The 144,179-nt window shown below is 42.3% G+C and overlaps 3 protein-coding genes and 1 non-coding gene across 7 annotated transcripts in view; 3 read left to right on the forward strand and 1 right to left on the reverse strand.

Moving 5' to 3' along the window:
- Positions 1-21,347, forward strand: part of Esyt2 (extended synaptotagmin 2) — a 103,950-nt gene extending 82,603 nt beyond the window's left edge. Inside the window, exons 14-23 of one of the 2 annotated variants that reach the window (XM_050120868.1) lie at positions 3,434-3,496; positions 6,912-6,986; positions 7,687-7,773; positions 11,471-11,620; positions 13,122-13,495; positions 14,413-14,511; positions 15,184-15,315; positions 16,318-16,423; positions 18,160-18,209; positions 18,314-21,347. In XM_050120868.1, the coding sequence (XP_049976825.1) occupies positions 3,434-3,496; positions 6,912-6,986; positions 7,687-7,773; positions 11,471-11,620; positions 13,122-13,495; positions 14,413-14,511; positions 15,184-15,315; positions 16,318-16,423; positions 18,160-18,209; positions 18,314-18,359 (1,182 nt within the window). In that variant the 3' untranslated portion in view covers positions 18,360-21,347. The remainder of the gene's footprint in view (positions 1-3,433; positions 3,497-6,911; positions 6,987-7,686; positions 7,774-11,470; positions 11,621-13,121; positions 13,496-14,412; positions 14,512-15,183; positions 15,316-16,317; positions 16,424-18,159; positions 18,210-18,313) is intronic. The other variant, XM_050120869.1, reaches the window with a different exon arrangement.
- A 24,953-nt stretch (positions 21,348-46,300) lies between these two features.
- On the forward strand, positions 46,301-100,489 carry Ncapg2 (non-SMC condensin II complex subunit G2). 3 transcript variants are annotated; one of them, XM_050120863.1, is made up of 29 exons: positions 46,301-46,436; positions 47,340-47,466; positions 47,881-47,998; positions 52,488-52,676; positions 53,135-53,249; positions 55,062-55,216; positions 55,652-55,786; positions 58,762-58,856; positions 60,123-60,192; positions 61,796-61,882; positions 63,447-63,539; positions 64,575-64,700; positions 65,315-65,494; positions 67,485-67,637; positions 68,863-69,085; positions 69,291-69,394; positions 72,486-72,659; positions 75,775-75,845; positions 77,201-77,354; positions 77,469-77,642; positions 78,292-78,408; positions 78,615-78,752; positions 79,120-79,219; positions 83,357-83,541; positions 85,023-85,163; positions 87,819-87,922; positions 90,431-90,531; positions 92,412-92,511; positions 99,973-100,489. In XM_050120863.1, the coding sequence occupies exons 3-29, from the start codon at positions 47,921-47,923 to the stop codon at positions 100,022-100,024; spliced, it is 3,414 nt and encodes a 1,137-aa protein (XP_049976820.1). In that variant the 5' UTR covers positions 46,301-46,436; positions 47,340-47,466; positions 47,881-47,920; the 3' UTR covers positions 100,025-100,489. The 3 variants fall into 3 exon arrangements, with proteins under 3 accessions (XP_049976820.1, XP_049976819.1, XP_049976821.1); XM_050120862.1 differs by having other exon boundaries at positions 46,323-46,450; XM_050120864.1 differs by lacking the exon at positions 46,301-46,436 and adding an exon at positions 46,536-46,819.
- A 13,744-nt stretch (positions 100,490-114,233) lies between these two features.
- Positions 114,234-114,341, reverse strand: LOC126487840 (U6 spliceosomal RNA). The gene has a single exon (XR_007588515.1). It is a non-coding gene; the product is annotated as a U6 spliceosomal RNA (small nuclear RNA).
- A 7,689-nt stretch (positions 114,342-122,030) lies between these two features.
- Ptprn2 (protein tyrosine phosphatase receptor type N2) overlaps positions 122,031-144,179 on the forward strand; it is a 704,719-nt gene continuing 682,570 nt past the window's right edge. The window contains exon 1 of the mRNA XM_050120851.1: positions 122,031-122,244. Coding sequence (XP_049976808.1) covers positions 122,136-122,244 — 109 coding nt within the window. The 5' untranslated portion in view covers positions 122,031-122,135. The remainder of the gene's footprint in view (positions 122,245-144,179) is intronic.

A 144,179-nucleotide genomic window follows, 5' to 3' on the forward strand; every position in this document is an offset into this window, starting at 1 on the left:
CTGCTCATTGGAATGACGTGCATGCTCTTTTCATTTTCTTGCATGACTTCAATTACTGTGTCTTCATTTTATGTTGGTTTTGTCAAATGTGACTCTGCTGTGATGTTGGGAGTACATCTGACATGAGATGAACTAACCTGAACTAACTCTACTGCTGTTGCTCCATAAAGTGTTAGAATAAGTCCTCTGAGGGAAAAACAAAGCTAAAAGCTAAAGTTGATTTTGGGGTTCATGCGCTAACTTTCACAAAACACTCCTAAATCTGCTTTTTTCGTTCTCACCAAGGGGAGCAGCATTAGAACTTGGGCTGTCTTCCAGTCCATTCCACCCAGTTCTCTCTGTTACTGCTCATGGTCACATGAAGTCACAAGTCCACCCATCTCTGTGAGAGCCTGCTTCTGCCACATGGCCTAGCCAGAGCCTCTGGAGGAGAAGAAGAAAATGAGAGTGGGTTCATGGTTTATTTCTTTCTAGGAATTTGAAAAGAGTTTACTGAAGTATATAATTGAGGATTTTATTTTAATCTCATCACATTTGCTCCCATAGCCTGTCTGGTGCTTCTAACTCCTAGTGCTATTCAGGGTAATCTGGTGGCTGTTGGGTTCATCTCCTCTGGGGTCGTAGAGAACTACACTTAAGACCTTCTAGTCTACTAATTAGTGTAGAAAATCACCTTTCTGGTTTGTTCTAGAATTAGTTAGATTTCTGAAGACCACTTATCCTTTGATCTGATAGTGAGCGAGCGGTCTTTGCTCTTTTGAGTTTCTGGTTCTGTTTACAAAGGCTTTCCACATGTGTGCTCAGTTATTCTTACTTCTAAGAAGGGGCTCTAGGCTACCATACTTTTAAAATAGGTGTTTAGCCCTATTTGATACAATACACTAGTAAATAGGCAGCACCTTGATGTCCCCAACTGTGCACTCAGCCTGTGGTTTGGAGGGTGTCCCCTTTCACCCTTGCATTGTAGAGGTGAAGGCGGGAACATTTCTTATTTTAGTCTTTTGCCACCTCAAAAACAGAAGTCAAAAGGAAGGCAGTTAGAATGACAATGCCAGTGTATACTATCAGTTTAGAAAAATGCTTTATGCATTTGTTTCTTAGGTAAAATGTCCTCACCAGCTCATAAGTGACAAGGCCACCCTTCTGGGTGATTCTGTCAATCTATCTCCTGTAACTTTTCTAGGTCTTTTTTCTCAATCTACAACTGCTTCCTTTCATAGAAAATATTTTGGAGTCGGATTCTTGAGTTGCCTTGTATTTCTGACATCAGTGGTCAGACTCAGAATTCATTCTCTTCATTGTCCAAGTGACATTGAGCTTTATGATTAGGATATGCATACCACAAAAAAATGTTCTTTACAGAACATGTATGCACTTACTTTTTACTTACTGATTTCCAGTATAAAATGAAATCACTTTCTCAGTCTTTTCCTACAGGAAAAGCTTTTTCATAAGTAGCTGCAGCCTATAGCTTTTTCACTTCTAACCTGTTCAGAGCACCTTCAGTTTCCACTCCATTGTTGTGCTCTGTATTGCAGATGATTTCTTTTTAAAGTAGACCCAGAATTCACCCTCTCTGGCTTCCGCTTGGCTGTGTCCTCTGACTTTGGCACACAGCATTAGAATGTTAGCCTTACTTGGTAACTCATGTGTGTTGAGCACTTTGCAGCAGCCATATATGCATTTCACAGATTAGAAAAGTAACGCGAAGGACATAAGACTAGAGATCTGAGACCTCGTCGCTGTACAGTGTTCACTGCTCAGACTCTGTTAATTCTGTAACTGGAGATGATATGAGATGAGTGGTGTTTCCATGGTGCTTACCTTACGTGTGAGAACATAGCCATGTAATAGCTACCGCTGCGCAGATCTTTAGGGACAAAGGTACTTTCTATGGGTAATTTTAGGTTTTGTTTGTTTGAGACAGGGTCTCATATATTCCAGTCTATCCTAAAACACTTTATATTATAACCACTGAATTTATGATCATCCCACCTCCCCCTTGCAAGTGCTGGGATCATAGGTAGGGACCACAGTTCCAAGTTTATGAGGTGCTGGGGTCTGGACCCAGAGCTTCCTATGTGCTAGGCAAACACTCTCAAGTGACCTATATCCCCAGTGCATGGTTTGTGGTGAGGGAAAAAAAAGGACAGGTGCAGGACAGGTGCTACTGTCTCCAGTGATTGAGAGGCCCAGGAGTACATGGCATGTGGTGCTTGACTGCAGAACCTTACACCTGGACACCTGCCCCGTGTACTTCAGTGACTAGTCTTCTCACCTGCGTGCTATGCAGGCTTGTGACCTCACACCGCTGTTCTTGCATTCCTGATTCTCTTTGTTTCTCAATAATTGATGTTAGAATAACAAGTGCATCGGTTCAGCTGTTTGTATCCACTGTGCACTTCATCTAGAGAGTGTATCATTCGGGCTCCCTCTGACCCAAAATGCATTGTTGGAACTCCTTAGGGAATGCTTTGGGCTTCATCCAAAGATAAAGGAAGAAGGGTCTGAGTCTTTGGAGAGCCCTGTAGGCTGTTTGAATAGTCTAAATTTAGACCCATGTAGTTTGGCAAGAGCCTGGGTTGGAGCTTTTACCTTCTCATCTGCTTCCTACTGTAGGAGACCTGGAAGCTATTTCTCCATCTTCATTCATACATTTTCTGTTTAATAAGACGTTAAGAAAAATTTTTAATTGAGGATCAAATTCAGTATACCAATTTCAAAATAGTTAAAACTAAAAAGACAAAAACTTTTAACCTCAAAAGTTTATTCTGGGAGCTTCCAAAAACAAATTGTCTATTTGAGAATGAGCAAACAACTAACTGAAAAAATTCAGTCAGAAAGACACGTACCCTATAATAGTAGAGTATGTATTTAAGTCCAGGAGAAACTCTTAAGATGGCTCTATTGGCCTGTGCTTCCATACCTGGGAAAGATGGGGAGTCCAGGGAGTTTGTAAAGAAATAGGCTACATCTCTGGATGATGCTGTAAGCAAGAAAGCATGTCTCAGCAGGCATCGCAGTGGTGTGGGCCGCTGCTGATGGGACTAGCTCCAGCAGTGTGGAAAGAAAGCATGGTCACTGCTGTGCTTCAGATTAAACCTCTGATTTGGGGTGACACTAGGGTTTCAGGCAAAGGGTAGTAAGCAGAGCCTTTCCTAAGTCATACTCTTGATTTCTGCAAACACTGAAAGTCAGAGGTGAAGAAGTGAAGGGTTACCAAAGATGAGGAAATGTGTCATGATATTTTAGATTATCTGTTACTCTGAGGTAAAATCTTGAGCATAAAGGCAAATTTGGCAGTTTGTATGATTTTTGGTCTGATTTAAGTATTTGTTTATTCTCATGAACTTTTGTGTCATTAACCTTACATAAATTCCTCATTGCATGTTTTATTAACCCTTGGTGTATTCATTTTCTTCTGACCTGAAAGAATAACCCATTACACTTTAACCCCGGTGTTTTGAAGAAGTCTGCAGTTCAGAGAGCTTTAAAGGTAAACAAAGTGTCTCCTTGAGGCTGCAGTGTTAATCAAGACATATTGAAAGAGATGGTACTTTGGCTTTCCTAAGTGTGTGGGCAGGTCACTTCCCACCCTAGCTAATAATTAACTGTCCAGTAGAGGATATCTGACTTTTGTTATCCAAGAATTTGTTTTTAGAAGAAATTGCATCAACCAAACTTAAATTTTAAAGTTCCAATATGAAGTTTGAGATTTTCATTCTTTCTCTTAACAGTCATTGACATATTGTGTTTTGTTTGAACTTATGAATGACAATCTGAAAGTTTTATTTAAAATGTTGGCCAGAACTTCATATTGTGATTTAAAGATATGCCTTGCAAACTGATGAGTGCACACTTAAGGAATTGCCTCTTCCAATATGTTGAGTAGGGCCTCACTGAATCAACCTCATGGCTTTGGTGCTGTGGGTTTGGGTGACAGATCTTTCCAAAAGGTTCAGATTTCATCAATGAGGTCTATTGAAAACTAAGCTCCACTTCTTATCCACGACAATAGCTTGTGTTCTGTGGCTAAATTGTTATGCTTTGTTTCTTAACTAATTTTAATTACATTGAGAGGCAGGGGCTTTTTAAATACAATAGTCTTAAGAAAATTCAAAAAAAGGAATATTTTAATCAGTTTTATCTAGCAAAATAAGTTAATTCAAAAATGGAGGAGATTGACAGTGACTTGTCTGATATCATATTTGTAAACCTTACTCCGACCTGTACTAAAGAGCTGTGGTGTAGTGTCAGTAGGGCATCACACCCTGAGAATGCTGGTCCTCACACGCTGGAACAACTATGCCTTCTAGCATAGCTTGGCCATAAAAGCTTATGAAAAGACCTCTAGCTACACTCTTTGCTCACCATCTCCTGCTGTCCTGGTGGCCAGAGGTCAGGAAGGAAGGCTCTGAAGTCATATTGCTCATTATTGTGATTCAAAGATGATGTTTAACCCATCCTGCTTACAGGATGGAAGTAATATCTTCTCCATTGGAGTAGTAAATAAGTTAAAATATTACATATAAAAATACACACTAGATAGGTAAATAGATTGCTATAATTATCTCATTAATGCATTAGCCCATATAAGCCTAACAACAAATTTTAAAAATGGTATTTTTAAAATATTAAAATTTTAAAATTTTTAAAAATGGTATATTTAATATATGTCTCTTTTAGAGACATGGAACCTGAGGCTCAGATAGATGGAACATAGGTCTCAGTAGTCAAGAGTTAAGGAGAATGAAATTTAAATTCATCAGTGTAAGATTATGTTTTACGCATCATTTCTATAGTTCATTAAATTCAATAGTGTGACCTAAAAGACTATATTTTATCATATATTTTATCACACAATAGTGTGACTTAAAAGACTATATTTTGTCATAGTTTGTACCCTTGATGTGTGGTGCTATAATTTAAATGTCTGTCATGATAGAAAACTTAGTGAATGATTTTAAAACCTTATTTATGTAATCTAAAATATCATCTGTGTAAGGCACACCCTTATTTTATAAACCACTAAAAAATTATAAAAGTGCCAGCTAAGCTTTGATTTATATTTATTGAAATTTTAGACTTGAAATAAATAGATTTTAGGTGTTATTCAGATACATCCATACATGCATAAATTAATTAAGACAGTGACAACTGAAATTGTTCAGAAGCAGTTATAAACTTCACTCTATTTTTAAAAATATTAGAAAAGCCAGGCAGTGATGGTACACACCTTTAATCCCAGCACTCAGAAGGCAGAGGCAGGAGGATCTCTGTGAGTTCAAGGCCAACATGATCTACAAGAGCTAGTTCCAGGGCAGGCAATAAAGTGACACAGAGAAACCATGTCTCAAAAAACCAAAAAAAAAAAGAAAAAGAGAAAAAAAGAAAGAAAAAGAAAGAAAGAGAAAAAGATAAAGGAAAAGAAAAGAAAGAAGACACCTTAAAAATACAGATGCATTAAATCCTTAAAACTCAATGGCCTTATTTTCACAGATACACACTTAATATTAGTCAGAAATAAACTCAGCTCCTATATCAAAGCCTCAAAGTAAATGTGGTTAAATCAGTGTGATTTCATGACCTACAACTAGCACAGACCTCATAGGTAATGGGGAAGACGTGCATTCCTTGAACGTCAGTGTCTTAGCTAGCCAGAAGGGAGAGGTGGAGGTGACATCCTATTCCCAGAGGATTTATGCTCAGCTCAGATTTAGGACTCCCAATATCTAAGAAGGAAATGAGTTTAGGAAAAAATCTTTTGGCTTTGATATTTTTAACGGTATTTATTTCATTTTGCAGAATTCATTTACATCAAACTGATGAACCAGAAAATAGATTATCACAGTAGGTTTGGGTTAGTCATATTTTTTGAATAATCAAATGATTTGACACCTATTTCTGTCATTGCTGTAGTGTTGAGGATTGACTCTAAAATTATTAACGAAAATACTTTTTTGTGACCCTCTAATTAATTTACATTAACACATTTAATACATCTTTTTGTGGGGCTAAGTTATAAATAAACCTCATGTCACAGATCTGTTGTGTTTTACTGTGTTTTCTTCTATCAGCTGTCTGCTAAAGTTTGCTTCTTGTCATTTTTTTCTTACTTATGAATTATTTAAATCATATTTATATTTGCTTAATTCCATGCAATTCTAAACTGACATTTATTCTTCTGGTGATAATTACTTAGCAGCCGGTAAGCAATGTCCAATATCTGATAACTGTGTTTACTTTAACAGAGGATGGTGGTAGGTTCTAGGTGTGCAGCTATGCATCTGAAGCCAATGCTTTATACTATAGCTAAGGAAGTGTTCTGAGTGAACATTCCTTTACATTTGTCTTCTTTTTTGTTTACTTATATTCATTGCACCTGGATTTTATTATCCTAATAAGTCAGTTGTGAGAGCTGTAGTTAATAATAAAATTTTATATTTTAAATAAGATTGCATTTTCCAAAGTAACTTACTTTTAAAGTAAAAAATTAGACATTTCAAACTTGTGTGTAGCCAGAAACACACAAGTATAGGACTTATACTATAGTCACAGCTACTTTGAAGATTTCAGTGGGAAAATCACGCATGCCACAGAGTTGCATATTAGCCAAGCAGTATTGCCAGACCCTGTCTCTCAGGAAAAAGTATATGAATGGAAGTTTTCTCAGTTTGTTTCATGGTGGAAACAGTGAATAATGATGGCTCAAGGTTTGCTTAGCAGTTGTTTTCTACTTTAATTGTTCTTTGATGTTCCTGTGTCTAAAGTATCAGTGGTAAAATAGAAATGACTCCTGATATCAAGCATAAATTCATTCTTAAAGGGACCCATATTTTACTTAATTTATCTGTTGTTTTTTTTGTTTTGTTTTGTTTTGTTTTGCTTTTTTTTTTTTTTTTTTTGGATAGTCAGGGAAGAAAATAAACAGCAACCCAAATCCTCTTGTCCAGATGTCGGTCGGTCACAAGGCTCAAGAGAGTAAGGTAAGAGAGCCTCTACATAGCCATGCTGTACTGGTCACTCTCCCCGGGAGGTGGTGTCCAGGTGTGTGATGTGTACAACATGAGACCATTGTTTCTTATCAAACAGCCATTTCATACATACTAGCTGCTTAAGTTATTGACAGATACATTGTTTATTTTTAAATAACATAAAATAATACCTTACAGATATGCTTTTGTTTGATTTTTGGGGAGAAATTCGGAATTACTTCCCAAGCTTCTTTTAAGTACTTAGTAATTATTTAGTTAGCACGTTGTACTTCAGATTCCGCAAACAAACGCTCAAGAGTTCAAAGTAGGTAGTGTTGTGTGTTCTTCTTTTCTGATCAGGAATAAAAGTTCAGAAATTACAGTTTTAGGCCACTGTTAAATTTTAATTGTTAACCCTTTAAGAAGTAGGGCTCTGTGTTACTGTGTCAGGCACCAAGAATGCAGAAGTTGAGGACAGTAGAGCAAAAGAGGCTTTGGTCTCTGGACAGCAGGCATGGGTTCTGCGTCACCTCCTGTTCTGGGTGCACCGCCGACAGCTTGTTTTACTTTCTGAACATTTCCACGCTTCCTAAGTCCATTACTCATAATGATGTAATCAGCCTGTGCTGGTGTATGCACTCATAAGTAAGCAGTGAGTCAATAGTCCTCCATAGCAAACACTGAAGAGTTGATGTGAGACCATTTCTTACAGATTCGATACAAAACGAGTGAGCCAGTGTGGGAGGAAAACTTCACTTTCTTCATTCACAACCCCAAGCGCCAGGACCTTGAAGTTGAGGTATTTTATTGCATTCTCTGCCTATAGTTTGAAATATGATTGATACAAATTATGCTTATTTACAGTTTCCAATTGAGTACATAGTGTCCTGGGACCCACCACTACAGTCAAGATAAGAAATTTTTTGGTTCTCTCTGACTCACAAGTCTCCCAAACCCGTCTTTATGTTTACGTTTATGTCACGTTAATCTTCGTCTGTACTATCAGGGAAAGGTCATGAATCTTTTTTCTTAATATTTAGCTATATAACTGTTCAGCACATTGTTAAAAATTACTCTTTCCTATGTATTGAGGTTAGTGACTATCAAAATTTAGGGCCAGTATGCAGTCTGCTTATGGAGTGCTTTCCACCCCAGGTTCTGTCCTAACAAAATGCTAGCCTCGCTGTCTCTGTTACTGCTATTGAATGACTACATTTTAAAACCAACTTCTGTAAGCCCTCAAATTTATTTTTCACTATTGTTTTGACTAATTCTGAATCTACATTTCACATGAATTTTAGTGCCAACCATAGCTTTACACAGAGAACCATTAATTTTGAAAAGAACTCCACTACCATCTTCATAACAGGAAACGTTCCAATCCATAGAAACATTGCATTGCTTTTTCTTTCCCCTTGGGTAGTCTTTAATTTCTCTCAGCAGTGCTGTATAGTTTTCTGTGTTTGGTGTAGTTCTTTTATGTATGTCAGACTTTTCCCTAAACATTTAGTAATTCTTTATGGTGTTGTAAGTGATCTTACTTTATTTCCCTACTTGTAATTGAAAACGGAGCCTTGGTATTTTTGACTTTTTTACTAATGTATATGAAGGTGTCTTCATATACCTTGTATATATATGTATACAAGGTGTGTATATATATATATATATACAAGGTGTATATACCTTGTAGTGTATTCCTGTAATCCCAGTATTTAGGAAGCCAAGGCAGGAGATTCATAAATTCAAGACTAGTCTGGCTTACCTAGTAGCAAGATCCTGCCTCAAAACAGAACAAACAAGACAACCAGTAGGAGACAAATGAAATAAAACAATCATTAAAGTGCTTGTTACATGGGCAACCTTGGGATATGAAAGCCAGGCATGGTGACACTAGTTTATAATCCTGGCTCTAGGGGGAAGGAGACCAGTAGATCCTGGGAACTCACTGCCAGCTAGCCTGGTCTCCTCAGCAGGTTCAAGACCAGCTGAGAGACACATTCCAGAGGAAGACAGAGAATGAGAGTGCGTAGTTGATTGTTATATATGGATATGATCTCATACAACTCCACTAAAAATGGCTTGCTTTTTTTAATTGTATTTGCTTGTGGGAGGGGGTAGTGGATTTTATCACAAGGCCTTGAATTTATGATTCTACTGCTTGGCCAGTTTATTGCTAAGATTATAGGTGTATGCCACCGTGTCAGACCTGCTTACTTGTTCCACTAGATACCTTAGGATTTTATGTGTGGGATGGAAGTCATGTTATCTTCTAGTATTGACACTTTTCATAACAATCCTGATGCTTTTGTTTCTTGGCTGGCCTCCCTGTTCAGCCAGCTTTACTCTGCCAAAGTATCCTCTGAGTCTGGTCTCCCATACAGAGATTTTTCTCCTCCTAGTTTGCTTCGTCATCATGAGTCGGTGCTGGCTTTCACTGAAGGCTTTTCTACATATGTCGAGATAACATATGGTTTTTCAACTGTAAATACAGTGAGATACATTGTTGATTTTCAGGTGTTAAATATTGCAAACTTTTATTTGTTTTTCCACATGTAATACTTGGATATCCTGAACACAATATTTTATCTGGGGGTAAGTCCCTCTTAGTTGTGATCATTTTTACATATATTAATTCTTGCTTCTTGGGCCTGGAGATTTGGCTGGAATCTCTCGTAGCAGACCTGAATTCTATTCCTAGCACTCTCATGGCAGCTCACAACTGCCTATAATATGAGTTCCAGGGGATCTGATGCCCTCGTTTGGACTCTGAAGGCTCTTGCACACACATAATGCACACAAACTCACTCAAGTACACACACATAAAAATTTAGTAAATAAGTAAGAAAAAAAGAAAACCATTCTTACTTCTTACTCATGAAGGTTTATGATCTGTAATTTTGCTTTCTTTTAATATTTTTTTCCTATTTTGATGTCAAGATAATGATAGCCTCCTGAGTGAGTTAGGGAGCATGTGAGTATTCTGGAAGAGTCTGTACAGAATTGTTTTGTGTTTTCCCTTATATAGCTTGCATTTTTCATTTTGAGAAGGTATTTCCATGCAAACTTTTTTTTTTTTTTTTTTGGTTTTTCGAGACAGGGTTTCTCTGTGGCTTTGGAGCCTGTCCTGGAACTAGCTCTGTAGACCAGGCTGGTCTCGAACTCACAGAGATCCGCCTGCCTCTGCCTTCCGAGTGCTGGGATTAAAGGCGTGCGCCACCATCGCCCGGCTTTACATGCAAACTTAATTCTATCAGTAGCTATTGATCTATCTAGGTCAGCTATTTCTTCTTTATAAACTGTGGTATTTATGTCTTTCAAGGAGTTTGTTCATTTTGTCCAGAGTTTGTTCTTTCTTTGATCAAACTATTTTGAACAACTACATGATGGGAATAGTTCTTATAACAGAGGCAATGCTGAAGATTAATTATTCATGAGGAAGAAGTACCATGTATTTAAAGGAGATGCTGTAAGCTTTCAAAGCAGCCACGTAGACTTTGAACAGAGAACGCGTTAAAGACACTTAAAATGCATTTTCTCCATGAATAAGTGTCTCCTGTAGAAACTCACCTTTCTGTCAGTGTATACTGTATGATTTCAGTATTTAAAAGATATTTCCTTCTGACCTTTAGATTTGTATAGAGTATTACTTCTCTTCGTTCTTGCTTTGTTTTGGTTTTGGTTTTGGTTTTGGTTTTTTGAGACAGGGTTTCTCTGTAGCTTTGGAGCCTGTCCTGGAACTAGCTCTTTTAGACCAGGCTGGCCTCAAACTCACAGAGATCCAAGTACTGGGACTAAACTCATGTGCCCCCACTGCCTGGCTTGTATAGAGCATGTGAGTATTCTGGAATTACTTTTTGTATTTTTTAAGAGACTTATTATGTATATGAGTGTTTTGCTTGCATGAATGTCTATGTACTTTGTGCCTGGTGTCTGTGGAGGTTAGGACTGGTCATTGACTTCCCCAGAACTGAATTATTGATGGTTATATGCTGGGAATCAAATGTGGGCCCTTTGCAGAAGCAAATGCTCAACTGCTGGACTATTTCTCCAGCCCTAGACTAATTCTTATCTGAAGTTTGTTTTTTATCTCAGATTTGTTTTTGTTTTTGAGATAGAGTTTCTCTGTGTAGCACTGGCTGTTCTAGAGCTCTCTTTCTATAGACCAGGATAGCCTAGAACTTAGCAGAGATCCACCTGCTTCTGCTTCCTGAGTGCTGGAATTAAAGGTATGGGCCACCATCCAGCTCTCACAGTAGATTTATAAAATAAGATGTCCTTTGTTGTGCTCATGGTTTTATAATGAAAAAAGGGCAGGTACATCTGACAGAAATACCTGTATTTTCCTGAGACACACTGCTTTAAACATACAGATGAAATGTGTTATGTTTTGTTTTGTGCTGGTATGTTTTTAAAGTCAATCTGTGGACCTTGCTACATCTCCTGTGGTTCCTGTTGTTTTCCTTGGAGCTCTGTGTTTTCTGCTCTGCATCTTTCAGGTCAAAGATGAGCAGCATCAGTGTTCTCTGGGGAGCCTGAGGATCCCTCTCAGTCAGCTGCTTATGAGTGACAACATGACCATAAACCAGCGGTTCCAGCTCAGCAACTCGGGTCCAAACAGCACCTTAAAAATGAAGATTGCCCTCCGGGTACTGCATACTTTTTAGCAGGACTCCATAGTGGGAGGGAAGGAAGCAGCTTCAGCTCAGTCCCAGTGTGGCAGTGCTACCAAAGGCATAGGTCAGGTGGCATGATAGAGCATGCTGACAGTTTGAGGGGGACAGAAACTGTCATAGAGTTATGGAGTCCAATCTAGATCCATTCCAAACAAACCCTTTATTTCCGGATTCATTGACAGGCCACGGTATGTTTATTCCAATGGAGTTTGCTCCTTAACCTTGAATATTCAAAGGTTGTTCAGAAGGCAGCTTGATAAACTCTTATAGAAGGCAGAATTTACAGGAATAAAAGCTGGTTTGTCCACAATAAGAATACCTGAGTAGATATTGATAATAAATGCTTAAACATACAGGAAATGTAATTAAAGTATTCATGCTGAGAGCTGCTCAAGCCTGAGAGCCTGAATGCAGTCACTGAATCCACAGGATTGTCCTCTGCCCTTGGCGTACATGCCAGGGTACACATACCCATCTAAAAACAAACAAAATTATATAGACATTATAATAAAGAGCCAACTTTCTGTCTCAGTGCTGGGGTTTGAACCCACAGTTTTACATATGCTAGGCCAACGTTTACCACTCAACTATACGCCAGCCCTAAGAATGAGTTTTTGCTTTTTGTTTTTGTTTTTTAATTAAAATAGTCTGCTCAGGGTCCAGTGTCGCACATATCAAGATGCAGCACAACCATATAGTGGCAGAGTAGTTGCAGCATCACCTGTCTGCCACCTCATGAGCTCCTGGTTACTGTGTAAACTGTGGGGAGTCTGTGAAATGAAAGTGTTTGTGATAGCTTTGGTTAATACAACCAGAGACAGTCAGTAACTCCAGAGTGTCCTGTAGAGTATAGCCCTGGCTTACACAGTACCATCCCCAGTGTGCAGGAGGATGTGGCTGTCCTTTTACTACGGTATTACGCTTGGTTGCTTGAGAGATCCTTCTGGATAGCACAGTATCTTGGCATTTTTTTCTTTGTCTGGGAGTCTGGTGTAAACCACCTGAAAGAATAGGATATTTCATCTTTTTCCAAGGAGACATGGCTTTCTGGGTGATCTCGTGGAAGCCTTGTGCTATAATTAGAATATGTTCAAATGGAAGAGATTAGAAGATACAGAAAAGGTATTTTTTATTGCAAAAGTAGAGTAGTTTTAATTGCTTAAAATTTATCTTTTTAAAAATTGTTTGTTTTGTATTTTGGAGACAGGTTGGCACTGGTTGTCCTTGAATTCTCTATGTAGACCAGGATAGCTTCAAACTGTCAGAGCTCTGCCTGCCTCTGCCTTGCAGGTGCTGGGATTAAAGGCGTGCACCACCATGCCTTTACAAAATTTGCTTTTGTAATTCTCTGTAATACACTATTTTAATAACTGCATAGCTGAATAGATTAGCTGAATCTTAAACATTTGCAAATGAATACATCTAAAGCCACTCATGTATCCAGATGTCACCGCTGTCACTGGTTTCCCCCTAGGTCCTCCATCTTGAGAAGCAAGAAAGACCTCCAGACTACCAGCATTCGGCTCAAGTGAAACGGCCCTCTGTCTCCAAAGAAGGGAGAAAAATGCCTGTGAAATCTCAGAAGTCTGTGTCTCCAAGCACTGGTGATAGCAACACTGCTCCATCAACACCAGTCCTGGGAGTCGATGATAAGCCTGTCAGGGAGGAGAAGCCTCAGCCCCCTGAGGCCAGCCCTCTAGGGCAGCGTGACCTAGGCAGGAGCTCCTCCAGCCTCTTGGCCTCTCCAAGCCACATCTCAGCCAAGGAGCCCACCCCAAGCATTGCCTCAGACATATCATTGCCCATTGCCACCCAGGAACTGAGGCAAAGGCTACGTCAACTTGAAAAGTAACTAATGCTCACATCATTGTTTATCATAGTTTTCATCCCATACACCACAGGGAGGAGAGAATTTGATTGTGCTATTTTGCTCACTAGTCTTTGACTTTCACAATAAAACTTGCTGCTTAGGAGTTGGATATGTTAGGAGAGGAGAAGTGGAATAAGAGGTTTTGCAGGTAGGAGAGGCAAGAGACGTAAGCTGTGTGGCACCATATACTCAGTTCACTCCAGGGACAGACTCCTGCATGGAGAGTCACCAATGTGCCGAACGTTGTATCACCTGTCTTCTCTTCATTACCACCAAGTCCCCACTGGCTTCTTTAGATGTTTGCCATTTATAGGTAGCACTGATGAATAAGGAAGAAAAAGTTACTATAAGCATCAGACATTACTGTCTACTGTGGTAAACATAAAAATCAACCTTTGAAACTTGCTTTTCTTGTGTCCTAAGAGGTGTGTCCACTTAGAAGGAAATAATCAAAGCAGAGGCTATGGTGAGAAAAGTACAGAAGGACGCAGCATTTGCCATGTCTCTGAGGCTCCTCTGACCTGTGCTCATCTTTGGTTTTCATACTTCCTCACATGAGTCATTTTGGAAGAAAGGGAGTCAGCTTCAGGTTGGGGTGTAGTGCGGTAATAGGACACTTGCCTAGCAGCAGGCTGAGTTTCAGCCACGGGGTTGAAGTTTGTCCTGGGGAGAGCTCTGTCTCCTCTGTTCCTTGAGTGCTCACTGGAAAACTATCAGTTTTGAATAATTAAGGAATCCCGAACCGTCAAGTGAAATAATTTAAATTTGGTATATATTCAGAAGTTCCTGGGTAATTAATTCCCATTTGTCTAGATGAATGGACATTACATTCCTGTATAGATGATATACTCTTTTGTGTTGGGGCAGAGCTGCTGACATTCTGTTGTTTCCACAGCGGGACAACACTGGGACAGTCTCCCCTGGGGCAGATCCAGCTGACCATCCGGCACAGCTCCCAGAGGAATAAGCTCATTGTGGTTGTGCACTCCTGCAGGTGAGGCTGACCGCTACTGCCACTGGCTGGTTATGTTCTGTCTTATGTGATTGCCCCCTCCCCATATCAACAGGAGTTTAAAATATAAATATTTCTAGCTTATACAAAGTCTTTTTAAAACATAGGTGAATAGAATTGGTGACACTGACAAACAAGATTCTGAAAATGTAGATTTAGCTCAGAGAGGACTTGTGTTCTGGTTCCCGAGATAATGACTGCAGAGGGTCTGCGGCTGTGAGTAAATGAATGGCTCATGCTCACTGTCCTGTAGAAAGAGTAGGGGACAGTATCGTGGAGAAGGCCAACCACTGAAGGTCATATTGACAGAGGCCAAGTTTGCCCCACAGGGCCTTTGTTCATGTTTCCTGTGGGTAACACAGGAGAAGTCTGGGAGAAGGTGAGACGGTAGGTATGTGAAAAGCGTAGAGCAAGGGCGGTGAATGCCTGCCCACACTCTAGGCTTAGGTAGTCGAGCCAAAAGTCACTCTGGCAAAACTGCTAAAAGGGACATTTAAAAGTGATGGTATAGAACCACATATAGGGGAAGTCTGATGTGTGTTGCTCGTTGGAGTTGAGATCATATGAAATAAAAGCTTGATAAAGTAATTCAGATATTATAGAATTCTTTTTTAAAAATTCTAATATTTAGTCTTCTCTGATTTGTGTTTTAAGAAACCTCATTGCCTTCTCAGAAGATGGTTCTGATCCATATGTCCGTATGTATTTATTGCCAGACAAGAGGAGATCAGGAAGAAGAAAAACACATGTGTCAAAGAAGACACTAAACCCTGTGTTCGATCAGAGGTACAGTAGATACTTCTTTTAGCTAAGAAGCTACCTGGATGAAATGACAGGCGGTTAGGGCAGTCCTGAGTGACAAGGCCTGTGAACCTAATGCACTGTTGAGAAACAGGGTACTCTAGCACAGTCCAGCACATGGTGCTTGTTAAATAACCTTTGAGCAGAGGTGTTAAACATAATATATCCGAGTTATAAAGGTGCACAGGGACATGGATGGTTAAAAGTCAAATTTTTGTTTTATTTTGTTTTTATGCTTTTTGAGACAGGGTTTCTCTGTGTGGCCCTGACTGTCCTGGAACTCACTCTGTAGACCAAGCAGGCCTAGAACTCACAGAGATCCTCCTGCCTCTGCCTCCTGAGTGTTGGGGTTAAAGACGTGCACCACCACCTCTCAGCTAAAGGTCAAATTATTGACGACTCTGAAGCACTTTGATTTAGTGGGTAACATATATTGATACTAAATTTCAAATTAAACAATTTAAATTTATATTTAAAATTTTTATAGTATAATAACATAAAATACACATTTTTGAGAAAAGCTCTATTTTTCTAAAACAATATAATGTTGCAAATCATAAGTGGTCACCTTAATAGAAGCTGCCTTTGTGTGGCTAGTAGCCAGTCTAATGGACCAAGTTGCTGGTGGGTACTTGGATCCTTGGATTACCAGTCTGTAAAATCTGCCCCACCTCATAGTTCTCTGACAATTTAGCATCTGCTAGTTTTGAGAAAATAATAGAGCTGAATAGCATCAGTATTTGTTGACTCAGTTTTGTTTCTTCTTTAAACGTACCTCTCCCTCACTGTTTTCATGCTGTAACTTTATTTTGAACTAAAGTCAGCTAGGTGAACACCAAAAAGGAAACTCAATTTTACAAGAAAAAGCTGGTTGGAATGATATCAAAAAAAAAAGAAAAGAAAGAAAGAAAAAGAAAAGAAAGTCATCTTAGTTAAAATACAACAGGATCATAGAAAATTGACATAAGATATCTGTTTCCATTGCAGCTTCGATTTCAGTGTTTCACTGCCTGAGGTGCAAAGGAGAACACTGGACGTAGCAGTGAAGAACAGTGGTGGCTTCCTGTCCAAAGATAAAGGGCTTCTTGGCAAAGTAATTTCTTAGAAGTTCTTGTATCCTACACATTGTAAAATGAAACATTTTCCTATAGTGCAGTTTAGATTATAGCTTGCATAAGTGGGAAGGAGGGAAGCTCATCCTGTAATGAATGCTTGTTTCTCAAATTATGCTAAGACATTAGTACATAGCTGTTTTCATGCATTCATACTATTGGCTTATTACTGTTACTGATATCAGGAACTTAGAGTTGAAAAAAAGTTGATGTTTTTTTGAAGCTTTAAAAACTACTCAATACTACATTGTTGCCGGGGTTTCTGTCCTGCCCAGTTCCCACAGTTGTTAAGTCCTAAAGAAATCACACAGAAGTCTACATTAGTTATAGACTGATTGGCCCATTAGCTCAGGCTTCTTATTAACTCTTATAACTTACATTAGCCCATTATTCTTATCTGTGTTAGCCACATGGCTCAGTACCTTTTTCGGCAGTATAGTCACATCTTGCTTCTTCTGTGTCTGGACAGGACTGCAGAGGGAGCTTCCCTTTTCCCAGAATTCTCCTGTTCTCATTGTCCCACCTCTACTTCCTGTCTGGTTATCTTGCCTTTACTTCCTGCCTGGCTATTGGCCAACCAGTGTTTATTTAAAACATAACTGACAGAATATAGACAATTGTCCCGCACCACTACATTGGAAGAAAACATGAAGGAACATATTCTCAAAGGGCCTACCAAGCCAGGCAGTGGTGGCGCACACCTTTAATCCCAGCACTCGGGAGGCAGAGGCAGGCAGATCTCTGTGAGTTCGAGGCCAGCCAGGTCTACAAGAGCAAGTTCCAGGACAGGAACCAAAAGCTACGGAGAAACCCTGTCTCAAAAATTCAAAAAAAAAGAAGGGGGCCTACCAGTCCACCTCCTTAACTAATCACTGTTCTTCCTCTAGCATGTCGTTGACTTTCTTCCTCCAAATCTTCTTTTTACAGTATCCAGAGGTTTAGATGGGGAAAGGGGCTTTGAGTTGTAGAGGAGCCACATGATCAGCAGCAGCAGAAGTGACCAATCTATATCAGCTGGGCTATGATAGATGCCTAAGAGAGACAGTGTAAAAGAGGGAAGGTTGGTTTTTGCCTCCTGATCTCAGAAGTTTCAGTGCATGGGCACTTGGCTCTATTGTTTCTGGGCCAGTTGTAAGGCAGAAAACATCATGGTGAGGAGCACGAGGCAGAAGCAAACTGCCCACCTCACAGCGGCCAGAAAGCAGAGAGAGATGTGAGGATATCAAAGAGACGGTATAGATTTCCAAAACACATCCCTGGTGACCTACTTCCTTCAACTGGACCCCCACACCTACCCACCATTTCCAATTGCCATCATAGTATCAATCCTCCAGGGGATTAACCCATTGATTAGGTCAGAGACTTCAGGTTCCAGTCACTTCTAGAAGCCAGTTTGTTGGTAACCAAGCTTTTAAAACAGTGAACCTTTAGAGTCACTTCACATCCAAACTACACACTTCTGTTAACGACATATTTGACAGTATCTCCATAAATTGTCTCTGCCTTTGTTTTCTAATAATCCTAATACTATTAGATACAAGAAGAATCAATTATTAGACATACTCAGCCATGGAAAGGTTGAAAAGATTTTTGAAAATGAGAAGCTGAGTTTTGAGTAATGGGAGAGTTCCATATTGTTAAATTCAGTAGCTAGCGAGGTCGGGAGGAGTGGTAGCTACTCTCAACAATTTTCACCATACCTTCTTTTAACCCACAGGTGCTGGTTGCTATGGCATCTGAAGAACTCGCCAAGGGCTGGACCCAGTGGTGAGTGTGCCCCTATCCTAGGTAGCAGGTAGTTCTCAGACAAACTTAGTCGTGTGTCCATCCAGCAGCACCCTGAAGCCTGACCCAAACCTATTGTTTCTCAGGTATGACCTCACAGAAGATGGAACAAGGCCTCAGGTGATAACGTAGCCATGCTGGACATAGGCCTATTTCTCAACGTGACGCACCACCTCAACATGGAACTCAACTTCTTGCAGATGTACCAATGCTATTTTTATAAGTATTGAGTTATACATACCTTAATAATTTTATAAAACTGTTGGCGTTGTAAGAAACATTTGGCCAATATTATTGATAATCTTCCCATTGAGTTCCCTCCAGTGTTTCACCAGGCACTGCAGAGTGCAGTGGTGTACAGCAGTGTGTTCCTGTGCTGTGTGGGGCTCTGTCGGCCACAGCTGCTGGAAAGCAGCCACCTGTATTCCTGATTTCTGCCTTGTCTTGCATCCCAGAGGTGCACTACACCATGTAAATAGACTCTGTTTTTTTATACTATCTACATGCTGGTTTGGAAGAAGAAGAAAATGTATCAAGGAAATACATATTTTCTTCTAAAACTTATTAGATTCTGGGACAGATAATCATTTTCATCTTTACAGCAAAAAGTTCTCATAGCTCTGTTGTATGATACGACTTTTTTAAGGGAAAAATGGAAAGATTATTAAATATTGGATATTTATGTCTAGCATTAATAATAAAAGAAAGTGTTCAAATTATTAACATTATTGTAAATAGGGAGATATAGTGAGAAAACAGTAAATGACTTATTTAAAAAGTTTTATAACTGAGTAAGACAATACCAAGACTATTGTCAAAGCTCAGGAATCACAGTATATTCATCTGAAATTTATTACATAAGAAAGAAATGTGCACTGTTTATAATTGTTTGTTATAACTGATTCATAAAATAGTGCAGAGATACACACATGCCAGGTGTAGTACCTCATACCTGTAATAACAGGATATGGGAGGCCAAGGCAGGAATACCAAGAGTTAGAGGAGCAGCCTGGGCTACACAGCAAGACCCTATCTTGAAAATAAGAAATTCATACTTTATATTTTGCTCAAAGCATAGGAACTAACTGCCAATATTAGGAGATAAGGTGTTGTCCACATTGGATGCAAGCCTGGTTTGTTTATCCACATCTCTAACCCTATAAAAACAGGCCCATTGTTAGTTTAAAGTGGTGAAACAGATTGGGTGAGTTCAAGGGATGTTGTGCTAAAGACTGGCACTGCACCTGCTCTTGCTGGGAGAACCTGGCTCTATATCCATCATACAGGATGAACACCTCTGAATGGAGCTTTCTGTACTTCCCCTGATAAAGTACATGACAAAGGGAGAGATCCTGCCCAGTGCCAGCAACAGAAGCTGTCAGTCTTGCCATTTTCTGGATGTCCTCGGTTTGTGCCACGTCAGATCATAATATAGAGATAGTATTATACAATTTTTAATTTAGAATCTTTTTTTCCTTTTTAGATTATGAAAAGCATGTTTTACATATGTAAGAGTCTCCTAGCACCCCTTGTAAGGTGAGGCTATATCACAGTATTATAAGCTATGCATGTCTGTAAACAAAGTACACATAAATGTAGGAAGACTTTTCAGTATGCATTTTAAGCTGTGGGATGAACAGGGCTTCTCAGCTATGAGATCCTTTGAAACTATGTACACTTAGAACAGGAAAATACAGCTTTGTAATCAAAATTCGAATAATTCCTTTCACATTCTTCCTGGAACTAAACAACTTATGGGAAGCTTATGTGACCAAACATACCAAAGTGCCTATGATGAATGCCGAGTGTTCTTTTACACTCTCCTCCTATCTAGCAGATGAAAGTGTGCCTCCGTTTGTAATGTACCATGGGTGCATTTGTAACAGAGTCTGTGGCTTTTCACAGCACATCCCAGGTAGTCACAGGGCCAGAGTAACCTCACTCTCTTGTCTGTTGACACCTTCCTTTGAATCTTGTTAATAAATCTTTTTCTATTAGTGTGCAGGATTGGTTTTTGTGGGAGAAGGTTGATGTGTATGTCACATGAACATATGTGCACATAAAACATTAAGGGTGGCATTTAGTCACAGGAGAAAGACAGGTGGTAACTTATTAAACTTGTTGCTTGGCCATGCTATTAGATTTTTTAAAGACTTTTTAATTACGTTCACTGAAGGGCTACTGTCATTATCTATAGAGATTTTCTTGATGAAATTTTACCATGTCAGTGGTTTTTCACCAACAACCTAAACATCTTGGTTTTGTGCCCATATGCTTAATCTGTTCAGTGTGATTTTATTTAATATAATACTTAACAACTAGGCAAATTGAATATTATTAAGGATACAGTACTCTAATAAGTAAATGTAACACCTCAATATGATGCCCTCTGCTGCAGTCACAAAAGCTGGCACCAACGAGTTCAGGTACAGTCTCCCCTCCTGCATCATCTGAATCCTCTAGTAGCTGTCTCCACACTCTTTGGGAAGGAGAGAGAGATTCTGGTAATACCAGCCCACTTCCTGACTGCTGTCCTGTGTCCTGCCTGTGGGGAACTGAGTTCTCCTCAAGGCACGTTCCAGTGTCCTGAAGATGGAAGACACTTGGGGTTCTCAGAATATGAACTTTTAGTTTTTAATGACTTATCTAGGAAAAAAGAACTTTAAGTTTTCTACTCTGAGCCAAACCAACGAGAGGAAATTAGTGATTTGAAGCGCAGCTCCACTAACTTATTCACGTGGTGGCTTATCCTGTGCCTTAAGTACCGAGGGATTGTCAAGTTTAGATGAAAACAGAAGCAGCCCTGAAACTCTGTTTGCCACCATTTGTATCCCGTGCTCTAGATTTTCTCCACAGGTAGTCCCTATGCACAGGTCAGGCCTTAAGAGATTTTAGACTATTTCAAAATCCTCAGGCAGATGCAGAGAGCATGGGTGCTGGCTATGTATTCTCTGGTTGCTGCAATGACTGGTCCCACCTGGATTATCCACTGTAGAGGAGAAACATAGAGGGTTGGTTTTTGATTTTGGTTTTTTAATCATAGAATATGCTTTTGCTTAATTAATTTTACATAACAGCACAAGTATTTATTCAATAAAACTTTTGTTAGCTCACTTGTAATATGTTTTTTTGTTTGCTTCTTGAAATGAAAGTTTTAGTGTGGAAACATAATTTGGGAAGTCCACATGCGATGTCATGTATATTTGCTGTTTTGCATTCTCTCGTTGTTCAAGAGGTTTGAGATTACTCATTCCCGTCTCTGTTTGACTCTTCTCTGTGTAGCTCCCAGACTCTGGGTTTTGCGAGCAGCTCTTTGAAGGGCAATGGTTGAATAGTAAAAGCAGACTAAATAAGACTAAAACACTGGTAAGTCCTTAAACAACCTGTAGAGATAGGTGCTGTTTGAACAGTGTGGAAATAGTTGTGTATCTAGTGTCTCAGTAGGCCTGAGGAAACACTTTGTAATCTTTCTTAGGCATTTTCCCATCTAACACTATTAGTTTCTTTGTCCATATGCTGAAATGCCAGGTTTGCCTGGCCTTGTTTGTTTGTTGACAGCGTAGCCAAAACTGGCTTTCAACCAAGTCCTCTTGCCTTAGTCTCCTAAATGCTGAGATTTATAACTGTATGCTCCAAATCTAGTTTCTTTGTCCTTCATAATGCCTAGCTTTACATCCCTCCATTAAAAAAAAAAAATCAGAACACCACGCATGCTGGGCAAGCACTTTGTCACTGCTTCACACTTGACCTTTGGGTATCACTCGTCACTGCTGGTATTTGTAAAAGACCTCTTTTCTTGTTTCTCTTACCTACAATCTAAGTATTGAAGTACACGTTTTTCCTGATCTTTTTCATTTTTATTTGTATTCTTAATACCACTGACCATCTGTGTCACAAACAGACTTTCCTTCAGCACTGAAAGCCAGTGTGTCGTGTTCCCTCTAAAGCATCTGTCTTCTAGGAGGTCTAGCAGGGTTCCCTCTTGTTTTTGTCTCTGTCTAGTTATCTGAGCTAGGGATTTGAACAGCATCGTGCTCTGGCTGCCTCCCTTGCACACACATATACTGGTCTTCATTCAGTCCTGACTTGAGGACATACCTATTTTTGATACAGCCTTAAGCCAATCTTGGTCAACTCCCAGGTTTCAGCTGCCCCCATCTTTGTTTTTTATTAACATCCAAGGGATCTTTTAAAAACCTTAGTGCTACACTGGTCAGCCATCCAGACCAGGCAGTGGTGGCACACACTTTAATCCCAGTAGCCACACTAGTTTACCATAGAAACCAGGCGTAGTGGTGCACACCTTTAATCCCAGCACTAGAGAGGACTATAAAACACGATACAGGAACTTGTGCTCTTTCAGTCTGAGGGTTTCTTAGAAGAGCTCTCCAGTGACTTGGCTGCTTTGCTTTTTTATTAATCACGCTACAAAAAACAAACCCTAACTACTGTTTTCCTTTGCCCTTGCACTTAACACTAAGAGCCTGTAGCTCCCATGCCCTGAGACTTCGACAGCCACAGATTTCCTCCAGGGTCTGCTTGTACTCGTTTAATTACCATGGTTCTTCCCACCTCCGCATACCATGACATTCTTCCCAGGACACTGACCTGAAGAGTGTCCACTTCCCTTCACATCACTTTAAGATTGTCTATTACCAGCAGTCTAGCCATAAATAGCCTCCCCAGCACAGACCCTTGGCACTGTATTGCTCTTCTTCATCTTACTTACGAAGTTTTGCTTGACCACTACTTAAAATTTTTCTCTCTGGACTATAAACCACCAAGAGCAGAGACTGTGTGAGTGTTAATTTTCGATAGCTGTCCTTAGCATGCAAATGATAATCCAAATCTATTGAATAAATGATCTATAAACATTGACTGACCGTATAAGACTCCTGTTTTGATGAGTTTTCACTCAAAGAATTTTAGTTACCTCTGGACAGTTTTATTAAAGGCTGAACATAAATTTATGTTCAGTTAAAAACAGATCACAAAAATGAGAAATTTAGGAAGTCTTAATTTATTTGATACTACTCTGAAACTCCTGGACATATCACTGTAAAAAGAAGTTGTCTTTAATGTATATACTGAGAGGGAGAGATAGCTTCAGAAATGGTTGTCTACTTGGAAACTACAAAAGAATAGCCTTAATAAATAACTAAAAACCTTGGATTTAACAGAGGTTTAATGAGTTTAACCATGAGACTGTAAATCTCCATTTCTTACATTCAAATAGTAATAACAATTAGAAAATATGAAGGCTTTAAAAAATCATACAACAGACTTAGGACTACAATAGCAGTGAAAACCTACAATCCCCAAAGGGGAAAGAATGGATTTAGAAAATGTCTTATCCCAGAAAACTGCTACTGTGTGGCGTGTCTGGATCCTAGGAAATGTGTCTGTTGTGTTTGTCAAACAGAATATTGTTGCTGCCTGAGCCTTTATTACCTCTAGAGACAAGTTGACAAAACAATACAAGAAAAGCCAGGAATAATAAAGGAGGGCTGTAGAATGTTTGGGGGGATGTGGAAAAGTGTGTGTGAGGAGGGGGCACATGCGTTTCTGGAAATAATCTACAAAAGTCTTGTTTCTGGGTGCCATAAAGAGTGGGGATTAATTGATCCAAAGTACTAAAAAAATCTTGATTCACTTACTAAGTAATAGCATACACTAGCCAGGCAGATACTTCAAAGAATATGCCTTTTAGGTATTATAGTTAATCCGGGAAAGCAGCAACAAAGCCTGAAAAGAGGAAGAAGGAGCTTGTTCACATAATTGTCATACTATATTAAGTTTTTAACCCCAAAATCATGAGGTACACAAAGAAATGAAATGTAGTTCATATGCCAAAGGCAGGGACCAAACTAGTAGAAACTGCCTCTAAGCAAGTCCAGATGAACTTAAGTTAGCTACTGTCATATGTTGAAACAAACAAGAGAGACTACATGTCTAAAGACTAGGGAGACAGGAGAACAAGTAGAAACTCCTGAATATAAGGAACTCAAGGTTCACTAGAGTTCAGCAGATTGAGCAGACGGAAGAAAATCAGCATATGAAGATGGATTAATAAGGACTATCCAAACCAAGGAACAAAGGTAATGCAGAATAAAGAGAAATAAATGGATACATGAAGACCCGTAAGGATGGAGAGGAGCACCTAAAAAAAGTTTTAAGAACCACTGTAGGCTAATGAGATGACTTAGCAGATAAAGGCCCCTCCCGCTAAACCAAATAACTATGTTCCATACCCAGAATCCATATTGTAGGAGAGAACTGACTCCTCCAAGTTGTCCTCTGAACTCCACATGTATGTTGGCAAGTACATGCACACACAATAAATAAGTAAATTTTATTTTTAAATGTTTTTAAAAGAGCAATATGAGGTTGGTGTGATGGCATGCACCTGTAATTCTAGCACTTGCGGAATAGAGGCAGAAAGATGAGTTCAATGCTAAACTTGGGTATGTAATTCCAGGGCAACCTGGGCTACATAGAAACTTGTCTCAAAAGAAGGAAATTTGACAAAACGAAGTATAATGAAGAAAATATACATATTAAATGAACTGTAAGTGGGATAAACTTCAAGAGCCATGCCTAGATACATTTTAATCAAACAGATGCACAAGACACAACACATACTGTGCATGACGCATAGCTAGTACATACCAGAAACAATACAACACACAGCATATACATAGCACAGCATATATGAAACACTGTAACTACAACTCAGCATATGCATAGCATACCATAAATACAATACATAGCATATAGACAACACTGGGCACACACAACACAAATATAAAGGTATAGTATTCATAGCATACAATACAAAACACTGCCCCTCACATTAATGGGAATACAACACAATACGCTGCATATATAACAGTATATACAGTATACAACAGTACATGTAAGTACCACAAATGTGTAATATATGACAATGTAATTCACACGTGGACAACACAGCATGCAGAACACATTATGCCCATCACCTAACATGGATAACACAACACACTTCTTGATTTCTAAACCAATTATGCTAAGTGCAAGAGAGGATTCTTGTTTTTTGTGATTTTGCTGTCTTATCCAAGAACAGCAAAGGTGTTATTTGCTCTGTGCGAATTTGACATCGGCCTCTAACAGGCTGTCCAAAGGCTAGCAACTGATGGCGACTTTTGCGAAATGTGCTCCACACTTGGCTTTTTGTTCTCTGTGAGTGACTCCATCTCAGTGTTAGAGACACTACTTCTCTTTTGTTGGGTCCTGGGGTCGACTTCAGGTCATCAGGCTTTGTGTCAAGATCTTGCCTTTATAAAGGTATAATTCCTTTTCTCTATTGTTAGATCCAATTTCATGATATTTTGTTGGATTCAAACTGGTGATATCTTGGTGGAAATTTTGCTTCTGTATTCTTTTGAGATATTGTGTAATTGTATGATTATCTTGTTTTAGTATTCTGGCATGTGTCATAGGATAAGTTGGGAAATATATAGTCTATTTCTGCCCTCTGGAAGAAACTGAAGAATAGGTCTAGGGCTGGAGAGATGGCTCAGAGGTTAAGAGCACTGACTGCTCTTCCAGAGGTCCTGAATTCAATTCCCAGCAACCACATGATGGCTCACAACCATCTGTAATGAGATCTGGCATCTTCTTCTGGTGTATGGGCATACATGGAAGCAGAATGTTGTATACATAATAAATAAATAAATCTTTAAAAAAAGAATATCAAAAGAATAGGTCTAACTCCTTCTTTGAACGTATGGTAAAATATCATTGACACCTGGCCTATGATTTGTTAGTTCGGTGTACTTATAGATTGACTAAGATTTTATATCTCTTCCTATACTGTATCATTGTCATATGGTTATCATTGACAGACCTAAAGGTACTCACAGTATTTCTTGGGGGTTTTTATTTTCAGGTTCATAAGATCAGTAATGGATCAGTAATGATATTTCTTTCCTTTTTCCTTCTGATATTTGTGATGCTTAACCTTTTCCTCAGTCATTCTGGATAAAGTCTATAATTTTTTTCTAGACCAAGATAATTCTGTTGCTTGATTTTTTGCTTATTATTTTACCAATCTTTTACGATTTCATCATTTAGTTTCTGGTTAAAGTGTTAAAAAAAAGTGCAGTGTTAAAAAGTATGTGTTAATGCTTAGGTGTAAATGGCTGTATTAGTTTTGTGCCACTGTGACTATAGTGTCTGACTTTTAGTTAGTATTCAAATGGTATTTTTTTTTTACACATTTAACATCAGAACCCATGAGATAGAAAAAATGGCCCCAAGTTTCCCCAACAATGTTTATTAAAAGTAAGGTCCTGTTAAGTAATATAAAATATTCTTAGATCACTGTAAATGTTATGATAGATCTTTATTTTAAGCACCAGTTTTAATGTTTATTTTTCACTTAAATAAGATGTTGGAGGGTGAAGGTGATTTGAATTCCTGATAGCTGGTAGACCCTTTACTGGATTCCACTTCTCTGGAGCAGGAGACTGCCAGCCCAGTAGCGGGCTTGAACACTCATCAGATGCCATGAAGAAACTGTAGTGCAACCATAACTAATTTCTGCCGAAATACAACTCCAGCTCTAGAAGACACTATCCCAGCCATGTCTGTGGCTTCTGCTAGACCAATTTTATGGCCATCAAAAGCCTCAGTGAAACTCAGGCCAGAGATGGTGTGAGAAGTCCTTCTGTATATGTGTTGCTTTTATTGTCTAATGAGTAAAGCTGCTTTCGCCTATGGCAGGGCAGAATTTCAAAAAGATAGAGGAAAAAAGACAGTGGAGTCAGAGAGACACCATGTAGTCACCGAAGGAGAAAGATGCCCACCCAGGAACCTTACCATTAAACCACAAGACTCATGGTAAAATACAAAATAATAGGAATGGGTTAATTTAAGATGTAACAGTTAGTTCATAAGAACTAACAAAGTGTTGTAATTAATATAGTTTCTGTGTAATTATTTCGGGTTTGGGCAGCCAGCAAACAAACAAGCAGCCTCTGTCTACAGAGGATCACCTCCCCTGGTGGCCCATCAGAAATTCTGTAAGTGATACACAGTTCTTCTTTTCTTTCTTTTTTTTCTTTTCTTTTCCTTTTTTTTTTTTTTTAAAGACAGGGTTTCTCTGTCATGGAACTAGCTCTTGTAGACCAGGCTGGCCTCAGACTCACAGTGATCTGCCTGCCTCTGCCTCCCGAGTGCTAGGATTAAAGGCGTGCGCCACCATCGCCTGGCTCAGTTCTTTTCTATGAAGAACTTGTCACACTTTTTTTCCTGGTTTTATAATCAGGCTGCTCAGTTTGTTCTGAGTCAGCTGGGAGATACCCTCTAATGCCATCTCTCATTGTTAGAACATTAGGCCTATTAACAGACTTCTCTTGAACTGTCTTGTCTTTTTTTTTTTTTTTTTTTTTGGTTTTTCAATACAGGGTTTCTCTGTGGTTTTGGAGCCTGTCCTGGAACTAGCTCTTGTAGACCAGGCTGGTCTCGAACTCCCAGAGATCCACCTGCCTCTGCCTCCCGAGTGCTGGGATTAAAGGCGCGCGCCACCACCGCCCGGCCTTGAACTGTCTTTTCTTGCCTACATTTAAGCTTCTTCTTCAGTAGTGTGGGCTGAGCTAGTAACACAAAGAGACATCTGAAGTGAAGAAGTAGTGATGGAGTCAATAGATGTTAGCCAGTTCCAGAGAGGATGTAGGACAGATAAAGTGGAGCGGAAGCAACAGACACAATAAGGGATAAAATAGAGAAGGTGAGAGGGGATGGAGATTCAAAGCTGACAGAAGGTAGAAGGATGCGAGGAGCCACAAAAGAAAAGTTGCATGCCCTAGTCTCTGGCTGAGTACCAGAAAACCATCAAGGGCCTCATCCAAGCCCCTCAACTGTGACAGTAGTTCATGCCCAGAGATCACATCCCTAAGACCTATTCTGGGTTATAACACTACCAAACATCTGCTGCATACAGTTGCTGCAAAGTGCTAGGCCTGCTGGTAGTTAAAGCACAATAAGCCTCCAACCCAAGGATCTAAAGTTTCTAGTTCTAAAGCCTGGAGCAATGGACTCTCAATCATTTGGACTTAGATACATAAGCCTGTGGGGTTTTCAGTCCAGCCCACATGCCTTAGTTTATCAAGGACATGATACTGCCAATACCACAAGAATACACCTTTGCCTACTCAAAATTTCTATCCAGATGGAACAGGACTCCAACTTACTCTCCACATCCCTGTTTGACTGGTGTTCCATGGGGCCCAGCCATACATTTCTGGTTCTCTGTCTGTCTCATCGTTCTTGCTGTTTGGAAACAAAGAAATGAGTGGAAGCACATCTTCATCACTCATGGTGACCAGCATCCTCTCATACATGTTGACACATGATGCATATGAGGACCAAGTGCTTACCTGAACACACTCCTCTGAGGCAGGTAGCTGAAACCTTCCCTGAGAAGACCTGATGTCCCAGGAAGTGTAGCAATTACTGCCAGGTCACTTAGAGTTGGCAGCACCACGAGCCAGAGCAAAACTTAATTTCACTTTCCTATACGTAGAGTAATACAGTGTCATCATTCAGCCATAAAGAAGAATGGAAATAGGCCTTTTCCAGGAAAGTAGATCATCCTGGTAAGTATAAGCCAGACTTAGAAGTACATACAAAGTGTAGTATGTTTTCTTTCATATGCAGAAGCTATAGTTTTAAAAAGTAAGACATAAAAATAGAAGTGGATAGGGCTGGAGAGATGGCTCAGAGGTTAAGAACATTGATTGCTCTTCCAGAGGGCCTGAGTTCAATTCCCAGCATTCACACGGTGGTTCACAATCATCTAGAATTAGATCTGATGTCCTCTTCTGGTGTTTAGGAATATATGCAGGCAGAATACTGTATACATAATAAATCTTTTTTAAATAAAATAGAAGGGGAACTATTTAAGAAGACAGAGAACCAGAGAGGATGGAATGGGGGGACAAGACAGCAAAATTGGTAGGTAAATATTATCAAAGTATATAGTAGGCAAGTATGAAAATATCAGAAACAATGAAATTTATGTTCAATGATTCTATACCAAAGCAAAAAGAAAAAAGGAAAACCCGTTTAAAAAACAAAGGACATTCAGTGCTGGAAAGAGCCATCTAGTTATGTTTATAGGGTAAAAAGTCAAAGTCCACTTGCAGGTTTGAAAACCTACCAAAACCCACACCAATCTCTGAACTTGCCTTGAAAATCTCACCACTACCCACCCTGGAAATCTCTGCTGCAGCCAGCGCAGCCGGGGGTGCTGGGATTGACACGGAGGCTTCTTTTCAGGTGGAAGAACAGCAATCTTTATTTTGCCCAGCAACCTTTTATACGTCTATTCCTTCTGTGGAGACCCACCGGCCAGAAAGAACACAAACATCCTTGTCAATTACAGACCACAAGGAAGTTCTGCTGTCAATCAGGGGGAGTGAGGGCAGCTGGATCACAACTATCTCGACCCTGGAAAACTCCGCCAAGAAATCCTATATAAAGCCTGCCTCCTGCTCAGTTCCCTGCTGCTTCTTGCCCAAGCTGAGGCCGCCCTAATAACCCTTGTGTGAAATTTATTGTGTTCTATGACTTTGTGGTATTCTCTGGTTCCTGACTGGGTGGACTTTGGTGAATCAAGCCTCCACCATGTAGCATTTTGATGTCGTGATCATAGCTATTTCACTGACCTAGGAGAAGCTTCTAATGCCAGCTCAGAGAAACTGTGATGTCGGCCCAGCTCTAAGCATCTGTATTAATGTTCATACTTTGTAAGATGTCTGAGATAAAATTTCGACCATGAAATTTTCTCTCTTGAAGAATGCAAGTGATGTGCCCATTACTGCAAACTTCTAATAATGTTCATTACCCCAATGATGGAGGAGGGTCATCTTTATATCTGTTGTTTCATTGGTTAAGTAATAAAGAAACTGCTTGGCCTCTGATAGGACAGAAAATTAGGTAGGTGGAGTAGACAGAACAGAATGCTGGGAGAAAGAAGCTGAGTCAGGCAGTCGCCATGATTCTCCCACTCCAGACAGACGCAGGTTAAGATCTTCCCTGGTAAGCCAGCTCGTGGTGCTACACAGAATATTAGAAATGGGTTAGATCAATATGTAAGAGCTAGCCAATAAGAGGCTGGAACTAATGGGCCAAGCAGTGTTTAAAAGAATGCAGTTTCCATGTAATTATTTCAGGTAAAGCTAGCCGGGAAGCGGCCCACCACTCCTTACAACACCCCAAAACTCACCATCATTAGCAGTCTCCATTCACCACCTTCCACTGCAGCAAATCCTAACTTTCTGTCTCTGCATACTGTAGAATAGTTGGAACTTTCCTACAAGAGCATCGCTCCCTATAGCTATTAGCGCCTGGCTTCTTTCACTGAGCATCATGCTTCAAGGTTATTACTGGTAAAGCACTTGGCAGCATGTCTTTTGTTATGGCTGAACACCATTCCACTGAATAGACAGAATACTTCTGTTTGTGCATTTGACAATTGATAGACATTTGGGTTACTTCCCATTTTTGGACATGTGGTGGACTATGGCATGAACAATAAAAACCCAGAGACAGATACTAGGGTTCAACCTGAAGCTCAGTGAAGCAAAGCAGCCAACCACTGGCTCTTACTTCTACTTTAGACCAAATTGGGGTAAGATCCTGTCTCCACAAACCCTCAAACTCCCCAGCCCACACTCCACACCCTACTGAGTTCCTGTCTATTCCCCTTTATATTCCTTTCTCTGCCCAGCCATATCATTCCTGTCTCCACCTTTCTAGTGCTGGGATTAATGGTGTATGATCCCAAGTGCTGAGATTATTTTTTTCTGAGTGACCTCTGTTTCTCTTTTAGATAGATTCAATCTTGTGTAGCCCAGGGTGGCCTTGAACTAACAGAGATCCGCCTGCCTCTGTCTCCTGAGTCCTAGGATTAAAGGTGTGTGCCACCACTCGTTCTGTATGACTGGCTAGTATGGCTTTGCTCTTTGATCTTCAGGCAAGCTTTATGTATTAAAACACAAACAACATAGTACTATACTGGAGCTGAAAGGCTCATAATCAAGTGTGTATTGGACAGATGCTGGTATGACACCTTGCCAGACAGTTCCATTCCCTGTACAGGTTCAGGTGACATTGGTGCATCAGTAGAACAACTTTAAAGTTCCTCCCTTCCACATTTTCTAAGATCATTTTCTGTTACTTGTGATTAGAAGGTCCTACCCTCCCTGGAACCTGTGGGTAAGATAGGAGTCAAACATTGTCAAGTACTGTTGCATCACTGTTAATGTTAGCAGTAAACCTCATTATCCCTTTTGACATTTGTTTTCCTCCAAATAACCTAAGCTGTTGGTCTGACTCCCTAGTTAACAGCTGTTACATCCACCCGTGGTGCCCTGGCTGCCTAGCCAAGAAACTAGATACACTACTCTCTTGTAAATGCTAATTGCTTTTAACACTGTGTTTTATTTTTATTTATTTTGATTTCATTTTACATTCCTCCCATTCCGCCTCCTGCTTCCCCTTGCCTCCCCCCAAGTCCACCCCTCATCTACTCTTCCTGACGGATAATGGGGAGTCAACAAAGTCTGGCACATTGATTTAGGGCAGGACCAAGCCCCTCTCCCCTGCATTAAGGCTGAGCATTGTATCCCACCACAGGGAATGGGTTCCAACAAGCTAGCTCATGCACCAGAATTAGATTCTGGTCAAGTGCCTCACAAATAGTTCAAGCTTCACCACTGTCTCCCACATATGGAGGGCCTCGTTGAGTTCCATGGAGACTCCACAGTCTAGAGTTCATGAGTTTCCATGAGCTTGGTTCAGCTGTCTCTGTAGATTTCTCCATTATGATCTTGATCTCCCTTAGTCATATATTCCCTCCCTCACTTTGATTGGTTTCCTGGAGCTAGGCTTGGTGCTTGGTTGTGGATCTCTGCATCTGGTTCCATCTGGATGAAGGCTCTATGATAATTGAGATATTCACAGATTTGATTACAGGGGAAGGTCAGCCAGTTCAGGCATCCTCTCCAACAATCCTCTTTAGGAGTCTTGGCTGGGGTCATCCTGTGGATTCCTGGGGGTTTACCTAGCACCAGGTTTCTTTGACACCTAGAGGAAGCTACACTGCTACCACATCTGCTTGCTGCCAAAGTGCAACTCTGGCTCCTGAAAGCACAACCAGACATTTTGCCACCAGAAACCTTAATACATTGTAGATAACCTTATAGTATTTTCTGCCTAGGCCACTTTCCTTTATAGTCCATGCCCTAGTTTGGTTTTCTATTTCTGTAAAGGGACACCATGACCACAGCAACTCCTCTAAAGGAAAACATTTCCTGGAGCTGGCTTATAATTCAGAATTTTAGTCCATATCATCATGACAGGACATGGTAGCATGCAGGCAGACATGATCCTGGAGAAGGAGCTAAGAGTCCTACACCTTCATCTGCAGGGAATAAGAAGTGAACTCTCCCACACTTGGCACATCCTGAGCATATATAAGATCTTAAGCCAGCCCACCCCCAAAGTGACACACTTCCTCCAACAAGGCCACACCTCCTAAGAGTGCCATTCACTCCCTATGTACCCAGCATTCAAACACATGAGTCTATGGGGCCATACCTATTCAAACCACCACAGTCCAGAAATTGGACTGTTACTAATGTAAACACAGTTATTGATTTGCATAAAGGACTTCTGTGATCTTTCATTTGCATAAGGGACTCTTGTATTAATGGTACAAACATTATGCTTTATTTACATGAAGGTCTGCCATAATTGGTACAAAACATGTTCATACCCTTTCTGACTGTACAACCAGTTTGCTTGGTTCACTTTTGATTCAGCTATAGACTTGTACGGTAGCTGGGGTTGCAACATTAAGCCAGTGATAAGGCTTCTCGGGAGTCGTCTTTCTGTGCTTGCTTTCATCTTCTTCATTTGTGGTGGCATTTCATTTGTATTTTAATAAATAAAGCTTACCTGAAGATCAGAAAAGTAAAACAGCCGCACTGGCCAGCCTTACAGACCAAGCAGCAATGACACACACCTATAATCCCCGTAGCCACACTAGCTTGCCATAGAATCCCAGAACTAGAGAGGATGATAAAATGGGAGGAGACAACTCTCAGTCTCATTCTGAGATTACTGGAGGCAGGATCGCCATTTCAGACTGAGGTCAAGGTAAGAGCCAGTGACTGGCTGCTTTGCTTTTCTGGTCTTCAGGATGAACCTCAGTATCTGTCTCTGGGTTTTTATTACTCGTGCATCAACCATTAGCAGAGCAGGATGCCCTAGTTAACAGCTGCAAGCAGTGGTGCTAGTGTTGCAAGCTCCCAAACAGACCGTGCAGGTTTCAGTGTGTCCGCTGTAACTGTTGCTGCCTCTGTTTCCCCTTCACGAAGGTAAGAGGGGCAGCACTGGCAAGACAGCAGTGGTGACAGTGACAATCACCGCAACTGGCAATAGCAATGAGAGGCAGCCAAACTCTGAGAGGACAGCCAGGGCCAAAATGACAAGTAGAGGAAACACACAAGGAGGGGTGGTGGCAATAAACAGCAGACATTGGACATTGAGGAGCTGAGCGTGTGGCTGTAGGGATAAGGGTCATAGTGCTCAAGGCCTATGTGTAAGAGAGCTCTAACACTCTTGCCATCTCCTGCTGCTGCACAAGGCTTCCAAAAATCCAAGGAATAAAACATCTGCAAAGTGCCCAGGCTGCTCTGGTTAAAGACAAAGAAATAAACTTCTTTTGTGCCTGTTTCCTTCAAGCTGAGCACGATTAATGCTACCTTGAATCAAAGCAACTGTGTTTATCTGCATGCAATCCCATACGGAGGGAGGGGAAAGGCTCACAAAGCATCTCTTCTCCCCAAGGGTACATATGTAATAAAAATTTCTCGTAGGAGGAGACCCTTTAGTGGTGTTGCCAGCTCCAGTGATGTAGCTTTGGTGAGACATCACCCATGATGCCGCTGCCTACGTCACATATGCTCCTGTAAGTGACTTATCACCCAGGCTCCTATCAGTAATCTCACAGAATTCATTGGTTTGTCACAATAGACTTGAACAGGATCATTTATTTGCTCTATTATTCCTCTCTGTATCTAGGGTAAATAGAAGTTGGCTACCCAGGAAAAGTTATACAAGGCTTTGGCATAGCCAAAGATTAGTCTCAGAAGATTTGCGTATCTCCTGTAATAAGCTATGCATTTGAGGCCGAGGGGTCCAAGGGTTGAATGCTTACAGAAGAAATCCTAAGATGGTCATCATCCTCTATGTGGTATGGAGTGACGAACCTCCTTGCTGAGTGGGGTCTGCTGCTTGAGTACAGGATGCTCTCCAAATGGCCAGTGAATTACAGAATATTCAGGATGCTCTCCAATTGGCCAATGAACTAGAGAATTTCAGGATGCTCTCCAATTGGCCAATGAACTAGAGAATTTCAGGATGCTCTCCAAATGGCCAACGAACTAGAGAATATTTTGCAACCCTGAAAGCACCACATATGGGACAGAGTTGTAAGGAGGCCATGGTAAAGAACTCTAACAGGCCTGAGCATGGCAAAGATGCTGCTGATAGGTTTTGCCCTTTTCTCCCTTTTCCTCCCTTGCTAAAAACCGTTAGATTACATTCCTAAAACTGGCCCGCAAGGTCCATTCTCTGTTTGGCGACTGACTCATTCCTGAGGCTCAACACCAAGATCCAACCATCAAAGAGCACACGGCGGCGGCTGCTCCAGCTGTCCTGACTCAGGCCTCTCCTTCAAGCTGCTTCCAGAAGTCGCAAACTCGCCAAAGCCCCACGTCCTCCTCCCTCCGCAGTCTCCTGTAGCCCTCCAGCAGCCCTGCCTCCTTTTGTCTTTCAGTGCAAGCCCGTGGCTGTCCCGGCCACACTCACCCCTGTGCCACCCCTGCTTCAGCTGTTGTGTTGTTACATAGGCAGCTTGCAGCAGCCTCTGCTCCCCCTCCCGTCCTGAAGCCAAATACTCAACTTTTGATTCTGCCTAGTCCTCGCTAGGCCTACCCACTCTACAGGGCCCACCCCAACAGGAAGGGGTCGTTTTCTCAGGCCCAAACCAGGTGTCTTTGAACCAAGCTGACATTTTCCAGCTCCCCTTTCCTGACATTCTCATCTCTCTAGCTTTCTCTCACCTCTCTCCAGGAGCTGCAATATACTGAGTGACCCTGTCACCCCTCATCTTCCTCTGCCCTCTCACTCCTTGTCAGCCACGTTCTCAACCCTTTCGTGGCCTGAAAACTGAAGCCCTGCCTGCGGACTACAGCTTCAGTTTCTGCTCTCAACCACCTCCTAAAGTTCTCTCCCCCGGCAACTGCCTACTCAGTGTTCCAGCTTACACAAACGCGCTTTTCTATTTTCATCGATTTTGGGGCTTTTCCGTGGGAGTCACAATCATGCCGGAGGTCCGATTCAAGCCACGAGCCAGGGCCCACTGAGGAGAGACTGAGATGACAGACACATCTGCCACTCATTTCTCACGAAGCTGACCCCCGCCCTGTTTTGGACTCGAGCTCTGTCCCGGTGAATGCATTGTGACAGGCTTGAGTCCCAAGATTTGGCATGGGCTTCTAAATAAGTTCTTGCAATTCAAAGACGGATCCTCAAACGCACTTGAGCTGCCTTTAACAAAAACTCCTTTTAAATTGGGGCTACCTAACACCTAATGAAAAAACAAGCTCCCATAAGTCCATGGTTTCTAGATGTGTGCTAATCAGGTCCTTAATGGGACCAGCCCTGTGTGCTTCCCTGGCTTCTGCTACCTACCTACACTGCGATTGTTAAGTTGGTCAACTGACACAGGTTCCTGAAAGTGTTTTATTTGTCTATCTGTTAGAATAATGTGACCACAGTATGCCTGTGTGAATATATGGGGGTGTTTTCACAATATGCTTGCTTTATTTCTCTGTGAGTATGTGTGTTTGATTTTACAGTATGCTTGTTTTATTTTTCTGTGTGTATGTGTACGTGTTTTAAGAGCTGTAAAACTTATAGCTCCAGATTACAACAGCTCTGGAAAAATACAAACTCATGGGTAACCCCCATTTTGACCCCACCACCATTGTGGGTAAGAGTACCCATATGTGCTAGTATTCTTTGACTTATTAAAATATTCCTTTTAATCCTCTTACATTTACTAGCATTGGCAAGCTGTAATTAGTAGGATAAAATACATGTCTAAATTTAGCTTATATGTCGAGTTTAAATACAACTAACAGGTAATGGTACCCAATTCTCAAGTGCCTTTACAGATCTGAGAGTATGGCATTTAACAAAAGAGCTTCTAACACAGAGACAAGCCAGTTCCCACAGCATCCTCAAGAGATACATAGTTACAAAAGACCTTTCACCTTAAGGTTTGCCTTTGGGTTTTGCAAAGCCACCCACACAGCAAAACGTGGCCTTCCACCTCTTCAGCTTCCTGGATACCACCCCAGGAATTGATCTTCTCAACCTGCCCAAACGGTAGACTAAATTTTCCCCCTCACAGGAAAATCTTTGGGCCTCTTGTACTCAGCAGCTAACAGCAAGCACTGCTTCTAGGCTGGTGTTCTCCAAGGACAAAGGAGAGACTTGGGATTGCCTGCTTAACTAAAAATGCTATTTCATTTCTGCTCATTTATCCTTCTTAGATCTGTCTAATGGCATTTGATCACTTAAGGTACTGGTAGCTCATTACTTCATTTGTTAAGTTTCCTGTTAAGTTTTCTGTAAACGGGTATGCCTCTTTAACAGGCTTCATAGTCCAGGACTAGCAGGTTTCAGTGTATCTTCAGAGGCTTAGCGTTACCAATTCCCTTTAACAAATTATCTGCAGGTTCCTGAAAAAGTTCTGCTGTGTTATCAAAAATCAGGTCTGGTAAAAAAAAAAAAAAGAAAAAAAAGAAAAGAAAAAAAAAAAGAAAAAACTAGCAGTCTCCAGAGCATATTTTAACCCCACCCATTTTCAAGCATATTTTATGGTCACTCCTGCTGTCTGGGCCAAGACCAACTTACAAAGTGCTCTCCAGACAACGCCAACACCTGCACCATCTCCTGAAACTTCACCATTGGTACCAACTCTCCTGGATCAAGGACACCTACCAACTAAAATCTGGTTTTATCTGCTATTGTGTCCCACTTATAACCTGAGCCTCACCTGTACAACCAGGGCACTTCTCTCTCCCGTTCTTTCTGGCAGTTAATGACTCTTCCCATGACTAGCCCATTTCTAGGGCCAATAATTGCCATATATATTTTTTCTCCTAGCCTCCTGCCTTCTCATCTCCCTCAAGAAACAAACAGCTGCTTGAGGTCTCCAAGAGGAAAGTAAACTAAACAAAGACAAGGCACAACAACCATAGCTCCCCCTGGATTTTGGGAATGATATAACTTAGCTAAAATTGCCCACACTTGGCATGCTGCCACAGCTTTGCTCAAACTCTAAACACTTTTGGGTCAATTGATGTATTCTGCCCAGTCAAAATAAGATCAGTTTTCCCAAGTTCCTCTTAAAAAAATCTCTCTGACCTGAATCTGACAGCCAAAGGCCCACTGTTAGCAAAAGACCTGCCATCACTGCCCAGCCATCCAGTCCTCTGAAAGCTAGGGCTACTAAGTAATGAAAAAAAATCTCTGAATTTTAATTAATACATAACCATACCTCCTACAATAATTTATCCTTCTCAGATATCTGGTGATATTGACCTACCTACCTAAGCCTACAGCAAACACTGCTAGGAGTAGAGAACCTCACTTCTGGGTCACATTGCTTCATCACGTTCCTCTGTCACCCCGATCACCCATCTCCCTCACCCATAATAGGAGTGCACGGCCTCCAGATCCCTCCAGACTCCACCCTCAATTTGTTCATGTATGGGCTTTTGCTTTCCCCACTATCTGAAGCTATTGAATACCAACCTCAGCACTCCCTCAGGGTTCAGAACAAGACTTCTTTTCCTTTCTTCTTCCTTTATTTATTTTTGTTGTTGTTTTTGTTTTGTTTTTGGAGACAGGGTTTCTCTGTAGCTTTGGAGCCTGTCCTGGAACTAGTTCTTAAAGACCAGGCTGACCTCGAACTCACAGAGATCCGCCTGCCTCTGCCTCCTGAGTGCTGGGATTAAAGGCATGTGCCACCACCACCAGGCTCAGAACAGGACTTTTACAACAAATAAAAACTGTTTTGGGAATGGGATCTGAGGGGTGGAATGCTGACTCGGGCATTTTTCCTGCATGTTTCTTTATTCCTTGGAGGAAGATGAAAGAAGGGCATAGAACATAAGACAATGTGTAAAGGGTGATCTCCACAAAGCTTTCAGTTTATATAGGCATGCAGACAAGTTAACAATCCCATAGGTGGTAACAATAGAATCAGTGTGCATTTTCAGAGTCACAAAAACCACTGGCAACACAGGCTTGATTTGCATTAGCATCTAGCTGGTTGAGTTAAAATGGGGTCTCTTTGAAGGTTTTTATAGCTAGTTTTAATGACTCCGGCCTTTTTTCTTATATAAACAGTTAATTTCCTGGGCTATGATCCTATGTTAGTTGAAACTAAAGTGAAGGATACATACAGAATATTAGTAGCCTGTTAAGTCAGAACAGAAGGCCAGTGGATTACACCTTCCTGAGCCTGCTGTTAGAACTGACATATTGCCTCCTGTATGAGACTCCTTTCTTATCAGTGAGTACTATCAATAAAGAAAGTTTGTGGGGGTACTATTGTTATGTATATTTTGGCTGTGAGAACAAAGACTTGACTGAGTGAATTCTTTTCACACCATGGCTTCATGGTGTATATGGAGTCAGGGAGGTATATGGTTGCCCTACAGGAAAAGTTGTAGTGATGAGGCAAGCAGCCCTGCTTTTCGTCTTGCCCAGCTCCTGCCTGGTTAGCATTACACCCAAAATAACAACACACAAATTGTATTCTTTTAAACACTGCTTGGCCCATTAGCTCTAGCCTCTTACTGGCTAACTCTCACATCTTGATTAACCCATTTCTATTAATGTGTGTAGCACCACGAACTGGTGGCTTACCGGGAAAGATTCAGCATTTCTGACCTGGTGGCTGGCTCCATTGCATCTGCCTCACTGCCTTCTTTCCTCCCAGCATTCTGTTCTGTTTGCTCCGCCTACCTAATTTTATGTCCTATCAATGGTCCAAGGCAGTTTCTTTATTAACCAATGAAAGTAACACATAAATAGAAGACCCACCTACATTATTTCTCCTTTTTCTGTTTAAACAAAAAAGAAAGGCTTTAACTTTAACATAGTAAAATTACATATAATAAAACAGTTATCAAGCAAGAATTACAGTTACAATATTTGTATCTACTTTATCTTTTATCATAACTAAGAAAAACTATAACTATCTATTTATTCTTCAACTCCATCAAAGACTCCGGAAGGATATTATACTATGTAAGTAAACAAGAAATAATCAACTTCTAAACTCTAGAAATGACAGAGAGATCTCACTGCCTGGAAAGTCACCCAAAGTTCCTCTGTACTATTAGGGCATCCATTTTCAGCCTACAGGCCCATAGTATCCAGCAGACATTTCCATGAAGCAAAAAATTTCAAAGACAGTTCAGTCACTATCTGCTGTGTCCTGCAGAATGTCTCTCAGACTCCTTCATGAATCAGGAACCCCGAAAGACCATCTCACCTTTAGGTAAGCAGTCCTCTCTTTCTCTGTGTCCAGTTTATGCAACAGTCCAGGCAAGAGCAGTTTCTTGCCCAAATGGCTAACCAACTCCATAAGAAGCCTCTTCGATGCCCATCTTTCTCTTGAAGTAGATTGGTGCTGTCAGGAGCAGACGTGTCTCATTGTCATGAAAAGCCCTAAGTTATTAAAACATTAAATGCCATATTCTGTAGTCTTTGAAGGATATTAAGAACACATATCCATCTGAAATGCACATCTAGAAAATCTAGCTAACATGACTACAAACTTGACTATTATAGAGATTATCTATTAACCTATATTATATATATATATATATCATAATATCTTAATCAAGATCAGAAATACATATACATATAACAAAATTGACCTTGAATTTGTATCAATAAAGCAAGATCCATACAAATGCAAAATACTCATATCTATATCATATCCCCATTTAAATGTAAACAAACATTTATAAACAATATTTGGGAATATGGGCATAGTTATTTCTCTCCAAACTTCTTCCTACTGTATAAGGGCACTGTTAATCAGGTATTTCATGGTGTATCCTATGTGCTTGGCTCATCTCAGTCATCAGTTGGACAAAGTAACTTTTTGAGGGTGTTCATGGTGTCCATTCAGAAGGCCTCTTGGTCCATGAAACCATATTTGCCTAGAGGCAATCCACAGGTTCTCATCTTCTGTGAAAACAAAGCCCTATCCAAACTAATCAAAAGGCAGAGAGAGAACATCCAAAAAAAATCAGAAATGAAAAGGGGGACATAACAACAGACACTGAGGAAATTCAGAGAATCATTAGGTCTTACTACAAAACCCCGTGCTCCACAAAATTGGAAAATGTAAAAGAAATGGACAATTTTTTAGATAGATGACACCTACCAAAATTAAATTAAGGCCAGGAGAGTTTATAAGCCATGAGGAAATAGAAGCTGTCATCAAAAACCTCCCAACCAAAAAAAGACCTGGACTGGATGGTTTTAGTGCAGAATTGTGCCAGAACTTTCAAGAAGAGCTAATACCTATACTCCTCAATGTGTTCCACATAATAGAAACAGAAGGGTCATTGCCAAACTCTTTTTATGAAGCTATGGTTACCCTGATACCAGAACCGCACAAAGACTCAACCAAGAAAGATAATTACAGATCAATCTTATTCATGAACATTGATGCAAAAGTTATCAATAAAATACTGGCAAACCGAATTCAAGAACACATCAAAAAATCATCCATTATGATCAAACAGGCTTCATCCCAGAGATGCAGGGCTGGTTCCAACATATGAAAATCTATCAATGTAATCCATCATATAAATAAACTGAAAGAAAAAAACATATGATCATTTCATTAGATGCTGAAAAAGCATTTGATAAAATTCAACACACCTTCATGATAAAGGTATTGGAGAGATTAGGGATACAAGGATCATATCTAAATATAATAAAAGCAATATACAGTAAGCTAACAGCTAACATCAAATTAAATGGAGATTCAATTTTGTCTATCAAATTAATGTTATCCTTTTTAATAGTATTAATTTTTCAGGCACCTTTTGATTTTTGATGGCATTAATCCTGTCAACTGGCTGTTCATTCATTATTAGTCTGTAAAGATTGTATCATTCCTAAAAGTGCCATATTCTTTCTTAATGACAGAATATGAAGAAGAAAACTGCATCCCAATACCCAATAAATTGAAGTATTTCCTATAACCATATAAGCCTCACATAAACAATCCATACTATTAGCAAAAAAGTTACTAAAAGTTGCAATATTAATGTATTCTGCAATATTGATATATTAATTACCTGTTATGTGATCCAGTAAACTGTAATCTTTATTGTCCTGCAGATGTCATGGTTACAGAGTTGCGAGCAGAAGCAATGCAACTGGTGGCGACAGGAATGGTTCTGGGCCGCATTAGTTTCTGAGCCGCTTTAGTTTTCTGCATTGGTACTGGTTAAATACTGAGAAATATGCTTTGCTTGACAAATTAAAAGCAATTAAATCAATTCCATACATGGAGCAAGAAAACCAGAACTCATGGGCAGGGAGCAGAAATGGGAAGCTGTAGAAGTCGCCACACAGCAAGGAACCTCACAGCAAGGAACGGCTCCAGGGAATGCAGCAGTTGTACGTGTGCTTGGGAAATTTCCAAGTTGCCACACGTAGTAAACTCTGCTGTGGTGGGGATTCTAAAAAAAAAAAAAAAAAAAAAAAAAAAAAAAGCCAAGGCAAGCTGGGTGGGGAGACTGTCTGGTCCGTGGACCCCGTGGACCGGCTTGGCCATTAGGCCGTCCATGTGGGCGCCAAACGTGGAAGGACGCTTAAGAAATCCCACACTAGCTCATCACAGAGAAATAGATGGTTATTTATTTAGTGGTAAACTCACAAATCAGAATCCTCCGCTTGAACGGAGAACAGAAACCGAATCCGGCAACCGGAAAGAGAGCAGACACGCACTCTACAAGTGTTTATAGGAGAACTAAGGCCCTCCTCATCAAAGGCCAAGAAATTCTTTTTTCAAAGAGGACTTCCACCAAGACTTGGTGAGGATCCTTTTTATTTTCTGAGGAGACCTTGGCCAGATCTCCTTTTAGGGAGTGGTTTATTCTTTCCAAAATAACCTGGCCTTGGGGATTATAGGGAATCCCTGTTGTGGGTCTGATTTTCCAGCTCTGTAAGAAGTCCTTAAAGGTTTGAGAGGCATATCCTGGACCACTGTCAGTTTTTATCGCCCGGGGTTCCCTCATAACCTACATGGCTGTCTTTAGTACCTTAATAGCTTGTGTGGCCTGCTCCCCTGTTTGGGCCAAAGCACACACAAAAGATGAATGGGTGCCAATAATTACACATATATGTTTAAGCATGCCAAAGGGGGAATAATGGGTGACATCTGTCTGGCAAAGTGCACTGGCACCCATCCCCTCTGGGGTTTATGCCTGCCTTATTCAGAGTTCCCAATGGGGCCAATCGCCACATGTAGCGCAAGTTCTAGTTAAATGTCTGCAGCTGGGCAAGGGTAAACAGGTAAAAGCTTCCCCGCTTGGGAAGGGGCATCATTCATGATGGACCCCAGGAGGGGCATGTGAGGAGGGGCAGCAAAGAGGAAGCAGCCATAAGACACAGTTGTGCAGCAGGAACTACATCTTGGCCCACACGCTTGGCTCCAGGGTCAAGCTAGTGAAAGTAGTCGCAGTGTGAGGAAAACGCTCTAATCCTGAAAGGGAAAGGGGATTCAACCATGAATTAAGAGACCAACGACCACCCTAACGACTCTTAACTGGTGGTCACATAGCCAGATTAGTTGAGAAGAGAGACTAGGAGAGGCAGTCCACCATTCCACAACTAGGAAGAGTAGTTGGGAGTCCCCATAAAGCAAGAGAGCCTTCAGACAGTCCCCGAGAGTGGCCGCAGTTGCAAGATGTCAGTTGCTCTCAGGCCATGAGGGAGTCAGCACGTGAGCTTGAAGACAAGGACCAAGGAAGAAAGGGAAAGTAGTGTTTGTGGTGAGGGACTTCTATGGTTTGTTAGGCCATGGCTCTGTGCTCACACAGTGTCTCTGAGTAAAAAGGACTAGTCAGAGGGCCCTTTATTGGTTCTACCTCCTGGGTGGTCAGTCCTTATATGGAGGTTGTAATGGTTTAAGTAAAATGCTGCAGGTCCCGTGGGTCCTGAGACCACAGCAGGCCATGAGGGCAGCTGGCTCCCAGGAAGGAAGATGTGTGGTTATTTCGGGTATAAGCTATCCGGGCAGCCGGGACAAACAAGCGGGCCCTCTCCTCCAACACATACAGGCTCAGTCTGAGTGCTGTGGATGTAGAGAAATTCAGTAACATAAACATTTTTTCCTCCTAGAGATAAAAGTTCTCGTATTTGAAGTACTATGAGATAAATCAGCCTCCAATGAACTGATTCATTCTGGACACTCGGTTTTATTGTTTGTGGTCCTCATGATATCAGATACCAGAAGACAATAGAGGAAAGACAGGCATCATGGTGGAAGCTAGGCATTACAGAGATTGTGTTTGATATTCACTGGACTGGATAGGTCTGTCTCACAAAAGAGTTAAGAGAGAAGTTAACTGAGGAGGAACCCAAGACTGGTGGCTTGGCTAGATTCTGTGGTATAGTCTTTGTGAGCCAAGAGGCTCAGGATGATTGAGACTATCATGTAAATAAGGTTTTTAAGTTGCTAAAGCACTTAGGAAGGAGCAAAAAATTGAAAAACGAGCCAGTGATAGGTTTTTTTAAAGACAGTCTCAAGGATCCAAGCCGCAGAGAACTAACTTTGTAGCCAAGGTTGACTTTGAGCTTCTAGTTCCCCTGCTGTGATTAAAGGCGTGCCCCATCACTTCCAACTTATTTGATGCTATGGAGTGGTGCCAGGATTTCACTGATTCTAGGCAAATACTCTACCAACTGAGCTGCATCTCCAGCACTCTGTGTCAAGCCAGAGTTCCCACGGGAGACAATGATAAAGATCCAAATTCAGTGTTTGTGTGTCTCAGGAGGCTTTAAATATGGAGCAGCAGTTCTCTGATGGCATAAACGGGAGAGCAGTGCAGGTGAAAAAAGATGAAGTTGTCCTAGTGGTAGGAAAGCATTTTCCCCACACGAATATACCGTGTGCATTTCTTTCAAGGAAATATAGTGGTGGTGAAGATTATCATCTAGTACCTCTCAGAAGCCTGTGGCTGTAGCACTGTGAAGGCTGTCAGACTTGGAGTGTGGGGGGCAGGCTTCCGCTCCTCAACACTATGTTCCTTCCAGTACCTTTCTAGAAAGGTCAGGGATATAAGGGGATTACAACCTGGAAGAGGAACGAACAGGACTTATTCTTGAGGTCACATTTGAACCTCACCACTTAGATCTTTCGCCTCTCCCTGTTCTGCTCAACTGAGAAGTGGGTGGCCACATCCAGGAGACTCAGTCTTCCTCACTTCTGTTTCTTTCCCACAGTCCAGCACTTCCATCCTGAGGGGTTCACAGAGCATAGCTCAGCTCTCAGGTCAGCAAGGGAACCGCAGAGGGTGTTGAGTCCAGTTAAAGGGCCCGCCTGAAGCTTTCAGTTCTGCTTTTCCTTAATTCTTGTACTCTGAAGGTCTGTTATCTGTATGAAATTTACTCTCACAAATAGTATAGCACTAAACCACCAAAGGGAAAGAAATGTTTCTATGATCACTTCCTAATTAGCCACAAGTTTTCAGCCTTTCTCAGAATCAATGACTCATCACTGGCAGGGTCTTGTTCATTCCTGGGCTCTCTTAAAGGGCAAGAACTCTTCATAGCCACCCGGCACTGGAAGGTTTTGTCCAGCATGGCTTTAAAACCTCACTTTGAATAGGACTCTATTGGTTCCTCGCTAGTTTTAAGATAAGTTCTTTGTATGTGTCCAAGGCTGGCTTGGAGCTAGCTAGCATCCTGCCTCAGCTTCCTGAGTGATGGGATTACAGGCTTATGCTACTACACGTGCTTCCAAATTTTGTATGACAGAAAATATTTCTGAGAGTATTTTTTAAGGAACCGATATGATAGCATTGGTGTTCTTTGGAGAGGGCTGCTGTGAGTCCTGAGTCAGACTGCAGAGCCGTCGTGTGCTTCCCACTGTTTGAATCTGAGTCAGGTAATGGTCTAACCTATGCAACTCCAAAAGAAATAAATTCTTAGGCTGTGCACTTCATAGTTGGTCCAGTATTAAAGATATTGTCATGGTCAAAGGCATTATTTTAGTCAATTTTAACTATTCTAGTCTGTTTTATAGTTATTTGCGATGAGGTCCAATTTTAACTCTGCCCTTTTTCTTTAGCCACACTGTAAGGTTTTAAGAACAGAGGTGACTTCAGACAATCTTATAGAAGACTGGTCTACAACCTGGAGTGTGTTAGGGCTTGAGTTGTGTCTGTAGGGGAGAGAATGACCCAGCGTCTGTCTTCTAGAATCTAGTGGGGGAGGGGAGAGGGCAAATATCTCACAGGTTGTTCCAACCTTTTAGATAAAACACCCCTTCGTCCTCCTCGGTCATCTATTTCCTTCTCTCTCTGTCCTAGTACTCCTCTCTTTCCTTCCTCTGCCCCTGTTCTCTTCTTCCTCTCTCTCCCCTCGTCTGCTTCACTATCTTTTGCCAGGAAGCGGGCAAGAAACAGCAAGTAACGTCAGCACTCTAACGGACGTGTGTGTGTGTGTGTGTGTGTGTGTGCGCGCGCGTGTGTGTGTGTGTGTGTGTGCGTGCGTGCGCGTGCGTGCGTGCGTGCGCGGGACAAAGGCGGAGCATGGTCTTGCGCGTGCGCGTCCTAGGGCGCGAAGAGACTCCGGGTGCGGCTCAAGTCTTGCCAGGAGGCGGTGCTTGGCCAGCGGGGGCGGAGCCTGGTCGCCGCCGGGATAGCGTCCGTTCTCGTGAGAGCGGCAAGTGGTGACGGGGAGGGGGGCGGGCGCGTCAGGGCGGCGCGCGGGTGCGTTTGAATCTGGTCCGAGCGCGGGAAACGATGGGTCCCTGGTGAGGTGAGCACTGCGCGGTGAGTTGACTGGGTTGTCTGGCGGCGGGCGGCCGCGGCTGGGCGACGCGACGAGTCCGGGTCTCTAGTCCGCGGCCGCCATCGGTCTCGAACGCTTGTGGAGTGGGAGAGGTGCTGCGGGAGGGCCGAGCAGGACCCGGGCAGACTACGAAGGACCCTAGACCAGGACAGGGGCTCACCAGGGAGGAGCTCAGCCTTGAACCCGGGCTGACTAGGACCGGGGTGCGGACGAGGGAGGACCCCGGAAGGAGACCTGGGTATGACTAGAGAGATCTCTCAGAAAAAGACTCGAGGCTGACTAGAGAGAACTCCAGAGAGGACCTCAGACCAGGACCTGACGCTCACAGCGGACGACTGGACTTGTACTTGGTATGACATAGGGGGCACCTCAAAACTACACCTAGGGCTGATCTAGGAAGGGTCTTGGCTCTGAACTAATAAGAGACAAAAAATGGCGTAGCATTTTTTAAGTCTAGCAGCCGTAGACATTATTTGGCAGACTAAGTTGCCAAATACACTTGTGTAAACAAGAACAGTAACCAGAATTAGGAAACTGGTCCTCAGCCTTTCTCCATTTTATTCATCAGAAAAAAAGTTATGGTTCACAGTTCAGTCATTTGAATCGTGTAACGAAGTGGCAGTATTTAGATTTACTGTTGTGAGGAGTTGTCAAACTGAGGCTATTTTCTCCTTTTATTCACTTTAAAATAGGAATACATTGTCACTGTGATTCACTGTCTCCATAATTACTGCTAGTAATTTTCCATATTCCTGTATTTGTAAAGCATAGGAGATTTTTAAATTTAATAAGAATTTTAAGGTCCTATTGCAAATATGTTCTATCCCTTGCTGTAACTACTGTTAAGTTTATATGATATGTTTTGGGCAGGTGTTTTCCTGGGAGATCTCATGCAGGAAGGAGAATGAGCAAGGTCCCTTGAGCTCTCATTATCCTGTAGGGGTGAAGAGGAGGCTGCTGAAGCAAGGCTCGAATGTACCCTCTAACAAGTTCCCAGGTGACCTCAGTGCTGTTGTTGTGGTTCTCATTCTCACTTGAAAAACAAGACAGGATTTGTTGGTTGGGATCTTCTCAGAGGAACAGCACTTTAGGAGTCTGAAGAATTCAGCTGTGGGGCTCAGCTTGAACCTGTTGCACAAGTCAGGTCTTCCCAAGCCAGCATTTAAAAGAGAAGATTTCCGAGGCAGTTTAGATTTCTTGTTCTTTATCACAATGTAATGATATAGATATTTTGTTGATGACATCGTCAGTAAATATTTTTTCAGATTATTATAAGTTTGTGTCAGAATGTTGTTAGAGATCATCTTATATAGATGTATACACATTTCTCAATCTTGAATGTTCATATCAAATTAACTCTTATGGGAAAATTTGCACGTTTAAGTTCTGGTCTGATTGTATTTCCTACCAGGGTTGTAAAACGGGCTCCCTTAGAGACAGTTTCATCTGTCATGGAAAAACGGGAGACATTTGTCCAAGCGGTTTCAAAGGAACTGGTTGAGGAGTTTCTGCAGTTCGTTCAACTTGATGTAAGTTGTGTTTTATTTTTACTGTCATTTTGACTCTGGAAATTAACATTCTAAGATCATGTTCCTAAGTGAAATACAGTTCTCCCATTGAGTTCTTGTGTGGGGAGGTGAGTGTTTATTTTTAGAAAGATAAGTAAATTCTTTAGAATTAAATGGACCCACTTTTGGGCTGAGGTAAAAAGTAGAATATAAAGAGGAATTAGCTAAAGAGCTCATTGAATTGAGCCCCTGAGAACTGGAGAAGGCAGATTGTGTTTTAACCTGAAGAGGGTCAGCAGGGCCAGAGTGCAGCCATAGATGCAGAGGAAAAGGCAGCAGAGATGGGAAGCTGTATATTGCTTTTCTGTTGCTGTGGTAGAGCTCCATGACCCAAACCAACATATAAACGAGCTCACTTTTAGTTTATGGTTCCAGAGGGTAAGAGTCCATCATGGTGGGGGGGGAGTACCAGCAGGAGCAGGGAGCTGAGAGCTTACAGCCACAACTGCAAGCTTGTCCAAGCAAACTAGAAGTGGGTCAGGATATGTAATCTCAAAGTCTGACCTTAGTGATATATTACCTCCATCAAAGCTGTATCACTTAAACCTTCCCAAACAGTGCCACCGACTGGGGACCAAATGTTCAAATACCCATGCCTATGGGGGACACCTTTCGTCCAGATGACTGCAGAAACCCTCTTTGCAATTTTAGGAAGTTCAGAGTTTGTTCACTATGCGGAGAGTAGCCAGCATGTAGACAGGAGAGGAACCATAGAGTAGAGGGGAAACTAGGAAAGAAGACAATAAGAAGAGGGAAGAAAGATTCCCTTATGGAAATGCTCGTCTGCCTGCTTGTGCAGAGCAGGTTGAGGGACCAAGCCAGGTAGCTGGAGACAGTAGTGCTGCTTAACACTGGTGCTGGATTTGCGGTGGAAGCGGGAAGCCTTAACTGCAGACATAACAGCACAATTTGAATATAATGGTGTGTGGTACAGGTACAGTGAGGGGACCAGAGTGCTAGTTGGGCCTTTGTGCTAGGAGCCCTGAGCCAATTTGCTTGACCTATCTTAATTAAGATTATATAGTGACAATTAAAATGCACAGAATTAGAGAAGAACCTAATAGTGGATTTATTCCTGGCAACATTTATGAAATTGTTTTTCTTCATAAGACGAATGATCTTATAACATGTTCTTATACGACGGCATAAACTCACAGGACATACCATAGTGGTTTTAGGACCAAGATATAATTTATAATTGTGTATATGTCTGTTGTAGTAGAAGTGTGTCTGCTTTGTGTTAGAAGTGTAATTCATGCATAATTAATGCCCAGAAGGCTATGGTTGTAAGTTGTATGTCATAGTTGAACTAAAATTACAATGATCTGAGCTGATGGTGAAGTAAGTTAATGATACTAAAAGGCAAGTGGAGAGTGGGAGATGAGTCAGGTTATAAAGTGCTTGCCATATAAGCATGAGATCTGAGTTTGGATTCTAGGACCTGTGTAAAAGGCCAGGTCCCATGTGGCGTGCTATAGTCCCTGCATTGGGAGGTGGAGGCAGGAGGATTCCCTAGAGCTTGATAGGGAGCATTCTATGCAGTCAGTGAGCTCTTCTGGTCTTGACACAAGTGCACAGATGTACACACACAAGGGTATACTAGTGACCTACTGAGGATGTGTGCTTCTGAAGTCCCTTCATTCTAGCAGCCTGCTAATGCGAAGTCTCAGCGGTGTTGCTTGGCAGCTAGCAGATATCTTAGTGAAATATTTATTAGTGTTTTTTAGTTTATACTTAATAACTTAATGTGACCAATCACCACAAAACTTGTAAAACTAAATAAATTTATGTTATTTTATGTTAGAATTGTGCCTTGCCTGGTCTCATCAACTTGAGTGTTATGAAATGTCATTTTCTGTAATGGCAATTTCAGTAGTTTAACCTGATAGGACCTAAGGGAAAGATGTATCAGTTTGAGGCCTGTTGGTGGGGTCTCGCCCTCTGAGTGAGTTGCTGTTTTCTGATATGTGCATTACTCACAAGCACTGTTGGTGCATAGTAGCAGTTATAGCACTCAGAACACTGAGGCAGAAGGACCATTCATTGAAGCTTGTTAGGCTACATAGTGGGTTCAAGGACAGCCTGAGTTGTCTCAAATAGCCCACAGAGATTATTGGGGAAAACAGAACTGGAAGCACAATCCTAAAATATTTTGCCTATGATACACTAAAGACAGGAATCTAATAGAACATAGTTGCACACAGTAAGTCTCTGAGAAACACAAATGCTGTAGTAAGGATGATGCTTTCCTTGAGAAAGATTAGGAGTTGATAGAAGTAAGTGGCCAGCTTTCACAGTCGCTACCATTCATGTGTGGGAAGGGAAAACACCAAGAGAGCAGACAAGAGAAGAAGCAGACAAACCAGCCTCAGACATGTGGAGTATTAGTACGTAGAGTGCAGTGCAGTGGGTGTAGGGAGGGATGAAGCTAATGATTACACTTTTAAGAAAGTATCTTTGTTTTAGAAAATGCACCCCGATATGTGGGGTTGGAGTCACATGCCTACAACTGTGTTAAATGGTTCTGAAACAATGATTCTAGGATAAAGATACAGCAATTGGTAACCACTAACTACATCTAGAATTCTTGTGTATACTTGAGTGTATCCGTTTAACATGGGGTACACATGTGGAGGCCACACGGGGTCTCAGGTCTTGAGATGTCTTCCATCTCTTGTTTGAGACGATCTCATTAGCTAACCCAAGAGTTTCCAGAGATCCTCTCATCTCTTGTCGTAGAGTCAGGCTGCCACGTTCAGCCTTTTAGATGAGTTCATGGCATCCAAACTTGGGTCTCCCCAGCCCTGTACTTTTTTTGAAAGTTTTATTTAAACTTGCAATTCATTATGGTATTTTTCACATTAACTTTTAATTTTCCTCTCCACTTTTCCCTCTGCTCTCTTCCCATATGCTCCCACCCTCAGTGTCTGCCTTTCTGCTTGCAGTTCACATGTGTATTTTTGTGGTGCTCTCTCTTACCCCCAGTACCACTTTCTGCCCTTTCATGGTCTTTTATGGAGTTTAGCAGCCTATACCCACTTTCACACCCACTTATATACATAACACATATAAGCATTAAAATTAAAATCTGCATATGAGAAAGAGCAGACAATTTGTGATGAGTCTGGGTCACCTTCATTTACACAGTATTCTGTAGATCTATCAATTTTCCTTCAAACTTCATTTTTCTGTACAACTGAATAAAATTCCACTGTACATAACTGCATTAAGAACCTCAAGATGACACTTTAACAATTATTTTCAGTACCTATTTATGTTGTGTCAATTGTTGAAACATAAGTAGGTGAGCTATAGTCACTTTTCCTGCTCCAGGATCCAGCTCAGCATCAGGCTGTGCCTGTAGCTGTCACATCTCTTAAATGCTCTTTAACCCAGAATTCTAGACAATATCTCTGCCTTCCTGTACTTGTCACAGTACTGAAGGTTTGAAGGTGTTGGTGGCTCTTTTTTATTCTTTTTTCTATTAGCCAGTCCAGCCAGATCTAGTGTCTCCTCTTCAGTAGGAGCCACTTAGCAGTGTCAACCTCTCAGGACAGCCCTGTTATATGGGGGTCATTGGGTGAGTAAGTGGGTGTTCAGTAGTAGCTTCCTGCTTTCCCGTTGTAACCATGGGCAACCTGAGGAAACCCATAACTGTAGATGACCTGTTCCTTGGCACACTTCTGTTGGTTTTTGTATCTGTGAATACTTTTTTCCATAGTCTGTTACTATGGTGACCATAAATTTGTCATTTGTGAACTCTGTATTTCTTTAGTACTTATTCATTGGTGCTCTGTAGCATGCCTGTGTTATTAATGAATGATCTGTTATTAACTTGCCATATAGCCTCACTGATGCTGGTTTAATTCTCTAGGCTATATTATTACTGTACTTGAACTTGGGCTGTCTCAGAGCAGCTGCTGGAAAGGCCTTTTATTGGGTTTTGCACTTTGTTGACAGTGCTTGTTCTTACTGTGTCAGAGTGACCTGGCAGTCTGGCCAGGTGAGAATAGAAGTCAGAGGTGCTAGGGACTCAGTGGCTCAGGCAGAGACTGCTGTGTAGGGCTGAGGAGCAGATGATGTGGACAAAGACATGGAAGAAGGGAATCTGAGCCTTTGTTTGTTGCTGTTCCTGTTGCCATCGTTACCTCCATCATACTTCTATACTTGACAACTGAGGTGGGGTGTTGACATTTTAATTGATTTTAGGGGTTTTTAAGTGGGTGGTGAAATTTTAAACTTTAAAGCTCTAAGGAAGAAGAGGCAGAGGAGAGATTTGATGCTTTCTGTTTGGTAATCCTGTTCTTTTTCCCCATTTGAAAAGGATTTGAAAACTAACCAAATGCTTAAACATGTAACTAATTTAATACTTAAACTTTTCTATTAATACAAGTATGAAAAGAGTACAACTAATTTTCATATTTTGTATTTTTTTAAATTTATTTTACAGAAAGATTCTTCTGAACCTTTCAGTTTAAGTGAATTACTAGACGAATTATCAAGGAAACAGAAAGAGGAATTATGGCAAAGGCTGAAGGACTTACTGACAGAAACGTTGTTAGAAAGCCCGGTGGATGGGTGGCAGACAGTGGAAGACCAGGGTGAAGATGGAATGGAATCAGAGCCCAGTCCTAAGATGGTACTTGTCTTTTAGAAATAAAAACGTTCCTCCTTACTGTCTGTTAAGAAAAGATTGTTTATTTGAATTATTGATCTTTGTTTGTAGTCCTGGCCAGCCTGGAACTCGCACCTTACTCAGCTGGCCTTGAACTCAGAGATGACCTGCTTCAGCCTCCTCAGTGCTGGGATTAAAGGCTTGCAGTCATCGTGCCAGATTTGAATAATTGAACTTTCAAGTTAAGAAATAAATGTGTTATATGCCAGTTCTGTTCATTGTAATTTTACATGCTGACCAGCCCTGTTATTGCTGTGCTGCTACACAGTGTTATGATTCTTTTAGGACTCTTGACTTACATTTAATTTTAATCTGATTTTTACAATAAGCTAGAGGTGGTTTCATTTTAGAAATTTATTAGCTATTCAATTTTTTTTAAGTTGGGTGTTTCTTATTTTATCTCACTTGTGTTTTATTTATAGAAAAAGAGCGTAGAAATAATACATGCAATTACATCTGTAATTCTCGCTTCTGTATCTGTAATAAATGAACATGAGAACTATGGGGCCCTCCTGGAGTGTGCTGTTATATTAAATGGTAAGTGGCATGTTCAGTAGCGGGCACTCACATGACATCTTTTAAGAAGTCACCTGTTTTCACGAGCGTGTGGCAATCTGAAACAGAACTTTAAAGGCATGCCTTGGCACTCACGTTCTCTTTTCTTAGGACCCCCAGAGGAATTGAGTTAGCTCTGCTGATGAGGGCTCTGAGTTGCTGACTGCGGTCATTTGCGGGGTCTTCAGGACTCCTAGAACTAATAATAACTAGTGCTCTTGAAGGGCACATCTGACTGCTGATTTCTCAGTTTGTGCTCTTGCGTCAGAGCCTGGGAGTCTGTCTTTGAATGTTTCCTAGAGGATGACCATGGTCTCTGGAGTCATCGGTGATTCTCATAGCTCTTGTTAACTTTTAACTGCCTGTATACCTGTGATTATTAAATGGGTACACTAGTTTGATTTAATGAAAAACCTGGTTATAAAATATTTACATAAAATTATTTTATAAACATAACAGCAGTTTTAAGAATTTCAAAGAACTATTTTTTGAGTACTTTGCTCACTTGAGTATAGTTTCCTGGGACAGATTTTCCTATCAAATTCTCAGTCTCAGTGTCACGGTTATCTTTATATTTTTAGGATGCTGCTTTAGTCTGATTTCTTGAAATTAGTAGTTTCTTTTTCTTTTTATATTAAATTTTTTTGTTTGTTTTTTGTTTTTGTTTTTTCCCAGATAGGGTTTCTCTATGCAACAGCCCTGACTGTCCTGGAACTGGCTTTGTAGGCCAGGTTGGCCTTAAACTCACAGAGAGTCTGCGGGACTCTGCCTTCTGAGCGCTGGGATTAAAAGTCCTGGGCCACCACCTCAGGCTTTTAGTATGTTTGTTTGTTTGTTTATTTATTTTTGGATTTTCGAGACAGGGTTTCTCTGTAGCTTTTTGGTTCCTGTCCTGGAACTAGCTCTTCTGGACCAGGCTGGCCTCGTCCGCCTGCCTCTGCCTCCCTAGTGCTGGGATTAAAGGCGTGTGCCACCACTGCCCGGCTTGTATGTTTTTAATCTAAATAGAATTATATTGTTTTCCCCCTGCTTTTTCTCCCTAGAGCCCTCTGACCATCTTTCCAAGTTGATAGTATCCTTTTCTCTGATTATCTTGTTACCCCAGTCAGTATAAACATTAGTTTTCAAGTACTCTGTGAATTTTAGTACCAGCTTATTGATAGTCCCCAGACAGCTGGTAAAATGAATACTATCATTGTAGTTGCTTCCGGACTTCCAGCTACTTTAGGAGCTTTATATTTGTATGATGGTATTTAGCTTTTGTGGGTAATTATGGACATATTTCTAGCAATATAATTATTGAGCCTTTCTGTTTTTAAAATCAGTATTTTCTTTATTGATTGTATTTGCTTTGATTGTTTTCTGCCTTTGAGCTCAAACCTGAGGCCAGTACACTGAGATTGTGGTGAACTGGTGGTCAGAACCTATGTTCATGGTGGTGGTGTTGTAACGACATCAAGATGAACCTTTTTTGTGTTAACAGATTTGGCTGTCTCTCTATAGATCAGGCTGGCCTTGAACTCACAGAGATCCCCCTTGCTTCTGCCTTTCAAGTGCTGGGATTAAAGGTGTGTGCCACCACTGCCCAGTTTGTACCCTTTTTTTTTTTTTATAACACTTGTAAGTCTTTTTTAAAACTAAGTATTGGAATCCAATCCATAAATATTAATTATCTGGCAAATTAAACTAGTGTTTGTGTAGCAAGGCCTTGGGCCAGGTCATAATACTCTGCACTTTTGAGTCTGAATTGGTATAATTTGCTTAATAACAGAAAATCTTTGTGCTGTGTTTTAGGTATTTTATATGCACTACCCGAATCTGAACAAAAACTCCAGAACTCTATTCAGGATCTGTGTGTCAAATGGTGGGAAAAGGGCCTGCCTGCCAAGGAGGACATGGGGAAGACTGCGTTTGTCATGCTGCTGAGGAGAAGTCTGGAGACTAAGACGGTGTGTTTGCTTCCTTCAGGAGACACTCAGTGAGGGGTGGGTCTGTAGCTTCCCAGTTTAGGAGTGTTTCTTAAAAGGATGTATAGAAACTGGGCGGTGGTGGCGCACACCTTTAATCCCAGCACTCAGGAGGCAGAGGCAGGTGGATCTCTGTGAGTTCAAGGCCAGCCTGGTCTAGAAGAGCTAGTTCCCGGACAGGAACCAAAAAAGCTACGGAGAAACCTTGTCTCGAAAATTTAAAAAAAAAAAAAAAGATGTATAGAGGTCGTATCTGAAAATTTTTTCAGGTTGTCACTATGTCCTACTTTTTTATGATCTTATAATCTTCATTATTTATGATATAAAATATATATTTAGCTTGAAATAGAACTTTACTGTTCATAAAAGAAAGAAAGACCGAGACACTGCTGCATTGCTCCCTCCTGTCCTCCTCAGGGGGCAGACGTGTGTCGGCTGTGGCGCATCCATCAGGCCTTGTACTGCTTTGGTTATGATTTGGAGGAAAACAGAGACATTAAAGACATGCTGCTCGAGTGCTTCATAAACGTTAATTACATCAAGAAGGAAGAGGTAAGCTGGTTTTTTTTCTTTTTGGCTTGTTGGTGGGCTGTTAATGGATTGTTTTCTCAAGTTCACGTGGCTGCCGCTTATACTGTGCTGTTTTGTGGAAAAGCCAGCATAGCCATTAAGAGCTGCGTGCTAAACTGGACATGGTGGCGCACGTGGGGAGCAGAGACAGACAGGCAGATCTCTGAGACATCAAGACTAAGCCTGGTCTACAAAACAAGTTCCAGATCAGCCAGGACTGCTGTACAGAGAAATCCTGTCTTGAAAGCATCCCACCCCCAAAATAGAACTCCACACCAGTTTAACTGGATGGCCCTGATGGGGCACATGCTTCCCTGACCCTGGCTTATTTCTGTCATTAAATTGGATGAAAATAGGTGGGTTGTAGAGAACTGGAGGAACCACAGTTACATTTTAAATTAAGGTGAGTATTTTACACACACATATTGTATAATATATAGTATTATATACATATAATATATGAACATTTCATGGTGAAAAGATGGTTACTCCTTGGAGACTGTCATGGGGCCAGACTTTGTGCACAGGCGTATGTACACATATGTAAGTGTGAGAAAGCCCATCCCTGTGGTTGAGATCTACTACTCTCTTTTCTACTTCCACAGAGTTTCTGTTAACTGTGATAAAATACCATGTCCAAAAGCAACTCAAGGAGGAAAGGACTTATTTCATCTTAAAACTCTTCTAGGCAGGGCAGAAACTCAAAGCAGGAATCTAGAGGCAGGAACTAAAGCAGAGACCAGGCCGAATTCTGTTTACTGGATTTCTTCCCATGGTTTGCTCAGCCTGTGGTCATTTTTGTTGTTGTTTTTATTCTTTGAGACAGGGTTTCTAAACTCTTTTGTAGCCCTGACTATCCTGGCCTTAAGCATAGGTTATTGTTATTTTAATATTGTGCTTGAAATGTCTTCTTTCTTTTTTAATCTCACTGTGTGGCTCTGGATGGCCTGGAACCCTCTATGTAGACCAAGCTAGCCTCAGACTCATAGAGATCCTCCTGCTTCTGGCTCCTAAGTGCTGGGATTAAAGTTTATACCATCAAGCCCCCTCAACCTGCCTGCTTGCTTTCTTTTCTTTTCTTTTCTTTTCTTTTCTTTTCTTTTCTTTTCTTTTCTTTTCTTTTCTTTCCTTTCCTTTCCTTTCCTTTCCTTTCCTTTCCTTTCCTTTTCTCTTCTTTTCTTTTCTTTTTCTTTCTTTTCTTTTCTTTTTTTTTTTCTTTTTTTTCCCCGAGACAGGGTTTCTCTGTCTCATGAGTGCCTGGCTGTCCTGGCAATCACTTTGTAGATTAGGCTAGCCTTGAACTCAGAGTCCATCCAGCTGCCTCTGCCTCCACTGCCTGCTTTCTTAAACCATTCAGGGCCACATGTCTATGAGTAGCACCACCCACAATGGCCTGGTCCCTCTCACATCATTCATTATTCAAGAAAATACCCATGTCTTATGAATACATTTTCTTGATCGAGGTTCCCTCCTCTCAGATGACTCTAGCTTGTATCAAGTTGACCAAACAGTACCCAGTATGAAGGTGGAGAGAGTGTGTGTATGCTGTGAATTGAACCCAGAGCCTCATGCATGCTAGGTAAGTGCTCTACTGCTGAGCCTCCCCCAGCCCCATAATTACGTTTAATTGGCAAATACACAAAAATTGCCATCACACAGTAGTCTTCATTTCTTTTTCTACCATTCAAGAAATCTATTGAGGGGCTTCTGGCCTCTTGTACTGCCCATTGTGGGCCAATCCCGTAAGTGAACTGAGCAAGTTCAATTCAAATGGCCAATTCTAGTTGAGATGTGCTTTCAGTGTAAATTGTACATGTACTAGAGAACGTAGCATGAAAAAAAAAGAATGTGTCTTAACAATTTTTTTTTATATTTAGTATATATTTACTGTAAATGGTATTTTGTAAGTATGCCTTCATATGAAATATTCTTGGAGCTGGGGCTATAACTAAGTGGTAGAGATCTTGACTAGCATACATGAGGCCCTAGATTCAATTTCCATTCTTGCCAGTTTTTTTTTTTAAATGTAAATAAACATAATCTTACATTATTGTGGTTTCTGGGGAATAGTTCTATTATGTGAGGTCACTATGCAATGGTTATTGAGTTTGGACTATACCCTTGCTGGGGTGCAGGGTGTTTGGGTTGCGTGTGTCCTAAAGTAACAGTTTCTGCAGCCATTTCTCCTGGAGCAGTAGAGAAGGTTTCTTCAGGGTTTTAACCCTGAGTAGAAAGTCTGGTCCCATGGAAGTCTCCAGTCACTAGCCTATAGGGCTTATGTGATTAGCACTAATTTCTTTGGCTTCACCAGGAAAGTCTGTCTCTAACAGCAGGTGCCCTGTCAGACTTCGGGTGTGTCTTGAGTGAAGTGGCAGCAGCACAGGACTGTACAGGATGTGTGTGGTAACATCGCTGTTGGGAAGATGACAAGCATTAGGGTTGCACTTTCATCTCCAGGATTGTTTGGAAGTTGGTGAGAATAAAGAAGTTTAACGTGGGGTCAAACAAAGATTTCAGGCATTCTTTGGTTTTACAGTATAAACTACCCATCATAATGAGATGGAAAGTTTTATGAACTCATGTGAAGGTCGGTGTAGCTGTGTATCTGAGGTCCTTGAAGACAGGTGCTCAGTCATGCAGCTGCTGCTCTTCCGATGGGGGAATGTCTGTGACCCATGGGTCTCTGCCGTTAGCCGTGCCACCTGTAGCACTTCCCACTTCAACCCCTGTGCATGCCACGTGATAATGACATGGGCTTCTATCAGTAGCTGGCTTTGGATGGACTAAACAATATATGCTATTAAAAGAGTTTCATTTAGTTGCAGCTTTGTTATTTGAGATGATGTCTATGTTGCCAGGCTGACCTTGATCTTGTCATATTTTGTCTCAGCCTCCCATGTAGGCAGGATTACAAGTATGTGCCACCATACCCAGTTTATCCTCTTTTTCATCTACAGGGAAGAAGATTTCTTAGTTTTCTTTTCAGTTGGAATATAGACTTTATTAAAATGATCCATGAGACCATTAAAAATCAATTGTCTGGATTACAAAAGTAAGTACTACAGGTTTAGTTCTGACTTTGAGTCTCTTGACTTATTTTAAAAGGTGTGTGTGTGTGTGTGTGTGTGTGTGTGTGTATTATAAGGCTTTGCTGTGTAGCCCAGTCTGACCTCTCAATACACAGTATTCTTATTGCTCAGCTTCCTATTTGTAGCCGTTTATAAACCACCCTGTTTACATTAAAATATTAGAAGCTTTAGAAGTTATATCTCATGATATACTACTGTATTTTTAGATAGTTGTTTTCCTCTAGTAAATTATTTTTCAGTAGTGAGATTTTAACTTGTAGTTTTTTTAGTTCCCCTCTTTTCTTTCACCACAATGGTGTGCTTGCTGCCCATGTTGATCTCCAGTCCCTGGGCTACCTCCGTCTCTGGAGTAGCTGGAACAGAAAGCAGTGCTGGTTCTTTGGTCAGTTAGAGCTTTGTCTTATTCACAGCAAAGTTCATTTTGTTAGTATTCAGGGGGCATTTTGAATATAGAGTACACCACCTAATTGGGTGTGGGCTGACCGGTGTGGTTGCTGTGAGGAGCCCTGCGGTGTAAATAAGAAAAGCCTACCACTTCCTATACTCAGCAGTCAGAACTGCCAAGCAGCTGTGTGCATTACTTAGGTACTTTGTTGACTCTGTTCATTTTAAAAAGTCATTTCCTACATCTGAGGTAGGCTTCAGTTTCTAAATTCCTTAGTGTCAGGTAGCTATAAGCTCTGAGTTGGGATTTAATTCTAGTCTTAGTATGAAACTCTTGCTGTATTCTAGATTGCTTTCTCGTCTTTGTGAAATATTTATGCTTAGGTGATTCTAAAGCTGAATCTATTGCAGCTCTTTCTGTATGTAAAGAATTAGTATTTCTAATGGATTACTTATTTATCTTATCTTTTGGGTATGGGTGTGGGTGTGAGAGTTACTTCTCTCTTCCCACCAACTGGCATCTGGACTTGGCAGCAAGTACCTTTACCAGCTCTGCTACCTTTGAAGTTTTTGACTTTAGAATTTAATTCTGAGCCTGTGCTGTCATTGCATCCCAGGCAGTGGTAGCATTCTCACTGCAGCCTTGGCTCGGAAGGAGTCTGTACCCCAGCTTCCTTTCCCAGTCTTGCTGTCATCCCTCTTTCCACTTCAGGCAGGTGACACTGCAGAAGATTTGCTGAGCCATAGCCTGTATTTGTTTCCTCTTCCTAAGGCAGGAGAGTAACTGAAGTGTGCTATATGGTAACAGTATAACTATTTAAACATGTATTAACATTTTTTAATAGGTCCTTGATGGTACACATTGCAGAAATTTACTTCAGAGCTTGGAAAAAGGCTTCAGGGAAAATATTGAAGGTATTTTCATTTTATTTAATATCTGCTATAGTTTAGTTACTCAAGTATCTATGGGTGGTCTATTTAAAACTTGTGCCTAGTCCATCTGAAAATCAAGCTGATTAGTGATTTTGATAGAAATGTGATAGGCTGACACAGGCATAGCCCCAGCTGTCACCTTACTGGGATGTGCAGTTTCAGTGAAGTCCAGGGGCTTGTGTTCCTTATTCTGTTGTCTCTGGGTCTAGACTCTCCACTTACCTCTGGTTATTAGGCTATTGGAGTGTCGCAGTCAAAGGGACATGTGTTGCAAGTTGGGTGTACTGGGCTAAACAACATGTAATATTAAAATAATTTAATTTACGCCTTTAATCCCAGCACTCGGGAGGCAGAGGCAGGCAGATCTCTGTGAGTTCGAGACCAGCCTGGTCTACAAGAGCTAGTTCCAGGACAGGCTCCAAAACCACAGAGAAACCCTGTCTCGAAAAACAAAAACAAAAAAACCAAAAGAAAAAAAAATAATTTAACTTGTTTCTTTTTTTCTGTGTTTTTCTGGCTACTTGAAAGTGTGAAGCTGCCTTTATGTTTGGATTCCGTTTTCATGGATGGTGCTGTTGAGGACCCCCGGGTGCCTCTTTCACTTATGTTACTTTAAGGAGTTTGTGACATATACTTTCAACCCTACTGTATATGTTAGGAAAATGGAGCTTTCCATTTCTCAGTCCGTCGGTGTCTGTTACCCCATTGTCTGTTTTCTCATTCTGTGTTCTCAAAACTTACTCTTAATCCAAAAGTATTGTTGGTGAGCAGACATCCCTCCTGACCTATTCTCAGGATCTGAAAGTTGCCGTTGTGATTTTGCTTGTTGCTCTCCTCTTTATGTCTGTGCCATCGATGTGTTGGAGGTACCTGTAGAAGGGATGCCATATTCTGAGAGTTCCAGTTTGTCTTCATGGCATGTGTAACTTCTGGGACATGTGGCATAGCTTCTGTCTCATCATTTGTCAGATAGCCTGTTATCCCACATTCACAGACTCACCAAGATGATACTGATAGTAATGCCTGTGTCCTTCCCTAATGCCACAGAGTCCTTGTGCTCTGGAGTGTGGGGTAACACAGTCCTCTGGGTCTGCCTTTTCCTTTGTCTTACCCTGAGGCTCATTAGCATTGTGGGCTATCAAGGAGCTTCTCACACACTTCTTCTCCAGTACTTGTCAGAGAGTCTCAAATCTCATTTTGGTCTCTGGAGTTCCACTGCATTTCTAGAGAGGTTCTTGAAACAGGTTCAAGCTTGTGATGTTCATCCAGGTCAGTATGACTGTTCTGAGGTCTCTGTCTGGCCTATGTACACTCCTTTTTCCTAGTCTCTGTACTTTGTTGAGAGCTGTCTTCTAATGATTGTGGGAAGCTTGCCTTGCTACATTGCTCAGACACTGGTCCATTAGATCCAGTAGAAGCAACTAAGTGTACTCTACTGAAGGAATACAGAGAGGCATGGACATATATAGTAACAGCTCTGACACAATAGTGTAGGCTTTCTCTCCTGAAGGAGAGGATCCCACGGTTGCCTGCCAGTGTGCACTGCCTGTGGGATGTATGCTTGTCATTGCTCTTATTGTTTCAGACCATTGAAAATGCCTGCATCCAGGACTTCATGTTCCATGGCATCCACCTTCCAAGGAGATCTCCAGTGCACTCCAAAGTGCGAGAGGTGAGTGGGGTACCTCTGACCCACCAGCTGTGAGTGAATTGTTATTAAGATCCAATTTCAACCTTCCTATTTGTTTTGGTTAAATTTAAAAATTCATAATTTCACCCCACCAGTCGAAGGAGTTTCTCAGAAATCTGATATTTGGTATCTTGGTTTCTGCTGCCAACTCTGTGATGAGGAAAGAAAGGGTACGCTGTCATTAAGCCAGCTGGGCCTGTGTGCTTTAAGAGTAACTTTGTGGCAAGTGAATTGTATTTTCTCTTTTAAACTGCTCAAAGCCTTCTGTGAAGTGAGAGCATCATCCATTCCAAAACATGATGATATTGTACTCAAAAAAAGAAAACTATACTACCAATGAGACTTATAAAAATAAACAGATGTGGTACTGTCTGTAATTCCATTGACTAGGAGGATCATGACTTGGAAACTAGCCTGAGAAGTGTAATATGAGACATTTTCAAAAATTTAAAAAGAATGAAGCTCACCATTAGAAAACCATGATCATGCTGTTGTTCACTGAAGGTTTTCACGAATAGATTTTCTGAAGGAATGGATTCCAGTAGTAAAGCAAAATTGATTTTTGCTAGATTCAACAGCCTGTGCGGTCTGACTATCGAAGAAGAAGAAGGAGATGGTCTTTTTCTGATTATAATCATAAGTTTTGGGAGGAACGTAGTATCTCAGTTAAGCTTGTGCTAAAAAGAGTGTTGTGTAGAAGCCTGTTCAGTATGCAGTCTTAAGGTAGCTGGTGCCTATCCCTGGTGGGCATCAGAGCCAATAGCTGGTAAATGAGTATTTGAGTCGAGAAATCAGGCAAAGTCCTGTTCATGCGCCCCTTTTCCATTTTACACTTAAAATTAGAGCTCCATGGAGGTTATGTGGCTGTTGATAGCCTAGTAAGAATTTAATTTTTGGTGGAGTGGTGGTGGTACACACCTTTAACCTGAGCACTTGAGAGGCAGAGGCAAGCAGATCTCCGTGAGTTTGAAGCTAACCTGGTCTACAAAGTGAGTTCCAGGATGCCTAAGGCTACACAGAAATCCTGTCTTGAAAAACTTAAAAAAAAAAAAAAAAGGAATTTAATTTTTATATTTATTTGTTTTTTGAGATGAGGTCTTGTTGAGTTATCCTGAATGGCCTAGAGATGGTGGGCTCTGGTTTCTTCTGTCTGTCTCTCAATTAGTGGGACAACTACCATGTATCACTGTAGACATTAGAACCTAGATGGTATTACAATTCAGGGCCGTTGATTATTACTTTTGCCATGATTTTTTTTCTACTTGTAATTTGTCTTGTCTCTGTTGTAGGCCTTGCCAGAGAATATTGCAAGTGTTACAATGGTGGGATGGGCAGAATAACCTTTCCTTCTTATTCTGGAGATTTTTGTTTATTTTGAAGTAGACTCTTGTAGCCCAGGCTGATGACTTCAAACTCACCATTCTCTCTAAGCCACCTGAGGGTACAGCACCGCAGCTGACTGCTGAGGGTACAACACTGCAGCTGACTCAAATGCTTTATAAAGAACTCCATAGCTTCTGCTTTGTCTCTCGTTCTTTCCCTTTAGGTGCTGAGTTACTTTCACCAACAGAAAGTCCGTCAGGGAGTGGAAGAGATGCTGTATAGGTTATATAAGCCCATCCTGTGGAGAGGACTAAAGGTAATGTGTAGTGTTTCCCAGTGTGACATGTGCTTCAAATTGAGCCTGTGCTAATTCAGAAACCTACTAAGGCAGTGAAAATAAGACAGGAGAAGGTGCTTTATGCATTGCAGAATGAAATTTCTTATGTTTTTGCACTGTTTCCCATCTTAGCCACCTGGGCTCAAGTGATCCTCCTGCCTCAGCCCCATGTAGGTGTGTATCACCATTCCTGGCTCTCAGTTTTTAACCTTTATGAAGAGCATTTCTTTGACCCACTTAACTACAAAGGTGGATCAGGTCAGTACTGAGTAAATGGGTGCCTGGGGTGTGCACAGACATCAGTGAGTCTGGCTAGGTAGCAGCTGTGCCACCTGCCGTATGCTCTCATGCCTGAGATGAGGGCAGCAGCAAAGACATTCTGTGAGTGTTTTCTTGAGCACCCTGTTTTACACAAACAGAAGTCTGGTGCGACTAGAAGGCAGTAACCGTCTCTTAAGGATACAGGCACTCTTTTATTTTTTTTTCTTTTACTTAGGCTAAAAATTGCAAAGTTTAATTAATGCAACGAGAAGCTGATCTTTAATATCTGTTGGCATTGAACTGAGAGCTTGGCTTAATTTAAGGATGACTTTTCAAAGTTTGGCCATTTACTTTAGTGATGCCAAGAGTAGAGCCCAGGGCTCCATACATATTAAGTGTGTACTTTTCCACTAAGTTGTACCCACAGCCTAGTTTTCCAATTTAAAGGTTAAAATTATCTGGACACACACACACACATTTATATATTGGTCACAATGTATCTATTTATAGGTGGTAGGGCGCTTATGTGGAGGAGACTAGAGTACAGCCTGCAGGAGTCACTTCTCTATACTGTGTGTTCCTAGGATTGAACTTAGGCTGTCAAATTCAGGGGCACATGTCCTTGTCCTCTGAGCCATCATATCAGCCCGCCTAAACTTTCTTTAATTTGGAAATGAATCTCTACTGAAATTGTGCAAGTATTAATTTGAGAGCACTGAACTCTCAACTTCTAAAAATACTCCTATTTTATAGGCCAGAAATTCTGAAGTTCGATCAAATGCTGCCTTGTTGTTTGTTGAAGCGTTTCCTGTTAGAGATCCAAACTTCATTGCCACTGAAATGGACAGTGAAATTCAGAAGCAGTTTGAAGAACTATATGTACGTATTGCTGTGGTGTACAGTCATTGCTAACCTGTATGCCTTGTAGCTAACCTGTAACTTGCCAGTAGGGCCAGTCTATGGAGGAATTCCCATTTTGCCTATGTCCCAAGAAACACAGATCCACAGATCCCTTCATTCTTTTTAGTCACTCTTGAAACATTACATAATGTGTCCTTATGTGGTGTTCAGGATTATGGTCATGCGTGCCTTGTTCCCAGTAGTCTTTCAGTTGACTCTACCTCTCCAACGTGGTAGCTTTGTGACTTTGGGCAGGTCATTGACCTTTTCATTGTCTTCATCGGTGACACCATATGGAACATGTGCAGATTTAATTTCACGTCTTTAGTCAGTCGGTAAACAGTGTAGTAGAGATACTCATGTAACCCTTTTATGGGAAGCATGGATTGATGCTGTGTTGCTTTATGTACTAAATGGTTGCATATTAGGCATCCTGGAGCTAGTCTCCTTGAGGGGACCAAGGGACACAGATTGAATGACCAGTATTCTGCAACCTTAAGTGTCTGTTACTAAGTTTTAATTTCCCAGGGTGCTAATATGTAACAAGAACAATAATTTAAGAGTTGTAACCTTTTTCCCTCTTCTACTTCTAGAGCCTTTTAGAAGATCCTTATCCTAGGGTCCGTTCCACAGGCATCCTTGGTGTTTGTAAAATAACGTGTAAATACTGGGAAATGATGCCTCCTACCATTCTCGTTGACCTCTTGAAGAAAGTCACAGGGGAGCTGGCATTTGATACGAGCTCAGCTGATGTCCGTTGTTCTGTTTTTAAGGTAGGACTTTTAAAGGTATACATGTAACATTTTATTGTAGAATACTTTTGTAGAACTACAGGGATTTTTAGGAAAACAGAGAAGGGGGGAAATGATAGAAAATCACATATTGTGCTCCTCAGTAGGTAAAATGTTACTGATTGTAATTTATTGGTTGTAATTTCCTTCCTTCCTTCCTTCCTTCCTTCCTTCCTTCCTTCCTTCCTTCCTTCCTCTTTTTGTTTTTTCAAGACAATGTTTCTCTGTGTTGTAGTTCTGGCTATCCTTGTACTAACTAAAACTCACAGAGGTTTGTCTGTCTCTGCCTCCTGATTGCTGGGATTGAAAGATGTGCCACCATTGCCCAGCTGTGGTGGAAATTCTAGACCAAAACTTTAACTTTTTTTGGTAAAGTTTTATTTGTTTTTAAAATTAAAAAACTATTAATGTGTATGGGTGCTTTAGCTGTATGCTGTGTGTGTACCTGGTGCTCATAGTTCCAGAAGAGAGTGTTGGATTGGATTCCATAGAATAGAGTTACAGATGGTTGTCAGCTTTCATGTAGATGCTGGGATTCAAACTTAGGAGTTGTCTGTTAGAGTAACCAGATGCAATGGATTCTTTTGGAGCTGTTTTTTTTTTTTTTTCTTTTTCTTTTTTTTTTTTCCAATTTAACTTTTTATTGATTCTTTGTGGATTTCATATTATGCATCCCACTCTTCTCCCCATCCCTTCCCATCTGCTCTCTACCCTTGTAAATTCTCCCTCCACCTCCCAGATAAAACAAGATAAAATTTAAAAGAAAAGCGAAAAGAAAAATCTTATGGGAGCTGTAGTGTAGCACAGTGAGTCCCACAGTCCTTTAATCCATATTTTGTTACTGTAAGTGTTCATTGCATTGAGTCATTGATCTTGTTTGAGGTCTCTGGTTTTTGCTACATCAGCAGTATTGGCCCTCCCTGGGGCTCCTCTTGATTATTTTGTTGTTGTTCCGTGTCATGGAGATCCTGTAACTTTGGGTCTGCAGAGCCAGTCCTTTCATGTGTTCCAGCAGATTATAGATGGGGTGGTTGATGGGATGGGCCAATTATAGCTCTGGTCCTGGGTCTGAGTTTGTCAGTCTGCCAGCTCTCCTTTATCTCAACACCAGGGTGAGCTCTCTAGTACTGCCTCTCCTAATTCACCCTGTGTAGTAAGCAGCACGAGACAAGGCTGATTCTCCTGCTCTCTTGTTGGCTAGCTCACACCTACCCTGCCAGAGCCAGCTCTACTGTGTTGCCTAGTGCTGTAGCTGGTGAGAGGCAAGGCCAGTTCTCTTGCTTTAGTGACCTCAGGGGCAGCTCTTCCACTTAACACAGACCTCAAAGGGCACGGGGGCTTTTCTCCCTTGCCCACACCACCATGTGGTAGATAAGGGTAGGGCTTGGTCTCTTACACTCATGTTCTTGGGGACAGCTCACCCATGCCCTGGAGCTGGTCTTGAAAGTAGTTGTGAGCCATCTACCATGGTTGCTGGAAACTGAACTTGAGTCCTTTGCAGTTTCAGTTTAGGTCTTTAATTGCTGAGCCATCTCTTCAGTCTCCAAATTAAGCTTTTAAAATCCGTATTTAAAGTATTTGCTAGCCAAATGTTTAGCCAAGATCTATAATAGCAGAAATATTCAGGAGAGTGAGGCAGGAGGCTTCTGAGTTTGGAGTCTGCTTGAGTTGCCTAAAGACCTGTTTGAAAGAAGAGAAGTGTTTTCTATATAAAATGTCTACTTTCAATAGTACTAGTCTTTGGGTTGGCATAGTTTACAGGCATGATAGAAGTCCTCATTGCCTCTGTGGAATGTCTTGCTGAGCCATCTCAGCCAGCCCCAAAGCATGCCTTTGATGTGGAACTTTCATGAAGGTGGTATTTTCTGGCGAGAATAGGACTCACCATCATCTTAGATGTCTCCTACTTAAAGATGTTTTATTGGTGTGTTCTGATTTTGAAATGCTTTTCTCTCTATCTCTCTTTCTGTAGTGTTTGCCAATTATTTTGGATAACAAGCTGAGCCACCCATTATTAGAACAGCTTTTACCACCACTCAGGTATAGTCTCCATGATAATTCAGAGAAAGTGAGGGTGGCTTTTGTGGATTTGTTGCTGAAAATCAAAGCCGTGAGAGCTGCAAAGGTAAATAGGACATTCTTAGAGAAAACTGAAATACGAAAAGCACATTGTGATTGATCACTCAGCAGAAAGACTGATTGAAATCTGAGAACCTTTACAGTTATGTTTTAATCAGTCTGAAAACCAGTGTATTTGCTACATTGTTATGAAACTTGATTTTGTGTTTCTCATAGAAGGTTCTAGAAATACCATTGCATGTTTCTTCTTTGAAAGACACTAAGCAATCACCTTTACATATTTTTAAAATACTATTTCTTGTGTCAGGTGGGGCATGTGTGCACAGTGTACTTGTGAAGGTCAGAAGAGAACTTGTGGGAGTTGTTTCTTTCCACCATATGGGTCTCAGGGATTGATTTAAAGGCTTGGTGACACTTTAAAGGATTGAAATATTTGATGTATTAATACATATTTAGCACTTGGTAAGAAATTATATATTACTTATGAAGAACTTATGTATTGCCTGCATAACATAAGTTATGTAGGTAGGTAAGGACAGAATGGGCCCTATTGAGGAGATGCCCAGGTGTTAGAAGCCTGTGTTAGAGTTAGGGTTGTAACTTAGTTGGTTGAACACCTGTGTAGCATATGCAAAGGTGGTTTTTGCCTTTAATTAAGGTTAATGCCTAACACTCAGGGTGTGAAGACAAGATGATCAGCCTTTAAGGTAATCTCCAACTACAAAATCCTGGGGCAGGCCAGGATGCTTGAGACCCTGACTGAAAACAAAAAACAAACCACCAAAAACCAAAACAAACCAATATTAATTCTATCTCTTGTAGAGTTTATGATTTTGGGAACTCCAGAGTTGGGCAAGGGGATTGCTCACGGTAGAAAGAGCAGTCCAGCACTCCTAGCGTGTTTAGGAAGGATGCTTTGAGCCTCTTAAGAGAGATGAGTGGGGTGCCTATTTCAAAACTATTAACAGATTAAAAACAATTGGATCTACAAATGTAGAAACGATCAGCTTGGTTAACCAGAGCTATTATTCGTGCATCAGCTCTGAGTTGACCTTTCAGTGGCCTCATGTCGTACCTGACGTGTTACATTTCTTTCAAATGCAGACTTGCTACTTTTGTTGACAGAAAAGTCAGGTTCTGATACAGCTACTTGAAATGACTTTTCTTGATATAAAAATTAGTTCTTAGTTATTTTCTGGAAACTTCAGCAGTTTTCCAGGTTATAGGAACCACTGATTATTTCCTTTTGTATGTCTCTACTTTTACCATAGTTTTGGAAAATATGCCCCATGGAGGACATTTTGGTTCGCTTGGAAATGGATTCTCGGCCTGTGTCTCGGCGCCTGGTGAGCCTCATCTTCAACTCTTTTCTGCCCGTGAACCAGCCAGAGGAGGTGTGGTGCGAGCGCTGTGTCACACTGATCCAGATGAATCGCGCAGCTGCCAGGAAGTTCTATCAGTATGCCCACGAGCACACCGCCAGCACCAACATAGGTCTGAATCTCTGCTTCCCCGTGTCCTGTCCTGCCTCTTTTCCAGCATAGTGCATGTTACAGATACTCAGTGTTTGTCACTTGAGTAAGCTCTTGGTGATTTTCCTGAAAGTAATTTGCTTTACTGTTTGAGATTATACTTTTCTAATTAGAAAGTTCATTTTATAGAAGATACATGTATTTGTTGATTATCTTAACCCCTTTAGCAAAGCTCATCCATGTCATCCGTCACTGCTTGAATGCCTGTATCCAGAGGACGCTGCAAGAGTGCCCGGAGGCCCATAAGGAGTGCGAGAAGGAGAACGCCAGCGTGAGTGGCTCTCTTACTCTACAGTAAAGACAAGCAGACTTTGTCTTATTTCATTTCTGTACCAATGGATAGGATGTTGTTATTTCCTATTTGTTCCCATAAAGATACTTAAGTACAGTTTTTGAGGAGTCATAATTACATTTTTTAAAGAATTGTATTGTATCTTTTAGAGTCTGGAGAGATATTTTTAAAAAAGAATATTCTTACTGATAGCAACCTTGTTCCATATCTCTTTACTCTGAGCATCTCAGTGTTTGATTCCTTCGGTGTAATAGAGTTGAGCTAGATTCTGGACATGGAGCTGGTGTTTGTTAAAGTCACTGATAGGAGCCTCTAGAAACATTTGGGGATGAACTTCGGGATGTAAATTTTTTTTTTTTTTTGTAGAATTGTCTTTAATTAGCTCTTCTTTCTTTAAAACTTTCAGTTTTAAAGAAATAATAGCCAGTTCAGTCTTAAATATACTTACTGCTTACAAGCAGTATTTTAAGCTTATATATGGACACTTAGTATTTGAATATCTAAAGTCAAATTTGAAGGATTTTTCTTTTTTCTTTTTTTTTGTAGTGCCCAAATCTGCCCTGTAGAAGAAAATCACAAAGCCAGTTTTCCTTTGCTTACTACATGGCCAGGTCAACCCTGTGACCTGGGTAGGCAATTATGTTCAGACTGCCTCTTCTGTGGGATGGCTTCTCTGCCAGCGCCATGCTATCTCAGTGTTTTCCCCCATTGCACCTTGACAGGCAGCTAGCCCCACTCTAGAGTAGGTGTCCTTTTCTCTTTGTCCCTTGTTTGGCCAGTCTGGTGTGAACTTGGTCAGTAGAATTAACAGGAAAGTAGACGTGCGGTGCAGGGGGAATAGTACATAGAACACTGATTTCACATTCATACCCTGGCTAACCATTGCCTTTTCATACACTCCCTTCATTGTAGGTAGTGTGTGTGACTTAGAGAGACTTAGCTGGGCCACCGTGTAGATTTTATGCTCTAATCAGTAGGTGAGCAGCCTGGCACATGAGGTGTTTGTCATTGACAGAAGTGGGCAAACATCCTGCTGCAGGCCACTATACCCTTGTAACTGGGATTGAAAATGACTTTGCAAAACTGAACATGAGTTTGTTAATGTACTAGTTGAGAATTTCCTTAACTTTGTGGCTAGATACTACTGAGAAATCTTGCAGCATCTTTTAGGTCAAGTTTTGAATCATTAGAAATAACAATGATTGGGGGCTGGAGAGATGGCTCAGTGGTTAAGAGCATTGCCTGCTCTTCCAAAGGTCCTGAGTTCAATTCCCGGCAACCACATGGTGGCTCACAACCATCTGTAAAGAGGTCTGCTGCCCTCTTCCGGCCTGCAGCATACACACAGACAGAATATTGTATACATAATAAGTAAATAAAATAAATATTTAAAAAAATAAATAAATTATGATATTAAAAAAAAGAAATAACAATGATTTCTGTTGTACTTGGTGTACAAAATACCCAGTTTGTTATATGAGTTCTATTTCTAGGTTGATAGGGGTTCAGAATACACAGCCTTGTAACATTGTAACCCATGTTAGAAAAAATAAAATGGCTTAGAATACATATGTAGCTAAAATGTTTTGATTTTGAGATAGTCTCACTGTGTGGCCCTGGAAGTTCCAATGTGGCTTTGAACTGGTGACAATCCTTTGTATGCCTCCTGAGTTCTGGGATTATAAGCACACACTGTCATGCCTAAGTTTTTTCATGGTTCAAGGCACCATGCACTTGGGTGGCAGAAGATGGATCTCTGTGATTTCAAGACAAGCTTGGTCTGCATAGTGAGTTCCAGGGCAGCCAGGACTATGTAGAGAGACCCTGTCTCAAACACACACACACAGACACACACACACACACACAAACACACACACCTACCTTATGGTCATTTAGTAATAGTCTCTGCTAAAGTTTTGTAACTATTACTTAAGAGTTCAGTATTGTTAAAGTATTTTAGCTTAGCCTGCTAAAATAAAATAAGGAACCATTACTTAAGAGCCCATTACATTATTTAAGGGTTTCATAAATTTTAATGAGACTGTTGTGCTAAAATATTGAGCTTCTGTTCTTTTCTCTTTAAATAAATGTACTAGTATTTCTTAGGCTGGTAGTACGCAGTGATCATGTGCTGTAATGCTCAGTGTAAATGTGCTCCAAAAAGTTTCTCTTCTGTTCAGAGTTAGAGCACAGAAACGGTAAGGCTAAACCCACAATGACAGCTTTGTCAGTTTGTCACATTATTCTGGTAGCATCCAGACCACTAACAGGGTGCTTTATCAAACTGATTGACCTTACCATGTTTCAAAGCATTTAGTACGTGCTGACATAACTAACTGTGGAGAAACTGTGTTTGCTTCTTTGATTCTTATTAATCAAAATCAGTTTTGTTTCCACGTTTGAATGGTGAAAACTGACGGAGTCATCCTCCTCATCTCAGTGTTAGGAAGTTACTTCATTCATCATGTGTCTGTGTCTCCATGGTCAGTGGCTGGTGTGCAAGTCACCAGGTCTGGAGACCAGGATTTGGGTATGCATGTCTGGTTTGCACTGAGCATTCTGGTATGGGGTTGTTGTGTATTACTGGCACAATAGGAAAATATAAACAGGTTTGTTTTTCAGTAAGTCATAGAAACCTATGATTTTAAAGGTTGTTGGCATCTGTGGGTTGTATCCTACTGGCCTCAAAAAAGAAGTGTTAGCAGCAGTGTCTCAGCAGTGTTGGGGCAGGCCAGTGTTGTATAGCCATGCTCAGCAGTTACCTTATAGTGTAATAAAGACTGCTAGTTTTTGATTTTAGAAAAACATTTTAGTTCATACAGACTGTTTCACTAAAGAATATTGAGTTAATTTAGAATTGATTTCTTGGGTGGAATTTGGAAAAAAACCTACCTTCCTGATAAGAGATATGTTCAAAAGTGGTGAAGAAAGTTTTACTGTATGGAAGTTGACATTATCATTTTTATATTGTTTTGTGTCTGCAATTCTAAGATGTGCTTTTGAAGATCGTACATTTGTCTCTTAACACCTGTTATCGGATTCTTTCACAGTAACATTATTTGTGTCTTAGGTACTGGATAAAACATTGTCAGTGAGTGATACTGCGTCCATGGCAGGTTTACTAGAAGTCATTGTGATCCTCTGGAAGAGCATCCATAGAAGTCTGGAAAATAATAAAGAGGCCAAAGTTTATACCATTAACAAGTTTGCATCTGTGCTTCCAGAGTACCTGAAGGTGTTCAAGGTAAGTCTGGGCCATTCTTGTAAGTAAGGTGCTTTGTGTTGGCATCAGTTTGTCTTTAGTGGAAGTTCTGTCTTGTATGCACGCCAGGAAGGGTGTGGTGGCCCTTACCTTGTCATGAGGTTAGCATCTCTCCCTCTGCTCTGTATCCTTGGTACCCAGGGTACTGTCCACTGTGAGCCCTTAGCTTTTCTTTCTGCTGTTGGAGATCTAGTCTGATGTTAATCTACTTGCAGATTTAGGAAAGAGATTCTGTTTTATAAACAGAATATTCCATCTTGTAGGTACTTCCCAAGGTGTTTGAAGGTACACAGGAAGCAGACTCTATAGTATGAATTGTATCTGTTTTATCAAGGCAGACAAGTTAGATCAATTTAATGAAAAGATATTTTTAGGTGCTGGGGAGATAGCTCATTTGATGAGGTTCCTGCTGCATAGTCACGAGTACCTGAGTTTGATTCACAGCACCCATATAAAGTGGGGGTATGGCAGTGTGTATCTCTAATCCCACTGACGGGGAGACTGAGCTAGGATGATTGGGATTTACGGCCACTCTTAACTAAATTGGTGAATTTTAGGTTCTGTAAAAGATTCTGTCTCAATAAAAAGGTGAAGAGTGAAGAAGATGCAAGTACACATACAATAAAACTTGAATATATATAATAAATATATTAAATACATAACTATACTAAAAATATATTTTAGAATGTATTCTTTGATAATTTTATATACTTACTTTGTTTTGATGCTATTCACTGATTTCATTCTCCTCTCTTATTCCCCTGTCACTCTCTCTCTGAGCCCTTTCTTACCTCTTTAAACCTTTTTAAAATTTTTTATCTCCTGAGTTTAATTAGGTTGTTTGCTTGCATATGCAAGGATGTGGGCTTATTTAATAGATCATGGACAAGAAAGATGACTTTTCACCCAGCTGCTAATAGCTCCTCAGCTAGGAATGGGGTCTCATGAGCTCATTCCATGCTGGAATGTTGATGGGATCAATCTTGTCCAGCTAATTACAACCTCTTTAAGTCTGTGGATGCTACAGCTATGTCATGTCCATAAAATGTAGCAATTTCTGCAATTCTTTTACACTTGCATTTTTTTCTGCTCATTCTTTTGTGATGTTCCCTGAGGGTTGGTGGGGAAGGAGTTGATAGATATGTCTTCATTTAGAGTTGAATACTGAACAGTCAGTCTCAGTACTTTGCCCAGTTATGATCTATGCATTGATTGATGCCTACCTCAAAAATAGCCTTCTCTGACCAAGATAGAAACCAACATCAATCTATGATTACCTTGTCATGAGATTAGTATCTCTCCCTCTGCTCTGTATCCTTGGTACCTAGGGTATTGTCCACTGTGAGCCCTTAGCTTTTCTTTCTGAGCCTACAAATTTAGAAGGCACTTTGATTTCTAAATACCTGTGATTGGAATTTTCTTTGGGCTTCTAACCAGCTCCCAAATAAAGACATGGAGACTTATTATTAGTTGTGGATGCTCAGCCTTAGCTTAGGCTTACTCCACTAGCTCTTTTAACTTAATTTAACCTGTTTTTATTCATCAGTGTTTTGCCTCAGGGCTTTTTACCTTTCTATTCTGTATATCCTACTTTCCGGCTTTCTCCATTTCTGACTCTCTGGCATCTCTTTTTATTTCTTCCTTAAACCTGAATTCCTTCTCCTACTCAGTCTCTCCCACTGGAAGTCCTGGCTATGCCTCATCCCTGGATATTGACTAGATATCCAGATATCCCATGCCTGGAACTAGGATTTTCATTTAATAACCCATGTTTTCTAGGAGTAGTACTAGTTACTCATGCAGAGTACCACTATTCAATTACCATTAAAAAGAAACATTTTTAATTAGCTTACAAAATAGTAAGTTTCTATAAGGCTTTGGTTTAGTTAACCATCCCCTTATTTTCTCTTCTCCCTCCTCCTCCTATTCCCATTCACATTAAACCTTTCCACCCTTGATATTCTCCCTGTTTGCTTTGTAAATTGTACACAAAAATATATTTTTAGTTGGCAGATAAGATTTTTATACTTTTTAATGTGATGTTTTAGAGTATGTGTAACTTGTGGAATGGTTAAATTGAGCTCAATGTATTACCTACATATTTATCATGTGTTGTACTCTGTTGAGGATTTTCAAGAATATTTCATTACTAGTAGTCTTGCCAACATGTTTACTTAGATACTGAAGTTAGGGGTCAAAGTGGCCATAAAAACTCACTTTAATTTTGTTCCTTTTCTCTACTCATGTTTACTTTCAGAAACTCATCAATATGGCTAGTTCACAAGTCTGCTTGCCCTGGGGATCTTGTCTCTACTTTCTGAGCTCTGGAATTAAAATAAAGATAGGCTGCCACACCCATGAGAATTTATGTGGGTTCTGGGAATCATTGCTCCAGGCTTCAAACTGAATGGCAAGGACTTTAACTACCGAGCCATCTCCCCATCCTTGATGTGGTGTTCTTGATGGATTCTGAGTAATTAAAGTCTGCTCAGCTTACTTTATCGTTGCAATAATAGGACTAATTAAGCTGTAGTTTATTGCACTTAGTGCACTTCATGCTTCCCCTCGCCCATTGTCTTGTGATTTGGTTCATTCAGTCTTTAATAGCACTGTGCATTTTAGGAGGAGGAAACTGACCGAATTCAGGCACTTTGCTCCATATTTTACCAGCTTTTAGGTATAGATCTGATTAGCCGGTGATTTATTTTGTAGTTCCAAACATGTGCTTTCCCTCTAATAACAATGTTTGGGTCGTCATGTATAATATTATCTGAATAGCTTTGTCCTCTTAAGAGCTATATTCAGGACAAGTAATTAGTTTTTTCCTTTTATCTGAATTGATTTGGAAGTAAACATAGTTTCTGACTGAACTTGCTGCAGTTAGTGTTTGCTTCATAGTGAAGGTGGTGTAGAAATGTCAGGAGGCTTGATTCAAGTCATCTTATCCTCAAACCTGTGGCACACCTTTAGATTTGAATTTCTCTGGATATTAAAGTAATTATTGGAGTACTTTTTGAACAACTGTGGAAATAGATTATTAGGAAACATTTTCTATTGTGAAATCCTTTTGGCTATATGTTTCTTTTTGTGTTTCTAGGACGAGCGCTGCAAGACCCCCTTGTTCATGCTAATGTCATTCCTGCCAGCCTCTGCTGTCCCTGTGTTCAGGTATTTTACCACAGCGCAAGAATCTGTCCTCGGGGATTTGCTGTCACCTGCCCTGTGCTCTCCCTTCCTGTCTTCCCCTCTGTATGGAGAAATTGCCAGGAGAAGTTGTTAAAGAGATACTGTGACTCAACTATGTCTGCACCTGATATCTGGGCATTATTCTAATATCCAGAGTGGCAAGCTCTAGAGCCTGTGGTCATCGCTGACCACAGGTGGCTCCAAGTTCTTAGACTGTACTGTGAGTACACAGTATACATGTGAAAGGAAGAATGCCAGGATACTGAGTACATGTGAAAGTCGTGTTTTCAAGAGGTTTCTCTGATTCTCTTTACATTTTATGTAGTTGACACATAGCCTTTTTATGAGGCTGGTGAGCAAATGGATTTAGTTATCATGCCTTGGTCACTGAGCTTCTATATTGATGTACTATTTCAAAAAATGTGTCTGCATGTGTGTGTATGTGTGGTGTGTATCAGCGTATCCGAATGTATGTGCATCGTGTGTATGCAGGAGCCTATGGAGGTCAGAAAAAGATGTTGGATCCCTGGAATTGGAGTTACAGATGATTATGAGCCATCCTGGTGCTTGGAACTGAACTTGAGTCCTGTACAAGAGTAACAAATGGTTTAGCCACTGAGCCGTCTCTCCAGCCCTTGCATATTATTTTTTATTGGGCAGTGTAGTTCTAGAGTTTGCCACTTACTTGGTTTTATTTACTTGCAAAAGAATTGTTGTTTAAAATTTGTTTTTACATGTGTTTTGTTTGTATGTGTGTTTCAGGTCATTATGCTCGATGGCAAGCACTCTTACCTACTGGGCTAGTTTGAAGCCTCCAAAATGACTGTTTTGTGGCATGTTTTGGTTTTGTCTTTTGCTTGGATATTTAAATGGGTTTCTAATTTTTTGGTTTTATTTTTTTTAAATGTGTGTGTGTTTCCTTTCTTTGTTTTTTGTTTGCTTTTTAGAGAAAGTAAGCAGGTGCAGTTGAGTGGGTATGAAAGTGGGGAGGATCAGGGAGATATTGGGGAAGGGGGCAAAATGTGATGTATATGACTTTTGCAAAAAAAATTATATAATGTATTATATGAAAAGAAAAAGGGAGAAAATGCCCTAAATTATGACCACTTCTGGAACCTGACAGCTGGCACTACAAACAGAAGGCTGTTGAGATGTGGGGCTTGTCCTTCTGCAGCTGCAGTCTGTTAAGGGTTTCATGGGGTAGCAAGTACCAGTATAACTGAGACCTGTACACCTTTTGATGCAATCAAATTGTGTCTTGGTTTTCCTTATGTTGTGGAACAGTGGGGGCTTTCTGTAGAGATATTAACCTGGTTTTCTGTACTTGACTTTTTCAGTTGTGGTGTGATTTCTGTCCTGAGAAATCAGGAGGAGACTGTTACAGGCAGGAGCTACTGTACCTTGCTGGATTGTCTCTGTTCCTGGGGGCAAGTGGGACATGTCCTGGAGCTCATTGTTGACTGGCTGACAATAAGGCCACATCAGACCAAGGTGTGTATACAGCCATGCCTCTCTGGAATGTGGGGAACAAGGGTATCTAGAAATTGTACCATGTTCTGGAAACATAAACTCTAATTGCCTCTTTGTTCCACGGCTCTTCTTCAGAGTAATTTGTCCTCTAAATGTAAAGTGCAAATCAATGATACGTGCCCGGTAAAACATGAGCTAGCATTGTTGTACATGGAGTATTTGCTGACCCATCCAAAGAATCGAGAGTGTCTGCTCTCTGCACCCCAGAAGAAACTTAACCAGCTTTTAAAAGCACTTGAAGGATCCAAGGTAACTATTTATCCTAGAACTTAAAGTGACTTCAAATAGTAGTAGCAGTGATGCAGTAAGATGTATAGTTTTCATGCTTTGGAAAGGAATTGAGAAGAACTCTGAGGTGAACAGGTAAGCCCGGGAGTAATGCCATTTCCAGGACCTGTCTCCTCACAAGCAGTGTTTAGAGCCTACATTTCTCCACAGTTTCTAGCTTGTCAGGGCTCCAGTTTGTCTCCCCTTATCTGAGAATAGGCTGCCCAGGACCCGGCATCAGTGAGGAAGTACTAGCTCTCTTCAGAGTCTTCGGAAAATCTTGGAAAGTGTGTGCTATGATTTTATTGTGCCCCAAGGGCCCTTTGGAAACCTGTTTTTCCCCTGCTGCACTGGCCCTATAGGATTCTCTACCGAGTAGTCCCCATGGCTGCCACGTAGGATAGTGGTTCAGTTAAGCCTGCCCAGAGGAAACAAACTGTAGTCCCTGTGGGCAGTGGTCCCATGGCCTTGTGTACCTGTTAACTGTGTTATGTGCTTCCAAAGCCCACTCAGCAGATAGTGTTCAGGTGCCGTATCCTTCTAGTTTCCTATAGATCAGGCACTTTCTCCACCTTGCTTTGATGTGGTCACATGCCATTCAGAATGTGGGTCCTTGGTTGTAATTTTGCAGGCAGATCTGGAATTTTTTCTTCAGTCTCCAAGTGGGAATCCCCTCAACTTCAACAAAGAAGCTGCATCGCATGCCTTTGGTCTACATTGTCGACTGAGTGTCCATCTTCAGTACAAGGTATGGTGTCTCTCCTGGTGCTCTGAGTATCCTGTATCAAAGCTGCTTTTCTTTCTTTTTCTCTTTTGCGACTGGGTTTTTCTGTGGCTTTGGAGCCTGTCCTGGAACTAGCTCTGTAGATCAGGCTGGCCTTGAACTCCCAGAGATCCACCTGCCTCCTCCCGAGTGAAAGCTGCTTTTCTTTTTTTTTTTCTTTTGTTGGACAGTTCTCAGAAGAGAAAATTCATCTGTCCATCTTGAATGAAACCGGATCTTGGTTAGAAAACAAAGTTTTGCCTCTTCTTCAAGACCAAGAAGAGGAGTTTCTGAAGCTTCGGAGGAACGTCTATCAGCAGGTTATCCAGGTCAGCAGCTGGGACACAGTTCATGCTGTATTTTCAGGACTGTTTATTTTGTTGTAAAGTGGTTTAGACCCTAGTGCTGCTTCATAATACAGAGAATGGCATTTCTTTTTACAAAGCACATTATGCATAATTTTAATGTAGTTTAATATGTTATATGTGATGGGTATTTGTTTAGGTTGGTGAATTGCTTAAAATGTCTAGAATTCTTATAGAAACAATGAAAATGTATGTATTTATGGAAGTTCTTTATAAATACAGTTTAAACATTTGCTTATATTAGTACATTGCAGGAGAGGCTTTGTTGGGCTTGACTGCCTTCCTTTTTAAATGGCTTTTGTTGTTATTGAACCCATGTTGTGTCTTACAGACTTACCTGGCTGTGGGTAAAGATGTTGTCATGGTGGGCCTTGGAGACACTAAATTTCAGATACAGCTTTTACAGTGGAGTCTCGGAATAATGAAAACAGGTACTGTAGCATCGTTTACTCATTAAAGGGATGTTTGGAAACAATATGTACATACTGCTTTTCCATCCTTCCATCCCTCACTCCCTTCTTCTGAAGATCAGAATCTGTCTTCCAGGCATTCACATGTAACACATGGGCCTTTGCCAAAAAGTTGTTTTTTTGGCTGTAATACACCTAGCAATTTCAGAGATGCTTATGATGTCAGGCACACTGTTAGTTTCTAGGGTCCTTGGGGTTCTGCTACCTGGGTCTGCCTTGCTGGTGTGTAGAGTTTTCCACCTGGCATCTGTGTAGAGACTCTCCCAGAAGAAGGTTGTGAGTGATGTGGTCAGGAGGGGGCACACCCAGAACCAGAGCCAGTGATGCCTTCTGGTACAGTGTATGACAAAGAGAACACTACTGAGCTCTGATCTCATCTTCCAGATACCCTGCCTCTGTGGTGTGGAAGATTAGTAGTGGTTTTTACTGTACATCCCAATTACTGAGCTAAATGGAAATATCTGTCCACAATTTAAATTTTCATTTTTTAAAGCCCACTAGTTTACTGAGAGAGACTTTCCTTCATTAAATGCAGTTTAGCATGTTTAGTTGGTCCAGATTTGTAGGAGGAGGGCCGCTTGTTCTTCTCGGCCACCGGCTAGCTTACACCCAAAAATAATCACACAGAAACTATATTAATTAAATCACTGCTTGGCCCATTAGCTCTAGCTTCTTATTGGCTAACTCTTACATCTAAATGTAATCTATTTCTAGTAATCTGTATATCGCCACGTGGCAGTGGCAGTGGCTTACTAGGTAAAATTCACAGCATCTGTCTCTGGTGACTCTATGGTGTTCCTCTCCTCATCTTCTTCCCAACATTCTGTTTAGTTTCCCCCACCTAGCTCTTTTCCCCTATAGCTTTGCTATAGACCCAAAGCAGTTCCTTTATTAACCAATGAAAGCAACACATAGACAGAAGGACCTCCTACACCACAGATTAGCCGTTGTGGTCAGTGATGCAGCTTGGACGCATTCCAGGCAGGCCTGAGTGGAGTCCTACCCTTCCTGTGCTGCTGGACACTAGTTGATGATTTCAGATATAACAAGATACTGTATTGGTTCACAAATTCTAAAGTTGTAGAATTATTCAAAGTCTTGAACTTTTTTTTTTAAATCATTCTCTGTAGTTTAAAAACTACATTCTATACATAAGCTTAATTGTTGAAATAAAATGATTTTTTCACACTTGATTTATCACTTAGGAATTATTTTGCTTTAAGGCTGAATCTACTTTTAATTATTTATAAAGTTTAAAAATCATAGAGCTAATCAGAATTTTCTTTCCATTTAGTCCATTTCATTACATAGTGGTACCCAGTCCCTTTTGATCAGGTGTCCAGACTGGAATGAGCTTTGTGTTTGCATGTCCAGTGACTAGGGTCTGTAGGACTCATCCCCATACCGCAGTGCGACTCTTCTTCTGTGGTGCTTGCAAGGATGCATTAGAGGTTAGCAAACTGAGACTGGAGTCTACTTTCTAAAACTCTTTTGCTCTACTTGAAAGGGGATCAGTGAAGAAACCATTTTCAGAAGCTATTTATGTGTCTTATTTACTTTTCTATTGCTCTGATAAGATGCCATGACCAAGGCAACTTATAGAAAATAAGAGCATATTGGCAGGTAGCATGGCAGCAGGTGGACAAGTGTGGGGCAGAAGTTGTAGCTGAGAACTTATATCTTGACACACAGCCACCAAGCAGAAAAAGGGACAGCTCATTGGAAATGACATGGGTTCTGAAACATCAATGCTTGCCCCTGGAACACACCTCCTCCAATGAACTGACACTTTCTAATGTTTCCAAGTATTCAAATATAAAAAACCCATGGGGACCATTCTCATTCAGACCACCGCATTGTGTTGATATTATATCCAGGTAGGGTATTCTTTATAAACCCAAATGCATATTCTAAAGAAGCCATTTCTAGGACACAGTTGGGTGGCCAACTGCATCAACCAGATAAATTAGGGGTGTAAGCCCACAAACTTCTGGAATTCCCACTACAATATAGTACATAGATTGTGGAAAATCAGGCTCCAAACATAACAGAGCTTTGGGAGAGTTCTTACTGAAAAATACCAGCTCATTTAAAAAGAAATGTTGATTTTTTTAAAAGTAAAGACTATAGGGTTATATTTGAAAGAGAAATAAAAGCAACGTGAAGATTATAGGAAATCTAAAGCTTTGGAGAAAAAGGGCCATTGATAAAGAGTTGTGTGCGACAGCTGGGATTTTAGCATCTTAGAAACCAAGGCTGTCGTGTACAGTTTGGAGACAGTGCAGGAGGTCGCCCCACAGCTTATGTGTGAGGCTGCCTCTATCTTTTGCTGTCCTTGCTGCTGTTTGTTTGTTGGCAGGGACTTGACAACCTAAAGATGTGCATACTGGGGAGAGCCACAGAGCCAGCACTACTTTAGTTTCAGATTGATGGCTTGTTTTCTGACTTTGAGCTGTGCACTGGGGAGGACTCTTAGCAAGACTGTAGATCAGCACCGGTTTTGGCTGTAGCTGTGATCCTGGCCTGTTGTTAGCAGTTTGTTGCTTGCTAGCTAGTATGTTGCATATTTGGTTCATAAAACACACACACCTGAATACAGTGAAATAACGTATGGTTAAAGTTTTCAGCTTTTCCAGGTTTCTTTCCATGTTACTGAGACTACACATTCTGAGGAAGAATATAAGGAGACAGCTCCTTTGTCTGTGTATTAGTTAGGGTTCTCTAGAGGAACAGAACTTAGAGAATAAATCTAAACTTATAAAGGGGATTTATTACAATGGCTTTCAGACTGTGGTCCAGCTAATCCAACATTGGCTGTCTGCCAGTTGAAGGTCTAAGAATCCAGAAGTTGTTCAGTACACGAAGCTTGATATCTCAGCTGACTTCAGTATAAGCTGGAATCCTGAAGTAGGTTCTAATGCCAATGAGGAATGGACCTGCTAGCTAGGTGAGAGAGAACAAGCTGGCAAGTCCCTTGTATAGGTTGCCAGTAGATGTATAGGTTCCCACCTCAAAACATCCGCCAGGGTGTAGTCAGCAGTATCTGGGTTTGAAGAGCTCAACACCTGTCTCATCAGTGGACATTCCACATGACGAATGTGTATATAAGGAATGAGTTTTTCCATCTCTGAATGAAAGGGTAGTAGCTCCTTAAGTTTCTGTGTGGTGAGTCTTAGACCTCAGAAGGATTGATAGAGCCTCTGGGATGGGAAGTCTGTCATCCCTTAGCAGGAAGGTTTGGGGTGTAGTTGGCTGTGGTCTCTAGCAGAGCTTGCTGGATCTTTAGTTAATCTTGTAGCTGAATGGCTTTACCCTTCATATCCAGGCCCATTCTCTGGGCAAGTCCTGTGGTCACCTGGTTAATGGACTGTCTATGAGGAGCATCATTTCTGTGCTTTATTGCATACTTGTTTTATTTTAATGTGTTTTGTACCATGGGTTCTGCCAGGCGGCTTGCTGTGTAGTACCCAAAAGTTAAGGGCTAACCAGATAGAGTGGAGCAGGGTGACATGGGGTGCCCTTGAGGATTACTGGGGACAGGCCTGTCTCTGCTTTTGTAGCTTTTACTGGCAAGATTGATTGGAAATAAAAATGGAGGAATAGTTTTATTAGGCTTATATATAGAATGAATTTTTACGACATTATGTACTCTCAGTCAGGGAGGTAATTGGAAAAAAAAAAAAAAACCACCAAAGGAAATCAATAAGCTACAACCAGGTATCAGAAATCTATAACGTTATCAAATGATGTTGGGAGCTGTGAGGTTGGACTTGTCCTTGTTGGGTTTTTACTTTAGTAAAATATAAGAAAAAGTTTGTGTTTTCTAATTCAGGTTTTATAGGAGACATACATGCAGTGAACAAAGTTCTTTGTTTACCTGCAGAGTCAGCTGTACTACTGCTGCTGGGGAAGAAGTCAATTTTTTAGTTAGGTGGAGAAAAGAAATTTGTGTTTGATTCTAGTTTGGATCAATCTGGTAAACGTGTTTAGTGCTAATTCAGTAGTAATAGGTTCTTACATTACTATCATTTATATGTGTTAAGCAATTTCAGTTGAATTATGTGCATGTGTAATTGGTTGTTCTCCTTTTCTTTGTAGTGAAGGAATTTTTTTACATTTCATTACTTCTTGGCATTCTCAAGGAGATAGCTGGAAGCTCCATGATTCAGAAAACAGATTCAGAAAAAGTCACGGTGCTGTTTGATTTAGTGCAGGAAGTATTTCAGAAAATGTTGGAATGTGTTGCCTGGACCTTCAGGAAACAGCCAGAAGAAAGTCTGCAGGTATTGTTCTTCAGCTGGCCAGGTCTCACTGTGCTATCTGCTGTGGGCATTGAGTGGTGGCTGCACGGCAGCCCTAAAGGTAAGCATGCCTGCATTCTTTGTGGCATGCAGATCTGCAGTCTTGAGCTCAGGGATTGAAGTCCCATGGATGTAAGGACTCTAAACGGAACTGATCTCTGCGGGCTGTGATTCCAGAGCTTCCCAGAAAAGAATATATTTGTGAAGATGCTCATTTTCAAAGGGACAGTCACTGCGTGGGAGGATGCTCACTCCCATCATCTGTTAATGTCCCGATTTAGAAGCACCTTGAAGGGACCGTGGTTTTCTGTTGATGGTGAAAGCTCATAGGCTGAGATGATTGAGCAACTAGATCATAAAAATCAAAGGGACTAGATCTGTTCCTAAAACAGTGTAAAACCTGTTCCTGAATCAGTTACACTGTTAGCAGAGAGCCATTTTTTTTTTTCTGTCAGTGAGCTATTATTGTTTTAATTAAGAATGTTTAAATGGGAGATTGTTTATGAAATATCCAAGAGTATCAATTTTATTCTAGACTAAGCTGATGGAAATAACCTAAACATGATTGGCACAGTTTTTTCTAGCTCAGCTCATAGTTGTTTCAAGTGTCCATGATCTGTTTATGTAGTTTATCCCCAGTCTTAGACTCTTTGCCAGGTCTTCCACCATCCGTCAAGTAGTGTCATTTAGAAACACTGCCTGAGCTGATGGTTTTATTTTAATGTTAATAATTGCCTTTCTTTCCTTTTTCTATCCCTCCTTACTATTGATACTTCTATTTTTGTTGTTATTTCTGAGACAGCTTCTTTCTACTATGGAGCTCTGATTGTCCTTGAACTTGCTATATAGACCAGGCTGGCCTTGTACTCACAGAAATTCGCCTGCCTCTGCCTCCCAAGGTGTGTGCCTCCATGCCTAGCAGCCATTTTATTGTTTATTGCTTTTTTTTTTTTTGAGTCAAGATCTCTAGCTTAAACTGGCCTAGAACTCACCAAGGTAGCCCAGGCCGGCCTCAAACTTATGTCAGTCCTCCTTACTTAGCCTGGTACATCCTTAGATAGAGATGTGAGCCGCCACACCTGGTACATCCTTAGATAGAGATGTGAGCCGCCACACCTGGTACATCCTTAGATAGAGATGTGAGCCGCCACACCTGGTACATCCTTAGATACAGATGTGAGCAGCTGCACCTGGTGCATCCTCAGATACAGATGTGAGCCGCCACACCTGATGCTTTTTTTTTTTTTTTGGTTTTTCAAGACAGGGTTTCTCTGTGGCTTTGGAGCCTGTCCTGGAACTAGCTTTTGTAGACCAGGCTGGTCTCGAACTCACAGAGATCCTCCTGCCTCTGCCTCCCGAGTGCTGGGATTAAAGGCGTGCGCCACCACCGCCCGGCCTGATGCTTGTTCTTTAAAAACTGATTTTTTATCTGTACTGACAATGACTAATGTGATTTCTTGTAGCTCTTTCATTCTGTGCAGTCCCCTCTTCATGAATTTATCAGCACTATTCAGTCCTGGTACAGGGACACTGCAGTCCACCATGGTATACTTTCTACTCTGATTGCTGCACTTGTGGTTGAGATAAGTCATCAACTGCAAAAGGTGAGTTATACTGATTATGAAACTGCCATGCTCTTGACTATCCCATGTGCTGTGCCTGCTTACAGTACGTGATTAAGGTTTTCTAGTGCAAACTGTTGGTGACGACTGTTTGCCAATTCCAGTACTTTGCCATTTAGCTGGTTGGGCATCTAGAGCCACGTGGAAACTGGAGCATATGCTAAGGTTGTTGTCATTCCTGACTGCGATGGAACTCGGTGCTATGATGCGGATATGGTCTGCTGGTGCTAGGAGTTTTGAATGAATTGATAGTTTCTAAAGATTCTTCTTTGAAGAAATCAAGGATACTTGGGCAGACATTGCAGGACTGTTCCAGACTGAACTGGTGTACAATTGTTCATATCTCTGCATGCCTTTTTCTTTTTTCTTTTCATTTCTTAACTATAGGAAGCTTGAAGTTTTAAAAATGTACTTACTATATTATGAGTATTTTCCTTCATGAGTATGTATGTGTGCCACGTGCATGCTTGGTGTCCACAGAGGCCAGAAGAAGGTATTGGGTCCCCTACAACTGGATTTACAAAGCTGTTATCAGCTGCTTTGTGGGTTCTGGGGACTGAACCTGGGTCCTCTGTAAGAGAAGAAAGCTCTCTTAGCAGTCAAGCCTTCCCTCTAGCTCTAGAAAATTGAAATTTTGGTATCTTATTCTTCTATCATAGCTAAAGGTGAATGGAACACAGATTTATTTAGTCTATTTTTTTACAGATCTGATCATTGTTGCTCTTTGAGCTAACACAGAAAGTGATACTATACATAGAGAACATGCAGGATGCTTTTTCTTCTTCAGCTTGGAGATGTCCCTTGTGGACATAGGTAGTGATGTAAAGAAGAGAAGTAGCAGTGGGTTTACTCAGAATGAAAAGATGGGCTGTCACTGAATTGCATGATCTAGAGATGGTCATGTACTGCTTGATCATGGGCACTCTGAGAAGTGAAGATGCAGATTCTCACTGTGCTGCCCGGGTATGGCTATACAGATGCCAGCACACTCAGCATAACGTTTTGGGACATTGTTAGATACACCATCCCTTGCTCCCAAAATGTTAGCACGTGGCTATGCAGCTTATGGTCAAGTGTATATTACTTTGTTTTTGTGTGTATGAGTGTTTGCCTGCGTGTGTGTGTGTGTGTGTGTGTGTGTGTGTGTGTGTGTGTTCCAGTGTGCATGCCTGGTGCTTGTGGAGGTCAAAACAGGGCATTGGATTCCCTGGAACTGGAGTTAACAGATGATTGTGAACATCCCAGGTAGATGCTGGGAGCTGAACCTGGGTCCTCTGTACTAGAAACAAGTGCTCTTAACCACTGAGCTATTTCTCCAGTCTGAGAAATTATTATAATTATACAAATTTTGTAGTATAAAAGACAAAAGATGTTCACTAAATTCTAAAATATTAATTAGGATTTATGGCTATCCTTCAAAGTGTAAAGAGAGATTATTTGGTTTACGAAAGTAATTGCTAGGTGACATAGCATAAACCTAGGATTAGGACTTAACTTCAGAAAGCCATGTAGCTGAAGTTAGAAAGCATTGGCAGCCTTTGGACAAACCCGGACCCTTTTCTGTATGCTGCTCTGCCTCTTTGCAGAACATTGCTGACTGGCCTGTCTTCTTGTAGTCTGTATCCTTGACTACAGATTGTTCTGGTTTTTTTTTTCACCTTTTTTTTTGTCAGTTCTCTTGTTGGGTTGCATACATATTTAAGATTACTGTCTTCTTTTAATGTCTTATTTCCGACTGTCCTATTATAAGATATCTGCTTCACGAAGTCTACATTGTTAACTTTGTAGCCAGCCTGGCTCCCTTAAGCTGCATGTGTGCACAGGTCCTCTGTATTTAGCTTTTACTGCTGATCTGTCTTTACAAGTAAGGTGTTGTAAGTGTGCTACATGAGTAGTTCTGTAAAACAGTCTGACAGTGTCTTCCTTTCATGGGGAGTGCTTATAACTCACCTGATGTTAAAGCTGTGGATGTGCTTGGTCTTAAGGTGTTCACATTAGCATTTAAGACAGGGACCCATGAGATCACAAGCATGAGTTGCCATGCTCCGCTTTTACTGTTGAGTTTATCTTCCTGTGGACTGGATCTTACTTAATTTCTCACCTTCCTGCTGCAGTGACTCTTTAATGCCGTTTTTCGTGTATTGTAGCCATAAAATTATTTCATTGCTACTTCATAACTGCAGTTTTGTTGCTGTTATGAATTGTAATGTAAAATATGTGTTTTCTGATGGTCTTAGGTGACCCCTCTGAAAGGGTTGTTTGAACCCGCAAAAGGATCTCAGTTTACAGATAGAGAACTGCTTTAGTCTAAAACACCAGCAGTCTAAGACTGAGATTCTAATCTGAGCTGAGAGGAACTGGTTAAGTTGGCTTAGGAAAAAATATATTTTTTTATAGATGATATCAAGTTAAATAAAGGCCATTTGACTAAAGCCTTACTAAGTTTTATGTCCTTTATTTCTGTTACAATGAGTAAAATGTTCTTGTGGAATATAATAAAGAAATTTGTAATTAACTGTAGTGAATAAAGCTTGTTATTTCTGAATTGCTTTGGTCAGATATAAGAGAACCCAGATCAATGTGAACCTAGCTGTCAATCTGGGGTAATGATAATATACTGATTTGGAACTTTCCTAGGTTTCTGATATAGAAGAGCTGACCACACCGCAATGTCCTGCTGACCTTCCTCCATTTTCAAGGTGTTTAGTTGGTGTAATAATGAAGTCTTTGGATGTGGTCAGGTAATTGTCTTCTCTCTTTGATCTTGGTACAACCCTATCTGTATTTTTTCTTAGTGCCCTGTGATCTATTACTTTTTACTCTCAAATTATCAAAGGTATTTTTTACCCACTTGTGAAAAGCATTCCATGTTTTTTCTTCATTTTATGAGTGATGGAACTGCTTATGTTAAACTTTCATACAGAACCATTACTTTCTATAAACTGTTGTATACATTTAAATAGTTTTTAGTTATGTTTATCACAGCCAAATTTTGCTAATGGGAAAAAATGTGTGTACAAAAATACTTCTTACTGTGTGTTCTAGTTTTCTTGTCTTGTCATTAGCCGTCTTAGCCACAGTGGATTTGTAGTTCCAGGGTAGGGACGTGAGGATTAGAAATGTTAGGTAGGAAGAACAGAGATAAGAAAGAAACACAGAGACACAGGAGAGCACCAGGAGGGCAACTCAGAATACTGAAAGCTGAATTTTGCCCATATTTATTTTCCATAGACTTTTATACTCCAAAACAATGGGGGGTGGGAAAGAAGGCGAAAGACTGCTTTAACAATGGACAACCAGAACAGTTACTTGCTCCAGTACTTGAGACATCAAGCCCTTAATTCCCGAGCAAAACATTTGATGTTTGGGGTAGTGAACCCACTCTAGACCAAGTATCCTTCAGGCATCCACTCCTTAATTCAAACCTCCTATTTCAAAAGAAGCAGAAGTATGTTTGAATTCTCTGACCTTTGATCAGGGTGGAGTAGACCCACCTTTATTGGCCATCTTAATGTTGAAAACACGAAGTAACCACAGCCTAGGTCAGGATCTCTTGTTTTGTAGCTACACCTGCTGTCAGCAACTTTGAAAGAGCACAAATATACAAATATGCTCAAACTCTCTATCCTTCACACAAAGGAAAATAGGCTCACATTTTTGGGTCCCCACATTCTCTGTTGCTTTAACACTAACCAAAATTAGCTTGAGGAGGAAAAGATTTATTTGGTTTTCAGGTTATAGTCCATCATGGAGAAAAGCCATGGCAGGATTGAAAGCAGACCATTTTGAAACACTGCTCTCCATGACTTGCTTAACTTGCTTTCTTATACAACTCAGGACCATCTGTGCAAGGGTGGTACCACCCACCCACGTTGTCTTGGCCCTCCAAAGAAAATGTATTGTAGGCATCTCCACAAGTCAGTCAATTAAGGCCCTGTCTTCCCATAAGACTTCAAAAAAAGTCAAAATCTTAGTAACAAATTGACCCATTGTAAGCTTGACAGACACACACTCACTACTATTAAACCATGACTTTTTCTTTCTTGTTTATCCCCAAGATTTCACATTTATATCACAACATAAAACATGGTATGACTTTGAAAGTTCCAGTGTTAACATCAAAACTCCGTGGTACTTAAAATTTTCAACGCTTTGAAAGTCCAGTTTCTTTCTTCAAAAACATGTAACATTTCTTTAACTGTGGGCACCTGAAAAACAACAACAACAAAAACCAAGTTAAATGCTTTTGTTTTTACAAGAGGGAAGAGGCAGGACATAACAACAATAATGCTTAAACAAAACCAAAAACCTGTCAGTTTAGTTCCAGATCTTGTAGCTCAATATCTGATATAACTGGAATTCACTTAAGATGTACTGGGCTCCAAAGGACATGTCTAGTAGTTTCAGGCTAACTTTCTGCTATACCTGCTGTTGTCCTGGGTGGTTGCCCCAAGGTCCTGGCATCTCTAGTATCTTGAGTCTCTGTTGTAGCTGAGACTTCACCTTCACCAATGTCCTCCTGGCCTCTCTATACAGGGATTCCAACTTGGCCATAAGGTGCCAAGCTTTGGCTGCTTCCTGTGACCCCTTTATGCCTTCAGAAGTAGATCCTGTGGAAAACTCTTACACATTAACAAGTTTGGCTACTAGCTTGGGTTGCAGCATTGCTCCAGCTCGTCCCTCCCCCAGTTAGACTCATCTTCTATGTGCTGACCTTGTGGAAGTACTTTCCAGATTTTACCTCTTACTAATCACAGCCGAGAGGCTTCAGCCCCAGCTAACCAGCATCATTTGTTTCAGTAACACCAAAGTTTTTATTTCTACAGTTTCTGAATTCAAATTTTATCCCATAAACAACCCTTGGTTCTTCCGTGCATTTCACTTGACTAGGATTCTAGGGTTTGTAGTAGTCCACAAGGGACTGAAGATAGAGAGGGATTTGTTTTTCAGACTTTGAACACAGTGGCACTGAATGGTGTGAATACATTCCTTGAAAGCTTCATTGCATCATTCCGAGGGCTGTGGATTGCCTTTCAGCAGTCTGTTAAATATCTCTTATGTTCCTGTTCTCCTGTGCATACCATTTGGTTTTAGCATTCCATCTGTAAGAACTGACATGTATAATACATAAAGGGGAGGACCTTAGGTGGTATTTATGATTGTGGGTAAACCTCACTTGTGCTTATTATTTTTTTTTTTAATCAAGTATTGGGATGTGGAGTAATTTCAAATGTTTGCTGATTCCATAGGTCATTTTTGGATGAACTAAAGGCTTGTGTAACCTCTGGTGATATTGAAGGCATTGTGTGCCTCACAGCTGTTCTGCATATTATTTTGGTTATTAACAAAGGTTGGTTACATTTTTTTCTCCTTCATCTTGTATGTTACTGATTATGTCCTTGTTTGTTGCTACTGTTAGAGAAGTTTTGGATTTGACCTGTTTCACCCTTTCCTCTGCCAGCACAGAAGAGGCTTCCCACAACCTTTTCACCCTTGTTCCCTAGTGTTCTCTGAATACACTGTCCTTGCCATTGCATGAGCTTACCTGTTCTGTATTGTAGCTCCTGTCTGCCTTTTACTTTCACTCTTGGGTGCCTGTAAATATCACTGGGTCCCTTGATTCTTCCCTCCCCTCTTTTCCCCTCCCCTCCTCTTTTCCCCCTTTTCCTCCCCTTTCCTTTTGCCTTGTATAGCCTTGATAAGTGATCTATCACTGAACTATGTAACCAGCTCCCTCTTTAATTTTGAGGCAGGGTCTGACTGACATACCTAGGTTGGCCATGAACTCACTCTGCAATCCAGACTTGCCTTGAACTTGGAGTTTTCCTGTCTTAGCCTTGCTAGTTGCTGGGATTACAGGTCTGAACCACTACACCTCAGAATTGAATTTCTCTTGATTTGCCCAGTGTTACTTATGTTTAAAAATCTGGGCGAGCCCTGTAGCCCCAGCTACTCAGGAAGCTGAGGCGTGAATAATGTTCAAACTTAGGAGTTTGGTCAATATTAGTGAAATCCAGTATCAAAACTATTTCTAAAATTTATTTTTTTAAACAGTGGGCATGTTGGCATCATGCTTCTTGAATACTTAACTAATTTGAAAGTAGTACTGGGAAAATATTTGGCAATACCTACAAAATGTCAGCTCAGTGTAAAGTCCAGTGTCATCCTTGCAGGCTGACTGACTATATTCAAGTCTCCATATTTTTGGTTAAGTTCTACTGATGTTAAAATGTCTTTCAATTTTAGCAGTTTGCAGGTAAAGATCTCTTATGCCTACCAAATCTGTGAAGATTTACAAAGCTTGAGTACTTTTCACCTACATGTTTAGGACAAAGAATTTCTTCAGAATTTGGGAGTTTATAGATTTTATACTATTTATATAAAACATACTGCTTGAGAATTCCCAAATTGAAAATTTAAAATCTGAAACACATATAAGTAGGACAAAAAGTTTTGAATTTTAGAATATAGCAAATTACAGTTTTTGGTATTAGGTGCTCAGTCTATGGATGCTTTTAAAAAGTTTTCAGGCCCAGTATGGGCATCGTAAAAGGCTTGTCTGAGGGATGTCCCCTGATTTAGAGGCACAGAGCACTTGTGTTCTGCAGAGCAAAGAACATACCTCATTGAGGAGATGTAAGCATGTATGTGAGGTGCTGAATACCTGCAGTGGAATATAGCATGATTAATAAAAATCCAGAGACAGATAATTGGGGTTCAACCTGATGGTCAGAAGAGCTCAGTCTGAAATGGTGATCCTACCTCTAGGAATCTCAGAATGAGACTGTGTCTGAGAGCTGTCTCCTCCCGTTTTATATTCCCCTGTAGGTCTGGGATTAAAGGTGTGCACTACTACTGCCCAGTTCCTATGGCAAACTAGTGTGGCTAGTGGGATTAAAGGTGTGTGTCATTGCTGCCTGGTCTGTGAGGCTGATCAGTGGGGCTGTTTTACTCTCTGATCTTCAGGCAAGCTTCAGTTATTAAACTACAAATAAAACTACAATAGATGAATTTGATTTGTGCTGGTTGTCACTCTTTTCTGGTGATTCTCCACACATAGCAGATGTACTCTCACAGCATCTCTGTGGAAGGGATAATTGTCCTGCAGTCAGCCAGGGTTAACTAGGGAGAAACAAGACCACAGATAACTGACTACATGTGCACAGCAGAGAATGTTACATATAGTGAGATGGTGAGAACTCCTTTTTTTTCAATGTAATCTTCTTACAGGTAAACATAGAAGTGCAAAGCTGAAGGAGGTTGTAGAGACTGTGAACAGGAAGCTGAAGACATTTATGGAGATCACTTTGGAAGAGGATAGTCTAGAAAGGTAAATGTGAGACTTACTCAACCGAGAGCTGGGTATGTTTGGGATTGCTCTTTTATTCAGTTCATTAGAGCCAGGTGATTAGAAGCAGTTGTAAGGTTGGAGATTATGGTCATTTGAATGAGAATGGCCCCCATACTTAATGTGATTGAATGCTTGGTACCCAGTTGTTTGGAAAGGATTAGGAGGTGTGGCCTTATTGGAGGAAGTATATTATGGGGGGTGGGCTTTGAGATTCCAGGCCACTTCTAGTTAGCTCTGTCTTTGCTTGTGCATGTGAATCATATGTAAACTCTCAGCTTCTGCTCCAGCACCATGCTTGCTGCAGTGGTTCCTGCTATTGTGAACGCTAATCTTCTGGAACTGTGACCCTGTCAATTAAATGCTCGCTTTTATAAATTGCCTTGGTAATGATGCTTTGTTGTGTCAGTAGAACAGTGACTAAGACAGATGTTTCTGATGTACAAATGCTTTTCAAAAACAAAAGAAAATCATTTGTGAAATTTTGCTATAGAAAAGAAAGAACATTTACCCCAGTTCACAATTTTCAAATGAGACATTGTTTTTGGCTAATTTGCTTCATTTGAAAGCCACAGGTATTTTCCAAGTATTAATGCAGGTCCATCTTAAGAGTGTCAAGCAAGGTTCATTCCTAGCCCTTCGTGATATTATAGGGTGCCCAGACTCAGACTCAGTCTTTAGCCAATTGAAAGTCTTCATTCCAACTGCCTGGGAATATCCTCAGTTTTTTGGGACCCAAGTGTAGCACCAAGCGCATAGAGTAAGGGGTTTCCACATCCTGGTATCTTCCTCCACAGCTTCAGGAGGAGGTTTTGCACAAGCAAGTAGTTCAGCAGATGCTGAGATAAACAGGTAGCTGGAGAAGGAGGTCCTGCACAAACAAGCAGTTTAACAGACTCTAAGATAAGTTAGCTGGGGCATCTTGACCTTAGGTTCCTAGAATAGAGTTAATTTTCCTCCTGGCTTTCATATCGAGGAGATCAAATTCTAGTTAAACCTAAAATGGCCTCTGAAAAAAAATACAAGATGGAGGAACCTGTGCATTGTTTTGCCCTGTCTTTTCTTTCTTCCTAGGAAATTTTTGGTTTCTCATACTGCTGTTGACAAGCATGTTCCTGAGCCATTTTCCTCTCTAGGACAACTGTGCTGTTTATACCTGTAGTGGAGAGATCAATTGTTCCAGGCGTTTCACAAGGCAGTCTTAGTGGGAAGCAGACCATGCATACTGTCCATGCAAGCTGTCCTCTGCTTTGCAGAGAGCCTTTCATAATCCTAGATTGCTGTTTTATATATACATTTGTGGAGTGTTGCTTATGTGGACTTGTTGCATAGGCATACATACTAAATGCTTACTTAACTAGGATTTAGGTTTACAAATGATTTTGACAATTAAGATATAGTGAATGAAAGGATTAGTGAATACGTTTCTAGCCCATTATTCTAATTTTTAGTATTCTTAGCAAATTGGGTCTTTGTTAGCATAATTAGGAACTATCCATAAAAATGATAAAAAAATTATTTTTTTGAAATTTATTTCAATTATTTTTACTTTGGTGATGCTGGGAATTGAACTTACTGCTTCCTACATATATACCTATATACATATAGTTATATAATGTATACGCATATACATATATATATATATATATATAGATATACACACACAGACACTCTGCCACTTAATTAGCTCTCCAACTCATTTAAAAATTTTAAAACATTAGTTTTATTTTTCCCAGTCATCAGAGTCTTAGCCAATTAATTGGTAGTTTTCTGTGCTGTTGTAGTTTGAACATTTATAACAAGCCAATACTTTGAATGCACTTAGAATGTAGAAGTGACTACATGGTATATCAGTCACATGAAACAGTGATGTTGAGCTGTGTGCTCACAGCAATACACTCTTAGGTGTACAGCCTTGTTTTGGGGGGTCTGTCCTTTCCTGCAAGGAAATAGAAACAGTCACCAAAAGCCTCCCAACTCAAAAAAACCCAGGGCTGGATGGTTTCAGTGCAGAATTCTACCAGAACTTCAAAGAATAGCTAATACCTATACTTCTCAAAGTCTTCCACACAAAAGAAACAGAATAAACACTGTCAAACTCTTTTTATGGGGCTACAGCTACCCTGATACCCAAACAACACAAAGACTCAACTAAGAGAAAATTACAGACCAATCTCCCTCATGAAGATTTGCATGATGCAAAAATATTCAATTAAATACTGGCAAACCAAATCCAAGAACACATCAAAAACATCATCCACCATGATCAAGTTGGCTTCATCCCAAATATGCAGGGATGGTTCAACATACAAAAATCTATCAATGTAATCCACAATATAAACTGAAGACATATGATCATCTCATTAGATGCTGAAAAAGCCTTGACAAAATCCAACACCCTTTCATGAAAAAGGTCTTGGCGAGACCAGAGATACAAGGAACATACTTAAACATAATAAAAATAATATATATTAAGTTGACAGTCATCATCAAATTAAATGGAGAGAAACTCAAAGCAATTATGCTAATATCAGGAAAAAGACAAGACTGTCCACTCTCTTCATATCTATTCAACATAGTAGTCGAAGTTTTAGCTAGAGCAGTAAGACAACAAAAGGAGATCAAGGGGATACAAATTGGAAAGAAAGAAGCTAAATTTTCGCTATCTGCAGATTATATGATAGTATACATAAGTGGCCCCCATATTTGTACCAAGGAAATCCTATAACTGATAAACGCCTTCAGTGATGTGGTAGGGTACAGGATCAACTCAAAAAACTCAGTAGTCTTTCTATATACAAAGAGAAACATCACCCTTTACAATAGCCACAAATAACATGAAATATCTTGGAGTAACACAAGTGAAACACAAGTGAAAAAGACCTGTATGAAAAGAACTTTAAAGCTGGGCGGTGGTGGTGCACGCCTTTAATCCCAGCACTCAGGAGGCAGAGGCAGGCAGATCTCTGTGAGTTCAAGACCAGCCTGGTCTACAAGAGCTAGTTCCAGGACAGGCTCCAAAACCACAGAGAAACCCTGTCTCAAAAAAAAAAAAAAAAAAAAAAAAAAAACTTAAAGTGTTTGAAGAAAGAAAATGAAGATATCAGAAAATGGAGAGCTCTCCCATGCTCTTAGATAGGTAGGACCAACATAATAAAAATGGCAATTTTACCTAAAAAAAAGCAATCTACAGATCCAATGCAATCCCCTCCAAAATCCCAACACAATTCTTCATAGACCTCAAAAGAACAATACTCAACTTCATATAGAAAAACAAAACAAAAAAGATAGCCAAAATAATTCTGTACAAGAAAGGAACATCCGGAGGTATCACCAACCCTGACTTCAAGTTCTACTATAGAGCTATAGTAATGAAAACTGCTTGGTATTGGCATAAAAACAGACAAGTGGACCAGTGGAATTTAACTGAAGACCCTGATGTTAATCTACAAACCTATGAACACCTGATTTTTGACAAGTTTACAAGAACATAGCCGGCACAATATTAAGAGCAACTTTATTCAAACTCCTTGAACTTGGAAATGAGTGAGATATTTCTCAGTAGAGTGAAGGTTAATTTTGTTTTTCAGTTTAGTTAGGGGATGCCCAAACAGTTGGTACAGCACCATTTCTTTTTTTTTTAAATATTTATTTATGTATTATGTATACAATATTCTGTGCATATGCCTGCAGGCCAGAAGAGGGCATCAGACCTCATTACAGATGGTTGTGAGCCACCATGTGGTTGCTGGGAATTGAACTCAGGACCTCTGGAATAGCAGGCAATGCTCTTAACCACTAAGCCATCTCTCCAGCCCAGCACTATTTCTTCGTGTGTCTAAGAGGGTGTATGTAGAACAAATTGGTGCTTAAACAGTGGACTAAGAAGGTTAAGTCCTCACCCTATATATAGGAACTCTCTTCTGGAGCTAGGGCAATTCTTCATCTCTTCTATATCAAAACCCTAGGTTCTTTGGCTTCCTAACTCTAGGTCTTATACCACCCTCAGAAAATAAAAAACCAAATATGTAACCTCATATAAGCTAGGGGCTCTGAGTGATACTGATATGTCAATGCATGCTGGCCCAACACTAACCATGGTGCTAAGCTAGAGCCCTGAGCCTATCTGTGGCTCAGTAGAGGAATGGACAGAGTCTCCTGAAAAAGTTTCCTTCCTCTGACAATTCAACCCCAATAAGAGCACTCAAGTGTGTGAGTCAGTTTGAAGGTTGTGAAGGAAATACTTTTAAACGGTTGACTATTTACTAAGGTGTTTAGTGCAGTTGGACTTTGCTACTGTACACTTTAGGAAGAAAGTCACCTCAGTTCTGGGAACGTCTATGGCCTGTAACCTGCTGCAGAGATGACAAGATAACCATTGCATTTTGGAAAGTATTCCAGTTGTATTGACCGACAGATATTGGGACTACACGCTAGCATTGTTGTTTCCATGGAATGCAGCAACAGTCCCAGCATATGTCAGCGTGTTTTTGCTAGAATCTTGTTTGTTGAGTGGTGCAGACCATTCTGAAGATGAAAGGGAAGCCCTTCTTGTTAGTGTCCTTTACTTCTACTCCCGCTTACCTCATCAAAGGACCTGAACATAAACACATGCATTGTGTTCATCTCTATGGCTTCTACAATTTTCTGTCATCAGCTATCCTCTCTACTGAACCAACTGCCAGTGGAGAGCATTCTCTTTAAGGAGAAGATGCCCGTGCTTGGTGGGGCTCAGTTTTCTCTCCAGTAGTTCTGGTGTTTTGTTGGCTAGCATGTTGTATTCAGAATAAAGTTGCTCCTATTGTACTTTAATTGCTTCCCTTGCTTTAGCATATGCTGAGTTGGGCATAAAGCATGAAAACCTTAAGAAACACATTTACTAACACACTGTTGCAATGAAATACCAAGCATTTTGTATTTATCACTTTCATCATCAGTATGAAGAAGATAGAATGTGTTTGTAATTCAAGGTTATGGAAATATGTTGAGGTCTGTGTTCTATCACAGATGTTTACTAGTGAGTTGATGGGCTGTAATCCCATGGCATACAAGAACTTGCCAAAATTGAGTACACTGTATGTGGGCTACCAGTGCCCTTGCTGTGAGAGTCTAGGAGGGTTTACTGATCAGTATTGAAAAGTAGGCATTAATTCATTTGTTCCTCTCTGGAATTTTAGTAGTCCTTTTAAAGGGTGATTCTGCAGCAGGATGCTTTTATAGCCTGCTTAGGAGTGTTCCTGTTGTCAGCCCTGAGTGGACTTGTGTAGATAATTGAAAGCAATTCACTCACAAGTACTCCTACTTTTTAATAATTCTGACATTATATTCTTCTGTCCTCATGTCCCATGTTCCTGGCATGTGGTGTTGCAAGGACGGAAGGACTATATGTCCTCCCTGCTTATGCTCAAGAGCTGAGGTGTCACATTCTCTCTGGGTCACTTGTTTAATGACATGTACATTTAGACCCAAGACTCACAAGTCTCTTTGTCTGAGGTTTTGCCACTTTCCTTGCCATGTTGAGATCGTATGTCCTCTTTACTTTGTCCCTTTAATTGCCGTTATATGATGGCTAATGTATTCCTGCTTTGCTCAGGGAACACAGTGAACTAGTTGTAGGTTCAGTGGTCTCTGTAGCATTGGAGCAGTTATGCCAGGGCTGTCTGTGAGGCAGACTGCCCTGTGCAGCCTGGCATCCGAGCGTCTGAGCTGTTGAAGGCGATAGAGAAGGAAGGGGCCACACTGCTGTGAGGATAGCCTAACTCTTCTACCTCCCACTTAGCAGGCAGTGATACTTTTAATTGAGATGGGGGGTGGTAACATGCACTACTTTCCCTCTGTCTTAGCCCTAGCTCCTGAGCTGGCATTGTGTCTCCCCTGGAGGTCTGGAGTGGAGCAGGGGACTCTGAGTCAGCAGTGCTAGACTGTTGAGGTGAGCCGCAGAAAGGTCCCAACTCCTAAAGAGCTGATATGGGTTGACACTTTTTCCACCTTTGAAGTTAAAGAGAGCTTTGGGCTACTTCTGGTATTCACAAGGCAGAGCAGGTACCCACTGCTCCTGCGTGATATCCTTGCACCCTCTGTTCTGACCCCATGAGGTGTTTACCCGAGGTAGGCTGATGACATGTGGGTACCCTCTCAGGGGACAGCCAGAGCCTGGAACTCAGGAACATGGTGAATAAACAGGTAGATGGTAATGTGAGTCTTTGGAAAAAGTTACCTTGGTTGGGAAGAGCAGTTCAGGCAGATAGGTGTTCCCCAGACACTGCAGAGGTGTCAACACTCACAGTGTTAGGAATTGAAGAAACCTTCAAAGCCAAAGAAAGAGGTGAGTCCAAAGACTTCCTGACATGGGGTTCTGCAGGAGGTTTACTTAAATACACATGTGACTAGATAAAATACCTGAGTCTATGGCAAAGGAGAAAATATTAAATCTTTTCTAGGTTTTTGCTGCTACTACAGAGGCTGCTGGGGTTGTGATAGCCAATGCCGAAATGTATGTTCTATTAGTAGTGACCGTCAGTGACAGCTGATGTGTGCTGGATACATTTGGTTAAAGAGATGTTTGAAGAGATTCTTGCTTATTCCTATCTGTTAATGTTACTTTCCGAAATCTAAAATGTCAGTCTTCCCTGGTAGACTCTAGACATGTGGTCAGTACACCAAGCAGGGGACACTGGCCATCAGTTTTCTCACTTGCAGTGCTGGCCACAAGAGAATGGTCACAGAGTGTTTCTTTGTCTGCAGAACTTTTGGGAGTAGTTTGGGAGAGGACGTTTGGGGGCAGACTGACTAAACATGTGACAGGGCCAAGCAGGAGTGTTAGCTGATAGGGAGCAAGGGGAACAGAACAGAACCTTGTACTTTCCAGATGGTGGATGTGTTTAAATCTGCAGTGTTGCTGCAGTGATTTATATTGGAGTGGTCCGGCCGTGGTTCTTGTGTAGACACCCTGAAGGGAGGGGAGAGGCTGCTTCAGTGTTCCTACCACTAGGCCTGGGTATTTAGGCAGACCTGCCTCAGGAAAGTGGAGGTAGAAGGGATGGCCATAGTAGCAGAGTACAGTGCTATGGGTGGATGGTTTTTGTTTTCCTTGTTTTCTCATATGCAGTGAAGAGTCAGGACTGAATGCTGTGTAAGACAAGCCACATTGTGCTTCTGTGTACTTGATTTAATGAGGGAGTAGAGTTCAGAAAAGAGTAGTACTAATAAAAGTATTCTTTTTCCAGCTGGATGCCGCCAGGTGAGTCTATGTTCGGACACTGTTACCAGGGCCCCAGAATGTGGGCTCTGCCATAGGTGCTGGGGCTTGGCTGGGACTGTGTTCTGCTGTGTAGGTCAGAGGCTTGTAGATCACAGGCTGTTTTCAAGTGTGTCTGCTTACATACCATTTCTTAACTCTGCTTGTTTGAGGGAACTGAATCTGTGTCTTTCTTCTTGTTTCAGGTTCTTGTACAAATCATCAATGAGAACTTTGGGAGAGTTTCTAAATTCATGACAAAACCCCACCATCTTTGGGTGTGTAGAAATAGACTCATGAAAGTGAAATGTGTGTATATCTTTCTTGCTTTTTCTTCTTTGGTCAGGCTAAGCCTGGAGTCCTGAGTCTGTAGTAGAGCACTGGTGCTCTACTCCACACGCTGTGCCTTCAATCAGCTGCCAGTCATGGAGAGTGGCAAAGATGTGTGGGAGAAAGACTGGCAAGCAGCTCGCACTCTTTCCAGAAGCCCTGGCAGCTCATATGGAAACTGTGGCCTTGGCCAGCTCTTGAGTTCGGTGGCTTATAACTTACCTACTATTTATTGTTATAAATTTTCGCTGGAACAGATTTCTCTTTGAACTTTCAGCAGGGCTACCATTAGCCCACACAGAACCTTTCCTCAAATGCTGAAAAGAATCACTTTGCCAAGACATTTTACTTCACTGCCATCTGTTGTACAGTTGTAATAAATACACAAATATACAGCATTGATATGAAGTGTCTGCTCTGTCGCACTCGTGAGGTGCCTAAGTTTTACATCTGAACCAGCAATCCTACTCCATTAAAGGTCATTATCAGATCAGAGAAGACTTCTCGTTGAGTGTTGCTGTGTACTATACGTAATCGGGGATAGAGCAGAAATAAGGTTCAAAAACGCCTGCGACAGTGGAAAGTGAATTGAGGAAGGCCTGTGCCAGGAATGAGTTGCTACCTAGAAATGACTGTCGTATCTTAAGACCACGGTAGAATGTTGCTCAATGCTCAATTCGCCCTGCTTTTCCTCCGCAGGTCTATGGCAGAGACACTGGTCTTTTGTTTGATGATTATAGAAGACTAAGCAGAGAACTCAAGAGTTAAATGCTTGTCCAAGCCCATATAAATAATGGGTTAATAGCTGGGCAGTGGTTATGCATTCTCTTAATTCCAGCACCTGGAGAGGTGCCTGCAGAAGCAGAAGGATCTCTGAGTTTGGGGCCAGCCTGATCTACACAGTGAGTTCCAGGACAGCCAAGGCTATACAGAGAAACCCTGTTTCCAAACACAAGAACAACAACAAATAATGGGTTAATGATATGAAAGAGAAGAAGGATCTGGTTTTAAATTGACATTTGTATAATATGGCAACCACGAATAGGCAGTGACAACAGTTTTGTGTCATTCATTTAAAATGCTAGCAAGTGGTCCCTTGAGCACATGTGGAAAAGCAATGGCACCAACACCGTGGTAGAAGGATCCTCTCTACCTCAGGACAATACTAGGCTTCTATAGCCTCTGTCACCCCTCAATACACTTGCCTCAGCAAAGACTCTGGCAAACAGGGTCGAGTGGCCTGAACTCAGCATAGGGAGCTCAGGGATTACTGCATTGGTGATGGTGGATGGCCTCAGCAGGTGGTAAAGATGAGATAGCCAGATCAAGCTGAGAACTGTGACACCATACACTATTAGACTGTTGCAGAAATTGAACCAGTTTGCCTTCCAGTCAACTTGTGACAGATTCAGCAAGGATATGCTTAAGTTGGCAAACTAACAAAACTTACTGTTTTAATGATAAAGCACAAGTGTGGTGTGCTGCTGGGAGAAGATCTGCAGAATAAGAAGACTTTGCATCATGACATAGCATGTCTTTCAACTTACTGATGACTAGGAATAGAAACCAGTGTTAAACCATGTCCTAAACTTCTGTGAGAAATGTGGCACTTTTGACAACATGACCAGATCATCATCGAGTGAGAGATTCTCCAGGAAGTTGGCTTTGAGATTACTGAGACAGGAACTACCACAAGAAGACAGCCTTATCTGAATGGAATGCAGACACACAAAAGACCACAGACAACTGAACAAGTTATAATATTTTTACACTTGCCAGTGGCCAAATAAATGAGAAGCCATTGATGATACCCCACCACACTGCTTAAGACTTTTCCTCTCCTTGTTTTTGTTTGTCCTCCTTTTATTCCTCATCAGGTTTTAATACTTTTAAGGACTTTTTAAAATAATAAAAGACATGGCATTTAACTGAGCTGAAGAAGTTGGTTACTAGTTTTTTTTTTTTAGTATATCAACTATAACATAACCTTAAAAATGGGGTTTTATATATATCCCTAAATAAACCTTATGCAGATGTTTTCTCTTGCTCATATAAAAAAACACATTAAAAAAAAAACAAGCAAAAAAAGTAGGTGGACTTGTGGCAGAGTAATTTTATTTAGTGTCAACTAATACAAGTTGTTAAACTTGTGGCCACTAAGCATTTGATAATCTAAGAAAATCTCTAGGCACTTTGAAACACAATTTAGTTAATGCTGTTGCTTATCTATCTGTTGGAGAACATCCCAGATTTGAGTACGTTCTGTGCCTGTAGTAGTTAGATTAAAGATTTGGAATAAATGAAATTTTCAACATTCCTTCTATTCTTGGAAAGATAGAAATGTAAGTGTTAATACAAATATCACTGTGACTTCCTGCTGAGAGGTCTGCTTCGTGCCACGTAATTTTCAGGCTCTCATTTTCAGCTTGTATTTTCCTCAGATTGTCCCATTGCTAATGCGTGAATAAACCACCAATGGCTCAAGAAATGTTTGCATTACACTTTAAAGTAGCATAGAGGGTATATATTTTTTCTCTCATTGAACTTTTAAGGGAAATTTGATTCATCCTTTATGTGTTACAGTCAATTTACTGTTATTAAATGGCTTAGCAGTTAAGAACACTTGTTCTTTTAGAACGCCTGAGTTTGCTTTTTTGAACTCGCAGTGGGTAGCTCTTAGCCACATGTAACTCCAGTTCCAGGGTATTCTGGAACTACACATATGTGGTATACAGACACATGCTTTAAAAAACAAGTATATAGGAATAAAAAATAAATTTTAATATTGCTGTTAACATCTGAAGCACCTGTGGTGTTTTATTTTACCAGGAAAAGTTTCTTTGTAGGAACAAGGTTAATGGAAACCTGGACACAGGCTTCCGACTGTGTCCAACAGCAAGAATCCAGTCATCCATGTAGACCCAGGCATTGTGCCACTCGCCCCTCAGATACTGCATGGTGAGGAATGTAGAATCCAGGAGACCTGGATACTATGTTCCCAAGACTGCTTTCACACTAATTGCAAAATTTGGTACTCTCAGTTACCTTCACATCCTCCAAATAACATTGCCATGGTTATGCTGGCGTATGCTTGCTGCTGCTAGATACGGGGTGACTGCCTGTGGCTTTGATTATACTTCCCAATGCATACTGCTGCCTGGGTGTATACTGCATCCTGCTGGGTGTGGAGCAGTGACTCGTTTGGTTTATACTGCCCAATGCATGCTGCTGGTTATGGGCTGGCTACTCTGTAGATTTGGCTTACATTACCCGGCACACTTTTCTGGGTGTGGGTAGTGACTCCAGTGCCTTGGCTTTATACAGCTTGATGTTTGCTGTTGCACGCCTCACCATTCTCGAATCTTTGCTGGGGAAATGGCTACCCTGACATCTGATCTGTTTTTTTTTTTTTTTTTTTTTTTTTTTGTACACAATGACACTTTATGTCTTGCTAAGTTATCTGACTTCTTCACAGACTGGTTTGGGTCTGTCTCACCATTACTCCTAGAGTATCTTTGAGAGTTTCTGAAATTGTTAGTCTCTGACTCCTTTCCAATTCTGGAACCCAGGCTCCCACCTCCCAGAACTACATGACTCTGGTCTCTTTCTGTCTCATGTTAGTGACTCCATGTGAGTATCTGCCCATCTTTATTAAACTGTAAGGACAGACACTGAGATGATCCTGTTCAGGTCTAGACAGACAGACAGGTGGTGGGATGGCAGTTCAAATAGGCTTCATTAGCGGTGAGGACTGAGCCAAGCCCCTGAGATAGTTGGGCATTCTCTGTTGGTCCCTGGTGTGCAGGCTGGTGGGGTTGTTGCCATCCGTTACAGTGCTAAGTGTTAACCCCTTTCCTTTGGTGTGCGCAATCAGTTCTCAGGCCTAGCTTTCCTGGTGTGTCTAGTGCTCCCATGTGCTCATGTGCTCCCAGTCTACTTTGTTAAGTGGTATTTTTGGTAGCTTGATTGAGAATTGTCCCATAGGCTCATAGGTTTGAATATTTGATCCTGGGTTAGTTGAACTTTTTGGAGGGGGTGTTTTACTGGGAGCAGGCTTTGAGGTTTAAAAGCCCAAGCCATTCCCAGTTATCCATTTCTGGCTCCTAGTTGTAGATCAAGATGTGAGCTCCCAGCTGTTTCTGCTAACATGGTTATTCTGTGACATCATGGATTCTAATCCCCTGAAATATAAGCCCAATTAAACACTCTGTTCCATAAGTTTCTGTGGTCATAGTGTTTTGTCAGAACAATAGAAAAGTAACTAAAGCAGGCTAGATAAATTAATCAGTATGTGTCTTGCGGGTGGTATGGTGCCAGATGGAAGGTGCTTATGTGCACATCCTGCTTCTGCATCTACTCTCAAGTTGGAGTCAAATGCTGCTTGTAAAGTGGAATAACAAAGGACAGACTAATCTGAAAAAATACTGTTTCACACGGTGTGGAATAACTTGGGGCAAGGCAAACGGCCTAATCTCAGTAGTGCCCTTGCAGTCCTGTCAGAGGTCTGAGTGCTCGTGTTTGCTTGTTTGGCCCAGCTGGCTGTGCACGCCCACTTTTCTTGCAGTGATATGGCCGTTCCATGCCAGCCACTGAAGAGATCATGGAAAACAACTTCAGGTCCACTGTAGTTCTGGCCTTACAACATATCTCAGCCTTGTTTTATTTTTTTAGTTTTTAGTATTTTGCTTCTGGCACACAGGCTTTGTCTTTTAACCACCAATTTGTGGTTATTGTTTTAAATTTCTGTCTCTCCCTGTAGTTATATTTGCATAGTGAATTAAGAATATTCTCCAAGCTTTTTGCTTATTCTATTAAAAAAAATAAGCAAATCTAGATTGTTCTAGGGTCCCCTGCCTTAAATAAGCGGAGCACACCAGACACACTCATTGCTTTAGCTTCAGCTGCTTGTATCTGGGAAGTGCTTTCCAACAGAATGGAGTCCCTGTGTGTACCTTGTGGCCACCCCTGTGCTCTGGAGACTGTCAAGTGTCCTAGCAGGAGGACTGTGGACATTCCTCTCTGCGTTTTTGGTCCTGTAGTTGGTGGTTTCTGAAAGAGTTCTTCCTCCCTCTTGTTTTCTTTTCCCTCCCTCCCTCATCCCTTCTTTCTGAGTAGTTCAGGCTGGCCTTGAACTTACAATACTGCCTCATCCTGAGTGCTGGGGTTCTAGGTAGGCAGTCTGGCAGATGGATTTCTAGTGGTGTTTAGTTGCTAATCCCCCCCCCCCCCCCGCCACACACACACCTCCCACTCCCGGCTTGGTATGTAGTTTTGTCTAACCATCAGCACCATGTGAGAATGTCTTTTCCCTCAACCTTGGCAACCCTATGGTATATTCTCGACATTTTGGAGATGAGTGAGAAATGGTGCATTATCTAGTTTTAATTTCTATTTTATGGGCCAGTTGGTGCATTTCTTGAACATTCTGGATGTCTTTCCTCAACTTCACTGCTGATTTCTGAGTAGCTTGTGCTGCCACCTGTCCTGGACCAGGAAGAAGCCGGCTACCTCTCCATTCCCCTCTGCCAGATTTCAGTGTGGTGGTGGCTTTCCTTGGGATGTTGAGATGTACAGCTGTATTTTATGGTTTCCTTCTCTTAAGGTACTTTCTTTAAGTGGATTTATACCTTTAAAAAAGATGGCTTTATCCTTGTTTGCCTGGGCTTTGGGTACCAGAGATAGTTCCTCATGCTACCCTGTCCTTTAGTCATTTGTGAGAAGCAGTCAGCCTGAGGGCACATTCAGAGAGAGAATCACTCTGTGAAGGGCACAGCATTTCATCTGCTGACCTCCGTCAGGTTCACTCAGGCGCTCTGCCCCTAATCACTACCTGTCAGTTCCAGAGTTCAGGTCTGGGAGATGAGTGGGGCTCCCTCTTACTGTTCTCTCACTTGGGTGACAGATGAGAAAGCCTAGTCAGTGCTTAGTTGGGGTGCTTTATGCTGAGAGAACTGCATTTCGTGGTACCCCAGAGAGGATTTCTGCAGCCCCTTTCATTCCCAGGAATGGTTCTCCACTGTCTTGCTTCTGTGTGTTCTGTCAGAAACCTTCCATGAGGCTCACAGAAGCACTGGCACTCGGAGTCAAAGGCTACGTGAAAGAACTTTCTGTTCAAGTTGTGAGGGTTGCAGGGAAAGGTTGTGTTACCATAACATAAGGAGGAACTGAACCCAAACTCGCTGACTTGACATTGCCCATTAGGATAATGTAGGGATGTTCTCATGTTCCTTGTCTGATGTTACACATACACATTTGCTTTTGGGATCCTGTGACATACTCCACACAAGGTAGGGCTTTTTCTATGCGGAAAGTACTTTTTGTAATGGGTTTAACTAACTCATTCCACAAGTGTTCTACCCAATGAGGACAGGTAAAAAGGTGAGTATACTCTGTGTCTTTGAGATTATTTTGAAAAGAAAACTATCCCCAGATTCTGATTTTAAGTGGCCCATGTCTGAAGGATGTCACAGAGGTCAGATTCTGAAACTGACATGTGACTATAATTGCATGACTGACTGTGGGTTCATAACATTTTTGGCAACAGTAAATATCTAAAAGCATGTGGGGAAAACGTAAAAGTGATCCCCATGCTGAGTTCTGGGTGTTCCTGCCGTGGTTCTGAATATTCAATATGTACACTTTCCATAACAAGTGCTGCTTGAAATATCTCAGCCCAGATTCAAGACTTGTAGGTCAGGAATTGCACTGTTTTTATATTACATACCCAGGTGGCTTTTCCTCTTTCTTTTTAGAGGTTAATTTAGGAAAACATAATATTTTCCTACCTTTAGTCCTCAGTGTATATTAGTATATTGAATTGTAGTGTGTTAGAATTTGTTTCTAAAAATAGCTATTTAATTGTGTATTCCCTGTAGGAACAGTACCAAGAGAATGAATATACATCAAAAAGTGATTCATTAGAATAGCTTACATGATATGGTCTGAGTAAACAGGGGCTGTCTTCACACTGGAAGCCTGGTAAGTATTTAACTCTGGATGCCTCAGCAGTCCCAGCGTGCTGCTGGAGGATTCCTGGAGAGCTCCTGATCTTCAGTCCACATCGGAAGGCTAAAGAATCTTGGTAGCAGTCGGACAGATGAACTTACAAGCAGGACAAGTAGGCAAGCAGACAACAGCACACAACTTTTCCGTTGGATTTATTTATATTTGGGCTACTGCTGGAAGGTGCTACCCACATTAGGGTAGGTCTCCCCGTGTTAATTTACCTAATCAAGAAAATCCCTCATGGCCTTGTGGAGGTAAATCTAATCTTGTTAGTTCCTGTGGTAGGAAGTGTGCGGTCAGTACAGACTTCATTGAAGGGTAGAGAATGAAAGTGGTTTTGGACTTATTGCCTGTAGACTTGAGAATTCAACATTCATGTAGTCAGTCATATCATATCTCTACATGCAGACATGTGGGTGGCAATTGCTGCATACCTCCAACAGTGGAAAGATGGCATTATTGTGTTGGCCCACAGTTTCTCAAAACAGGGCTAGACTGGTAGCTGTAGTATGTTACTGGGACCTACACATACAAAGAAGCTGCAAGAATACCTTCCTGGGGGTGGAACTGGAATTGGTTTTTCTTGAACGGTTCACTGGAGCTGAGGTGCTAATATTCTTCAGGGGAGGAAAAACCTCAACTCGGCTCCTGTGTTCAGACCTGAGTCTAGGCAAGACTGCTTGCCACCATCTTTCTGAAAACCAGCCATTATTTGCATCTCAGCAAACAGAACACATATACATGTGTGTGTATGTGTTTATATGTGGTAGGGTGGGACATATTGGTGTGTAGTGTGAATAGAGCCATGGAAGAGGGAGTTGCCAGGTGGAGGCAGCAGAGTGGTCATGCTGGCATGCTGGTAGCCACAGGGTTCTCTGTAGTGAGTTGGAGGCGTCTGAGCAGAAAGACTAGCAAGGAGGGAAGAGGACAGTGCGAAGAGTTTAAACAATGCACCAACCTGTGATTTGGAGGCTTTACAAAGCTGGGAGCTGCTGTAAGAGCCATATGTCAGGAGCATGAGAATGAAGGATTCTAGAATAATATGATTTTGCTTATATGAAGTTTAAAACATGCAAAACTGACAATAGTGATATGGTTTGAATGTATCTCCCAAAAGTTTAAGGATTAGGAACATCCTCAGATTCTTTTTTTTTTTTAATATAATTTTTTTATTGAAAAAAAAAAAGATTTCCGCCTCCTCCCCACCTCCCATTTCCCTCCCCGTCTCCCTTTTCCCCCGTCCTCCCTCTCCTCTCCCCCTCCCCCCCACTCCTCTCCCCCTCCCTCTCCAGTCTGAGGGGCAGTCAGGGTTCCCTGCCCTGTGGAAAGTCCAAAGTCCTCCCCGCTCCATCTTGGTCTAGGAAGGTGGACATCCAAACTGGTTAGGCTCCCACAAAGCCAGAACATGAAGTAGGATCAAAACCCAGTGGCATTGTCCTTGGCTTCTCAGCAGCCCTCATTGTCTGCCATATTCAGAGAGACCGGTTTTATCCCATGGTTTTTCAGTCGTATTCTAGCTGGCCTTGGTGAGCTCACAATAGATCAGCCCTACTGTCTCCGTGGGTGGGTGCACCCCTCGTGGTCCTGACTTCTTTGCTCATATTTTCCCTCCTTCTGCTCCTCCTTGGGACATTGGGAGCTCAGTCCAGTGCTCCAGTGTGGGTCTCTGTCTCTATCTCCATCCATCTCCAGATGAAGGTTCTATGGTGATATGCAAGATATTAATCAGTAGGCCCGATCATATGACAGGGGCATTTGTTCAACTATGTTCATAGCAGCATTATTTGTAATAGCCAGAACCTGGAAACAACCTAGATGTCCTTCAATGGAAGAATGGATGAAGAAAGTGTGGAATATATACACATTAGAATACTACTCAGCGGTAAAAAACAATGACTTCTCGAATTTTGCATGCAAATGGATGGAAATAGAACACACTATCCTGAGTGAGGTAACCCAGACCCAAAAAGATGAACATGGGATGTACTCACTCATAATTGGTTTCTAGAGATAAATAAAGGTCAGTGAGTCTATAATTTGATCTCCTAAAGAAGCTAAATAAGAAGGTGATCCCAAAGAAAAACATATAGCTATCCTCCTGATTATGGGAAGTAGACAAGATTGCCGGGCAAAAAATGGGATCTTGGGGGAGGGGGGGAGGGAGGTAAGGGGAGATGGGGAGAGAAAAGTGAGAAGGGGAGGTTGGGGGGAACTTGGGAAACGGGATGATTGGGATAAAGGAAGGTAGGATAGGGGAGCAGGGAAGCACACATCTTAATTAAGGGAGCCATCTTAGGGTTGGCAAGAGAATTGGTGCTCCCAGGTGCCCAGGGTGATGTCCCCAGTTAGTTCCTGGGGCAGCTGAGGACAGAGAACCTGAAATGACCCTATCCTATAGCCATACTGATTAACATCCTCAGATTCTTATAGTGATGGTATTTGGAGGTGGGGCCTGTGGGAGGTAGGCAATATTAGGTGAGATTTTGAGGCTGAGGCATTGTAATGGTAAAGTTACAGAAAGAAAGGGGCACATTTGGCACATTTACTGGCACTATGTGACAGTACAACCTGAAACCCTCACATAGGAAGATGCCTCTATAGCTGTGAGCCAAGTGAACCTCAGTTCCTAGCCTCCTAGACTGCAGAAAGGAAAATGGGCTGAGGACATCCTGCATGTGCATGTGATTATTCTGTGTTAGCAAACAAAAGGTAAACAAAATTATCACACTTGTCAGGCAAGGAAGATGGAAGAGTATGTGGATCTCTTTCAAGGTAAACAGACAAATATTTATCTTAAAATGAAAATAGAGCTCGACAAGGGAGGAGGACTTGATTGGGGGAGGGGAAGGAAATGGGAGGCGGTGGTGGGGAAGAGACAGAAATCTTTAATAAATAAATAAAAAAATTACTAAAAAAAAGTGACACGTTGCAAATACACCAAGTGATTCAAACAAACAAACAAACAAACAAAAAAGAATAAAGTGAATTGATAGAAAGAAAAAAAAGAAAATAGACCTCTAGATGTTCACTTTATCTTCTAATTGTTTTGTGTTTGGTATTTAAACAAAATATAGACTCAGGTGTGAAGAACAGTCAGGATAAAATTTAAGGGTTTGTGTGTGTGTGTGTGTGTGTGCATGAGTGCATACACACGTGCACGCAGGCTTATTGTTTGCAACAGGATCTCAGTCTGTATTCCAAGTTGGTCTTGAACTCATGCTAATTCTCCTGTCTCAGGCTCTCAGTTGCTGGGATTACAGGTATGAACTCCCATACTAGTTTGCAAAGACTGTTTCTAAGGTATCATGTGTCTCCTCCAAGCATCTTGAATATAATGTACAATGCCTGTCTAGGGAGATGGTTGGACACTCCACCCACCCTGCTGCTTACAAGATCACATGCCACAGCAACAGATTCTGCTTTTTGAAAAGTCTCTACCGAGTGGTCAGACCCAGGCCACCTGTAGAAGGAGCTCTTAGACAAACTGTAGGACCAAGTGGTGGTGTGGATGAGCATCAGGTTGATGTGTGAGCTGCTGATGCTCAGGATGGAGGGGCAGCTAACAGGTCCTGCTCTCACAGCCATACAAAACGGGGCCTGCTTAGTCAAACCCATAAAAGAAAATCAAGACTAGAGAGTCAGAGGGCCTTAGAAGTTGAAATTGTTCCTAAAGATATAACAGTCTTTCCCTGCAGATACCTGCAGCATATTAGTGACCAAGAGGCCAGGTTCTCTCCAGGAAGGAAATGTATATGCATTCATATCAAGGATCTGGATGTCCCCTGTGTTTGATCCGTGAAAGGTTTGGTTCCGTGGTGGAACTACTGGGAGGAATCTTTAACAGGTAGGACCTATGGAGGGAGTGGGTTTTGGGGGATATGTTCTTGAAGGAGGCTGTGGGACCTAGTCTCTTCCTCCTCTTTTTGCTTCCAGGCTTGGGAAGAACTGAGTGGTTTGTTCTGCCATAACACCCTCCAAAGCAACCTAGCCATCCAACCATGGACCTCCAAATCTGGAACCCCAAATAACCCTTTCCTTGTAAGCTGATTATCTCAGGTATTCGTTGTTGTGACCGAAAGCAACACAAAGGACCTTCTACTCCCCTACTGAGAGCCTCAAGCTCCTGCCTCCCACCCATCTGTTATCAGATGAGTGGCCTGGTTTTTGTCACTGTAAATCAGTTCAGATTTTCCATTTATGGGCAGTGTGGCACATCCTCTTGGGGGCAGTGCCATTACCATGTGAGCTTGTCAGTAGTTCACAGCTTCCTTTTAGGACATGCTCTGAGCCATTGTCTGTTGTCAGCCAGAGGCCTGTACCTGGTGCCATGTCCTTAAGTGGTAAAGCCTGTGGTCTAGAAAAGACTGACTGGATGGACAGGTCCTACTTCTGAGATTCTCGGAGACCTAGGCATGTTGCTTGGCTCCACTCCTACCTCTGCTTTATTTTTGATGTTCTGACTTCAAAGGTAAATCTGATTTCATGTTTGATCGATGGTGCTGGCATTCATACTTGTCAGCTATTTTATTACTTTTCCCCCTTTGTCGTCAATATCGGGTTAATCCTTGTGGATCTCCTTTCGATCAGAATCAGCATACAGCAGAAGTTGCACAGGGATCAATCTAATATGTATGATTGTCATAGAGACTGCCAGCTCTCTTTGGCATTGTGAAAGTTAATGCCAACTTGATGGGACCTAGAATTGCCTTAGAGACAAATGTCTATGAGAGATTTTCTAGGTTAGTTAATGAAAGAAGGAAGACTCATTCTATATGTGGAATGTTTCAAAAGGAGAGAGTGAGCTAAACGCTGCATTTACTGCATTCTGCTTTCTGACTATTTCTGACGCAATGTTCCTGGCTCTATCACACTGCTGCCATGTCATCCCCACCATCTTGGATGTGGTTTGAATTTCCTTCGGGCCATCAGCTCACAAATAACAACAACCTAATCTCTGTACTTCCGCCAGTCTGCCTGGCTACTCTGCCTTTCTTCTTCCCAGAGTTCTCTTTCTGCTCGGAAGTCCCATTTATACCTCCTGCCTAGCTACTGACTGTTCAGCCTTTTATTACACCAATCAGAGCAAACATCTTCACATAGTACACAAATATTTCACAATACTTGGATGGCCCCTTGAACTGTCAAACCAGATAAACCCTTCCTTACATTGCTTAGGTCAAGAGTTTCATCAAAGCAGTAAGAAAACTATTATGGTATGGCCACCTGTGTATCTTAAAAGCCCAACAGTGTCCAGCCTCTCTTTACTGAGACTCCAGCAGTCATCTGAAATTTCTAGGGCTATGAGATTTGAGGAACTACAATGTGTGGGAAAGCACTCTCCATGCACCCTGGGGTGGCACCTTCCATGCCATTACCTTCTGCATACAAGTAGGAAATGAAAGCTGCCAGCTCAGAAGGGCAGAGGTGCTTAGTCCTGGCTACAGAGCAGCAGCCAGCCTCAGGACACCAGTGCTACGTTTCTATTGCACAAGAAAATCTAGAAAATAAATCCCTTGTTTGTTTAAACTGCTTCATTTGGGGGGTGTTTTATGAGGTTTTTTTTTTTTTTTATATGAAACAGCCTTCATTTTCAAAGGTGGAGAAACGCAGAGATCATTTCCAACAGCTTCATTAAGCTTCCTTTTCCTCCTAGTTTATGTCACCATAATACTTTACAGCAAACTGCAGGCTTTGCCCAATTTGCCCAACAAATCCTCCAAACGTGTTTCGTGTTTCTAATCATTAAACTGGTTTAAATAAAATAAAACAATTACTACACTTACAATTTTTCCCAAGCACAGGGTTGCAAACTTGTAATCTCAGTACTCTGCAGACTGGGGTAGGAGGTCCACTAATAAGCCTGGGCTTATCTCAGAAAACTTTCTCCAGGCAATAAGATGTCTCAGCAGTTAAAGCTCTTGCCACAAAGCAGCGACAAACTACATTTGATCCCTGGAATGCACATAAAGATGGAAGTAGTGAAACACTTCCCGAAGCTGTCCTCTGACCTCCACACATGCACCACGGTACACATGCACCACATACGTGTCATACATGCAACACCAACAAACCCTTACAATTAATATTAAAATTCTAAAACGTGAATCCTTTCTATAGCAGACTTAACTATGTGATGATATTACTAAACTTGTTAGATGATGTACCTCATTGTCATCTAGTTCTGTTTGTTCAAGTTTTTCTGTCTGAAAATGCATGTTCACAGTAGTTTGCTTAAATCTGGTTTCAAACTAATTAATTCATATGTTCTTTAACACTTTCAATATATAGCAAGTTCTTTTCTCTCTCCCACATGAATCTGAATTGAAGAGATTGGGTGACTTGAGGCATTTTGTACATTCGCCATGCATTTTAATTCATGTTTGTCTATCTCATCTCCTGTGGAAGCACAGAGGCTAGTTAAGACTCGTACTTTATTTTCCTGAGGAACATTCCCTATTGTGTTGTGGATATTACAGGTGCTTTAACTTTTTCTGTGAGTGATCAACAGTCTTAATAATTATTATGTACATTGTTTTTAATAATGTTCTTATTAATTCTTTGAGAGTTTTATACAGTGTTTTCTGATCAGACCCTGACCTTCCAACTCCTCCCATATCCTTTCCCACCTCCCTACTCATTCAACTTTATGTTTGTTCTCTCTTTCCTCTCCTTCTTTCAAAAAGTCCAATTTGCATAGACTGACCATTCCCGGTTGTGCTCTGGAGTGTGGTTGATAGGCCAGGTATAGAAAACTAATTTCTCTTCTTTGAGTAGCAGTCAATTGCTGATAGCTCCGCAGCTGGGGGTGGACTTTGTGCCCATACTCTTCCTCTGGGCTGGGATTTGTCTGTCTTGATGAATCCATGCAGGTCTTGTGCATGTTGTCTAGTTGCTGTGAGTTCCTAGGTGTGTGTCTGCCTGTTGTTTCTAGAAAACAGTGCTTTCCTGAAGCATACACTACCTCTGACTCTTGCAACCTTTCTGGCCCCTCTTCTGCATAGACTCCTCATCTGTGGGGGAATGGGTGTGACATAAGCACCCCATTTAGGGCTAGGCACTCTAAAGTCTCATAGTTTGCATGTTAATTGCCGTCTCTGCAAACAGAAGCTTTGATGGTGGAGCAATGTGCTGGTTTAAAATACAGAACCTTGCAGGGATTGCATGCCATCCTTGCTCAGGACCCATGTTAATCTTCTCTATATTGTTCCAGTTTTAGTGTATGTCTACATTATTTTTATACTATGAGAAATGGCAATTTTCTAGATCCTTCATTCTTTTGTATTGATCATGTGGACTTTTATTGTAAAGAAAAAAATCCCTCAAAAATTCATGCAATGACCCAAATATCTGGTGGAGCAAGGTCAAGATAAATACTTTGATTTCTCCACTAATCAGCTTTTAAAAGGATGACTTGGTGCTAGCGTCCTTTAGTTATCAAGGATATCTTTTAGTATCATTATGAATAAATGTGTCTTTGTATTTTTTTTCTGTCTTTTTAAAGATAGGGTTTCTCTGTGTATCCCTGGGTAGCCTCAAACTCACTCCGTGGATGAGGCTTCCTCTGCCTCCCAAGTGCTGGAATTAAAGGTGTGCACCATCACTGCCCAGCATGTCTTTGTATTTCTGATGTATTTTATTATAGTGTGGCTATTATTCTTTTTGATACTCAAGTTTTTCCTTCTTTGACTTGTATGAGCTTCTTCAAGTTTTCTGTATTTTTGTTTTGAGACAGAGTCTCACTTTTGACCCCCCTGCCCCCGCCAGTGAGTGTTGAGGTTGCAAATGTGTACCACCATGCTTGGGTAAGCCACAGTTTCCTGCTGTGGCTCTTTATGCTACGCTCCCATAGTCTCCTGACAATGTTTCCATGACTGGATTCTGTGCAATGGCCATTGAGATGTTCTTCAGTAGGGAAAACTAAATCCATACCCTTGTTTAATATTTTGTTAGTGGTAAAAGTTGTAGATTTCCAGAGACGTCTTATCTCTTAAACTGGGACTGCTACTATCAATCTCATACTGGCAAAGATCACATGGGAGGTGTTGAAATGTATCCACAAGATCCCCACTAATAATGCACAGATTCGCCATGTGAGTGTGTGTTCCTGGGTGCTGGAATAGCACACGGGGAGGTTAATGCTGTAAAGCAGGGCAGCATAGATGACACTCAAACTGGGATTTCTATTTCATCCTTAGAGTCACTTGATTCTCTGATGTCCCACAGTGGAGATCTACAGTTAAACTGTCTCTGATGATATACATCCTTTGAATCATGTTTTAGGGCTTAGGCTTGCTTCCCTGGAGCCCAGGCTCTGCTCCATTGTCAAAGATGCAAATCTCTTCAAAGAACTCAGTGGTTTAATTAATTAAGGCTTTCAGGGTCCTTTATAATTCTCAGACCGAAAGGTGAGTTGTAAATGAGGCCTTCCCAAATTGCAAATGAAAACAGAAAGCTTCCCTAGAGAAACGTCAGTGAACTGAATGCAGCCCAAGAAGGTGGGGGCTGGTGCACCTGGGCACATTCAGGCTGTAGGCGGATAGTTCTCAACCTACAAAACATAGCCAGAGCCTGGAGGAGATCATAATCCCAGGCAGGCCAGATCCCTGACTCAGCATGCAGAGTGCTGACTGGGCAGTCAGCTGGTGACAGAACAGTGTTCAGGATGTGGTCATTCCCAGGTATTGGTTCTTCATTGATTCATCAGGCTCTCAGTGAGGACTTTATAGAAACCTTCATGCTATGTGTTGGGAGAGTGTGGCAAGTCAGATTGGTGGGCGTTTTTTTCAGGTTCTCTGTCCCTTAAGCCTTCTCTTTTGGAAGACGTTGAGCATATGAACTTCTTATGACACCAGGTGTTTCGACATCCACCCCTGGAGTGCCAGTCAGTTGGTATCCTGTCTGGGTTGGCTGCCCAGTGCTCTGATGAATGTTGAGGACTGTCTGAGGAACTGGCTCTCAGAAGGTTTGGGTGTTAATAGATAGGGTCTTTTTGTTTCCCAGGCTGGTCTTGAACTGGTGGGCTCAAGTGATCCTCCTGCCTCAGCAGGCAGGAGTCTGGACAGATTCTACCATTTCTTGGCTAAGGGACCTGGAAATATGGTTAAGACTCAGCTGAGCTTGGGTGTACAAAATTGGTTCTAGATGTTTCATATTATGAATCACAGATAGACTGTTATTTACTAGTAATGATACAGGGACTGCCAGGTTCTTTTTCTATAAGTGACTTTGAAAGAAGACCAGCAACTGCAGGTCTTATTATTAGAAGGCAACTGGTTCCTAGAGGCCAGGAAAAGATTCAAACAGGGACACAACCTGAACCTTGGACACCAAGGACTAGGTCTTGGTGTTATACCTACATGAACACCCCAGCCACACCCTGCCTAGCTCTGTCTGCTCACATTTGCATTCCATGGAGATGGTCTGTTTGAGTTGCTTTAGGGTGCAAGCCTTGCTCATGACCACATGATGGACAGGAGTTCAGGGGAGAAGTCCTAAAGGAAAATCATAGTTCACTTGGCCATACAATGGGGAAGGTCTGTAGATAATACCATCACGAACACTTTTGTCTCTAAGTTGTCATTACCACCCCATCACTTCTACCATCACCACTCTGTTATCTTCACTATCTAGCCGCTGTCATAACAGTCCCCTTGCCACCGCCACTCTGTTTCCACCGCTGCCATCATTATCACCACTGTCACTGTTGCCTTCAGCATTGCAACTGTCGCCATCAACACCACCACTATTACACACCTTCTTCACTACCCACCACTACGTTATACCCTAACCATCATCACTATGATATTCTCCACCAACACCACACCACCAAGGGAAACAATCCAGACTGCTAGGAATTTTGTTTCTTACTGTCTCCTAATTAGCAAAATACTGTTAGCACAGTATGTAACATACTAAGCCCAGTTCATCAGAGGTTCAGGGCCTGGAGTGATACTGGAAATGTGTGTACCTTCCTTCTACTCCTCTGGAGTCAGTGACATTTGTCCTTGAAGAGCGGTGTTACTCTCTTGGGGCAGGCAAACTCTGTGGAAAATCACCTCACAGAGTGGGTGGCATCTACAGGCAACATAGCTTCACTAAGCTTCAGCAGGGGTCAGAATACTCACACAGCCTGAATTCCGACTATACCCTCCAGGGGACAGCCATCTTTGCCACTCAGCTAGCAGTGTGGGCTGTTTAAATGGTGAAGAAAGCATTGAAGAGTGAGGATCAGACAGTTGGAGCTATTTCAATTAGTAACTCAAATTGCGTCATTGTTGAACAGAAGTACTGTGTCATTTAGTAAGAACTGAAAAATTTGTCTAAAGGATCAGTATTCAGCCTGTTGCATCATGTTTCCTCCAGGTATTTTTCTTCACAAACAGGGAGTGTCCAGAAGCTAACTGACTACTTGCTCTAAAAGCTTGCTGTCTTAGTTAAGGATTCTATTGCTGTGGAAAGACACCATGACCATGCCAACTCTTTTTCTTTTTTAAATTTATTTTTTAAAAACAATCTTTTCTCATTTTACATGTCAATTCCAGTTCCCTTTCCTTCCCCTCCTCCTGATTCCCCCACCTTCCACCCACCCCACCCTCATCCACTCCTCAGAGAGGGTAAGGCTTCCCATGGGGAGTCAACAAAGTCTGACATGTCACTTTGAGGCAAGACCAAGGCCATCCCCCCTATATCTAGGCTGAGCAAGGTATCCCTCCAAAGAGAATGTGCTCCAAAAAGCCAATTCAAGTACTAGGGGTAAATCCTGGTCCCACTGCCAGGGGCCCCACAGACTGCCCCAGCCATACAACTGTCACTCACGTTAAGAGGCTCTAGTTTGGGCCTATGCAAGTTCCCTCACTAACCCAGGAGTTAGTGAGCTCCCACTAACTCAGGTCAGCTGTTTCTGTAGGTATCCCCATCGTGGTCTTGACCCCTTTGCTATTATTACTGCTTCTCCCTCTCTTAGACTGAACTCTGGGAGCTCAGTCCAGTGCTAGCAGCGAATCTCTGCATCTGCTTCCATCAGTTGCTGGATGAAGTTTCTATGATGATAATTAAAGTAGTCATCAATATAATTGCAGGGGAAGGTCAGTTCAGGCCATGCCAACTCTTATAAAGGAAAATATTGAATTGAGGTGGTGGCTTACGGTTCAGAGGTTCAGTACATTACTATCATAGCAGGGAGCATGGCAGTATGCAGGTAGATATGGTACTGGTTACATCTTTATCAGAAGGCAACAGAAAATGGTTTGTGACACTGGACAGTATCTTGAACATGGAACACACCAAAGTCCACCCCCATAGTGACACATGTTCTCCAACAAGGCTGTGCTTACGCCAACAAAGCCACACCTCCTAATAGTGCCACTCCCTATGAGTTTATAGGGGCCAGTTACATCCAAACTACCTCTCTTGTGTTTGTCCTTTGTAGAGCTGTTTCAACAGTCATTGGTGCTTGAAGACACCAACCCCCGGCCTTCTATCTGGAGAAGGATATCATGGCACCTGGTGCTGTGTGACAGGTGTAAGTCGCATGCTGTGGGTGGAGCCCTTCTGCATCCAGGGCCTACACACATCTCATCACCCCTCTGTAGTTAAAACACAGGCCTTGCACCTTTAGACTTGATCCCATAGCCTGAATCAGGACCTACCTCCTGGAACAGGGAGTTGAGGATGCTGTTCTGTGAGTTGACAGAGCTATTTTTGGTACCTGGTTTCTCTCTGTTCTTTGTTATATATGCTATGGTGATATAAATCATGTGATGTGGAACCTCCTGCCACCCCTAAAAGGTTATAAAAGTTAGGTCCTTCCTTTGTTCTGTTGTGGGGTTTGGACTGAGAGTCTGCCCCCCCCCCACCCCATGACCCCAAGGGAAATTGATCATGAATTTGGTTAGGAATAGAAGGCTTCTGAGGGCTCCTCTAGAGGCCTCTCTCTCTTTCCCACTCTTAATGAAGGTTCTCTCCAGGACTTAAAGGGTAGCCTCACCTTTCCTGTAATGTCCCATTATGTTTGTTTCTGTGTAGTGCTCTCCCTCCCATCTTGAGGCCCAATTATGGTTTTGAGTCTCTTTCTTTATTAAAAAAAAACAACAAACAAATAAAAAACAACAACAAAGAAACCAAACCGTCATTCCTGAACAGAATTTGTTTATCAGCTTTCTTCTGTAGACTGACCACGATAGCCTTCTTTAGCTTCTTTATAACACAACACAACGTGTGCATGTGTGCATGTGTGCGTGCATATATGCGTGTTGCTCATAGAGGACAGGAGCACCAGATCCACACAGAGCTGGAATTATAGGCAATTGTGAGCCTCCATGGGAACTGAATTCAGATCTGCAAGAATAGTATGCACTTTCAATCACTGAACCATCTCTTCAGCCATGTGATTTTTTTTTTAAAACAGAAAACCAGAAGCGTAGCAACCCCATTTTGAATCATTTCTAGTCCTTGTTAAACATCACCATAATCCTGGTCAACTCTGATGTAACCCAGAGTGCTGACACATGCAGTAACATCATTAGGTTGACCAAGCTTTTGCACGGTTAGAAGCCTGAATGTGTGCACGACCTAAACCAAGTGTAGTTCCAGGCTAGTAACTTATTCTCTGTGCTTGCTTGCCTCACATCTGGGGACTATCCCATTTCTGCCTCTCATCTTTCTGTAAAAGCAGCGTTACGGACTGGTGCCACTGTGCCTACTTCACATGGGTCCCACACTCACATGGTGCTTTATCTACTGAGCATCTCAGCAGCACTGTGCTTTTGTTGTTGTTGATAATCTATGCAGCCCCTCCTGTGCCCATGGTGTTTTCACTTTCCCTCCTGGATGCTTTCTTCTACCTTTATGTTGACACAGAGCTCTGAAGTTCAGGGCCCTGGCAGTGAGTGAGATAGGACCTTGCTCAGGAAACTGTTAGGCAGCAAGCCAAATAACCTCAACCTGTTGAACAACAAACAAGGCTAGATGAGGAGAGAGATACCACAGCCCAAAACAAACAGTGCTCCAGGATGTAGGCACAGGCTGCTCTGGTGAGCGCCTCTGGGTCTTCCTGGTGCCCTACTCAGCTGCCTGTGGTTGTGACAGATAGTGTAGGCTCCACAAGTCCCTGAGGCCCTGCAGGTGTGATCAGATCTGACTTTTGGGGGAACGGACCCTTCTACATGCAGGTGTAGTGACTCTTACTTGAGTGCTATACTGCTCAGCTGTTTCTCTGTGCCGAGTAACTTCAAACTGCATTAGGACAAGCTAGCTGGTAAAGCCTCCTGAGAACTCACTGAGCAGCGGAACGTTCGGGGCCTCAGTGTCTGAATACAGCTGTTCTGTCATGAAGGGCCTACGTAGCCTTTCTTTTCCTGTTGTTCATGAGGTGCCTGTTAGGCACTCAGAGGACATATTTGCCCACCTAGGCTGTCAGGTGGTATTCTATCATCCTTCATCCTCTTGCGTCTGAACTCACTCATTTTGGCTCGTGGATACTCTAGTTAGGTTGAGGCATGACACCTGCAGCAGTTCTTAAAGTCTGAAAGAGACTCAGTCTCATTGATCTCAAGGGACTTGTCCCATCTGGGGGTAGAGTGAAAGTTTAACTGCTAATGAGCAGTCTAGGCTACTGAAAATGGCAAGTAGGGCCAAGTGTTCATTAGACTCACCATTCTTCTTAACCAAACAGACTTTTGCAGGACCACAGGCCACAGCTGGTCTGGCTTTATAGAGGACAGTGTCTTCTAGCGTGGGTGCTTTCTCTCCCAAGGAGTCCCCAAGGTCTTTTGGAATAAAGGTGACTTCTCACTTCCCCAATTGAGGCACAAGGTGTGAAGGAGAGGCTGAGACAAAACGTAGCTGATTATTGAGACCGAGAGACAATGTGAGTCAGGATGGGGCCCAACAGGTGTCAGAAGTAGGTGATCTCAGAACTGTCAGGCCCAACACCTAGTTTTGTTAGTTGTAGATAGGTTAGATTGAAATATAACTCCCTCGCTGCCACCCCAAACCCCAGTCAGACAAAATAGAAGCTATTTTTGTCCAAGGGCCATTGTGGCAAGGGACACTTGAGAGAGGGATGGAAGTGGGAAGGCGGGCCAGGCAGGGGAGCAAACAGATGTGGGTGGCCATGGCTCCTAGCAGTGCCACAAGGACACGAACTGGGAGGAGACTCTCCTTATGGAAGAAGTGAAGGAGGTAGTGGCCTGTGCCCTACATGCAAGCATGCACACTTTGAGACTGTCAAACTCAAACCCACTCATATGCACAGCCTCCCATAGTCTTCTGATGGACAGGGGGCCCCATGGAATCTCGTCTTTGTTTTGGGTCTTTGGAAAAGTGGTCCGAGAATCTGCACTGGGTCCCTCAGCACTGGCAGCGATGGGCTGGACTGCTAGCATGGAAGGACCCCAGACAAACATGTCTGAAATCCCGACCTGACCACAGTACGGAGTACACACCACGGTCATCCTGACTCCACTTGTGCTGTTTGAGGACCCCCACCTAGACCTTCCATCCCATCAGCCTCCTCTTTAGGCTTCTTTTCTGTATGAACTTAGTTTCCTGTTGCCAAGACCAAACTCTGCCTACCTTCAGATGCAGCTCCCAGTGGATCTACAGCTGCAGACCCCACAGCTGCCGCCACTTACTAACTGTCGGTTGAATTTAAAACACAATGGAACAGGGAGGAATTTGGTGTTTCAGAAGCACAGCCACACTTCCAACTGTCCTCTCCATGTCCTCGTCTCGGTACCGCAGGGTGTCCCTCGAAGGCCCCAGGCTGGAGGGACAACAGCTTCTCTGGAGCGCGCCCTCCAGCCCATCCCCGCGAGGTGGGCGTGTCTGAGCGTGCTTGGCTGACAGAGGGCGTGGTCATGGGCGGGGCCGGCGGTGGGGGTGGGGCTGGTGGCGCTGTCCGGTGCTGAAGCTCGGCCGGCGCCGCCGCAGGAGCGCTGAGAGCGCAGCCAAAGGAGCTGGCGCCGCCTCGCTAACTACCCTGTCGGTCCTCGCTCCCGCGCGGCCATGGACTGAGCTCCAACCGGCTGCGGGGATGGGGCCGCTGCTCCCGCTTTTGCTGCTGTTGCTGCTTCCGCCGCCACTGCCTCGCGCTCTGCCCGCCCCCGCGTCTGCCCGCGGCCGGCAGCTCCCGGGTCGCCTGGGTGAGTGAGGGGTGCCGGGATGGGAGCAGGAGCTGGGTCCTGTGTGCCCGTGCGCAGCCGCAGGCCCCGCGGGCCCGCCGCGCGTCTTCCGGTCCTCGCAGGCTACTTGGGGCGGGTTTCGCTTCCACCCGCCTCAGTTTCCCTCCCTAGTGGCCGACCCCACCCCCTTTGGCCACCGACTCCCGTGTCAGGTACTAGGGACCCGGAACAGCTCAACCGCACGGTTGCTCACGCCCCGCATGTTTGTGCATCCCCGAGTGTCCGCGCTTTGCGCGTGCCCCAAATGTCTATGAGCCCTGCGTGCTCTCGTGTTCCTTACGTGTCCGTGTGCTCCGCGTGCTACCTGAAGGACTAGGACGCGGCTAAGAGAGTGGCTGGACCATGGATCCTGGCCTCTCCTGCTACCCTGCTCTGCACCTGCCATTCCCCGCTCACGAGGCAAATCCTCGGTCTGCGGGTGGAGGCTGGACCGACATTTTCCTTTTCTGACACGCGGAAGGAAAAGGAAAGGCGACAGGGAGGGAGGGCGGAATTGGTGGCCTTTCTGACATGGTACCTCCCTCCTGCTAATCTTGTCTGTTAAGGAGATTTACCATAAAACCAATGTTTGTAAGAGGCTTTGGGACCAGAATTACCACACATAATGGGCTACAACAATCAGTGTTACAGGAGAGAGTGTGCACGCCTGTGCATGGGAGGTGGACTGGGGTGAGCTGCAGCCTGGGCTGAGTTCCCCTCAGGCTCCACACCCCTTCCTCCTGCTTCTGCTCTTCAAGGGTGTTTCCACCATGCAAAACTCAAAGGAAGGGACTGAAGGAAGGAGGTGGGCTTTGCTCTCCCAGACCTTGGGCTGCTGTAGGGCTTGTTCCCCCTGCCATCCTGGCTTCCTAATCTTTTCACACTGAGGGTCTAGTTAAGTTTGCAGCTGGAGGAAATATTTATGATGGAAAGGAGGCACCTGCCCACCACCCAAGACTCCCTGAATGGGCCTTTTTCCAGTCTATTTGCCCCAGGACCAGTTCACAGGCCCCTTATTCCTTATTGGGTGTCCAAATATGTCCAGCGTTCAGTAGGTGTGTGTGTTCTGTGAGGCTTGTACTTCACCCCAGGTGAGCCCAGAAGGCTAAGATACCCATCACTTTTCTCTCCTGTATTCCCTTCTTACTGGTTAAAAATTGGCCTTTCACTTCATGGGAGGGCTGATTGCCCAGATGGCCAGATGCTACCATTTACATTCACAAGGCTGGACACAGGTCAGGGAGAATCAGGACAGCGGCAGAAGCAGACCTACCTTATGGCACAGCATGGGAGGAGGAACTACTTTCCTGTGGAATTGCCAGCTCATAGCGTTTTGCCAAAAGCACAAAGAAAGGAGAAGGTGGCTGGGGAAGAGAGGGGTGGCAAAGGAAACTCAAAGGTGGAAGTGTTTGGAAAGAAGTCATTGAGCTATTCTGGACACCTGCCTAAGACAGCAACGTTGTCTTGACAACAAGCAAAGTTGATTCATGTCATCAAACGGTGTGGCCTGCATTTACTGTTCCACCCTGAACATGGCAGAAGTGTTATCTGATGGCTCAGCCCAAAGGGTCAGGTCAGTGACTATTCCCCTGTCCATCTCGCAGTGGAATGCTGTCACAGACTGTGATACCGTGATTCATAAGGCAGTCTCAGGAATGTTTGTTTTGTGGGTCAACAGTACAGACCCAGGCTTCCTCAGGAATGTTTCGAAGCCTCTAGGTGACAGTTACAGCCCCTCTGTTCTCCAGATACTTGGATCTGGCTTCAGCAGTATGCACTGACCCCAGCATTCCTTCCTCTTGAACTGGCTGCATACTCTCCCTGAGTGGGGCTGCCCATTCTTAGGAGGCCAGAGACTGCTTATGGCCAATCACCTTGTGAAACTAGCTGCTGCTGTGTGCTCTGTGCTCTTGTAACAGCCATGCCAATTGCCTTGACTCAAATAATTGTACATAATTGAAGACACAAAAGGAGGAATCTGGCGAAGCTGAGGCATCTGTTGTTGAGTCCCCCCCCCCCCTTTTCAGTGCTGGGGATTGAACCCATGACTTTGTGCATGCTAAACAAACACTCTAACACTGAGCTACACCCCAAGTCCTAATATATATTTCTTTATTTCTTTATTTATTGAAGATTTCTGTCTCTTCCCCGCCACTGCCTCCCATTTCCCTCCCCCTACCCCAAACAAGTCCCCCTCCCTCGTCAGCCCAAAGATCAATCAGGGTCCCTGCCCTGTGGGAAGTCCAAGGACCACCCACCTCCATCCAGGTCTAGTAAGGTGAGCATCCAAACTGCCTAGGCTCCCACAAAACCAATAGGTGCAGTAGGATCAAAAACCCATTGCCATTGTTCTTGAGTTCTCAGTAGTCCTCATTGTCTGCTATGTTCAGCGAGTCCTGTTTTATTCCAGGCCAGGTGGCCTTGGTGAGTTCCCAATAGAACATCCCCATTCTCTCAGTGTGTGGGTGCACCCCTCTTGGTCCTGAGTTCCTTGCTTGTGCTCTCTCTCCTTCTGCTCCTGATTTGGACCTTGAGATTTCTGTCTGGTGCTCCAATGTGGGTCTCTGTCTCTGTCTCCTTTCATCGCCTGATGAAGGTTAATATTCAGGAGGATGCCTATATATTTTTTTGGGGGGGTTCACCTTCTTATTTAGCTTCTCTAGGATCACTAATTATAGGCTCAATGTCCTTTATTTATGGCTAGAAACCAAATATGAGTGAGTACATCCCATGTTCCTCTTTTATTTAACTATTTATTAAAACTTAATCTTAGGTTAAGGCCTACAGAACAGATAGTTGAAGGAGAACCACATTTTTGTTTTGTGTTTTTGTTTTTTGTCTCTGGTCTTCCACTGCATTAAATAGCCTTGTGGGTTAGAACTAAGGCTAGATGTTATCAAGATAGAAGGGCTAGTTCTCCCAGTATGGGACACCTTAGTGATTGTTTTTTTTTTCTCCCAAACTCTTAGTGTGACTCAGGACCCCCAGTGGTATACCTGGGATTATCCTCAACACTCTGAGCCGTGCTCCAGGAGACTAGATATAGCCTCCATCTTCACACTAGTTTTAGCTTCTGCACTGGAACCTTCCCTTTTGCTAAATCTCTGGCAGGAAAAAGTCCCCAGTGATTTCAATGATCTAAGAGACTAGTTACAGCTGAATTGGGGGGACAATCTCATGACATCTCATTGACTTTCTCTTCACATTCTCTCATTTTTGGGTCCTTGCTCACCCTGTCCCCTGTTCTCTGCCTCTGTCTGGAATTTCAAGACCTCATGCTCTTAAGGTTTTCAGGAGTTTTTCCTGAGATCTGACTTGAACAGAAAACACCATTCTGTAATTCCAAGGAGTCTTGTTTGTGAACGTGTCAGGTAGCCCGCCACATCAAAGGGGCAGGTGGATTAAGGATCCTGCCGGCCTCTGGCTAAAGTAACAGAACTGAATTTGCCAAAGCCGGAGCCCACCTTTCACACAGAATGTTCATTGTGACCCTTTGTTCCTGCCTCCCCACTTGCCCACGCGTACTTTCATTCACCAGTGAGCCCACGCAGAGCTAAGAGGCAGAGCTGGCAGAGGCAGGAGTCTACTGGCTTTGTGAACTGCGGGGCGTGATTGTTTATTTTTAAATCAAAGATTCTTCCTCCCACAAAAGCGCAGATCCATGTTGGCCTCATGGGGCCTGGAGATTTTCATTCTGTTGCTTCTACAGAAATGAGCAGCTCACCCTACCTGAGGGTTGAAGCTGACTCTGCTGGTGGTTGTGTGTCTCCATCAGCCTCAGGTGCTTTTCTCCAGGTCTGTGGAGAACTCTGGTCTTCCAGCAGAAAGAGGTGCCAGACAATGGGGCTCCTGCATGGAGCTGTGGGGTGGCTGTTTCTTCTGTCCAGAGATGACAGTTCATATGTCAGTCTGTGAGGGAGAGGCAGGGAATTAACAAGATGTTCTAAATGGCTTCTTTTTGCTGAGCCCTGCTGTCCATTTCAATGCCTACAGCTATTCTCTCAAAGCAGACTTGTTTGTCAAGGTTACCAATTAGAGGTCTGTGCCAGGTGTCCCAGCATCCTTATCACCGCTCCCCAGGAAGAGGACACTTTATCTGCATCTGCTTTACTCCCAGGTGGCTGTCAGTTCATCCTGCGCACACTCCTGAGACATCTGATGCACTTCCAACAGTGTAGTTTTTGCTTTGGTCTCCCATCCCCTGCGAAGACCAAGACTGTAGCCTGGGGTCAGTCAGATGGAGAAGTAGGTGGACGTGTTAAGTTTAAGGCCTGATGCTCTAGTTAACCCTGGAGTCCTTGTAGATTTTTCTATGGGGCGATTTCTGCTTTTTGTTTGTTTACACTGTTCTATTTTTTCACACACAGTATTATCTGATTTGTGAATCAGTTTCATTTGGTTTTCTCTGTTTTATGTGAGTGTGAGGTAAGAAGAGGAGAGTGGGAGGAGGGATGGGTCACTTCACTTTCCCTTTCTCACGTTCTTACTAAGAAAAGTTGTTGCTGGTGGTGGTGGTGCACGCCTCTAATCCCAGCACAGTGATGTCTGAGGTCAAGGCCAGCCTGGTCTACAGAATGAGTTCAAGAATAGCCAGTGCTACATAAAGAGACCTTCCTTGTCTCAAAAAAAAAAAAAAAAAAAAAAAAAAAAGAAAGAAAGAAAGAAAGAAGAATTAAATAAAGAAGGAGGAATGTTATTTGTAGAGGTCACCCTAGACTCACAAATCCTCTGTGTGCTGGCTTGCTTTATGTGAACTTGGCATAAGAGTCATTTGGCAAGCCTGTGGTGCATTTTCTTGATTGGTGACTGATGTGGTAGGTAGGTCCCAGCTCACTGTGGGCTGTGCCAACCTTGGTGTGGTCTTGGGTGCTATAACTAAGTGGGCTGAGCAAGCTGTAAGGAACAGCCCAGAAGCATGTTCCTCCATGGTTTGTTTCAACTCCTGCATCCAGATTCCTGCCTTGCTTGATCTCTTGCCCTGATTTCCTCCCGTGATGTGGCATGACCTCAGAATTGTAAATTGGAATAAACTCTTGTTCACAGGTTCCTTTTGGTCATCTTGTTCAGTCACAACAGTAGAAAATTAATAGAAAAGATGTTTTTAGCTAAATGTGCCCCAAATTAAATGCAACTCTGGCTTTGGAAGGCAGATATTTAAGGATTGCTTGAATACACATAAGACTTGGTAGTTTGGGACTCTTTCATGTGTAGAAGGCAAATGAGAGCCATAGGAAAGGGTAGAGGTTTCACCTGGTCACGTGTGAGACAAAGGCCAGGGTGCCTGCCTAGCCAGAAGGCTGTCTTATCAACTCTGACAAGATGTTCTGTTTCCCACAGAAAGCAAACAGCTGACCACATGGCTACCTCTCAGTTCACTCAGAAGCACCTAGCAGCTGTTTGCACAATACTCTAAACTGACCTTGGTAAATGTAGACCCAGCTGGACTTACTGTTTCTGATTGCAGCTGATAGGAGGCCCCAAACAGCTGTCTTCTCTGCTGCTGCAAACGGAGCAGATAGCTTGTTCAAGGAAGGTCTGCCCCCCTTTAATCTGCGCTATTCCTAACAACTCATCCAACTGCTCTTTAAATATCTAGGGCAGGAAGTAAAATGGGTGAGGCTCCCCTGGGAGTAAGTACCTCCCTATTGCTGGAGTTAAGGACCTTTCCTGAGATAGCCATACGCAAACCTATACCTGCCCATGGTGACATATTCTTTTCCAGAAGTGGACTTTGAACAGGAGCTCTGGACCCCGGTTAGGAGAACTGGGTAGCTAGCAGTGTTTCCTAGAGGCAGTTGAATTCAGTGTATTTCTGCTTAGTGACTCTTTGTCATCTGCTTCCTCTAGGAGCACTGCCTGCTCTTCCTGTCAGCTCTAGGGAAGGAATAACCATTGGTCCAGAGAGAGAGGGTTATGCTGAGGGAGCACATGCTCCACTATAAAAAATGCTGCTGAGCTTTGCCTTCAAAATCCAGTTTTAGAATTACCAGGGGCGGGAGAAATGGTTCAGCAGTGGAACTGAATATTGGTCTTGTAGAGGACATGAGTCTGGTTCTTAGCATCCATGCTGGGTGCCTCACAGTTACCTGGAACTCTAACTCCAGAGGATCTGCTGCCTCTGGTCTCCACAGGCATGAGTACTTCTGTTCACATACTCATGTAATTAAAGAGAGAAAATTACCATTCATGTGGGTGAGAATGGTGGGTTAAGTACTTGCCACACAATCACGAGCTGAGCTCAGGTCCCCACAACTCATGTAAATGCAACATGGGTATCGTATCATGGTGCACCTATGATGCCAGTGCTCAGACGGTAGAGGTATCTCAGACAGTAGAGGTATCCATATGTATGAGAACTTGCATTCACACAGAGACATCGAGCATACATAATATGAAAAAAACTGCCTATGGTGCAATTGACTTCCTTTAGGTCCACAGTTCTATGTAGGTATCCATGGGCTGTTACAATGTGACCAACTGCCTCAAGTTGCTGCCCCAGAACATCCCTACAGTGATGGATTACATCCTTGAATTGAGAGCCAAAATAAACCTTCCTTAAGTTGCCTTTGCCAGGGTATTTTACCATAGTGATAGGATGAGTAACTTAGGTGGTAAAGGAATGTCTGGGGGACGATGCTGGACCTGCAGTATCACCTACATGCGCTTCCTCCCTTTCCCTAGTGCCCCGGAGCTGGGGAGAGTACCTGTTGTAGGACACAGGTCCTTAGAAGAACTCTGTCTTCCACTGGCATAGAGGCTTCAGCTGAACAAAGCAGGCTGCTGCTTCTGCCCCATGGCCCTCGGGGTGGGCCAGACTCATCTGTTCCATCACCCATCTGTGAAGCCATTGGTGGGTCGGATCCAGGAAACTGTCAACATGCTTTTTGGTCAGGTGTGAATTTCATATTGACTTTTATATTATTCATCAGATTCATATATTTGCCTTGCTTTCAGAAGTTTTGATATTGGAAATGGATGACTTGTTTGCTTTCCAAACCTCCGGCCTTTCCATAGTGGCAGGGATGAAAGAATAGCCAGTGAAGTAAGGAATCTAGAAAGTTGATTTTCCCAACACTGCTTTGTTTCCTTCAGATGGTACACAAACTTCAAGAACACATGTGCGTTCTCGTCTTTATAGAGGACAGTGAGCCACTGAAGGGAACCATCCTGTGCCTGCTTGCCACCATGGGTCAGCCTCAGCTCACCTAGTCTTACATTTCCCCTGTCATACTAAAGAGTGCAGATAAGGCAGGTGCACACCCTGCCACACGGGCCTTTTGACCCTCAAGCCCTGGATTCTGCAGGCAGCTATAGGGTATGTCTGGGTGTGTAGGGTATGTCTGGGCGTGGCTGGAAGGCTCTGTAAGAAAGGCTGGACACTCTTCCACCAGGGAGAGGGAGCGGCCTGGCTAAGGGCATCAGCTTGCACACGGCGGAGCAGCTGCGTGTGCTGGCTGTGTTGTAATGCAGCTCATGGCACCAGCTAGGCACTGGTGTGACTTGAGCCCAGATCAGCTGCCAACATATTCCCCAAGACAGTCAGAGCTTGGCAAACGAGATCTGGCATGTCCCATGGAGACAAAGCCCAAGTACCAATCAGACTACTTCCTACTCAAGTCTACTTCTACCAAGAGCCCTGGAAGAGTTCTTCTTTGCTCAAAGCTAGCTGTAGCAGAGCTAATTTAGCCTCTACCTCACCAGCATTGTAGAGTCTAGTCAAAGAGGGTTGAAGTCACCGTGGAACGTACAGCTCCAGCAAAGTCAGGGAAGCCCCTGTCTCCTTATACTTCATTTCTCACAGTTGCACCTTCTTTAGGCCTCACCTGACTCAACCCCCATCTGCCTTGTACAGATGTTCTCACAGCTGCCTCCTCACTCCAGTCTCCCCACTCCTGCCTGCTCACTCCAGTGTCCCCACATCTACACCCTCACATCTGCATCCTTACTCCAGCCTCCTATTCTTCCAGTCTCTTCACCTTGCATTGTTATTACATCTGCTTTACCCCAGTCTTCTTACCCTGTACTCTCACCCCCACATCTTCACACCTGTATCCTTGTGCCCACATCGTCACACCTGCATTTTTTTGGACATATGTTCTCTATATCATGTTCACATCTGTTTTATCATGGTGCCTGGTTCTTGGACCCTTGAAATAGCTAACTTTAAGTTGAAAAATTAAGGTTACAGAGACTGCTGTTTCACTGGAAGGAAAAGTATATTCTAGCTGAGCATGGTGGCCCACTCCACTAATCCCAGCACTCAGGAGGTAGAGGCCTGGATCTCTGTGAGTTCAAGGTCATCCTGCTCCATATAGAAAGTTTCAGGACAGCCAGAATGGCATAGTGAGAGCTGTCTCAAAAATAAAATAGAAAATAAGATAAGAAAGAAAGAAAACTATAACAATAAGACTACGAGTGGATTTTGCAAGCATGTTGTGATTAGCATGCAGACCTGACTGTATTGCCATATAAGGATAATAATGGTGATAGCCTCACTCGAGATGTTTTTCACATCATCACTTCAAACAACTTGAAGTTCTTTAATGTAAGAAATATAGCTTCCTTGCTAGCTATACAAGTGTCTCACAATCTTGAGTGAGGAGCATAGCAGATGAGGATATGAGAGTATATTATCTTTGATTTTAGTATGTATGGGTGTTTTTGCATGCATGTATGTCTGTGCTCCACATGAGTTCCTAGAGCCCACAGAAACCTGAAGAGGGTATCTCTGGATACTGGAGTTACAGATGGTTGTGATCCAACATGCGGGTACTGAACATCAAACCTAGTTCCTCTGGAAGAGTGGCGAGCACCCTTAACAGTGGAGCCACCTCTCTAGGCCTGAGCATATCATCTTTGTAGATACATTATCTTCTTTAAAATAGTCTATCATTAAACATTTGATAAATAAGAAATTTGAAATAATTTTAGAAGTGTATTTGACATGTCTAGATTGCACTGCTTTTTGAGCACTCTAAGGATGGCCTCTTGTCACCCGGTGCCTGGCTGTGCTTTCCATGGGTCACAGGGGAAGGCAAGAATAACTGCTGGCCAGTCCTTGGCTACAGAGTGCCATGGTGATGGAGACAGCTCAGTGGAACATACTGGGGAGTCTGCACAGCAGCACCCCTTTGGGGTACACTGTCTGGAGCTGTGTCAGATTCCTTTACAACTCCCAGTTGGTCTCTGTTGCTGCATTTTGATTCTTTTCTTCTGCAGCCAGGCTTTCTCTTAAAGCAATCAGGATGAGGGCCAGGGCTCTCCTCACTCCCCTGACACACATGAGCCCTCAGGGTTATGGAGACTGGTGGGATGAGATGGTGAGAGTGGTGTTATCTGGACAGGGCCTGCCCCCCTCTTACACCAGAGCCTCTTTCTCCTCCCTACCAGCTCTGAAGTCCTGTGGTTCCGTTACTACTAACCAGTTTGAGTTTTATATGGCAATAATCATGTCTTTGCAATTCTGAGGTACAAGTAAATACATGGGCTGATACACCAGTGGCATCCTGAAATTGGTGGACCAGTGAGGTAGCTGCTGGGGGAAGTTCAGGGCTTATTCAGCAAAAGTAAGCTCTTACTTTCAAACTTGTGGCCTGGAATATGCTAAACAAACAATATATTAACAGTGTGGTGTGTGTCTGTGTCTGTCTCTCCATACACATGTCACTCACTGGTATTCATGTAGGCTAGAGGCCAACCTTGGATGCCACTTCTCATAGTTCCACTTGATCTTCAGACAGGCTCCCTCCCTAGAATCTGGGGTTCACCAGTTAGGCTAAGCATTGTTGGCTATTGAGGCCAGGAATCCACTCGTTTTGCATCCACAACTCTAGGATTACAGGCAAGCACCACGATGCCTGGCTTTTTACATGGTGCTAGGGACTGAACTCAGGTCCTCACTTTACCAACTGACATATATCCCCGGACCAGGTAACTTTTAAGAAGGAAATAAGAAAAATCAAAACAAAACTGGTGGCAGTCACAGCACACAAACCAAGTAAATAGAAATATGTGAATCGTGTTACTGGAAACCTTGAATGCAGCTCATATGACAAGCACATGACCAGGGAAATGCCAAAAGAAGTCTGTTTATTAAAAATATGGGAGCTGCAAGGAAGCCAGCCTGGCCATTGCTATTTAGTCTTTTTGAGAAGGAAGATACAGATCTTGAAGGTTGTCTCAATTTGTTGCTATTGTGGGAAAGTGAAAATGCAATTGAACTAAATTTCTGGATGTTTATATAGATATTATGCTTTTTGTTGGGGAAATTTGACATAAACCCCCTTTAGGGTGTGAGCGAATGGCATCATCGATGATATCAGCAGGCATTCAGTGGTAAAGAGTGATCTGCTTGCTCTGCGTTGGCACTGTACATAGTTCAGTGGTTAGATTTTGTTGTAGGAACTCTGCAAGCATCAGATAAGGAGTTTAACGTCAAGTAGTATGGGGTAAAATAATTCCAGATTGTTCTAAATAATCTTATATAAAATGACACATCTTGGAAAGGATCGTGAAAAATTAAATAGGTGCTAACTCCATACGTAGCGTCCCCTCAGACAGCACAGCCATGCTGTGTTCTACGTGCTGGAGGTCTTTCAGAATACTGAAAAGGCGATGCTTTTCCAAGAGAAATCAAGAAGTGGGGGAAGTATCCCCGAAGAAAGCATGGCAGGTCATTTCAATTTGTAACCTGGAAGCCTTCACTTCTTTTGAATGAGCTAGTGGTTCTCCGTTGAAAGAGCTAAGCACCGGGTAAATATGGGGAGCAGAAATGCCCCCAGAGCCCCATAATGCTCAGAATGGACCTATGTTGCCTGGTCAGGAAGCTGGCATCTCTGAAGCAGAGTGGGCACGTAGGGAATGTCGCTGGGATGTGGGCACTTGTCTAGCATGAGTGAGGTGTGGAGTTCAGCCCGCACTGTCATGTAGCAGTGTCCTCTGAGATAAAACACTGCAACTTGGAGGGAAGCTCATCACAATACAGGGTGTCTCAGAGGGAAGTGAAGCATTCTGTCCTTCAAGGAAGCTCATTAAGTCCAGGGAGTCCCAAACTGACCAGACTCACTAGGCTTCTTACTCTCTGAACATATATACGGATGTCCTCCATGTGCACATGGAGGCCACATTTGGAATAGATGTCTTTCTCAATCATTTCTTCACCTTATTTTCTGAGACAGCGTCTCTTAACTGAACCCGGAACTCAGTGACTTGGCTAGATTGGCCGACCCACAGCCCTGGAAATCCTCCTGTCTCTGCCTCCCCAGTGCTGGCATCTCAGGCATGCGCCATCATTCCCAGCTTTTTATGTGAGTGCTGGAAATCCCAACTTTGGTCCACATGCTTGTACAAAAGTCCTTTACCAGTTGAGCCATCTCCCCAGTCCCAGTGCTTTATTTTTTAAAAATGATACTGAAGAGCAGCGATTTCTGTAAGTTCTCTCATATTGAACTGGTTGGCTGTGTCTAGAAAGTGCTGTGACCCTGCTGGCTCCCGACTTTGGTATTTCTATATCCCGAGGCACGTCTCACTTTACCCGCTTGGGTTTGTCTGGCTAGGTCCAAAATGGTGAGGGTAGGATGGGGTGTTGACTGTAACATGGGGTGTTGTCTGAGGACAAGGGTTCCTTGAGTGTTTCTGTGCAGGGGTGTATTCTGCACCAACCCCCAGGAAGTGCCTCTGCTGTCCATTGCACTAACAGACTTTTAAAATATGGATTATGATTCTCAGAATGTCTCAGCCTGACTTAGCCACCTTTCATCTCAGAAAATAAGACTTTATTGATTTAATTGGGATGCAGTTTAAACTATTTAGAAAGCATAAATGCACATTCTCAAGTTTTTTAGCTGTGCTTGTGGCACCAGTGGGCCTAGTGGTCTCTACTGTGCCCCCATCTCTCTTTGTATACCAGCATAGTCACTGCTGAAGAACAAAACAAGAAGTGGTTTTAATGAAGCTCCCTGACAGAGCTCCATGACTGATAGTGGACTTTGGGATTTGGTGATCCTTTCCAGAGAGAGCACCAGAGCATCCGGATGGATGCTATAAAATCTGCTGCCCGGCATAGACCCAGGAGCAGGGGGTATGGGACAATGGGCATGTGGAGTCATCTTTCCCCAGAAGGGTGACCGGGGATGTATGGATATGGTGGCTGCAGCTCATGTGTCCTGGGCAAGGTTCATGCGGTGTCTCAGGACTGAGCGGGGAAGGTACAGTAGGTACATGTGACCCTCATGGAGATATTGTTGTATTGGTAGCTTCATTTCTACAAGGGTTAGAGCCAAAGGGCCTGCTGGGATCCTTAAACAGCAGAGGGGGTCACGATACGCTATGCAGTAATACAGAGCAGCACACTTGTCTTCCCGCACTGTCAGAATCTATAATGTCAGGAGGTTTACAAGCTTCATCAGTTTCATTGACTCAAGAGCTCTTGGAGTCACTCGGAACAATTATAGATTCTTTGTTCCTTCAATCTCAATCACCAATGTCTGCAATACTCAAACCACACGTAAATCACATCCAGGTTATAGAGAGTTGGAAGAGGATAGAGTTCACAAGAGTTTTTGTTTGTTTTAAGAATTATAGAGTCAATGCAAGTGGCCAGGTATTGATTTTCAAACCAAACTTGGAGATGCTGAGGCAGATATCTGGGTGACATTGAAGTGTAGCACTGATAGTTCACAGAACTGTGCTGCATTGAGCCCAAGGATGGGTGAGCAATTGCCCGACAATTCCTGCATGGAGTCTGATGGGAGAGTCAATGGGAGAGCGATGGGGTGGTTGTGGCAGCTTGAAGCGTCTCTTCTTACATGTGTCTCTCTGTGTGGTCTGGTCTAAAATCTGATATCCTCTAGTGCTTGTTTGCTTTTACAGACAGGTTTTCTTACGAGCCGTTTCATAAACGTGCTGAGTTCCTGCATTACTCCATTTTAGCTATGCTCTGTGCAGAGACGTAAGAGGGAACCTCAGGAGTTATCTATAGAGATTTCATTTTTCTGCCATGGCTGCTTCTGTCCCCACCAGCACTGGGCATTTGCCGAGAGGAAACCAGAGCTTTGGCACTATTCTCACCAAGAATGCACGGTGCCACTGTCCCAGGAACCAGATAATCGGCCCCACAGAAGAACACGTTTTCAGTAAATGAACAAATTTCTATATGGGTTAGGATCTTCAGGTACTGTGTGGCAGATATGATGGGGGTAGACCCTTGTAGAATCTCCCCTCCCCCAAGACTTTCCCTGCCTTTAGAAGATGACCAAGCCCCTCCATTCCAGTGCTTTCTCAGTGTCTGCCTTTATTTAACTCACTCGGTGCTAGAGGGCATGTGTGTCGTGTGCATTGATCTTGGTTTGAGAACATCCTTATCTTGTTCTGTGAGAGAAGTCTGCTGAGTGGTTATAACATGCAAAGCCCATGTTTCATCACAAGGATAAACTTTGTTTTTTGATAATTCTGGACAAGGAATGAAAACCATGTCTGAGGCTGGTTCTTCCGGGAACCTTAAGAGAGATGATTTTCATTAGGTGTGCTGACAATGAAATAGAACACATTAGAAACAGAGCACCCCACATAATCAAGGGGATCCATGGGGAGTTGGTGGGAAACCAAAGCTTCCTCAGTGGGGGCAGGTCTACTCTGAGAGTGGCCCAAGCCCCCGAGGCCTGATGCTGGTGTGTGGAGCTCATGCGATGAGCTGGATCTTAGCCACTTTGGACTGTTTCCTATCACCATGAGGAAATAGTGAAGATGAAAAGCCCAGGAAAGGGAAATGAGGTTAGAAGGAATGATTCTGACTGGATTTGTGTGTATAGATCCCACCTTGCTCTGCACTCACTGGCTGCAAAGTTGGTAGATTTCCCACAGACATGAAATTAGAGATCCCTAACCCGCAGCCTAGACCCCACAGTAGTGGGCGAAACAGGAGTGTCCCCTCTATGGTTTCATCTGGGTCTGGAATCTCTGTGTCCACTGTTCCAGGTTGCAGGTTTTCACTCACAGGATTCTGGGTCTGCAGTGCCCCGATATCTGGCTAAGCAACTGGGAATATCCAGCACTGCCAAAAATTAATAGCAATATAAAGACTACAAAGACATAGGAGGGGACGCTTGGAATACACTATGGTTTGCAGATAGGGGAACCGGGCAAAGGCCAGATGAAGGACACAGGCAAGGAGTTCTTGGGAATGATTCACATAAGACTCTCACTTTCCTTACCACAAGTTGGAGGAGTGAGCAAGGAGTGTGCGGACATGTTCCTCTAGAGGAGGCTGTGAGCTGGCCTTGTTCAGTGGTAGAGTTCTGGTCACAGTCTGTGAGAACTCTGGGGTACCAGCCCCAGCATTTGAACAGCTATGTTCCTTCAGATCTCTTGAGAAAAGATTCTGCGCCAGAGGCTGGCCTTTCTTGACCGTCCCCTCTGTGACACACAGGTGGGTGAAACACCAACATTTCTGGAGAAAGCACTGTCTTTGTACACCACCATGTGTGCTGTTTCTTCTCCCAGGCCAGGGTTGTAGAGCTGTGGCCTGGGTTGATGGTTACATCTGTCCCTGTATTAATCAGGGTTCTCTAAAGGAATAGAACTCTCTCTCTCTCTCCTTCCCTCCCTCTCTCTCTCCCTCCCCTTCCATGTCTGTGTTTGTATATGCATGCATGCACACTTTAGTATCTTAGTTATTTTTCTATTGGTGTGATAAAACACCATAGTAAAGATAACTTGTAAAAGAAAGCATTTAATTTGGCTTATGGTTTCAGAGTATTAGATTCCATAATGGCAGAGAGAAGGCACAGCTTAGAGCTCACATCTTAAACCACAAACCACAAAGCAGAGAGAGAGAGAGAGAATGGTGTGAGCTTTTGCAGCTCTAAATCCCACTGTCAGTGGCACACCTCATCCAATGAAGTCACCCCCTCCTAACCTTCCCAAGCAGTTCCACCAACTGGTGGGATTCAAAGATGTGACGGCAATTCTCATTCAACCCACCACAGTTTTATTTGATTTACAGGATATAGTCTGGGTAATCCAGCATGGGCTGTCTAACACATTCAAGACCAAGTGTCTGAGTCCTTGAAGCCAGATGTCTCAGAGTCTCAATCTGGCACTAAAGGTCTGGAGAGCTGCTTGGCTCCAGTCTGTGTTGCAAGTCTGAAGAAGCTGGGTTTTTTTGTTATTGTTGCTTTATTGATTTTTATTGATCTCTACATTTTTCTCTGCTCCCCTGTCTGTGTTGCAAGTCTAAAGAAGCTGGTTTTTTTTGTTATTGTTGCTTTATTGATTTTTATTGATTTTTACATTTTTCTGTTTCCCTCCCTGCTTCTCCTCTCCCCTTAAACCTTCTCCCAAGGTCCCCATGATCCCAATTTACTCAGGAGATCTTGTCTTTTTCTACTTCCCATGTAGATTAGATCTATATATGGCTCCTTTAGGGTCCTCATTGTTGTCTAGGTTCTCTGGGATTATGGTGTGTGGGCTGGTTTTCTTTGCTTTATGTTTAAAAACCACTTATGAGTGAGTACATGTAATAATTGTCTTTCTGTGTCTGGGATACCTCACTCAAAATGATGTTTTCTAGCTCTATCCATTTGCCTGCAAAATTCAAGATGCCGTTATTTTTTTTCTGCTGTGTAGAACTCCATTGTGTAAATGTGCCACATTTTCCTTTCCCATTCTTTGGTCAGGGGGCATTTAGGTTGTTTCCAGAATCTGGCTATGACAAACAATGCTGCTATGAACATAGTTGAGCGCATGTCCTTGTGGAACGATTGAGCATCCTTTGGATATATACCCACAAGTGGTATTACTGGGTCTTGAGGAAGGTTGTTTCCTAATTTTCTGAAAAATTGCCACACTGACATCCAAAGGGGCTGTACCAGCTTGCACTCCCACCAGCAATGCAGGAGTGTTCCCTTTTCCCCAAACCTTTCCAGCATAAGTTGTCATCAGTGTTTTTGATCTTGGTCATTCTTACAGGTGTAAGATGGAATCTCAGAGTTGTTTTGATTTGCATTTCTCTGATGACTAAGAATGCTGAACATTTCCTTAAGTGTCTTTCAGCCATTTTAGATTCCTCTTTTGAGAGTTCTCTGTTTAGGGCTGTACTCACTTTCTTATTGGATTATTTGTTCTTTTGATGACTAATTTCTTGAGTTCTTTGTATTTTGGAGATCAGATTTCTGTCTGATGTGGGATTGGTGAAGATCTTTTCCCATTCTGTAGGCTGTCGTTTTGTCTTGTTGACCGTGTCCCTTCCTTTACAGAAGCTTTTCAGTTTCAGGAAGTCCCATTTATTAATTGTTTCTCCCAGTGTCTGTGCTGCTGGGGTTATATTTAGGAAGTAGTCTCCTGTGTCAATGCATTCAAGTGTACTTCCCACTTTCTCTTCTATGAGTTCAGTGGACTGACTTTATGTTGAGGTTTTTGATCCTTTTGGACTTGAGTTTTGTGCAGGGTGATAGATATGGATCTATTTTCATTATTCTACAGGTTGACATCCAGTTATGCCAGCACCATTTGTTAAATATGCTTTCTTTTTTCCATTTGATATTTTTTGCTTGAAGAAGCTGTTTTTAAAAACAGTGAAGGAATGCCACAGCTACAGGATAGATGAACTTGCCAGCAAGAGTGCAGGAAAACAGGCAAACAGCAAAAGTTTTTCTATTATGCTGCCCACATAAGGGGAGCTTTCACACTTCAAACTATCTGAACGAGAAAGTCCCTCACAGGAGTTCCCACATATTTGTATTTTAGTTGGTTCATGACCCCGTTAAGTTGACAACCAAGATTAGTCACCACAGTTCCATACACGTGTGTGACACAGATGGACTAGGCTAGGGACTGGCTTAGTTGAGTTTTCCTACCTTCAGGGAACTCACCCATGAGATATGTCCATCTCTAATCTCTGCAGAGCATCTCTCAAAGCTCCCATCTTCTGTCTGCTTCTTCTATTTAGCACAAGGCACCCACATGTTCTGGTTAGCTTGTGTCTCCGTCACAGGTTCATCCTTCATCCCTGCTAACTAACTGTAGTTCACTGGGGACCTGCTTGCCATGTTCCCCGAGTGGCAGGGGTCGTCATGTGTATAATGAACAAGAGCTAGAGGCCTGGACAGACCCGCCAGACTTCAGCTTTGACATTTCACATGACAACAGAGGAAAGGTTTCCAAAAATAAATATGGCCTGTATAGTAGCTTGATTTTGTATGAAGTGTGGAATTGTTACCACATTTAGCCTTGCCAGGCCTGTTAGCCACAGTGACAGGACGAGGTGCAGTGTGCAGCCTAGTAAAGGTACAGACCATTTGACATGGGCAGATGTGGTGTCAGGGGACCTGTAGTCTGGGGCCAGGAAGTCTCCTCTGACTTCTGATTGTGTCTCCGTGCATGGATAGGAATTGAAAATGCGGGGAGCTGAAGCAGAGGCCAGCAGCTAACTTCCTAGGGAAAGGGTGTGCTTACGTCTGTCTTCCACCTGAGCAAACTGACGGGGAGAAAAGATCTGTTCTCCTTTAGACTCCTCTGATGGAGGAAGTCCAGAACCCAGACGGGGCTCCACACTCTCCACGTAAGCCACCTGACTCACGGAGGCTGAGTCCTGTGCTGGGTCCTAGAGCTGGAGGTCAGCTCAGCTAGTGGCCTGCACGGATGGCCTAGGAGCCTAAGAAGATCCTTGTCACCATGATCTTCTTTCTTCCTTTGGGGACTAGCACTTGAGCAGAGCCTTCCCGCATCAGTGTTCCCCTCCTCAAGTTTTATCTAATGATAGATAGGCTTCATTTGTTTTTTCCTAAGGAAAGGAAATGGTCAAGATTTGGGCAATGCTATGGTTAACACCTAGGCTAGAGTTGGTGACCTGGGGAAAGGTACCCAGCAGTTCCTTGTCCTGGTTTTGTCATGTGTGGTGTGGTGGTAGCAGTGCCTGCTCAGATAAACTGGTTCCTCCTTTTCATGTGGAGAGAACATCAGGGTGACAGAGGCCCCTCACACGCAAGGCTCTGGGTGTCCTGAGTGCACTCTCAGTTGGTGAGGTGCCTAGATCTCAGCCAGCATCTGAAGTCCCTTTCAGTCAAGGTTTGTGGTTAGAACCAAGACCTGTCTGGGATTCTGAAGGAAGCCACTGTTCTAATGAAGTGTCTGGGCTCACCTTGGTGCTCAGCCATGGAAGTGCTGATGTCACTGATATTAGGAGTCCCAGCCATATTCCCAAAAGACCCATTTCTCCTCAGACAGATTCCGTTGCTTTTGGTATAGCTGCACATAATGCCGCTTCTCTGTTCTTATGTGATCAATTCTATGTGATGCAATGGGCTGTGAGGGTCATGGTCCAGAGACGTGTGTGTGCGTGTGTGTGTGTGTGAGTGTGTGTGTGTGTGTGTGTGTGTGTGTGTGTGTGAGAGAGAGAGAGAGAGAGAGAGAGAGAGAGAGAGAGAGAGAGAGAGAGAAAGGTCACAGGTAGACCCTTCTACTCAGACCCTGACCGCAAGGTGTATGACTGCAGATGGGCTGTGTGGGTCATGACCCAGTGACGTGTGCGTGTGTGTGTGTATGGTCACAGATAAACCATGACTAGTAGGGACATGGAGGCCTGGCACTCAGATCTACATCGTGTAAGTGCAGCATACCCTCTGAACCTCGTGGTTTTGCAGAGGAAATTCCTGGATACCCTGTTTGTTTATCCTTGCCTTTATCCCAACAGAACAATTTCCCTATTCTTTTTCAAATTATATTTTTTATTCATTCATGTGTGTGTGTTTGTGTGTGTACGTGCATGCACGTGCATGCGTTTGCATGTACCATAACACATGTCAAAGGACAACTTGCAGAAGAATCAGTTCTGCTCTTTACCATGTGGATCTTGGGAAATAAACTCAGGTTGTCAGTCTCAGCAACAAGTGCCTTTACACATTATAAATTTCAAGATGGGACTAGCATTCTGGGCCCATTTATTCCTGGGAACATTTGTCATCATTTGTGTAACAGTGTTGTATTTTAAGGGTCTCCTTTTTTCCTCTTCCTCAAGGAATAGGCTCCACCAAGATACGAACTAGGATTGCTAGAGTCAGAGTCCAGAGCGTTAACTATTACACCACGGGAGCTAGTGCTCTCCTTTTCTTCTCATGAATTCTCATTGAAAGAAGACCACACAAGGGAGGGCAGTTTTTGTCTGTCCTGCTGGGGAATTTGGGTTCCATTTGGATGCTTCCTGCTTCATCCTCAAACACAAGGCCCTGGTGACCATTCATGCTAGGTTTACTCACTGCGAGCAGCCGTTACCAGAAAGCAGCTTCAGAATTAGCAAGAGTCTAAAGCTCTGCCCTGGGGGAGGACAGATCCCTCCTCAAACTAGCTGTGTCTGGAGGAGACACCCAGGCAGGGATCTCTTGGCGGGTCATGTGACTGTGCTGAGACTTTTCCTGCCGTCAGTGGGTGTATGTGTTCTCTTCATGGACATCTGCTGGGGAATCTGGGTGGTGGCCTCTCTGGGAGGCAGTCTGTCCTTAAAGGTCTGTTCTGTGGTGATGGCTCTAACTCACTGTCACCCACATGAGAGCCTGGGTTCTGTGTGTGTGTCCGCATGCACGGGCACTTGTGTGTTTGGTGGGGAGTGCTACTCAGTTTTCCGCCAATGTTGTTAAGTGTTGTCTCTTACATAGATCAACTCCACGCAGTCTTCTCCAGGCTCCCCGCAGTATCCTGGCTTTGTGTAAGGATGGGAGCTGCTGCCCTTAAGTGCTAAATGGTCTATTAATAATAAGTGATGTTAACATGGCTGTTTATGCAGGAGACGAGCAGAGTCTGAATGCATCAGGCCCTGGGGGTCATTGCATCGATCTGATTCCACTTGCTGCTTTGGTTACAGTTGATCTTATGAGTCTTCCCACACAAAGAACAGACAGGGTCTGCTTGCTCCCTCTTCCTGTTACAGTTTGCATGTGTGAACCCATTCGAATTCTCCTCTGGAATCCTCCAAGATTCCAATCCACCCTGGAGTGGTGCCTCTGATGAAGAGCGTATGAGGAAGGAAGAGTCACTCAGGATCGCAGTGAGTTACAGGGAACTGTTGGAGTCTTCTACGGCAGTGGGAAGACACCCAAGGTAGCAAGCATCTGGCCTCTGCCTCCAGACTCCAGCCTCTGGGGGAATGTCTGTGTGGTTTACTAGTATGGGTCTGTGGGTTTGTTTTGGTCTGAGCCACGATGCCCCCAGTGCTCCCTTGGGATGCTATGGGACACATGTCTGCGTTTCTTTGTCACACACTGCGCCTGTTTTGAAGACCTGTGGCTTTCTATCGCCCACTGTCTCAGAGCTTCAGCCTGTGGGGCTTCAGGCAGTGCACAGTTGAAGGGCTGACATGAGGTGGAGGCAGGCCTCTCAGGGGCTTATCTTTGTGTTTTCTTTGGCCATCACCTCTTGCCTGCTGGAGGACTCCATGATGTGATGTGACCCAAACATCCATGGCCGCTGCTAGAGTGTAGTTTCTTAGCCAGGCACCTGGGAGGCCTCAGCTATTGGCTGGACCACACTAGACAGCCGGGTAGGAATCAAAATCAGAGTTCATCGAGGGTCAGAACAGACCTCAGATTGCTTTGTAAGGAGAACAAAATGCCACACCAGCTGGTCTGTTTAGTCTTTTCTGTAAGAAGTGTCTTGATCAGTACGAACATGTACAGCTGCTAGGGCTCCTGGCCCGGCAGAATAGTGTGGACCCAAGATCCATCTGCCATGTTTGCCAGGCTCATCCTGATCTCTCAAACCTGAGGCTTCTGGTTTTTCTGTGGCAACAGACACTACAAATTCATAATTTTAAATAATACCTTGAAAAGTTCGCCAGACTAGAATTATTGGGACACTCTGGCTGCAAAGAACCATAAGCAGCTATTTAATGCCCATATCTGCCTAAGCTTTCTGTATTTCTGGGATTCCCTGACTTGGCCAAGTTGATAAGGTTGTGGAAGCCAGAAGCTCCACATTCTCACCCCTGATTCTGCATGGTGAGCTTCTGCCCTCAAAGGTCTTTGTGTAAAGAACCGCCCATGTCCTTTGCATCCAAAGCCTTCCTCATCTAAAGAGGGGCAGCTGGTGGCACCCTGGGGGTTGTCTGAAGCCTGATCACACCAGTCCAGAAACTCTTGCTGATCACTGCCCTCTCCACTTGATTATGTGGCATGTGGTATGTTCTCAAGTGCCAATCTCTTCTGCCAATCACTTGTGGGTTCACAAACACAACCAGAAACTATATGAGGGAAAACTGAAAATACACATGCATCTGGGTATATGCCCCAAAGAATTGGAAGCAGGTATAGAGATGACATGGACCCAGCCAGGGTCAATGCAGCACTCACTGCTCAGAGAGGGAAAGGCAAAGCAGCCTTCATGTCCATCAGCATGGGAAAGCAGAAGGTCATCTAGCCATGTGGTGAAGCACTACTTAGTTTGTAGAAATATTAACTGGTGTGTGTGTGGTCTTTGGTGTTCACAGGCCAGAGGACCCTTTGTGGAACTGGTTCTCTCTTTCCACCTTTGTGTAGGCTCCCAGGATTGAACTCAGGTTCTGGGCTTATATGACAAATGCTGATCTCTCCAGCCTTCCTCATAAAGGAAGGGAATTCTGACAATGTGACCCAGATGAGCCTGGAGGACATTCTAACTAAATTAGCCAGTGGCAAATGGGCAGATCCCGTGTGGGTTGCCTTGCATGAGGTCTGTGCTCAGGAAGCAGAACACTTCATGCCAGGTTTGGGACGGGGATGGAGAGAGTCACCTGGAAAGGTGAGAACATTTTAGAGCGCAGTTGTCTCACGCTGCACACGTGTGAGATAAGTCGCACTAACTGTAGAGTGAACAATGGTTAGTGTGTGAGCTTTGCATCATGTTTTGTTTCAGTCACAACAGCAACAGCACCAAAAGAAAAATTAACCTGTGTG

The sequence above is a fragment of the Alexandromys fortis genome, unplaced genomic scaffold (genome assembly GCF_014885135.2).
Source record: "Alexandromys fortis isolate MF-2015 unplaced genomic scaffold, M_Fortis_MF-2015_v1.1 scaffold_182, whole genome shotgun sequence".
NCBI classification, from domain to species: Eukaryota; Metazoa; Chordata; class Mammalia; order Rodentia; family Cricetidae; genus Alexandromys; species Alexandromys fortis.

Bases quoted from the DNA above. Each gene is read 5' to 3' on its own strand.
- Ncapg2 (XM_050120863.1), top strand. From the start codon at position 47,921: ATGGAAAAACGGGAGACATTTGTCCAAGCGGTTTCAAAGGAACTGGTT. The intron at 69,395-72,485 runs GTGAGTGGCTCT...TTTGTGTCTTAG, and splicing joins GCGAGAAGGAGAACGCCAGC to GTACTGGATAAAACATTGTC. The intron at 78,409-78,614 runs GTATGGTGTCTC...TTTGTTGGACAG, and splicing joins GTGTCCATCTTCAGTACAAG to TTCTCAGAAGAGAAAATTCA.